At 49.7% G+C, this 143,501-nt stretch overlaps 2 protein-coding genes and 1 pseudogene across 6 annotated transcripts in view; 1 reads left to right on the forward strand and 2 right to left on the reverse strand.

Moving 5' to 3' along the window:
• Positions 1 to 5,485: 5,485 nt before the first annotated feature.
• Positions 5,486 to 11,540, forward strand: LOC119859686 (annotated as a pseudogene).
• Positions 11,541 to 18,713: 7,173 nt separating this feature from the next.
• HCLS1 (hematopoietic cell-specific Lyn substrate 1) lies at positions 18,714 to 71,367 on the reverse strand. 2 transcript variants are annotated; one of them, XM_038386915.2, is made up of 15 exons: positions 71,218 to 71,367; positions 64,126 to 64,209; positions 61,392 to 61,465; positions 41,199 to 41,328; positions 39,429 to 39,539; positions 37,419 to 37,473; positions 36,770 to 36,880; positions 35,533 to 35,643; positions 32,924 to 32,979; positions 26,428 to 26,497; positions 25,977 to 26,122; positions 24,816 to 24,929; positions 23,055 to 23,385; positions 21,429 to 21,500; positions 18,714 to 19,574 (listed from the first exon to the last, which is right to left on the reverse strand). In XM_038386915.2, the coding sequence occupies exons 2-15, from the start codon at positions 64,207 to 64,209 to the stop codon at positions 19,438 to 19,440; spliced, it is 1,602 nt and encodes a 533-aa protein (XP_038242843.1). In that variant the 5' UTR covers positions 71,218 to 71,367; the 3' UTR covers positions 18,714 to 19,437. The 2 variants fall into 2 exon arrangements, with proteins under 2 accessions (XP_038242843.1, XP_043356403.1); XM_043500468.1 differs by lacking the exon at positions 71,218 to 71,367 and adding an exon at positions 69,923 to 69,941.
• Positions 71,368 to 117,765: 46,398 nt separating this feature from the next.
• The window catches only part of GOLGB1 (golgin B1), a 109,060-nt gene continuing 83,324 nt past the window's right edge, over positions 117,766 to 143,501 (reverse strand). For 2 of the 4 annotated variants that reach the window (XM_038401174.2, XM_043500478.1), the window contains 6 exons: positions 134,693 to 134,842; positions 127,184 to 127,342; positions 126,873 to 126,970; positions 126,130 to 126,264; positions 124,452 to 124,557; positions 117,766 to 119,730 (listed from right to left, as the gene is read on the reverse strand). In XM_038401174.2, the coding sequence (XP_038257102.1) occupies positions 119,596 to 119,730; positions 124,452 to 124,557; positions 126,130 to 126,264; positions 126,873 to 126,970; positions 127,184 to 127,342; positions 134,693 to 134,842 (783 nt within the window). In that variant the 3' untranslated portion in view covers positions 117,766 to 119,595. The remainder of the gene's footprint in view (positions 119,731 to 124,451; positions 124,558 to 126,129; positions 126,265 to 126,872; positions 126,971 to 127,183; positions 127,343 to 134,692; positions 134,843 to 143,501) is intronic. The other 2 variants (XM_038401184.2, XM_043500487.1) reach the window with 2 other exon arrangements.

The following is a 143,501-nucleotide window of genomic DNA, read 5'->3' on the forward strand; positions in this document are numbered from 1 at the left end:
ACAGAGGGGAGATTTATATACACACACAGAGAACATGAAACAATGGGTTTTATCATACACACTGTAAGGAGAGTGATCACTTAAGATGAGCCATCACCAGCAGCAGGGGGGGAGGGAGGAAAACCTTTCATGGTGACAAGCAAGGTAGGCTATTTCCAGCAGTTAACAAGAACATCTGAGGAACAATGGGGGGTGCGGTGGGGTAGGGGGGAGAAATAACATGGGGAAATAGTTAACTGGGAATGGATGAGTCATTACACAAAGTAAAACTATTTCCCCATGTTATTTCTCCCCCCCCCCACCCCCCACTGTTCCTCAGATAGAAAAGGAGTACTTGTGGCACCTTAGAGACTAACAAATTTATTAGAGCATAAGCTTTCGTGAGCTACAGCTCACTTCATCGGTGCTGTAGCTCACGAAAGCTTATGCTCTAATAAATTTGTTAGTCTCTAAGGTGCCACAAGTACTCCTTTTCTTTTTGCGAATACAGACTAACACGGCTGCTACTCTGAAACCTGTTCCTCAGATGCTCTTGTTAACTGCTGGAAATAGCCTACCTTGCTTGTCACCATGAAAGGTTTTTCTCCCTCCCCCCCGCTGCTGGTGATGGCTCATCTTAAGTGATCACCCTCCTTACAGTGTGTATGATACAGCCCCCCAATCTGAAGCAAATACTCACCAGCAACCACACACCACACAACAGAACCACTAACCCAGGAACCTATCCTTGCAACAAAGCCTGTTGCCAACTCTGTCCACATATCTATTCAGGGGATACCATCATAGGGCCTAATCACATCAGCCACACTATCAGAGGCTCGTTCACCTGCGCATCTACCAATGTGATATATGCCATCATGTGCCAGCAATGCCCCTCTGCCATGTACATTGGTCAAACTGGACAGTCTCTACGTAAAAGAATAAATGGACACAAATCAGACATCAAGAATTATAACATTCAAAAACCAGTCGGAGAACACTTCCAGCTCAGAAACTCCTTCCTGTGTAGCCCAGCCCAGCCAGCCAGAGAGCAGTGGTTGCTGGCTGAGTGCCCAACATGCTACCCTTACGTCTGTGCTGCCCGGCCAGAAGCTGCCACTGTCAAGAGGCAATGATATGGTTGCCAGGCATCTGGTTTTCAACCAGAATACCCGATCAAAAAGGGACCCTGGCGGCTCCAGTCAGCACCACTGACCAGGCCATTAAAAGTCCAGTCAGTGTCACAGTGGGGCTAAGGCAGGCTCCCTGCCTGCCATGGTCTGTGCAGCTCCCGGAAGCAGCAACATGTCCCTCTCAGGCTTCTAGTCATAGGGACAGCCAGGAGGCTCTGTGCACTGCCCCTGCCCCAATCACTAGCTCCGCAGCTCCATGGGCCGGGAACCGCAGCCTACGTACAGGGCAGCACACAGAGCCGTGCCTCTGCATAGAAGCCAGAGGGGGATACGTTACTGCTTCCGGGAGCCAGCTGAGGTAAGTGCTGCCTGGAGCATGCACCCCTTACCCTCTCCTGCACCCCAACCCCCTGAGCCAGCCCTGATCCTTCTCCTACCCCCAAAGCCCCTCAGCCCCTGCCCACAGCCGCCTCATGCACCTCAAATCCCTCATCCTCGGCCCTCCCCTCAGAGCCCTCACCCCCCTCCTGCATCCCAACCCACTGCCTCAGCCCAGAGGGCCCCCCAACACACACACACACCCTGAATTCCTCATTTCTGGCCCCACCTGGCAGCCCACACCTCCAGCTGGAGCCCTCACCCCCTCCTGCACCCCAACCCCCTTGAGCCAACCCAGTGAAAATGAGTGCACGAGGGAGAGTAAGCAACAGAGGGAGGAGGGTTGGAGTGAGCAGGGGCGGGGCCTCACAGGAGGGGCTGGGCAAGGGTGTTTCGTTTTGTGCGAGTAGAAATTTGGCAACACTAGGCAAGAAGCAGGGGTGTCCTGGGGCACGAGGCCATGGAAGGGGAGTTTGGGGCAATTAGAGGGGGAGGCAGGGCCAGAAGCCCTGGGAGGCAGCTGAGGCTCTTGCAGCTATACAGGTAGCCTGAGGGAAAAGTTTGGGAACCTCTGGCTGTAGATCAGGGGGTTTCAACCTTTTTTCCTTCACAGACCCCTAAAAATGTTCAAATGGAGATACAGATCCCTTTGGAGTCCTAGACGGGTGCTGGAGCAATTTTTGTTGTAGGGATGCTGATGATGGAAGCCATGGATTCAGCGTTCATTATTACTACGTCAAGCTAGGGCTGTAAGCAACCCCACATCCGGCACCACTGATTTCAGACAGTCTGCAAGTCTCCAGGGGTTCAAAGACCACAGGTCAAAAATCACTTCTCTACGTACACATTGGCCCTGCAGGCCCCAACCCTAGTTCAGTCTTGCTCTCTCTCTCCCCCTGAATAGTGCAAAAGTAACAAAGGCTTTGAAAATATAACAGACCCTCACAGTCTTCCTCCCAGTTTCAGCTAGCCTGAGGATCAATCTGTTTGCTTTCTAATATCACCTGCCTGGAGTTTGTCCTTCAGAGGCTGATTTAGCTGATACCTTCCTCCTGCTGATACAGGAACCTTCTTACTACTCCCTACAGCAACTCAAGGCAAAAACTGCAGTCACCTGAGCTGCCCCCTCTTGCTCCTTTTATACAGGAAGCACCTGATTCCTCTCAGGGGTGGCTCATTCTATAATCAGAGTTTGCTTAGCCCCAGGATCTTCAGCCCAGGGGAGCTCTGTGAAAAGTGAAACTTTTAGTGGGGAAGACTCAATTTTCAACAAATTTCTTGACTAAAACATTTTTGGAGAAAAAAACGTTTCTAAATTGTCAAAATGTCCCATTTTGACATTTTTGGAACAAAAAAAAATCTGGTTTTCTGGTTATAAATGACTTTACATTTTTAAATGTAAATGAGAGTAAAAACATTGTTAAAAATTAAAAATGGTCAAATTCAAAACAAAATTATTCCAAATGATCAAAAGAAAACATTTTGATTGACTCAAACCTTGGTTTGGAATTTTGTTTTGCAAAAATTCTCAAGATGGACATTTTGTCTTGATTCAGGTCAGGAGCTTTTTTAAAAAAAAAAAAATCTCAAAAAGACAGGATGGGAAAACGCAGCTCTGCTGCTCAATACGTGTCAGGTGCTAGACTTCAGGCGAAGAAGTCATTTCACAACAGGTTGGGAGGGGCTGAGCCAGTTGTCACAAGGAGCAAGTTCACATCCTGGAATGATGCTGCTCAAATGCCTCTTAGCACAAGTTTCAAGAAGGTGGCTCAGGGCCGGGGAGTTGCACCACTGAGAGCTTTCTACATCAATAGGGCCAGCTTCAGCACACTTCCCAGGTAAAGTCTGATGGGCTCTCAGCAGGGCCCTATGTACAAGGAGGGCAACCATGCCCCGCTGAACCCACTCACCTGCACGGCTTGGTCTTGGCTACCCCCAGGTTGTCTTCTTGCCCTGGGGCTGCAGTTCACCCAGTGTAGACCTGGGTGATTTCTACTCTCTCATTTTTTATGTAACCCTGCTGCCAGCTGTTGTCAGTAGCAAAAAGGGCTGGGTTCAATTTTCATGGAGTTCCTTCTGAAGACTTAACATGGACCCAGCCCCCACCCAGAAACCTGGGCAACTCTATGTCTCACCCTGGGTATACCTGATACATAAGTGCAGGAACTAGGGATGCTGCTGCACTCCCTGGCTTGAAGTGGTTTCCAGCATATCTAGGGTTTACAGTTTAGTTCAATGGCTCTCAGCATCTCAACTGTACAAATTGTTCCAGCCCCCCTGCCTTGATAGGCAACACTTTTGCAGTCACAAGCACAGAGTCCAGGGGGTTTAAACACAGAGAACTTTGTTGGGGGAAAGGGAGGGACAGTAGAAGGAGCTTGCAGAAAGCCAGCAATTAAAAACTGACCCATTCTCTGAGGTAAGCCTCCCACATACCTACTTTAACCAGAGTCTCAGCCTCAGTCCTCCTGGCAGTTGTGAATGGCCAGCACATTCCAGCCTTGTCCCCAGCTCACAGCCTGCTGTCCTGGGCTGGAGTAGTCTAAGGATGCAGGCCGGTCAGTGCTGCCTGGGCTACTCCAGAGGCTCCTCCACTTGATGCAGCTGAGGTAATTTCAGCTTTAAGTGCTGGGCAGTGAGTCCCACACAAGGGTCCCTTGAAGAGGCCACTGCTTTCTCTGCAGGTTTGGCCAAGCTGCCTTAGCTGTGTGCTATCATCTGAAAGCCACTACCACTCTGCACCATTACCCTCTTGTCACCACAGTTATGTCCCAGCACTGGGCTCAGAGCTACCACTGCTCAGCTCTTTGTGGGAGCAAGATCACTAGACCCAAGGGCCCATAAGAGAATCCTCCCCACAAGAGAGGCAAGGGTGCACACACATCACCCCTCCCCACAGAAAATTAGAGCTTTTTTCCCTCCTGTCTCTTAGACCTCTTCAGGCTCCAGTGCCTGACGCCGTCCCACCACGTGATCCCAGACAGATTCTTGCAGGTTCTTTGTCCCTTCATTGCCCACCAGCGTCAATAGCGTTTTATTGACTTCAAACTCAAACCTTAACGGTATTTAACGAAAATCACCAAACGACCACCTACAACTGGCCCATTCAATCACTGCTGCCTACCCTGCAACAGATGGCAACGGCGATCCCCAGACCAATGGACTCCTACCCAACACCAGGCCTCTCCTCTCCCATTTCACCAAGTGGTGTCAATGGTGAGTTCCCTGCACCCAAAGCCTTCAGGACACCAGGCTGACATTTAACAGGACTCTCCCTAAAGCATACCAGCTCTTGTCATGGATGGGAGCCCTGAGGGGAAAGGGAACAAGGTAGAGGGGGGGGATTGTAATGAACACAGGGTCACAAGCTGAGTGTGAGGATGATGCAGGGGGAGGTACAGCAGGATCAAAGGGCAGTAGAATCAGGAGCTGGGTGTGAGGATGATGCAGGGGTAGGTACAGCAGGAACAAAGGGCAGTAGGGTCAGGAGCTGGGTGTGAGGATGATTCAGGGGTAGGTACAGCAGGAACAAAGGGCAGTAGGGTCAGGAGCTGGGTGTGAGGATGATACAGGGGGAGGTACAGCAGGATCAAAGGGCAGTAGGGCTGGGAGCTGGGTGTAAGGGCGAGTGGGTGGGGTAGATAAGGCAGGATCCTGGGTCTAAGTTTCAGGGAGTGCAGAAGAGTGGAGTGAAGTGCAAGGGTTAAGATGTGCAGCAAAGCCCTTTAGCTGGCGTGAAACAGTAGTGGCTTGGGTGATCCTGGGCTGGGAGGGGCCAATAAAGTCCATGTACTGGGTTTCAACCAACCATCTTAGCTCCAGCGCCAACAGCCAAGAAGCCCCATGGGGGTGGAGTGGGAAGGGGAGTGTTTTTACAGGGCTCTATTCCTGTCATTGACAGTGAGCTGCATTTGGGAGTCTGTCCCTGTGGGCTCCCTCACCCGGGGTTAAATACCACGCCCTCCAGGCAGCCCCAGCCTCAGACCCAGGGAGCAGACAGGTTCCTCCTCAGGCAGGTGAGACCCAGGCATTTCCATGATCTTTCCTCTTTACAGAGTATTTGATGCAAGTGTGAGCTGCCATCCCACCAACTCCCAATGGCAGAGGTTCAGCAAGGGCCAAGCTAGAACTATTGCCACCCCCTCCTCTCTGCCATGCCCAGGTGGCTCCAGCCTGAGTGATGGACCCAGCCACAGGACACCCTGCTGGGTAAGTTGCTCTGAAGCCTCTGCTCTGGGCTCTAACACTCACTGAAACCCAGGGATGAAGGAGCTGAAAGCCAGTCCTAGCCCCTTCCCCATGGGCTGTCAGCCAGTGATCCTGCTGCTTCTGCTGCATGGAAAAGAAAGGGTCAGAGAGTCACTGATTGTTTAGCTAAGTTAGATGTGTTCAAGTCCACAGCGCCTGAGGAAATTTGGCCTGTGGTATTTAAGGAAGTAGCTGAAACAATGTCAGGATCATTAGCAATTATCTTTGAAAACTCATGGAGGACAGGTGAGATCCCCGAAGATGGGAAAATATAGCACTTATCTTCAAAAGGGGGAACAAAGAGGACGCAGGGAATTATAGACCAGCCAACCTATCTTCACTATGTGGAAAGATACTGGAACAAAGCACCTAGAAATAAACAGTGGTATAAGGCCTAGCCAGCACTGATGTGTCCAAAACACAGCATGCCAAACCAACCTAATTTTCATCTTCAGTGGAGTTACAGAACTAGTGGAGAGGGGAAACAGTAGACGTGATGTATCTTGGTTTTAGTAAGGTTTTTGACATAGTCCCAAAGGACACTCTCAAAAGCAAACTAGGGAAATGCATTCTAGATTAAATTACTCTAAGCTGGGTATGCAGTGTTGTTGTAGCCAGGCTTAATCTGCAGCAAGGGAGATTTAGGTTAGATATTAGGAAAAGCTTTCTAACTCTAAAGGTGGTTAAGCTCTGGAAAAAAGTCTTTCAAAGGAGGTTGGGGAATTCCTGTCACTGAAGGTTTTAAAACCAGGTTGGACAAACACCTATCAGGAATGGTCTAGGTTTACTTGGTCCTGTCCCAGCGCAGGGGGCTGGACTTGATGACCTCTTGAAGTCCCTTCCAGTCTGACATTTCTGTGATTACTGGGGTGCGTGGGAAAGAGGGGTGGGGTGTGGGAGCTGGAGTCCAGTAGGGCATCTCCCCAAGTCCTGGGCATGCAGCTGTCCTGCACCAAAGAAGAGTCACGTTGACAGATGTGGAAGGGAAATGTCTGTGCCGGTGGAACATTGCAGAGCAAAGTGCTTCTCTGTCCAAGCCACATGGGAGCAAAGCTGCTGCAGGGTCCCTAGCAGTAGGGTCCACAGTTTCTCAGGAAAGGGCAGCTGCTCTCTCTCAGCACAGATGGTGAATTCACCCCATGCAGAAGTTCAGCCCTAGGCCTAGGTAGCATTTCCCCTACCCAGAGCACCCAGCACCTTGGTGAAACTGTGAAGCTTTAGGAAAGTGACCAGACAACTGTGCAAAACCCCTGACCGTGCAGCTAGCGCCACAGCTGGGCGCTACCCACGAGTAGTAAGGAGAGAGACCTTGCTCTTCACTGCCAGAATCTCCTCCAGTGTGGCTGCTTGTCTGTGAGTCCAGCATTTTCTTTAAAAATAGGGAAATCAAAAGTAAAAAGAACCTTAACCTGGGCTCCCGGCCAGACTTGTGAACACAAAATTAAGACAGTGTCATGGTTTCCACAGCAACATTAATTCGGTCACAGAACCAGACTCTGTACAGTTTCTCTCCTGTTTCTGGGCTGCTGTTGTAATAACAACCTTGGTTGCTGACTGGACCCTCACACACACTGCACTGGTTCAGGCTCCAACTGAGGCTACGTCTACACTAGCCCTTTTGTTGGTGTAACTTATGTCGCTCGGGTGTGAAAAAACACCCCCCTCAGCAATGTAAGTTTCACCGACAGAAGTGCTGGTGCTGACAGCGCTATGTCGGCAGGAGATGCCCTCCCACAGACATCGCTACCGCCGCTTGTTCGGGGTGGTTTAATTATGTTCACGGTAGAGCTCGCTCCTGTCGGCCAAGAGTGGCTATGGGAGCAATCGGCTACTTTGAGTACAGCTGTGCCACTGTAAGCTTGCTAGTGTAGACATGGTCCTAGTCTGTTCCTCCCAGTGTCTCTAGGTTATGAGAGGGAAGCTGTTCACTTTCTTTTCAACCCTACAGATCTCAACCATGAAGCTGTTCAGAGGAAAAGGCAAGAAATCCAAAATGAAACAACAACCCCCAGCAGGAAGTTCTTCTGAATCCCATCAGTCAGAGGCTGGCTCTTGCCCTGAGTGGTAGGCTTTACAGCCCTTATAATTGTGTTATTCTATTTCACGTGGCTCTGAATGCTCTCGTTATCTATATACACGTGGGATCCTTCTCTGATTCCTACTGAGATTTCAATCGATTGCATTCAGTTGCCTTGTGTGCACCTGAGCATGGTTCATTGAGGACTGTGCTGGACTGCAAGCTGTAATCTGGAGTGGGTGAGTTTTCTGGTTCTGCTTGCAGGCTAGCGACTCCGTGGTGACATTTCTGGGAGCAGCAGTCAGTCTAGACAGAGGTGGGGCATTGTGTCTCTCTGGCTTAGGGAGCAGCTTATTTCCTTTCTGATTTTTGGTTCTTGGGTGTAATTGTTCTGAATTCTAATTCTATGCTGCAGCCTTTCAGCAAGATTATTTATATTTATATCTAAACCTGTCCGTGTGTATGCTGTGAACATAACAGAGAAATCAGCTCTTGTGAGAGAGGGTAAACTGAAGCAACTGCTCTACTTCTCTCTCCCTTTCATTATTTTGTAGCCCATCATCATATCTCCTCTGATTTGTTTCCTCTCTAAACTAAACAGTCTCAATCTTTTAACTCTCCCTTCAAATGGATATTTTCTGGGTTTCTACCACACATTTAAAAAGTGCCTCTGTTTTTGCTATATCTTGTCTAAGATAGGGTGACCAGAACAGAACGAGTTGGTCCACTGAGTTACATAACAGCACAATCAGAGTTTCAATAGTAGTTTTTATCCTATTCCTTATGCATGCTAACATGTTATTTGCTTTGTAGACTGTAACAGCAGAAGGGATCATTAAATCATCTAGTCTGACCTCCTGTATATCACAGACCACCCACACACATATCCAGCTCCTACACATTAAACCCAGCAACCAAAATTAGACCAAAAGATTATAGCCCATAGTTGCTCCTGTATTGAATGTAACAACTTGTTTGGCTAAAGCACATCTTCCTGAAAGGTCTCCAGCCTGGGTTTGAAGACAAAATATGGCAAATCCACCATTTCTCTTGGCAGTTTGTTCCAATGGTCAATCACTCTCATTGTTAAAAATTGGAGCCTTATTTTTAATTTGAATTTGTCTGGCTTTAATTTCCAGCCATCGGTTTTTGTTACACCTTTCTCCGCCAGCTGCCCTTTATTAGCAGTATTTCCCCCCACAAAAGGTACTCACACATGGCAATCAAGGGAGCTCTTAACCTTCTTTTTGGTAAGCTAAACAAATCAAGCTCCCGAGTCCCTTAGTGCAAGCCAATTTCATTCCAGCCCTCAAATGATTGTTGAGCCTTTTCATTGATCTAGAGCAATCTTGATTGCTTGATAAATGGGAAAGCTTAATATGGCCAAATATAAGGTCATGCACTTAGGAACAAAGAATGTAGCACCCACATGGGGGACAAATATTTGACTATAGATGACTCTTTAATATAGCAGGCCAAGGCCTATCAAGAGCCAGTGGCTGGAATAGCTGAAGCTAGACAAATTAACGGGCTGTCAGCTCAGGCAGGGCACTGGCCTACCATGCACTCCTCCCTGCCTATGTGCCCTGCACAATGTGGTCCCGATCCTGACTAGGAACCTGATCATTCTGTAAGACACAGGGCTCAGGAAGGACAAAACTAAAGGAGGATTGTGGGGGTGAAAGCTCCTGACAGACCCAAGGTATGTCTACATTGCAGTTAGACACACATGGCTGACCCCATGCCAGCTGACTCAGGCTCGCAGGGCTGTTTCATTGCTGTGTAGACCTTCCTGGACAGGCTGCAGCCTGAGCTCTGGGACCCTCCCACCTCACAGGGGAATAGAGCCCTGGGCTCTAGCCTGAGCCTGGACATCTACACTGCAGTGAAACAGCCCCGCAGCCCGAGCCCCGCGAGCACAAGTCAGCTGGCAGCAGCCAGCCCCAGGTGTCTAACCGCAGTGTAGACCTACCCTAAGTGTCCAGCCCTTCTGCATGTGAAATTGCAGGCATGCTGCTGAAGGTGGTATAGCTCTGAATTCCTGACTCACTCTCAGTCTCTTCTCTCTTCCCCACAGACAAACTTTACCGGCCCCATGGAACAGGAAAATCAGACACAGGTGACAGAGTTCATCTTCCTGGGCTTCTCCAGCCTTCCCCATGGCCAGGCCTTCCTCTTCCTGGTGTTTCTAGAGATCTACCTCATTACTCTGGTGGGGAATTCCATGATATTCACCCTCATTCAGCTGGTTTCCCATCTTCACAGCCCCATGTACTTTTTCCTCAGCCACTTATCCTGCTAGAATATTTGCTTCTCATCAGTCACAGTCCCCAAAAGCCTAGTGAACTTCCTGCGTGAGCAGGAGACCATCTCCTACTGTGAGTGCATGGCCCAGATGTTCTTCCTGATGTCAGTGCGGGAGCCGAGTGTGCACTCCTAGCCATCATGGCCTATGACCGGTACGCAGCCATCTGCAACTCCCTGCGCTACACTGACATCATGAGCGGGAGGGTGTGCTTCCTACTCGCCATGGGGTCCTGGGTCTGGGGTCTCCTGGACTCAGCCATACATACCTTCATGGCCTCCAACTTATCCTTCTGTGGCGCCAACCAGCTTCACCACCTCTTCTGTGATGTCCCTCCCCTGCTGAAGATTGCCTGCAGTGACACCTATGTCAATGAAGTGGCACTTCATGCTGTTAGTGTCTTCGTAGGCCTGAGCCCGTTTCTGCTCATCGTCATCTCCTACCTCTACATCCTGGCAGCCATCCTCAGGATCCGCTCCAACACAGGAAGGCGCAAGGCCTTTTCCACCTGCGCTGCACACCTGATCGTGGTCACCATATACTTTGGGATGGCCAACCTCAACTACAATTGCCCCAGTGCAGGCTACTCCATGGGGGTGGACACCTTGGTCTCCACGCTGTACTCCATTGTCACCCCCCAGGCTGAACCCCCTCTTCTACAGCCTCTGCAACCAGGAAGTGAAGGGGGCCCTGAGGAAGGCTCTAGGGAGCCAGAGGAGGGAATATTCTTCCCCAGGCAGGCAGTGAGGTCCCGGCTGAGGTGAGAGCTGGGAGGTGACTCCTGCTCTGCTCTGACTGTAATGGCTCCTCCTCACTTCCAAGGGAAATGGCTTGTTAGACTTGGCAGCTGTGTAAGGAGTCAGGGTATGGGGCAGAGGGACTCCTTTCACAGCTACCATTGCTAGCAAGGCTCTCTGCCATGTCTCTGAAGCTAAATGGCAAAGTAAGGAGGGAATAGGATACAAGCAAATCTAGAATGCTAGGTTTATGTCTTTGCTTCTCAAGCTGAACATGGACAGAGCTCACCAGACTGCTCCACTGGACCGGTCACTCTGAGATGTGCATCACATTGGAACTCACGAGAATCGCTTACACTGCAGATGAAAATATCCTGACACGGGCAAACATTATGCAGCTGCAGATGGCAGGGCAAGTGATATTGGAGACAGACAAATGGCCAGAACTTGTGCTATCAGTTTTAGCAGCTGGCTGCATTTCAAAATGAATAATTACAACCATTTTTAGTACGTCTAGTCTTCAAAGCCTTTGACAGACAGACAGTAACTTACGAACTGCAAGTAGGCAAAGTCACAACTGCATATTTTGCATGTGGAAATCTGCTGCAGCTGTCTGGAAATATAACACTAGGCTTCTCTGCCTAGCTGATAGAGTAGAAGGTGGTTTCAGGCAGTCACACATTGCAGAAGCAATATGTGACTTGCAGATAATCAAGGCCTATCTGTTCTGCATCATGCTCAACCTAAGTCCTGCACAAAGCCCCTAGATTCTGCAAAACTGATGTAGTAGACAGGAGCCACTAGAGTAGCATCAGATCAATAAAAGCCATCATGTGAAATAATTCAATCAGCAAAAATCCCCTCTCCTCCCACACACACACACATTATTGATTATCATAATATTCAAGTTATTTTAGGCTGCTCCATATTTTCAGATTTCAAGGTACTGCAGAGATTTGTATTGAAAATGCAGAATTACATTGTAGGAGCTGGGTGTCTGAGCCACATGGGAGGCAGTTTGGGATAGGGATAAACACATTCACTGGGTTTCCATACAACCATAAAAGCTAGAAACATAATTGTTCAAATGTTGGTATTCTGGGCAGCAGGGGCTGGGCTATTGCAGGGCAGGCAGGATCATTTCACACTTTTTGCAGGGTGAGGCAGCATCACCGATTGCTTCCTTTCCCTCCCCTCCTTTCCCTCTCAGATGGGTGCTGGAAGGATGCTTCCCTCTGCAGGGCATCCAAGGGGTGGAGGGGTTGGGGGAGTAGAGCCTAGGAAGCTTCCTCCATGAGAGACCTCCTGTCATAAATATAAAGGGAAGGGTAAACTCCTTTAAAATTCCTCCTGGCCAGAGGAAAAACCCTTTCACCTGTAAAGGGTTAAGAAGCTAAGATCCCACCTCTACCACCATGTCAAGTTTCCTTCCCCACTCTGAATTCTACGGTACAGATGTGGGGACCTACATGAAAACCTCCTAAGCTTACTTTTACCAGCTTAGGTTAAAACTTTCCCAAGGTACAAACTATTTTACCTTTTGCCCTTGGACTTTCGCTGCCACCACCAAACGTCTAACTGGGTTTTTTATTAGGAAAGAGCCGTTTGGAAATGTCTTTCCCCCCAAAATCCTCACCAAAACCTTGCGCCCCCCTTCCTGGGGAGGGTTTGGTAAAAAACCTCACCAATTTGTGTAGGTAACCACAGACCCAAACCCTTGGATCTTAAGAACAATGAAAAAGCATTCAGTTTCTTAAAAGAAGAATTTTAATAGACAAAAAAGTAGCAAGAATCACCTCTGTAAAATCAGGATGGTAAATACCTTACAGGGTAATTAGATTCAAAATATAGAGAATCCCTCTAGGCAAAACCTTAAGTTACAAAAAGACACAAAAACAGGAATATCCATTCTGTTCAGCACAGCTTATTTTCTCAGCTATTTAAAGAAATCATAGTCTAATGCATATCTAGCTAGATTACTTATTAAGTTCTAATATAGCAAAAAGCCTGGTATGATAAACATGCCAGAGAGCGTTCCTTAATAATTAGGAGACCAGGTCATGGTCTTAAAGGCGCTCCAGGCCCATAAAATGGAAGAGTCGTGGGAAGGGCCATTCACGGTCCAGGAGCACCTGGGAGCTGTTAATTACCTCATAGCATTTCCCACCTCCAACCGAAAGCCTAAGGTATACCATATTAATTCTCTAAAGTCCTTTTATCCCAGAGAATTAAAGGTTTGTCAGTTTACAGCCCAGGGAGGAGATGACGTTGAGTGGCCTGAAGGTGTCTACTATGAAGGGAAAAGTGCTGGTGACGTGGAAGAGGTGAACCTCTCCATGACCCTCGGGCATATGCAGTGACAGCAGATCCAGGAGCTGTGCACTAGCTACGCGCTGACGTTCTCAGCCACCCCAGGACTGACTGAACGGGCATACCACTCCATTGACACAGGTGATGCTCACCCAATTAAAGTCCAACCTTACCAAGTATCTCCTCAAGCTAAAACTGCTATAGAATGGGAGATCCAGGATATGTTACAGATGGGTGTAATCTGCCCCTCTGGCAGTGCATGGGCATCTCCAGTGGTTCTAGTTCCCAAACCAGATGGGGAGATACGTTTTTGCGTGGACTACTGTAAGCTAAATGCTGTAACTCGCCCAGACAACTATCCAATGCCACGAACAGATGAACTATTAGAGAAACTGGGACGGGCCCAGTTCATCTCTACCTTGGACTTAACCAAGGGGTATTGGCAGGTACTGCTAGATGAATCTGCCAAGGAAAGGTCAGCCTTCACACCCATCGGGCTGTATGAATTTAATGAACTCCCTTGCGGGCTGCAGAATGCTCCCGCCACCTTCCAAAGACTTGTAGATGGTCTCCTAGTGGGATTAGGAGTCACCTACCTTGACGATGTGGCAAGATTTTCAGATTCCTGGGCAGAACACCTGGAACATCTACAAAAAGTCTTTGAGCGCATAAGGGAGGCAGGACTAACTGTTAAGTCTAAGAAGTGTCAAATAGGCCTAAACAGAGTGACTTACCTTGAACACCAGGTCAAGGAACTATCAACCCCCTACAGGCTAAAGTGGATGCTATCCAAAAGTGGCCTATCCCAAAGTCAAAGAAACAGGTTCAATCCTTTTTAGGCTTGGCTGGTTATTACAGACGATTTGTACCACAATACAGCCAAATTGCCGCCCCACTGACAGACCTAACCAAAAAGAAACAGCTAAATGCCTTTCAGTGGATCAGAAAGTCTCAGAAGGCCTTTAACCAGCTTAAAGCGACACTCATGTCTAACCCTGTACTAAGGGCCCCAGACTTTGACAAACCGTTCCTAGTAACCACAGACGCATCTGAGCATGGCGTGGGAGCAGTGTTAATGCAGGAAGGACCAGATCAAGAATTCCATCCTGTAGTGTTTCTCAGCAAAAAGCTGTCTGAGAGGGAAAGCAACTGGTCAGTCACTGAAAAAGAATGTTACACCATTGTCTGCGCTTTGGAAAAGCTACGCCCATATGTTTGGGGACGGCGTTTCCACCTGCAAACTGACCATGCTGCGCTACAGTGGCTTCATACCACCATGGGAAATAACAAAAAACTTATTCAGTGGAGTTTAGCTCTCCAAGATTTTGATTTTGACATCTAACACATCTCAGGAGCTTCTAACAAAGTGGCTGATGCACTCTCCCTGAAAGTTTCCCAGAATCAACTGGTTAAAATCATCCTTGAGATGTGGAAAATATTGTTAGTCTTTATATACTTGGTAGTATATTTAGAGGTGCATGTTTCTTATTAACTCTGTTTTTTTCTAGAGCTCCAGGAAGAAATCCCAGCCAGCATTTCACCCTATCTGTGATTTGGGGGGCGTGTCATAAATATAAAGGGAAGGGTAAACACCTTTAAAATCCTCCTGGCCAGAGGAAAAACTCTTTCACCTGTAAAGGGTTAAGAAGCTAGGATCACCTCGCTGGCACCTGACCACAATGACCAATGAGGAGACAAGAGACTTTCAAAGCTGGAGGGGGGGAAAAACAAAGGGTCTGTGTCTGTCTGGGTGCGGCTTTTGCTGGGGACAGAACAGGAATGGAGTCTTAGAACTTAGTAAATAATCGAGCTAGATATGTGTTAGATTCTGATTTCTTTAAATGGCTCAGAAAAATAAGCTGTGCTGAATGGAATGGATATTCCCGTCTTTGTGTCTTTTTGTAACTTAAGGTTTTGCCTAGAGGGATTCTCTATGTTTTGAATCTAATTACCCTGTAAGGTATTTACCATCCTGATTTTACAGAGGTGATTCTTTTTACCTTTTCTTCTATTAAAATTCTTCTTTTAAGAAACTGAATGCTTTTTCATTGTCCTTTAAGATCCAAGGGTTTGGGTCTGTAGTCACCTATGCAAATTGGTGAGGTTTTTTACCAAACCTTCCCCAGAAAGGGGGGTGCAAGGTTTTGGTGAGGATTTTGGGGGGAAAGACATTTCCAAACGGCTCTTTCCTAATAAAAAACCCAGTTAGATGTTTGGTGGTGGCAGCGAAAGTCCAAGGGCAAAAGGTAAAATAGTTTGTACCTTGGGAAAGTTTTAACCTAAGCTGGTAAAAGTAAGCTTAGGAGGTTTTCATGCAGGTCCCCACATCTGTACTCTAGAGTTCAGAGTGGGGAAGGAAGCTTGACACCTCCCAACTCCTAGCGCTGCCCTGACACCACTTCCTTCCTGGCTAGCTGCCAATAGGGTGCACCCCTTAGCCGCTTCTGGAAAGAATGTTTATGTAATCTGGGGGTGGGGTTTGCCCCTTGGCACCAGCTGCATTACAGGCGCCTCCCCCGCAACTACAGCAATTTTCATGGATCCGATTTGATTGAATGTATTTGCACTCCCCTGCCCCAGAAGAACAGAAGTGCTCCCGCATCACTGGGCCCTGTCCACCAGAGCCTCTAGAGAAGCAGTAGTGAAACGTTAATGCGTATTACACTGTTCAGCCACTAGGTGACAACCTAAAAAGAAAAGGAGTACTTGTGGCACCTTAGAGACTAACAAATTTATTAGAGCATAAGCTTTTGTGAGCTACAGCTCACTTCATCGGATGCAAAACCCTGTATCAAATGTTTTCTAAGCTAACCTATCACTGCATTGACTGAGCTCAGGATGAGCAGATCTAGAGTGCCTCTGGTGCAGATGCAAGCTCTGCAGCCCGTCCGTACCTGGTACAGGAACATGACAGATTGAGGCACCATGCAGACAACACAATAAATAAATAGCAAATGTTTCCAAGAACCCAGACGTTCCTGAGGAGAGGGGACAGGACAAATTACTGCAGCGAAACTGCTTCAAAATAAATCACACAATTGCCTTCCTGTAGTGGGCTGTGTCTTTAAAGAGTGCTGGTAGCAACGTGGCTCTGTGCTAGCTGGCTCGGTGCTCAACAACGAACAGGGACCTTATGCTACTTCCAAGGGGCTTGAGTCATCCATATCTGTGAAGCTCCCAGAGACCTTCATCTAAGAGGTTCTGGCACAAGTGGACTAAGCGCTGATAGCCAAGGGCTTTGTTGCTTGTTGCTGAAGCTGTCATTCATGTGCTGTGATTTGTTCTTATAGCTTAGACTGTGCTACGTAGCTGCTCAGCTGTTATTAAACAGACCCGGGGTTGGGTTATTACTACTCTGATGGTATTTAAATGGCTCTAAAGTAGTAGTTAGCAAATCCTAGCCTTGGGATTGTGGTCTGACTCAGCAGCTGCCAGGAGGTGGTTGGTGTGAGGTACCTGAGTCTGTTTGCTCTTTAACAGAGGGGCTTGTATTGGATTTTTCTTGTATACGTTAAAAAGAAATTGGACACACATTACCCCTACCCTACTCGAGTTCAGTCCGTTTCCTGCACCCTGTTGTGCAGTAGGCTTGGGGCAAGCTGTGTGACTTGCCCTGATCTCTCTCATGTAACAGGCCAACCCCAGGGTGGGCACACTGCAGACGTTCTGTAATAAATCCCAATAAAAGCTCCCAGAACTGGGCAATGTGCTGTGGTCATTAGGACTGGTGGGTGGGCTCCAAAGAGTCTGGAAGGATGAGACACAGGAATGGAAGGCCTCCAGAGGCCAGACTTAGGCCCTGATTCAGTTTTACATTGCTTCCAATGGGCGTAAAGAGCTCAGGGCTTGGCGCCAAGGGCCACATTAGCCCTGGCTCTTGCCAATGGGACACAAGGCGGCCTCCCGCCACACGCACACACTGCATACATATAAGGGTCAGGGACACATGCTCATCATAGTGAAGAGCTGGAGAGAGGGTAGGTGGGGCCATCGCCCTAGGGTTACCAGATGTCCCGATAGTATCAGCACCGTCCTGATATTAGATCCACAGATTTAAGACCAATTATCTGGTCTGACCTCCTGCCTAATGCAGACCAGAGAATTTCACTCAGTGATTCCTGTCTCCAGCCCAAAAACTTGTGGTTGAACTAGACCAACTCAGAGAGGACTCCAAGCTTGATTCAAAGACTCCAACTGATGGACAATTTACTACATCCCTGGGCCCAAGTCTAAATGGTTAATTATACTCACTCTAAACAGAAAAAGAGTTTCTGTTCCAAGTAGAAATGTTCCATTACCCCTGTGCATTAGCTCTTGTTCTGCCCGTGTCTGCCCCATTAATCGTCCCTCTGGTATCACCTTCTAGCTCACGCTCAAGTCAGCTCTCAACCTTGGAGTATTGGTTGATCATAGGATGACTATGAGCTGCCAATGTGATATGGCTGTGAAAAAAGCTAATGCGGTTTTGGGATGCATCAGGAGAGGCATTTCCAGTAGGGATAAGGAGGTTTTAGTACCATTATACAAGGCACTGGTGAGACCTCACCTAGAATACTGTGTGCAGTTCTGGTCTCCCATGTTTAAAAAGGATGAATTCAAACTGGAGCAGGTACAGAGAAGGGCTACTAGGATGATCCGAGGAATGGAAAACTTGTCTTATGAAAGGAGACTTAAGGAGCTTGGCTTGTTTAGCCTAACTAAAAGAAGGTTGAGGGGAGATATGATTGCTCTCTATAAATATATCAGAGGGATAAATATAGGAGAGGGAGAGGAATTATTTAAGCTCAGCACCAATGTGGACACAAGAACAAATGGGTATAAACTGGCCACCAGGAAGTTTAGACTTGAAATCAGATGAAGGTTTTTAACCATCAGAGGAGTGAAGTTTTGGAATAGCCTTCCAAGGGAAGCAGTGGGGGCAAAAGATCTATCTGGTTTTAAGATTCTACTCGATAAGTTTATGGAGGAGATGGTATGATGGGATAATGGGATTTTGGTAAGTAATTGATCTTTAAATATTCAGGGTAAATAGGCCAAATCCCCTGAGATGGGATATTAGATGGATGGGATCTGAGTTACTATAGAAAATTCTTTCCTGGGTATCTGGCTGGTGAATCTTGCCCATATGCTCAGGGTTTAGCTGATCGCCATATTTGGGGTCGGGAAGGAATTTTCCTCCAGGGCAGATTGGAGAGGCCCTGGAGATTTTTTTGCCTTCCTCTGTAGCATGGGGCATGGTTGACTTGAGGGAGGCTTCTCTGCTCCTTGAAGTCTTTGAACCATGATTTAAGGACTTCAATAGCTCAGACATAGGTGAGGTTTTTCATAGGAGTGGGTGGGTGAGATTCTGTGGCCTGCACTGTGCAGGAGGTCAGACTAGATGATCAGAATGGTCCCTTCTGACCTTAGTATCTATGAATCTATGAATCTAAACCTTCCTTTAGCGCCTCACTCTACAGCCTGTTTCCTAGACCTCGGCTCGTGCTTCTCTGATCCCTCTCTAATGTTTCCAATAGTCTTTTCAAAGGCTTGATCCCAGAACTGGGACATGGTACCCAGCAATGGTTTCACCGGACAGAGGAACAAAAGGCAGGAAGTCTAAGGCCTTAGCAAGATTCTCCTTTATTGTCTGCCTCTATGGAGCAGCATATTACAGCCAAAGTCACACTTTCAACACAGGAGAACTTGGTAAGATTAGGGCAGGCGAAAGGTTCCCAGTTCCCTGCCCTGGAGGCTGAAGTCCTGTTTACCCCCAGGCAGCAAAAGCTCAAGCCTCCTCCTCCTATTTGCCATTGTGCCTTACCCTGGCCTGAGCTGAACTCCTCAGAGTGTTACAAGGACTTTGTTCCTCATGGCATAGTCTGCTCTTGGCCTTTGGGACGGCTGCCATCCATGGGACAGTTTCTGTTACACAGATACAGGTGCACCCAGAACTGAGCTAAGTCCCCCACACAGGTAAGAGAGGCCAGTACATGCAGAAGACTTTGCTGATTACTAGTCAGGGGTTGATCTTAAATGAGAACCTAGAGGAAAGGCCCCATATCGCATTCCCCACTCCCCTGAGGCAGCCAGTGCCCCCACCCTGGGGCTGGATTGGAACCAGCACCTCCAAGAAGGAAAAGACCCCATGCACAATTCTTTACTCACCCCCCCACCCCATTCCCACATGGGCCAGGCTGCCCCCCAGGATCCCATTTGTCATTTCTTGTTAATTTCTCTCTCAAGCTGGCATGCTGGCAGAGCTGCTCCCTGTAACCTGTCCCTGGCTACATATAAAGCGCTGAAGCAGTAGGAGGCAGCAGCACAGAGGGGTTCGGGCAATGGCAGGTCTCACTGAAGTAGCTTCACATAATTAGCTGGAAAGAGGCCAACTCTGCCATGGCAGTGCCCCCGCCACCAGCCCTCATCCACTATCTCGATGTGAGTGATGGTGTCATTGGGGTCAAAGGAAATTTCATCGTCACCTTCTGCAAAAATGAAAGCAGAAAATGAGGCACAATGCAATTCACTCCTGGGGCAAAGACACCTTGGGGAGGACAGGGGGCAAAAATTACCCCATGGGGAGTACAGCAGAGGCCACCACCACATCCTGGCAGACCTCCCCTCCTCTCCACTTACAACCCACACCAGTGGTTCCCCCCACCTCCCCTTCCTCAGTGTTCCATCCCAGCATAGGACCATAGGAATTGACCGACTGGATCAGACCCACAGCCCATCTAGTCTGGAACCAGGATCTGTCAGTGGCTGGTACCAAATGCCTCAGAGGAATGCACAAGAACAGGGCAGAAGCAGGACAGGGGTATTTTGCCCCCAGATTAGGTCTCATTCTGGTCTCTAACGGTACATCTACACTGCAATCAAAGACCTGCAGCAAAGCAATGGCTGGCCCAAGTCAGCTGACTCGGGCTCACAGGGCTCGGGCTGGTGGGCTAAAAATTGCAGTTTATAGGTTCGGCCTTGAGCAAAGGGGGTGGGTCTCAGAGCCCAGTCTCCAGCCCCAGCCCAAATGTCTACACTGCAATATTTAGGCCCACTGCTTGAGCCCTGCTAAACTGAGTCAACTGACCCCGCGCTCTGAGATTCAGTGCCGCGCGTCTTTGATTGCAGTGTGACTAGGGTCGTCAACCCTCCCGGTTTCGCCGGGAGTCTCCCGGAATCAGGCTCAATCTCCTGGAGGCTACTGAAGCCAAACCAGGAGACTTTAGGCTGCTAAAAGTCCGGCAGCGCAGTGGGGGTAAGGCAGGGTCCCTGCCTACCCTGGCTCTGCGCCACTCCCAGAAGCAGTAAGCACATCCCTGCGGTGGGGCAGGGAGCTCTGCGTGCTTCCCACTCCCCGAATGCCAACTCTACCAGGAACTGCAGCCAATGGGAGCTGCGGGGGTGATGCCTGCAGGCGGGGGCGGTGCAGGGATGTGCTTGCCGCTTCTGGGAGTGGCGCATGGAGGGGGCAGCATGCAGAACACCCTGGTCCTGCTTACTTCAGGCAGCTCCCAGTCAGCAGTGCAGCAGGGCTAAGGCAGGCTCTGCACCCGCACCTCCCATTGGCTGCAGTTCCCGGCCAATAGGAGCTGTGGAGTCGGTGCTCAGGGCAGGGGCAGCCCATGAAGCTCCCTGACCCCCCCACCCCAGGGGCTGCAGGGACGTGCCGGCTGCTTCCGGGAGCGGCGCAGGGCCAGGGCAGGCATGGAGCCTGTCTTAGCCCCACTGCACCGCCAATTGGGAGCCACCCAAGGTAAGCGCAGCCCGGCTGAAGCCTGCATCCCTCATCCCTTCCTGTACCCCAACCCCCTGCCCCAGCCCAGAGCCCACTCCTGCACCCAAACTCCCTCCCAAAACTTGCACCCTGCATCCCCTCCTGCACCCTATGCCCCGCCCCAGGCTCAGCCCGGAGCCTCTTCCCACACTCCAAACCCCTCGGCCCTAGCCCAGAGCCCACACCCCAACCTCCTGCCCCAGCCCCGTGAAGGTGAGTGAGGGTGGTGGAGAGTGAGCGATGGAGGGAGGAGGGATGGAGTGAGTGGGGCAAGGCCTCAGAGAAGGGGCAGGGGCAGGGGCAGGGGCAGGGGCAGGGCCTCAGGGCCGGGCAAGAGTATTTGGGTTTGTGTGATTTGACGGTTGGCGACCTTAAGAGTGACATACCCTCATAGCTAGAGACTGGCTTAGGCCTTGAAGCATGAGGTTAATATTGCATCGTTATTCAGGCAGAACCTTCAGCCCTTCTCCTTCCCCTACCTGTCATCCAGGATGACCCCTCCCACATCTTCCCATGCAGGCAGATCACCTCCTTTCCTCTACTGCCCAGGCCAAACAGAAAGACTCACCTCCTTGGTAATCGTACAGAGCCACAGCAGAAATCCCAGCACCATCTGCCTCGTACACATTCTCAGATATGCCTGCAGGAAAACACCGGGGGCAGCTCAGGAGGAGGCAAACCATGCACAGACCCTGCCAGGTTTACAGGGGTGATCTCCCTTCCCCTTCTGAGCCTCAGGCCCCACCACTGGGAAAAGGCCTCATCCCTTCTCAGAGTGGCTGTTGTATCTGCGGAAAAGGGCCAGACCAGACAGAGCACTCACTGCACCTCTCGGTCCTTAGCCAGGGCACAAGATGGACGCACTGGCTGACACTTACCACAAGGTAGTCAGGCACCCAGCTCTCACTGAGTGGAGAGAGAAGTGCCTTACAATGCAATGCGCAAAAGCCAGCACGTTAGGCGTGAAGTCAGCTAAGCTAGCCACTGGTAGTGGTCTTGCCCTGGGCCATGCGCTGTGTGGTACTCGCTCAGGGGGAGAGTCCTAGCTGCTGCCAAGGAGAGAGGGTCCAGGTGCTTGGCCAAGGGCAGGTTAGGACGCAGCCCGGCAGGGCCAAAGAGCTGTAGCCAGACTCGCTTTCACTTGGGCTCCCTGGCCCAGGCAGAGCAGTCAGGGTGCAGCTCTGAGATGCAGCTTCGTTCACCACCTCCCACAGCAAGTGTCTACGTGCTCCACTCCGGTGCCTCTCCCAGTGCCCAGAACCTGCTCCATGGGCTGGCAGAATGCAGGGCTCTTCTCAGTTGTTTCTTTCTGTGCAGGTGCAGGGCCAGCACCGGGCACTGTCTCCTGCAGGTGCTGGGTACCAACAAGGTGGGCAGGAAGGTGCTAGTTATTTTGGTTTGTTAAAATGATCTTCCACTGTATCAAATTGATCTTTTGCCATCTGCAACTAAACAGAACCACCCCACACCCCATCATCCCTTCTCGGGCCCTGGGACACTGGGTTAAAAGCTGACAAGGGGATTTGGCTGCACACTCCTAGCAGGTATGAAAACCTCAGCCCCAGACTAGACAGAGTGCCCTGTGAGTCACAAGGGAGCGTGTGCCACTCAGCTCCTCTCACTCAGAATGTCCTGCTGGAAGCCGCTCCCTTTAAAACCAGCCGGTATCAACTCTGAAGGCCTCACACCAGCAGGGCGCAGGCTCTAAATCACTTAGACATTTGTAGGTCAACATCAGTTCTTTGAACTGCAGCTGGAAATGAACCAAATCAGCAGAGACTTTGGGGCATGGCTGGAAATCACTCCCTGCAAAACACAGCACCATCCGCTGAATTGCACCAGAGCACACTACATTGTCCCATCCTTGGGCAAGCCCATCCTGGCCCCTCTTGAGCAGGTGAGTTTATTGCTGGCCCAGGACTAATTGAGCTAGTCTCAGAACTTAGAGCAGGGCAGTGCTTTGCTTTCCCCCCACCCCATCACCATTTCTCCCAACTGGAGGAGCAAAGCAGGCTGCCCCTAGCAAGGCTCCCCACGGTGTCTGGGGAGGACAATCACTGCAGAGCAACATGGTGCTGAGTTCCTCTCTGGCATTTTTATGGCACCACAGTGCCTGCCTGGCCTGGCTCTGAAATGCAGACAGACACCTACATCCCTAGAGACATGCCCCAGGAGCTCATTCCCTGTCACTCACCAGAGCAGAGAATGTTCCTGATGCTGCTGGATGCACTCTCTGGGGGGATCTCCTCATAGTCCTCACTCGTATCGACACCCTCATTGCAGATGGCCTCCAGCTCCCTGGAGGGCTCCAGCAGCTCCTCATAGTCTCTGTCCACGTCAGCACCATCGTTATAATCCGAGGGCTCTGGCAGCTCCTCATAATCCCCTTGCAGATCCACGCTGTCGGCATAGATGGCCTCCTCCCCATGTGACTCCTCATGCAGCTTGCTGGAGCCTTCGCCCAGGTCTGAGGGCCGCGGTGGCAGTGCAGGGGGCTGTTCCTGATCCTGTGTGTCTGCCTCTTGCTGTGCAGTGAGGGAAGAATGGGAAACTAACCCATGTCAAGTATAAACTGTGGGGTAGGGACTCAACCTGCGTAAGTCTGTGCATTGCTCAGTATTAAGGGGTCTGATCCCTGACAGGGGTGCTACGTGCTACCTGCATACCGATGGTGCCCATCACCGGAAGGGCTTTTAAGGAAACATCCCAATAAGAGATTTAAGCAGCTGCCCAAGAACTGTGCAGAGCCACAGGACTTGAGGTTTATCTGGCAGGTGCCAATCTCACCATTGGCAAAATTGCTGTTTGTAAGCTAATCCCAAGGGAAGGGAGCCGCTGGAAACCACAAACCAGCTGAAACCCTGTGGTTTAAAAATATCTGAGCCAGTTTAAACCAAATGCTGATAAAAAACAACATACACACTTCCCGGCTACAGCAAGGTAATTTGGGGCAAGTGCTGTCAGGATTGTGTGTCTTTTCCAGCTGCTATATAAGCGATACCATAGCACATTTAAATGGTAACAGGAAACATGACCTGATTACATTCAATATGGGCAGAGATCAAACCCAATCAGCAATAGAGATCTGTCTCACCAAGTGTGTGCGTGTGTCAAGCTCTGAAGAGTGCAGGTGACACACTACATATTACAGCTATAGCATAAAGACTGAGAAATCACCTCTGAGAGAAGATCGGAGGCGTGCGTGTGTGTGTTTTGAAGTATAGAAGTGTAGATATTATGTTGGAACCTTATATTTAAGTGTATATAACAGCAACAAAGTGAGAGGTCTGTATGAGGCACACCAGTTTGGCCTAACTGCTTTTGGTTAAAAGTTATTCATAGCATTCCAAATACTCAATGTGTTCTGTGGCCATAAAGAGCGGTATGGCTCTCTCTCTTTGAAGCTGCTGGAAGCTATTAACACCTACTTGCCAGGATTTTACACACACTTGTCCTGAGGTTGAACTGACTCTGTGCATGCTTCCTGAAGAGTCCTGAAAAGTCAGCTCTGGCTTGTGCTTTAGCAGAGCATTAAGCTGAGGTGCAGAAAGACTTAGCATGCACTTTATATAACACTGCCGCAGCAGCTCCCTGTCCTGTTACAGAGATGTAGGCACAGTCCAGTATTATCAACATCTGGTAGTATCCAGAGCCACTTAGAACTGGAACCATTCCCCCAGTGTTCCAGGTCTCCCGTGCTGCCCTATGAAATCTCTTTTGCCCCTCAGCTGTGCTTCAGGCCTTTGCCCACTCAGCTGCTGCTCACCCCTCCCCTGAGTCCAGTTCCAGATTTGGTCTGCAGAAGGTGGGAAACGTAAAGTGCCCAGTAGCCATGACCCCCTCCCCACACTGCCCTCCCTTCATAGTAACAGCCCTCTCCCTGCCCCCCTGATTCTGACCTACACGCTGTCCTTCCCTGGCAGCTGAGGCCCTCAACCAGTGCTGCCCCCTGTACCTGCTGTCCCTGTGGATTAGGCAGCATTGCTGGTTCTTTGCAAACCCTCCTGGGTACCAGAGTTGGTGTGGGACCTGGCTTGTTACGGCTCATCTCTTCACTCTCCTGGGTTCCCTTTCAGGAGAGAGATCATCATCACCATTCAGTCTTTTTGCACGGGATCCAGAGTGACTCCCTTTCCTACTCCTGATGGGGCAGTTTACACTCAAGCCTCATTCTCCTCCCACTGGAGCCTATCCCATTTCCCATAAACCCTGCTCAGGAGACTAAGGGACCGAATGGCAATGGACCCATTGCTTGTGTGAGACCTGCAGGAATCAGCCTCAGGAAGGGTCCACAGAGCAGGAGCATAGGTGCAGGAACTAGGGGTGCTGCTGCCTCCCCTGGCTTGAAGTGGTTTCCATTATATACAGGATTTACAGCTGGGTTCAATGGCTCTCAGCACCCCTACTATACAAATTGTTCCAGCACCTCTGAGCAGGAATGCTTCTCCTTCAGGAAGGCCCCCCTCATGCATGTGCCAGAAAGGGCCACAGTGTGGGGAAAGGCTGAGACCAGTCCCCCATGCACACCACAGAGGCCCCTGTGGAGGGAAAGGGGTATCTGGTCACGTAGTGGAGATTCTTATCATAGAAATGTAGGACTGGAAGGGACCTCAAGGGTCCTGCGCTGAGTCAGCACCAAGTAAACCCTAGACTATCCCTGACAAGTATTTGTCCAACCTGTTTTTAACAACAGGGATTCCACAACTTCTCTTGGCCCACCTCAGCACCTCCAGCCGGGAAGAGGCTGGCACTGTCCCCAAGCCTCAAGCAGTTGTGGAGAGGCGCTGCAGGGAATCCAGGACAAATGCTGTACGGGAGACATTCAGCCCAGGCCCGGGATTTGAATTGTACATTTCAGGCCTGTCCCGCCCAATTTGGGATGGGTGGTCACCTTGGTGTGTGTCTGCCCTGAGGCAGGCAGATCGGGCACTGGCCTGGAAATCAGGATGCCTGGCTCCAACACTAATTTGCCGAGGGGGCTCAGGCAAGTCCCTGCCCACCCTGGGAGAGGGGGACAATGCTGCTGGGCTCCCTTCAGCGCACAGCTATCCCAGATCCTGGCCCCACCAGGGGGGACAGGGCAGCACTTGCTGTGGCTGGGCACTGGGCCCCTCACCTGCTGCTGCTGTGCTGCCTGGCGCTCCCGCTGCTCCCGGGCCTGGCGCCTCATTCGTTCCTCCTCCACCCGCTTCCTATTCTCTTCGTCAGCTGACTTGGCCATGCTCTCGAATCGTGACTTCAGGCTTCTGGCTCCACTGGAGGCTGCACAGAGAAATGGCTTCTCAGGAACAGGCAGCCTGGGTCAGCTTGCTGGGACACGCCACCCAACCGGCCTCCCCTGTCTCCACAGGGCAAACCCATGGGGTCCCCCTCCCTCCCCCCAGGCCAAACCCACTGACCCCATCATCTCCCCCCTCCAGCCTGTAGGCCAAAGCCGCACAGCCCCCAGCCACATGCCCGGTGCGGAGTCTCTGGCTGCGGAGGCTGTAGAGGACAGCCATGGAATACAGGCTCTTTCCAGCTGCAAGGCCGGAACTAGGCACTCTGTTTTTTTCCGAGTGTCTTACCTGCCTCCACTGGTTTGGTCTTCTCATATGAGGAAGTTGGAGCTTCCATCTCATTAAAGCCAGCGGCACTCTGAAAAGGGAAGAGAATGGCACATCCAGCATGCCAGGGAAGAGATGCAGCAGAGCCAGAGTCCCCAGGGCAACAGCCCAGCTGGACACCGATCTGGGTTTTATTCCCAGTTCTGCCACTGGCCTGCTGTGTGACGCTGGGCGAGACACTCTGTGCCTTGGTTTCCCCACTCTACAGGTAAGGATAACACCTGGGGGGCTTGGGAGCCAGGAGGAGAGTCTTAGCTCTTCCACTGACTATTAATATTGTTAATTTCTGTTGCTAATTCTTTGCACTTCGCAACCTGGCCACAATAATGGAATGCTGACATGGGAAGCAGAAAATAGGGAAATAACGGGTAGAAATACAATTAATGCTATTCAACATGGTTTTGTAGAAAATAGGTCTTGTCAAACCAACCTGGTTGTCACAGGGTAGCATCTGAAGCACCCTCCAGCAGCAGGCTATGGCAGACCAGCATGGGTGCCTCAGTTTCCCTCTTTCAAAATCCTCGGTAATGCCATGCAAGCTTTCTTGCCTCAGTTCTCCTCCTCCTTGGCACCAGTTTATTACAAAAACATAGTGGAAAATAGACCATAACAACCCCCCCCCCAAATTCTATGCACATAGACCTTAACATCTAACTTTCAACACTCCACATACCCATGTGGCATCTTCCACCAAACCTGGGGTCTTCTTCAGTCCTCTCCTTCCTTCTGCCAGGTAAACTGCCCAGCAATTCCAGCTAGAGTGCAAATCCTCTCTTCCCAGAAGGCAAGCCCATGCACTGTTCCCCTGGCTTCAGCTCTCCAGCATGGAGACATCAGCCCTTCTGCAGCTCCCTTGCCTTCAGCCCTCTCCGTCCCTTAGTTTCAGCTTGCTGGCTTAGAAATCAGCAGTCTACACCCTCTGCTGCTCTGTGGTCTTCAGCCCTCTCCAGCCCTCTGGCCCAGGCTCTCTGACTTGGGAAGGTCAGCTGGCAAACCCCTCTTGCTGCTCTCCTGCTTCAGCCTTCCCCCAGGCATCAGCTACAGTTTCCTTGGGGGTCTCCTCCAGTCCCCTGGTCCCTGGCAGCTCTCAACTGCCCTTGCCAGACTGAACTCCAGCAGCTTTCACCTAAGCCTCTGCCTCACAAACTCTCAGGCCGTTCTGTCCATTTATATGGCCCAGACGTCTTCCTTTAAGCTTGGTTGGGGATCAGCTGACAAGTCACAGGTGTACTGCCCTCTTCCTTCTTAAATGTCCTGTGCCATGGTCTGAAATTGATATGCTTTCAAGAGAGTACTTGCCTGCTTGATAAAGGTAAGTGTATTGATGTAATAGACTCCTGTAAGGCATTAGATTTAGCTCTGCACAGTATTCTGCTTAAAAAATAGCATTGTATAAAAATCAATACGACATCTATCAAATGGATTAAAAACTGGTTAACTGATAGCACTCCTAACAATTGTAAATGGGGAATCGTCAATGAATAGGGATATTTCTTATGGGATAAGAGGAAACGTTCTTTCATGGATCGGTAACTGGTTAAAAGATAGGAAACAAAGGGTAGGAATAAATGATCAGTTTTCAGAATGGAGAGAGGTAAATAGTGGTGTCCCCAGGAGTCTGTTCTGGGCCCAGTCCTATTCAACATATTCATGAATGATCTGGAAAAAGGGGTAAACAAAATTTGCAGATGATAAAAAACTACTCAAGATAGTTAAGTCCCAGGCAGACTGCGAAGAGCTACAAAAGGATTTCACAAAACTGGGTGACTGGGCAACAAAATGGCAGATGAAATTCAAAGTTGATAAATGCAAAGTAGTGCACGTGGTAAAACATAATCCCAATTATACATATAAAATGATAGGGTCTAAATTAGCTGTTACCACTCAAGAAAGAGATCTTGGAGTCATTGTGGATAGTTCTCTGAAAACATCCCCTAAATATGCAGCAGCAGTCATAAAGCGAACAGAATGTTGGGAATCATTAAGCAAGGGACTGATAATAAGACAGAAAATATATTGCCTCTATGTAAATCCATGGTATGCCCACATCTTGAATACTGCGTGCAGGTGTGGTCGCCCCATCTCAAAAAGATATATTGGAATTGGAAAAGGTTCAGAAAAGGGCAACAAAAATGATTAGGGGTATGGAAAGGCTTCCGTATGAGGAGAGATGAATAAGACAGGGACTTTTCATCTTTGAAAAGAGATGACTAAGGGGAGATATGACTGAGGTCTATAAAATCATGATGGTGTGGAGAAAGTAAATAAGGAAGTGTTATTTACTCCTTCTCATAACACAAGAAATAGGGGTCACCAAATGAAATTAATAGGCAGCAGATTTAAAACAAACAAAAGGAAGTATTTTTTTCACACAACACACGGTCAGCCTGTGGAACTCCTTGCCAGAGGACGTTGTGAAGGCCAAGACTATAACAGGGTTCAAAAAAGAACTAGATGAGTTCATGGGGGATAGTCCATCAATGGCTATTAGCCAGGATGGGCAGGGATGGTGTTGCTAGAAGCTGGGAATGTGTGACAGGGGATGGATGACTTGATGATTACTTGTTCTGTTCATTCCCTCTGGGGCCCCTGGCATTGGCCACTGTCGGAAGACAGGATACTAGTCTAGATGAACCTTTGGTCTGACCCAGTATGGCCGTTCTTATGTCCTACAACTGTAACCCATGCCTGCCTCAGTCCCCCACCGGTGGCACCTAGGTCATCTAGAGATTTAGTCTGCTTACCACCTTAGCTAAGAGCTACATAGCTTTTAGCTCATGCAATAGAGGCTCATACACTAAACTCCAAAGATCTCAGGTTAAATCCTGCCTGCTGATAGACTGGGGTCTGTCCGCATGACACAATGATCAGTGCTAGTTAGGGGTTTCATCAACTGATCTGGAAGAAAATTTTTAACAAGCCATTGCTGGTAAAGTTTGCAGATGAGACAAGCAGTAGTGGAGTGGTGGCTAATGAGGAGGACAGGTCATTGACACAAAGTGATCTGTACATTCCCACACATTTGGGAAGATTCTCAAACAGCCCCCCACATCAATGATTGCCTGCATTCTCCAAGGTCAGTACATTCACTCTACAAGATGTCCTGGACGCCAAACAGGAGGCATGACCAGAGAATCCTAGTCCTGGCCTGTTAAAGAGAGTAATGGACTGGTGCCACTCCTGACCAATATGGCTAGCACCTCATTCAGGGAAGGAATCATCTCTTCTCCCTTCAAATTCACAATAGGGCAAGTGACACTGAAAAATCCAACCCTGGACACATTGGTTCTAACCTCCCACTCCTGAGTAAACTCATACACAGGGTAGGTGAATACCTAATTCAAGATCATCTAATTGATGTTAATATCCTAGACCTGGCATCATTTGGATTAAGGCCCGGACATGGGGCTGAAACCATTTTAGTGGCATGGATAGCACTCTCCTGATATCAATGAACAGAGGTCAGTCAGTCATCCATTCTCATCCTCCTGGACCTCACTGCAGCATTTAGTACTGTCTACCACGAGAGTCATGGATTCATATTGCCTAGATTCCAAAGCCAGAAGGGACCATTGTGATCATCTAAACTGACCTCCTGCAGAACACAGGCCAGAGACCTGCCCTGAAATAATTCCTACAGCATGGGTTTTAGACAAACATCCAATCTTGATTTAAAAGTTGTCAGTGATGGAGAATCCACCATGACCTTTGTAAATTGTTCCACTGGTTTATTGCCCTCACGGTTAAAAGTGTGCACCTTATTTCCAGTCTGATCCTGCAGTCTCACCTAAGAGAGGTGACTCACTTCCATGGAAATGCGCTAAAATGGTCGCTTCCTGGAGGGACTCATCCAATGAGTGGTGATGGGAAACTGCACCTCTGCCACCAGACTCCTCAACTGTGGAGTCCCGCAAGGATCAGTTCTCGGTCCAGTCCAATTTAATGTCGACATGCATAGCTTAGGAGGCTCTTTGATTCCTCACTGACACTGAGCTCTCACAAAACAAACCATTTCTAGTTGGCTAGGAGACTTCATCCCATCCTGGTGGCCTGGATTATATACATCTTGTCAACTCTTTTCTGGACTACAGTAGTGCAATATACCTGGGTATGAAGCCATCAGCATTTAGGAAACTCCAGCTGGCACAGATTGCTGCCATGTGTCTCCGCAGCAACATAGGCTACCATGAGAGCATCCAACCTGCTCTCCACTCCTGACACTGGCTAGCTGTAGAATATCACATCAAGTTCAAGGTCTCAATTCTTATCTTCAGGGTGCTCAGAGGCCTAGTCCCAGCATATCTAAAAGAGCCTAAGCTCCAGGGATGTAGACCATGGTCAACAAATCCCCTACTCCGCACAGCAGAGCTGGCTACACCACGTGCAAGGCCATTTCTGTAGGAGTCCGTGCTTTCTCAGCGGCCAGTCCCAGACTGTCCAACAAAGGAACTAAGGACCACCCCAAATCTCACCACCATTGCTCTGCTCCAAATGCCAGGCACACTTCTGAAATCTGCCTTCTCTAACATGCACAGAGCAAAATGCACATAAAATACCCCCGAAACAATGAAAACCATACCAAAACAAAACACTCCACTGCACACAAAATTCTCCCCCGCGGGAGAGGGAGAGAGAAAGAACAAACCACACATGACAACTCTTAGTCACATCCATCAATGAATGACGGGAAGGTACTCAAATACTGCAGTTTGAGTGCAATATGAGAACCTGTATAGAATAGAATCTCGATTGCTTATCCTTGTGGGTAAAATCATACCAAAATCAACACTTTTCCCTGCATACGCTGCACCTATAGGACCCTAACATTCCATTTCCTTTTGTGCCAGCAGCACATCTGTCCACTGTGCAGTACTGGAGATGGGTGAAAGTAACAAAGAATTTACCGGTACTCTGGAGTCTTGAGCAGAGGGGTGTTGCCTCGACTGGAAGAGGCGTGGCCTCAACCGGAAGAGGCAGGGTCTTTAAATGCCCAGGCCCTTTAAATCAAGATTTAAAGGCCCGGAGGCTCCCAGCCACAGCTGGAGCCCTGGGGCCTTTAAATCACCCCCAGAGCTACCAGCTGCAGAGGCAGCTGGGAGCCCTGGCGCTCAGGGGCGATTTAAAGGGTGCCAGGCTCCAGCTACTGCTACCGCAGTGAAGCTGTCTGCCTTTTAAATCACCACCGGAGCCCTGCTGCCGCTACCCTGGGGCTCTGGCAGTGGGGCTCAGGTGGTGCTTTAAAGGGCCCGGGGGCTCCGGCCGCTGCAGGGAGCCCTGGGGGTGCTTTAAAGGGCCCGGGGCTCCCTGCAGTGGCCGGAGCCCTGGGCCCTTTAAAGCGCCACCGGAGCCCTGCTGCCGCTACCCCGGCAGCGGGGCTCAGGCAACGCTTTAAAGGGCCTGCAGCTCCTGCCGCTGCAGGGAGCCTGGGGAAGCCGGTCCGATCCGGCACGGCATACTGGCTCTTGCCGGTACGCCGTACCGCACCGGACCCGCTTACTTTCACCTCTGACTGGAGATGAGGCAGGTAGCTATAAAGGTAATTTCCTGCAGAGCCATGGCCTTAGGGCATGCTCACCACTGTTATTGACCTTGAAGCTCATTTCTCAGCATGTGCATGCTCAATACAGCTTCCCTTACCATTGCACCTTCTGACCTCAGAAAATACCCAACCCAACCAACCGTGACTGCACAGCGCAGGATCCCAAAAGGCTTGTAACTCAGCCAGACCCAATCCAATGGGCAGTAGAACACACTAAGACCATTCTCATAACTCAGACCCTGCTATGGCCCAAATGTGGGCTGCACTGCACCAAGACGACCAGCTCAAGGGCCACACAAACACTGATGAAGAAGACGGAAAATGGTGCAGGAATCCTTCTTGTTAATAGAAATGACATTTTGTAACCCCAGGCTTGCGATTCTTTATTTCTGATGTAAATAATTAACAATAAAAAAGTGTGAGAGAGAGACAGAAGGGAAATGACACCAAATCTGCGTGCAAAGCAGTTTTGGGACCACAGTGAGTGAGGTCCTTCAGAATGAAGAACTTACGAGGGGAATGGCCCTTCCCCACCAGATTCCTACTGTAGCCCCATTCACTGCAGAGCGGTTCAGAAAAACCTTTTTGTCATGGGAAGGGCATCTGCTGCTCACTCACAAATCACTGACCTGGACCTGCTCAAACTCGTGCAGTGAAATGGGAGAATTCAGCCCAAAAGGAGAGCAATTCAGAAAGGACTTAAAATGGAAATACCACATGGTTCCCCACTTTCCATCTCTCCCCCCCCCATGCTTCACCACACCAGGCCCTACCCTTCTGCCACCAGAGCTAAATAACTGCATGGGGGAAAGGCTGCATGAGAAGAGGCGCAGCAGGTGCCACTCCCCTTTGTGGAGGAGCAAGGTTTGGGGGTTCTGGGGGCATAACTGCGAACTATGCTGAGCGCAGCAGGCTTACCTTATCCACTCTGTCCTCCTGCACACCGTACCGACCTCCAAAGCCCTTGGCATAGTCTACAACACACAAAGGGTTCAGTTTGCCCTCAGCTATCAGGGGAAGCTCCCATAAACTTCACTGGGAGATGCCCCATAGAGCTGGGGAAGGATTGGGCCCAAACAGATCAGGGAGGATTTTGTCCCATTCCAGCAACCCATGAACAAACAAGAACTGCCAGAGCAGCCCAACAAATCTATTTGTACTTCAGAACTAGCCCACTCAGTAAGGCACCAAAGCTGGATGCTCCTGGAGAAGGCATGAAATCCCTGTTACACAGCAAACCCACATTGTGCACCCAGCACCCAATGGGCAGAGCTCCATACTCCAGCAGGGGGAAACATCCTCCTGACTCCCCATCTGGTGCCCTGAGACACTCTATATGATTTTATAAAAATATGCTAATGAGTGTGAATGTAATGTAACTGGAATATGCTTCATGCAAAATGTCTCTTGTAAGGTATCATTACAAAGCTTATAATCTACTGAGTGTGATCATCCTATTTGTATAAATGTATCACTCTTGTATCTGAAACTAGAAATATGAAATATAACTCTGAGGTCCGATTGTAGTTATGCAAAGTGTGGGCCATTAATGGTGGTTTGGAATCTTAATGGCTCCCATTAACCAGGACAATTGACTGTAGATGGCTCTGTTTTACTGTAAGTCTTCCTATATACCTGTGTGCTGGCAAGTGAGTAATGAAGTCTTACAGTGACACGTGATCATGTCACCTGAACTGGAATCCATCTTTAACCTGGTGCTTTTCCACTGAGGGGTGGGAGACCAGAGGGACAAAGGATTCCCACCTTATGCAAAGGATATATAAGTGGGTGAAACAGAACAAGGGAGGCGGCCATCATGAGAAATCCCTTAGCTATCACTTGAGCTGGAACAAGGGCTGTACCAGGGGAAGGGATTGTGTCCAGACTAGGAAGGCATCCAGTCTGTGAAAGAAACTTATTGCTACATCTCTGAGGGTGAGATTTTATCTGTATTCAGTTTTATTACTGTACTAGACTTAGACTTGTGTGTTTTATTTTATTTTGCTTGGTAATTCACTTTGTTCTGTCTGTTACTACTTGGAACCACTTAAATCCTACTTTCTGTAGTTAATAAAATCACTTTTTACTTATTAATTAACCTAGAGTATGGGTTTAATACCTGGGGCCGGGGGGCAAACAGCTGTGCATATCTCTATGTCAGTGTTATAGAGGGTGAACAATTTATGAGTTTATCCTCTTTAAGCTTTATACAGAGTAAAACGGATTTATTTAGGGTTTGGACCCCACTGGGAGTTAAGCATCTAAGTGTTAAAGGCAGGAACACTTCTTAAGTTGATTTCAGCTAAGTCTGCAGCTTTGGGGCACATGGTTCAGACCCTGGGTCTGTGTTGGAGCAGACTGGCATGTCTGGCTCAGCAAGACAGGGTGCCCGAGTCTCAAGCTGGCAGGGAAAGCAGGGGCAGAAGTAATCTTGGCACATCAGGTGGCTGTCCCAAGGGGATTTCTGTGATGAAACCCGTAACAGCAAGGGCTTCAGAACCCTAGTCATTTCATCTTAGCCAGAGGCCTGGGAGATGCTTTGATTGGAGCTGTGAAAACACTGGAAAAAGCCTCCACAAAGAGTCCCTGGAATCACTGCCTGATTGTGCCCCACCCAGTGTCTGTTCCCTGCGTGCCACAGGAATGTGCCGGACACTGGGAATTTTAGTCAACACCTCAGAATAGCTCTGCACAGCCAATTTCAGATTCATAGCCAAGTATCTGCTCTGGAATCCTGACTGTAACACATTTCTCCAATCAGGAACCAAAACAGACCATGGACCCTTTATGCCCATTCAATGTAGCACAAATTTAAAATGCCAAGTATAAAATTAAAGGGTGTTATTGCAGGGTCTGCATTTGTTTGTGAACAATCGTCACAATGGCAGCACGTGCTCCAATGGCATCTTTGTTGCTAGGGGGACCAATGCTCAGTGCTCACCACGAAGGTTATTTGCTGCCACAGACCTACTGACTGGCCAGCAGCACATCAGCAATAGCAGCCATCCTGGGGAAGGTAGCAGTTGGCCACTGGGGAGATGTCCAAGCCCCAGGGCTTGGGGGTTGTTCTTCAGAATAGATTCCTCAAGAATGAATTCTACATCTATGCAATGTGGCATTAATCCAGGTGCTCTCCATCTAGCCCATCCCCCACTGATCAGGGTACCCTCCCAATAGCCCACCCCTTACTGAGCTAGATGACCTCCCATTGGCCACCCCCCACCTCCACTCCTCATTGCTGTAGGTGAGCACTTCCCATGCTCTGTCCAACACACATTGATCCAGGTACCTCACCTCCCAGCCCTTGTTTGGCTGCTGCCTTGCCCGTGCCCTATTCCCTGACCCCCACTGCTCCAGGAGTCTGAACCCCCACAATGCCCTGCTTTTTGTGTTTCAATATTCAGCGTTCCCACATCTGTATCACAGTGCAGTCCGGTGAGCCCCTGAGATTTAGCTGGGCCAAATGCACCATAGCTTGGCCCAAATGAATATGCCCCCCCCAACTCCCAGCTGGCAGCAGCACACACCTGTCTGGGACTCATGACGCTTCAACTCTTCCTGGTGCTCCCAGCCGAGGGCACATTTGTCCTGACGGTCCTTCTGCACCCCAAACTTCCCACCAAAGCCCACAGCATAGTCTGCAGTCACAGGGGAAGCCAAAGCACAGGGAGAACAGTAATAGAGAGACAAACATAGACGGGCCATTAATTCAGGCTCACATAATTCTAATGAAGGCAGATTCAGTCCCTGGGTCAGTGGCTGGTGGGGGGCTGAGGTAAGGCTAATGGGATGCTGGCAGGGGTGGGGACGGAGAAGCTCACAGGGGGCTTATGGGAGGGTGGAGCAGGGCTCAAGTGGGCCAATCTAACTGATTTTTTCCTCATTGCCTTGTTAAAGTGGACAAAATAAAAGCCGTCTCCAGCTCACCGCGCCCCTCACCTGGGTATATGTAGGGAGTAGGCTGGTGTATTGAAGGCTGGACTGCCCCTTCAGACACTGTTTCCTCATCAACAGCCCAGCTAGGGTGACCAGGTGTCCTGATTTTATAGGAACAGTCCTGATATTTGTGGCTTTGTCTTACATAGGCACCTATTACCATCAACCCCATCCTGATTTTTCACACTTGCTATCTGGTCACCCTAAGCCTAACCCTGCTCCAGAGAGACACCCCCCCACCACCCGGCCTTTTGTGGGATGAGAGAGGCATTCACACCGCACACACATGCTGTTCCCTCATTGACCTGCCTCCCTGTCAGGTCCCTGGGGCAAGAGGGAATTTGGTCTCCATCTTCATTCAGTCCTGAGCTCCCCACACAGGGGCTCTAGTCCAGAATCCCAGAGCCATGGGACACAGAGACAGCCTGCTATCCACCACCGCTCCAGCCCTTCCTCGCTGACAGAGAGGGAACTCGCTCCCTCCACATCACTCAGTGCCACCTCCCATCCCTCCGCTCCGCAATGAGGCCAGCCTCACTTGCCTGCTTACCCACTCCCCCCATTAGCTGCCGGCTGCGCTAACCTGGCCTGTGAGGCAGCCAAACCCCTCCACAGGGCCAATTCTGCCACGGTGCCTGCTGGAAGTGGCGGGTCCTGGCTTGGCTCAGCGTGGGGCTCCCCAGAAATGTGCTGGGCTTCTCAGAGTTACACTGCTGTGGGAAGTGCTCCTCAAGTACTTCTGGCCCCTTCCTGCCCATGTTTCACTTTGTGTGGGAAAGACCAGACACATGCTGGGCACTCAAAAACAATGGCCACCACAGGCCTGACCTTTCTGCGACTCGTGCTTCTCTGTCTGACTCTTGTAGTCGAACCCCACGGCTGCTTTGTCCAGCTTGTCCTTCTCCACCCCATAGCGGCCACCGAACCCCTTGGCATAATCTGGGAAAGAGCACACAAGCAGAGATAATTGCTGCCCTCCAATCCACTGCAGAGGGTAGGTGGACACAGGGAGGGGCAGGAGAAATGCAAGAAGAGAGAGAGGGCAGTGGTGGGGGTGAAGGGATGAGGCTAGGAGGAAGTGGAAGAGGAGGGAGGATGGGGTCCAGGAGCGGCGGGGGGAGGGAGGAGGAGTGAATGGGTTGTGGTGGGGGAGGGAGTGAGGGGGTGGCAGAGTATAGGGGAGTGCTGTGGCAGAAGGTGAGGTGGGAGGGGAGGTGGTGAGGGAGAACTGGGAAAGGAGAAGCAGAGGGGATGTGGTGGGGGAAGGAGTGAGGGGGTGGCGGAGGACAGGGGAGCGCTGTGGCAGAGGGTGGGCTGGGAGGGGAGGTGGTGAGGGAGAATGGGGAAGGGAGAGGCAGCAGGAAGGGGAGGGAAGGAGTGGTAGGGAGGATGGGGTGAGTCAGGACGTGGCAAGGGGAGCAACAGCAGATGGGGTGGTGGGAGAGTCATGGGAGGTGAACACTACCACTGAACTTACCTTTCTGGGATGAATGCTTCTCCACCTCGCCCTTGTACTCAAACCCAAGCGCTGACTGGAGAAGGAAGGAGAAGAGCATCAGCTGGTTCCTTGGAACGGGGTTACCAGTCAGAGCCAGAGACTGGCCCCTTCACCCTCCGCTTTCCCAGCTGGGCAGCTGCCTTTGTGACCAGAGACCCTTCCACCTCGGGGTCACAGGCTTCAAGCCAGCCCACCTCAACAAACGTAGGCTTCTTGCTCTGCCGTCTCCATCAAGCCATGCCCACTCTGTGCCCCCCCATCCATTCTTGTCCCTCCTTGTGCCACCAGCCCCTGCCTTGACCTCTGGTTTGTCTGCGTCACTCACAGCTGTCTCCGCCTGTCTGTTCGTGGCTGCTCCAGGATGGCACCCTCGCCCTGAGGCACTCCACAAGAAGACCCCTTCATCCCCACCCCCCACGCCCACTGCCACACCACTTTGTAAAGCTGTTGGGTCTCCTCATGCACCCAACAGCCATGACACCAGTAGAAGCCCCGGCAGGGGCAGCAGCGCTGACTGAGACATAACCAGGGGACTCTAGCTCTCCCTGGCTGGTCACAATGGGCTGCCCGCTGGTCAGGGTGGCACCAGGGCTCCCTGTGCACAGAGAAGCCTCACACAGCACTGCCTGGGAAGTCACCACCTCTGCCCTGGGGTGGGGGTGGGGGCTTCACATCACAGAGCCCTTCTCCTTGCTCAGCCTCCGCTGAGATGCCAAGATGACAGTTTTCAGATTAGCAGCCATGTTAGTCTGTATTCACAAAAAGAAAAGGAGTACTTGTGGCATCTTAGAGACTAATAAATTTATTTGAGCATAAGCTTTCGTGAGCTACAGCTCATTTCATCGGATGCATTCATCGGATGTGTTCCCCTCTCATCAGCTGCTCCCACACCACAGCCACTGCTCCCCTGCCCCCCGCCAAAGGTCAGTGGCTGAGCTTAGAGACTGGGGCTGCCCCATTCTGTGATGTCAGTTACACACGCTGCACAAATCAGGTATCCAGCCAGACGGGGGCAACATGACACATGCTAGGTACAGAGCTGCCAAGTTTTGTGTAGCTCCATGGCTGACAGTTTATGCAAATGAATTAGCTAGTTTGCATAATTGAAAAAAATTGCAGATAGCCATAAATATCAGTTTGGAAACCACTGTGTGGATTTAGTGAAACGTGTCAGTTTGACACCCGATACGCGAGCAGGGCTCCCCAGTGAGATGAGGCAGGGTGCTCAGCAGAGCCCGGTTCCTTGCACCCTTCAGAAGAGAAGGCAATTGCATTGAGTCAGAGGAGTGAGTTGTCAGTGGCGGTTCCAAGGTACACAAAGCATGCAGCAATCCTGGGCCCAGACCATTGCGTGCCTTGAAAACAAAGTCTGAGACCTTCAATTTATTGCTGCGGCAATTTACTGCTGTGTGTTCTCACTGTGCCCTGTACCAGCACCCTGCGCTGGACTATTCTTTTAATCCCTCTCCCATTCTGCCCCACAATCCCCACTCCCACTCACTCCTGCATTGTTTCTTCCACTTTTATCCCACTCCCACCTGCAAAAACCTTAGATCCTGCAAATCCAGCAAGAGAGAAATATTCCCAAATAAAAAAAGGTTATACACACACACACACAATTCAAACACAATTTTTACCACCAAAAGAATAAAACAAATCTTGCTTAAACCATATAAAATACTTTAACTCCTATTATAATAGACATCAAATCTCTTTCTATCCCTCAGTTAAATTTAATTATTGAAACCTTTATTTTTTTTAAAAAAAGAAAAACTTCCTTTCCATTGCTGAAATTCTATTTATGACAAACTGACGAGAGATTTAGTGTTTTCCAGCAAATTGCCGCAATTTGGTTTTTTTGCCCACCCAATCCTGCCTGCAACAAAGTACATTTTACCCACTCCTGCGATTATGGCAGTGGGTCCTGTGGGACCTGTGGGATTCCTGACCTGCTGCAGGGCTCTAACCTGTACCACTGCAGCCACCTACCTTGTCGGCTCGGTCCCTCTGAACTCCATATTTCCCCCCAAAGCCTTTAGCTGCATCTGTCTGAGAGGAATGCTTCTCAACATCAGCTACGTACTCGTGGCCCAGTGCACTCTAGGAAACCAAAAAGAATAGTGTCAGGCACCACCACTGTTCCTATCCAACAGAGAGGACAGACACACTGACAGAGTCAGTCACAACTTAATTCTGGTCTAGTAGTCAGGACAGACACATGGGCAGAGGCACAAACAGAACATACTGCACTGCCATTTAGTCCCACTGACTAACGCATCCTGCTTGAGCCCAGGCCCTGCTCTGAGAAACACTTGGCTGAGCTCTAGGGCAGTATCCCCAGAGCCATTCCCACATAGTGCCCATGACCTGATTACATGCAATATGGGCAAAAAGAGGACAGTCCCACCCAGCAGTACATACACTTGGTGCTTCAAAAGGGCTAATTTCCCAACGGTGAGGAAACTGATTGGAGGTACAGAAAAAGAGCTACAAAAATTATTCAAGCGCAGGAGAGAACATGGTAGGTACACTCAGAACCTTAAAGAAGGGCGGGGGGGGGGGGGATTTGATAGCTTCTTTCAACTACCTGAAAGGGGGTTCCAAAGAGGATGGATCTAGACTGTTCTCAGTGGTGCCAGATGACAGAACAAGGCGTAATGGTCTCAAATTGGAGTGAGGGAGATTTAGGTTGGATATTAGGACAAACTTTTTCATTAGGAGGGTGGTGAAGCACTGGAATGCATGACCTAGGGAGGTGGTGGAATCTCCTTCCTTTGAGGTTTTTAAGGTCAGGCTTGATAAAGCCCTGGCTGGGATGATTTAGTTGGGGATTGGTCCTGCTTTGAGCAGGGGGTTGGACTAGATGACCTCCTGAGGTCCCTTCCAACCCTGATATTCTATGATTCTATGATTAAAGAGCCCAATCTTTCTGGCTTATCCAAAAGATCAAGACTTGATAACAGTGTATAAGTACCTTCACAGGGAGAAAACCCCAGGTGCTAAAGGGATTTTTAACCTAGCAGAGAAATGAAGAAGAACAAGAACAAGTGACTGGAAGCTGAAGCCAGACAAGTGCAAATGAGAAATAAAGCATAAATTAATAGTGAGCGAGATTAACCACTGGAATAAACTACCAAGGGTTTCTCCATCTCTTGATGTTTTCAAATCAAAACCGAACACTTTCTTGAAGAGATGCTTTAGCCAAACACAAATTATGGGGCTCAATACAGAGGTAATGGTAAAATTTAATGGCCTGTGATATACAGGTCAGACTAGATGGTTATTTCTGTCCTTAAACTCTCTGGATCTATGAATGAATTCTCTCTATGCCGCTGTGTTGTGAGCCCACCTGCATCAGTGTGTTCAATTCTGGGACCCTGAAGGGCATGTAACTAGGAGGAATGGGACAGATTTAAGAAACGGGATGTTTATGATAATTAATCAGGAAATATTCCCTGTCAGGGAGATGGATTTGGCTGGGAATCATCCCATTAGGAGAAAGGTAGGGGCCCCCATCATGTGGGACATTTAAAGTTAGACCGGACAAAGCTCTACTAACAGTTCATTAGGAATAATCCTGCTCTGGTCCATGGGGAGGGAGATGGGTGGGACTGCACAGACCTATTTCATTTCTAACATCTGTAAATCTCTGCTCTTGCTCTTTCCCTGATGGGGAACAGTCACTCAGACAGACCCATCCCTCCACTGCTGGGACAGGAAACTCTCTGCAGAGCACAGACAAGCCACAGCAGCTTTTACCTTATCCATTCGGTCCTGCTCTGTTCCAAATTTGCCCCCGTAGCCATAAGAGGCCTTTGGCCCAGTCTCCAGCTCCTTCTTCTTGATGACTTCATGTTCCTCAGACACCTTGCTCCTCAGCTGGTGGATGCTGGGAAGAAATAGAGGATCAGGGCAAATCACTACAAAACCCTCAGACTCAGTCCAACCCAACAGTTGTTACACAACATTACAGACTGGAAAATGCTGCAGTGCAGACCGTATCATGATCAGTGGAACCTGAGTCAGAGGGCCCATTTTCCCTGGAGGGATTGTTATTAACAGGACACCAGTGGAACAGGGAATGTGAGGAGTTAGGCTGGAAGCAACTCAGCCACACGGTTTAATAAATCCAATTGTTCAACATAATCTACATCCAGCTTCACTCTTTGCAAATGAAACACAGACTAGGCCTATGGCTTTGCCTCTTCAGACCCATCAGCGCACTTCACAGCCAGGGGCCACATCATGTGCCCAAGGCTCGGGTGCTCCCCAGGGAGGCAGATCTGAACTCTGCAGCCTCAGTGCAGCAACTTCATGTAATGAAGCTCTGGAGATTTGGATGTGAAAATGAACAGTCCATTCAGCATGGTGCCCCCTTCCTCTTGTGCACTATTACATTATTTACACTTTCCCTACATATTCCATTTTCTACATGTGGTATATTTTTGCACTGACAATGCAGGGCAGCGCTGAAGAAGTAAGTTGGGAAGCTGGTGCAGTTAGGGTGACTAGATAGCAAGTGTGAAAAATGAGGATGGGGCTGGGGGGTAATAGAAGCCTATATAAGAAAAAGACCCCAAAATCGGGACTGTCCCTATAAAATCGGGACATCTGGTCCCCCTAGGTGCAGCCAGTTATGAGGGAAGTGGGGATTGGAACCAGGGAGGAGCAGGAGAAGTTTTGGGAAGTGAGGTAAGCACATTCACTGATCACTCTATTGCCATGGTCAGCAGCAGGAAAGTAGTTTCAGAGTTAACACCCCATTGGTAGAACTGGGGCGGTTCTTGTAATGGAATGCTAAACTGTATTATACTGTTCAGCCACTAGGTGGCACTATGCATAAAACACTTTATTTAAATGAACCTCAACCATATCCACCATGATTTCAACAATTTCCATCCCACCATCAACCTCAGCCTGGACCAGTCCACACAAGAGATCCACTTCCTGGACACTACGGTGCTAATAAGCGATGGTCACATAAACACCACCCTATATCGGAAACCTACTGACCGCTATTCCTACCTACATGCCTCTAGCTTTCATCCAGATCATACCACTCGATCCATTGTCTACAGCCAAGCTCTACGATATAACCGCATTTGCTCCAACCCCTCAGACAGAGACAAACACCTACAAGATCTCTATCATGCATTCCTACAACTACAATATCCACCTGCTGAAGTGAAGAAACAGATTGACAGAGCCAGAAGAGTACCCAGAAGTCACCTACTACAGGACAGGCCCAACAAAGAAAATAACAGAACACCACTAGCCATCACCTTCAGCCCCCAACTAAAACCTCTCCAATGCATCATCAAGGATCTACAACCTATCCTGAAGGACGACCCATCACTCTCACAGATCTTGGGAGACAGGCCAGTCCTTGCTTACAGACAGCCCCCCAATCTGAAGCAAATACTCACCAGCAACCACACACCACACAACAAAACCACTAACCCAGGAACCTATCCTTGCAACAAAGCCCGTTGCCAACTCTGTCCACATATCTATTCAGGGAATACCATCATAGGACCTAATCACATCAGCAACACTATCAGAGGCTCGTTCACCTGCGCATCTACCAATGTGATATATGCCATCATGTACCAGCAATGCCCCTCTGCCATGTACATTGGCCAAACTGGACAGTCTCTACGTAAAAGAATGAATGGACACAAATCAGACGTCAAGAATTATAACATTCAAAAACCAGTTGGAGAACACTTCAATCTCTCTGGTCACTCGATTACAGACCTAAGAGTGGCTATCCTTCAACAAAAAGCTTCAAAAACAGACTCCAACGAGAGACTGCTGAATTGGAATTAATTTGCAAACTGGATACAATTAACTTAGGCTTGAATAGAGACTGGGAATGGATGAGTCATTACACAAAGTAAAACTATTTCCCCATGGAATTTCTCCCCCCACCCCACCCCCCACTATTCCTCTGATATTCTTGTTAACTGCTGGAATTAGCCTACCTTGCTTGTCACCATGAAAGGTTTTCCTCCTTTCCCCCCACTGCTGCTGGTGATGGCTTATCTTAAGTGATCACTCTCCTTACAGTGTGTATGATAAACCCATTGTTTCATGTTCTCTGTGTGTGTATATAAATCTCTCCTCTGTTTTTTCCACCAAATGCATCCGATGAAGTGAGCTGTAGCTCACAAAAGCTTATGCTCTAATAAATTTGTTAGTCTCTAAGGTGCCACAAGTACTCCTTTTCGAATACAGACTAACACGGCTGCTACTCTGAAACCTCTCAACCATACCTGGCAGAGCATTAAAGGCTCTTATGCTGAACAGAGCTGGGGTGTATAAGTAAGCTCTGTGACCAGTCCATATCTAGCACAGGGACATGACATGGTGTCAGGAGTAAACTACAAACAAAAATAGAAGTACCAAAGCAACAAAGAATCCACATGCCCCTCTTCAATGACCTGGAGAACTTCAGCTTTGCAAACCTTCAGAATGGACAGACTAGAAACATGATTTTGCAAGATTTCGCTTTGCTGCTAAGCTTCACAAGGAAACTGGGGATACACAAGTTATCTTCTTTAATTTATGCTCTGGGGAAACAAACAGAACATATCTTTAAATCCTTTGGCTTTACTGAAGACAGTCACAAGGATGACTGTTAAAGGGTTCTGGCTACGTTTGAAGCATACTTTATACCTCAGAGAAATGTGTTTTATGAAAGAGCAAGTTTTCACCAGAGAATTCAAGAACCAGAGGAAAAAGTAGAATGTTTTACAAGACCTCTGCATACATTGGCTGAAAACTATAATTTTGGGGAATGCAAAATATGAAAATATCAAGAATAGGTTGGTTATGGGGATAACAGATAAAACCTTTCACAGCAGCTACAGCTGAAGAGAGATTTAATCCTAGTCATAGCTATCAAGAGAGCAAAGGTTAAAAGTCATTATCATAAAATCTCTGTGGCAAGGAGAGAGAATTCCTAGGCTAAGAGGGACAAATTCCAGTCTACATGCCTAAGGTGTGGAAAACATTATATCCCAAGAGCTGATCCATATCCAGCCAGAAGCACGTGGCGTAATAAATGCAGGAAATATCCTGCACTAAGGAAGTCAGGGAGTTGACTCATACTACAGACAATCAAGCACCATTCTTTCTTGGATTCGTCACTTCTGAGGACACAGAGTCTGTCTGGAGAGTAAAAATGAATATTCATGGCAAGACTATTGACTTTAAAATTGACTCAGGAGCTGATGTCACAGTCATCTCAGAAGGGACTTACGGTCACCTTCAGCCTCTCCCAGAGCTTAAGTCACCTGACACAGCGCTGACTAGCCCTGGAGATATTCTGAACTTGGGCCAATTCACCATAGAAACAACTTTCAAAGACAATAGCTATGCATTCAGGGTGTATGTGATTAAAGGACCACTGACCATCAGCCTTCCCAGTGCAGCGTGGCAGCCATGATGGGCCTAGTGAGAAATGTGGAAGAAATTGATGGAATATTGGATCATATTGGACTTTGAAAGGAGATCCAATACAAATCACTTTAAGAAACAATGCTGAACCATATAGTGTACATACACCTTGCAGGATTCCTACCCCCTTAAAGTGGAAACTGAGTTAAACAGAATGGAGTGGATTGGCATAATCAAGAAAATCTCTGAGCCAACAGCATGGTGTGCCCCAATGGTACCATTTATAAAGCAAAATGGAAAAATACAGATATGTATGGATCTTAAAAGCCTCAATGAAGGAGCCTTGAGAGAACAATATATCCTCTCAGCACTGGATGACTTCCTTCCCAAAATGAAAGGAGCTACAGTATTCTGCAAGCTGGATGCCTCGAGATTCCAACAGATTCCTTTGTCCAAAGAAATAAACTACATTTATCAGACCCTTTGAGAGATTTTGCTTTCAAAGATTACCAGTGCACCTTTAATTTTCCAAAGACCGATGGCAGAACTGTTAATGAAAACAAATGGAATTGTAGTTTCATGGATGATATTCTGATATATGGATCTTCAATAGAAGAACACAACAAAACACTCACCCTAAGCCTAATTGGTCAGTCTGGACTGAAGCAAAACAAGGAAAAATGTGTTTCACTGCCTACCTCAAATTGAGTTTTTGGGATAGACAATAAACAAAGATGGGATCTGTCCTAGCCCTGAGAATGTAAAAGCCATTCATGAATTGAATGCATCAGCTAATGTACCAGAACTGAGACGCATACTGGGGATGCCATATGACCTTGGTTGATACTTTCAGGACCTTTCTACAGTGACAAAACCATTGAATGTATTATTAAAATCCAATACCTCTTGGCTATGGGGGGCAAATCAAGAAATTGCCTTCAAATGATCTCCACAGCTCCAGTTCTCAAGTACTATGATGTGAACAAACCCACAATGGTCAGTGAGGATATAAGCAACTACGGCCTACATAGTGTATTGTTGCAACAACAGGGCTTGGAGTGGAAGCCAGATGCATTTTGCTCTTGCACACTCACAGAAGCAGAAAAATGTTATGTACAGATTGGCAAGGCGTGCCTACCAAGTGTTTGGGCATGTTACAACTTTAACAAATATCTGTGTGGACTAGATTCATTTACGCTGACAGCAGACCACAAACCACTTGTAACTCTCAGCAATGGAAAAGACCTGGATCAAGCACGGCTGAGATGCCAGAGTCTATTGCTAAGGTTAATGCGATTTAATCCAATTACTAAATATGTTCCTGGGAAGAATCTGGAACTAGCAGACATTCCATCATGAAGCCCAGCATCACACACAGCTACCTGTGAGCTCATAGATGACGTAAAGGCGTATGTGGATGCTGTGGACATGTATAGACCAGTGTCAGGAAAGAGACTACTCCAGCTCCAAAAAGCAACTACAACAGACACACAACTTCAGGAAGTTCTAAGTTACGTTGGGATGGCTGACCCAAGTACCTAAACCACACTAACAAAATGACAAGAGACTACTTTGCAGTGCGTATTAAGTGAGGCAAATGCACTCATTGTTAAAGGCAATTACAAACGAAATGAGAAGAGAAATCCTAAACCTCATCCATGAAGGGAATCATTGATTAACTAAATGCCATGAATGGGCCAACCAATCAGTGTGGTGGCCAGGCATCAGCAAGGACATAAAGTATCTGCATATGAATCTTATAGAACTAATAGACCAATACAACACAAAGAACCTTTAATAACAACACCCCTACCAGATAGGCCTTGGAAGAACTAGCTGCAGATTTATGCATATTCAGAGGACATCATGACCTTGTCATCATGGACTATTTTCCCAGGTGTATAGAAATACCATACTTGACAGACATACCATGTCATAGTTTTATTGAGAAACTGGTGCACTTTTACTCACTTTGGCATTCCAGAACAGCTAGTGACAGACAATGGACCATAATTCACTGAAACAGAATTTAAGTTATTCTAAACGAAATATGATTTTGATCATATTACCAGCAGCCCATGTTACCGCCAAGTAAATGGAGAGACAGAGAGCTGCACAGACAGCCAAGAAATCATACAGTAGGAAGATCCATTCTTTGCCCTTTTGAGTTACAAACCAACACCAATAGCAGCTACTTGATGTAGTCCAGCACAACTCCTAATGGGAGTACAATTCAGACCAAGTTTTGAAAAGAACCTATTTCCAAAATGGCCAGACGTGAAGAGAGTGACCAAATTGGATAAAAGCCTAAAAAAAAAAAAATCTTATGAACACTTTTACAGCAGACGTCACTCAGTTAGAGAGCTGCCAGGCCTAGAAACTGGTGACTGTGTTCAAGTCAAATTGGATGGAAAAAATGGATGGACAATTTCAGATATCGTTGTTTAAAAACAAAAAAAAAAAAGAATTCCACACCCAGATCATATGTGATAAAAACTGACTGTCAACACCTACAGTTTGTTCTTCAGCAACAGCAATCAATAGAGGAAATTCGACAAATAGCAGGTGCAGAAGACAATGACTCAAGGATTCCAAACCAACCAGTCAATCGTTGCTACTAATGGAAGACCAAGCAGTTATGCCTTCAGGTAGGGTAACTAGAAAAACAGTGTGATTCAGACACACTTAACTTATTGTTCTGTACTGAACTTCAAAGATCGTGTAATAATGTAAATGGTAGGAATGTAGAACTTAAAAAGGGAGATGTAATGGAATGCTAAATTGTATTTTACTATTCGGCCACAAGGTGGCACTTTTATAAAATACCTTACATAAATGAACCTCACCCATAGCCTGCAGAGCATTAAAAGATCTTATGACTGCCTAGGAAGAATAACGAGGAGTCCTTGTGGTAGCTTAGAGACTAACAAATTTATTTGGGCATAAGCTTTTGTGGGTTAGAACCCACTTCATCAGATGCATGGGGTGAAAATACAGGAGCAGGTATAAATACATGAAAGGATGGGGGTTGCTTTACCAAGTGTGAAGTCAGTCTAATGAGATAAATCAATTAACAGCAGGATTAATTGATTTATCTCGTTAGACTAACCTCACACTTGGTAAAGCAACCCCCATCCTTTCATGTATTTATACCTGCTCCTGTATTTTCACCCCATGCATCTGATGAAGTGGGTTCTAACCCACGAAAGCTTATGCCCAAATAAACTTGTTAGTCTCTAAGGTGCCACAAGGACTCCTCGTTATTTTTGCTGATACAGACTAACACGGCTACCACTCTGAAACCTGCCTAGGAAGGAGTACTGTGGAAAGGGATCTGGGGGTCATAGTGGACCACAAGCTAAATATGAGTCAACAATGTAACTCTTGCAAAAAAAACAAACATAATTCTGGGATGTATTAGGAGGAGTGTTGTATACAAGACATGAGAAAAAAGAAAAGGAATACTTGTGGCACCTTAAAGACTAACAAATTTATTTGAACATAAGCTTTCGTGAGCTACAGCTCACTTCATCGGATGCATGAGAAGTAATTCTTCCACTCTACTCCGCTCTAATTAGGGTTCAACCGGAGTATTGTGTCCAGTTCTGGGCACCACATTTCAGGAAGGATGTGGACAAATTGGAAAAAGTCCAGAGAAGAGCAACAAAAATGATTAAAGGTCTAGAAAACATGACCTATGAGGGAAGATTGAAAAAATTGGGTTTGTTTAGTCTGGAAAAGAGAAGACTGAGAGGGGATATGATAACAGTTTTCAAGTACATAAAAGGTTGTTACAAGAAGGAGGGAGAAAAATTGTTCTCCTTAACTTCTGAAGATAGGACAAGAAGTAATGGGCTTAAATTGCAGCAAGGGAGGTTTAGGTTGGACATTTGGAAAAACTTCTTAACCGTCAGGGTGATTAAGCACTGGAATAAACCTAGGGAGGTTGTGGAATCTCCATGATTGGAGATTTTTAAGTGCAGGTTAGACAAACACCTGTCAGGGATGGTCTAGATCAGGGTGGCCAACCTGTGGCTCCAGAGCCACATGCAGCTCTTCAGAAGTTAATATGCGGCTCCTTTTATAGGCGGGGATGGAGCTATAGGCGCCAACTTTCCAATGTGCCAGGGATGCTCACTGCTCAAGCTCTCGCTCTGGCCCCACTCCACCTGTTCGCACCCTACCCTGAGCTTGCCATGCCCTCACTTCTCCCCCTCCCCCCAGAGCCTCCTGCATGCCACAAAACAGCTGATCAGGAGGTGCAGAGAGGGAGGGGGAGGCACCGATCGGCAGGGCTGCCGGTGGGTGGGAGCCACTGGGAGCGGGGCAGGGGGAACTGATGGTAGGGCTGCTGACGTATTACTGTGGCTCTTTGACAATGTACATTGTAAATTCTGGCTCATTCTCAGGCTCAGGTTGGCCACCCCCAGTCTCGATAATTACTTCTGCCAGGAGTGCAGGGGACTGGATTAGATGACCTCTCGAGGTCCCTTCCAGTTCTATGATGAACACATCTGGAGTGTACAAGCAAGCTCTGTTGCCAGTCCATATCTCATACAGGAACATGACAGTTCTCACCTTCCAGAGCTACTGTTTCAGGCTGTCTACAGACTTTGCTCTTTGAAGTGTTGTCTCCACCACTAAAACAGCACAGAAAATGTGACACAGCCAATGCATCCCCTGCAGGCCCCTGTGCAGGACAATGGGCCTGTTTTGGGCAGGAAATGGCAGCTGGCACGTAATTGGCTGGCATGCCATTTCCAGGCCTAGCCACAGCCTCACAGGCCACAGGATTAGGGCCTCTGCCAACTGGGGAATCGGAGTCCAGCCCTGGACTGCAGAAGGGTGGTTGCTGAGTAGGTATTCCCTGGGCCATGAGAGAGTGCACTTCAGGAGCTGCTGGATTTGGGACAGAGCTACGGTGCCAGGGCACAAATCCCAGCTCCTTAAGCATGGAGCGAGAGATCACAGCATGAGCCACGCTCAAAGGAAACACCTAGAATCCTCCAGGGCAAGGCCCAAGTGGAGTAGGCGACAGGAATGGGAGCGAAAGCACCTGCCCCCAGTCCCCTCCCGCCAGTTTCACTGCTGGTGATTTGCAGAAGCCCTTATTTGGCTGATTTCAGGTCACTGAATGCAGTCACCACTTCCTCTTCCTGTAAGTAGACATCACCATGGCAACAGCCTACTTACCCCTCACTGTTCCTCAGAAACCAAAAATCCCATCAGACCTGCAGGCACTGGTATCTGTTAGCTCAGTCTGAGGGAAATGGTTCAGCCTTAGTAGTGACCCCTAGGCCAGGATCAGTCCCCTTTTGTACCCCAGAATCTCTCTCTCCCTCTCACACACACAAACCATGCACCCCTCCTCCCCCCCACACACACAATCCCCAGCCAGGAGTTTACCCCTTGTGCACCACTCCCAAGGCCAGAATCATTCCCACCAGTGCTGCGACCCCCAAGACACACCACCTCCTCCACCTCTAAAGGGTTCCCCCCGCTCTAGGTTTCAAGGGCTCTCACCCCTGCCCTTAGGGGCACATTCCATCTGGCTCAGACTCTCATGTGGGTGGAGATGGAAGATGGCTGAGAGTGGATGAAATGCAAGGTCTGTGGGGACCTAACTGGCTCGTTGGCAGCGGATGCTGAGGCATATGTGACCTTCCCCTGGTCTCCCATAGCCCTGTACAAGGAACCCTTGGGAGACTGCGTGTGGGGCAGGGGACTGAGCTCTGGTTTGTGGGATCAGGACATAAATGCAGAAGCCCCTATTCTATTTTTCAGCCATTTAACCTGCCACATCTCTGTTCACTCTAGTTAGATGCCAAAGGCCAACGATGGGAGCCGCTGCAGTTCCAGGGACTGCAGAGTCACACCTGCCTTGTCCCCAGGAACTCTGCAAATCTGAAGTCCTAAAGCTGCTTTTATTCCTAAGGCACAGGTGTCCTGGTGGTTTCCCCTTGCCCCTTCCAGACAGAGCGCTGCAGCTGGGCTACCTCCTAGGAGCAGGAGTGATGGCACAAACTCCATCCACACAGGGAGATGTCACTCACAACTAATGGTGCTGATCTCCTGGGCTCTGTTAGGCTCATAATGGCTGAGGAGGCCCTGCTTGTCATGCCCAGTCCCATAGGCCGGAGGACCCTTCCCAGCTCCCTCACTAGCCTGTCCCAGAGGTAATGAAACAACTAGAGGAGTTCTGGTGCCAGGGAGGATCTATCGCCATTCCCTTACACCGAGCTCTAGTGAAAAACCACCTCTCTGTGTGGCCTTCTCTCCCCTGCACCCCTTGCCTCGCTTAGAGCCCCCCAACAGGCTCTCTTCGAATTGGCACCCAAAGCTGCCAGAACTGATGTCTGTCTGTCCATCCATCACTTCCTTCTACAATGCTGCTTACAAAGTGTGACAGATATTGATTGACATGGGGACCAGAGCATATCTTACACTGAAAGCATGAAAACTTCAAAAAAGACTTTCTATTGAGGTGGGCCAGATGGCTTGAGCCATAGACTATTCATAGCTCTTCGAACCAATATAGGTGATGTATTTTTATGTGTTCCTGGCTCATGGGAGCTGGGTGTTCCTGTGGAATCTGAAATCACTAGGGGGTGATAAATACAGAATCCCAAGGCTGGGCATGCTGATACCCTGCTTTGGAAGCTTGGCCACCTGGGGCAAGGAGGATGTATGGGTTTCACCAGTTTCCATGATGCTGGGAGGAAAAGATTTCTGGGATATAGAGGCTGAGTTTAACCAGACTCAGTGCCTTCTTTCTGGGCTAGAAAATGGACAGGACCTTTTGTCCAAGAGGGTTCCAAACCCTTGCTAATGCGTTGGAAGGACTTTGGCCTGCCAGGGCCCAATAGGGTGGCTGGGAGACTTCTGGTATGTTTAGTGTGTGTGTAGATACCTGTATTGTTTTTTTCTGTATGCTTTTGTCCTTTAATAAATGTGTTTGCTTAGGAAGAGCTGTCTGCTCATTTGCAAAAACACCGTAATTGTCCTTGGACAGAAACCAGAGAGCAGGGGCTGGATGTTTGTCAGACCACAGGACAATGGCAGTAAAGAGCAGGGGGCTGTAGCCTAAAGCCCCGGACAGAAAGGAGAAGGATGCAGGTGTCTGACCAGAGAGGAGACAGCTTGAGGCCTGAGATCTGACGGGCATTCCTAGAGCAGACTACAGCAGGTCTCAAAGGTGTAGTAACCTTGACATTATAACACAAAGAATCTGTTTTTCCTGTCCACGGCTTGTGTACCAGTGACCACAACCCTGGCCACTAGCTAGCATCTCAGTTCAGACTTGCCACAGCCTCATCCCCATAGACCAGCTGCCTGGGCTTGCACAGCACAAAGCTACTCACTTCATCATTGTGACCTGCCAATCAATATATCGTTATGATAGTGACACTGCAGCCACTGCAAACAAGTGCAGCCTATGCCTCCAGTGGAGCCTGCAAAGCAGTGGGCTCAGCAGTGTTGCCTTATACACTCTGGGATTCCAGCTCAGATAACTGGGGTTCCACTTGCCACTGGAGACGGGGGGGGGGGGGAAATTGACCCCTGGGCTGACCTAATCTGGCATAAGGACGACAACCCACTACCCACAAAGCAATGGCCTCTGTGAGTGAGTCAAGTGGGTGCCACTAGCAGGGCCAAGGACCCAGTCAGAGACACAGCGGAGAGACTGACCTTCCTACCTGCCAGAGCTGACCTATGTTTATAACAACATTGCAAACACCTCCACAAAGCATAACCCCTACTTCCTGACATTCAGCAGGCATGGCCAGCTGCTAATAGACATGAACCAGGGTCCAGGGCCCCAGAATGGGTCCATGAGCATGAGGCTGGATCGTAGTCACTAACATGTGCCCAATCTGAGACTGTCCAGAATCAGGGCCTGCAGCAGAGCCAGTCTCTGAGCAACCTAATGAATGCAGCTGCCTGTAGTAGGCTGCCTATTTGGCTACACCTCCTGATGGGTAGGAAGAGTCAGCAGACTAGCTATTCCACCCAGCAGCGGCGTAGTTTAGCAGCTGCTCAATGCATTCAGCCAGGACTGCGTTAGCTCCTGCACCTGCCTGTTTCCAGCCCTGCTCCTGTCTTCCTTTGCTTCAGGTATCCCTGCTCTGACCCTCTGCTCCAGTTCCTGACTTCTGTCTTCAGCTCTGACCCTTGGCTCTGGCATCTGGTTGCTGACTTCTGCTCCAACCACTAGGCATGGCCATTCACATTCCGGTCTCTGACAGGTTGGGCAGTCCTAAAACCACAAACTGTCAGGGAACTAGAGCCCATACGACAAGCATGGACCCTAAAAAGGCCTATATCTCTCTGATGAAGATAGTGGGACCCCACAGACCTTGCAGGCCCAACTTGCCACTCTGCAGAATGCAGCCCTATAAGCTCAGGCTACATCGCCTTCAGCTCTGACCCCCTGCTCCCATGAACCCAAGCTCCCCCTGCCTGACAAGTCCAATGGCAATTGTGACTAATTTCATGTGTCCCTAAATCAGTGTTGGCTCCTCTTTCTGCTACACTCGCAGTCGTATCCCACTAACCACATCTGGGTGGGATTGATTCTGAGCCTGCTTCCTGGGTAGGCCCTGGTTTGGGCCTCTCTGTTCCTGGAAAAATCAAACCCACTCCTGGGCCAATTTGAGAGATTCATTTGAGTTATGGCAATGATCTTTGATTACCCGAGTTGCAAGCATACTGCCAAAGCCGCGTGTCTGGTGTTGCAGCTGGGATGCTGGCCAGTTGCTAAATATGCAGTGAAGTTCCAACACTTTACAGTTGATGCTGAGTGGAACAAGGCCACCCAGTATTGGGATGTATATGTTGTAATACGCTATCAACCATTTGGGCCTGGCATAAATGCTATGTGCTTGACATGAATATGTGAGTTACATGTTGGCAACTGAAGTGAGGATTTAAGGTTATGAGCCGTCAAGAATTGTCTGTGCAAAACAACTTTGTCATGTCCATAAGAGGAAATGGAATGTCTTGGATTATGGTGGCCTCCCTGGAACTGTTTTCCTGGAATTATAGGTGAAAGGCTTAGCAAACAGACAAAGAGCTGATGACACGATGGACCGGTCTATAAATAGTTGCCTGACATATCTGAAATTTAGAGTCAGACATCGATCCAGAGCCCTGATAAAGAAGAGGCATGCAGTGTGGGGCTCCCCACACCCTATGATTGGAGCAGATCTTGACTGGCCATCGGGACTTCATTCTAATCTTCGGACTCTGGTGTAGTATGAAAGGGGTGTGAATGTGGAGTGAGTGGGGTTTATATTGTAATCTATAAAAGCATTTAGAGTATTATATACCAACACTGTGTCCAGTATCTGCCTGCTCCCCCATCCCATAGGGAGGACTCTATCAGAGCCTAACACCAGTAATACCATGTCCGGGGTCAGCCTAAACAATGATATTAGAAATGAACCGATATGGGTGGAATCCCATCTGGCCTGGATGCCTTTATCAACCTATGCATCAAGATCAATGTCTGCCTGACCAAATGACTCCAAGGAGAAAAAACCTGTCCTCCTGGCTCGGTTGATGCCATTCCCAGAAGTCTACACCAATGCTTGTCCACTTGTACCCTGGTGATGGCCAATCACCATACAACACATCTCCAACTCTCTGTCCAGCTCAGCACCCTGCAATGCCTGACACCAACCTAGAAGTACTGATAGAATGCGTGCCTCAGGAAATTTCATGGATTTAGAGTTCACCCACACACACCATGCCCCCCCACCCCCAGCACAAGAAGCCCCCTGATTTAGTGGCGTCCACTGACTGGTCACTCCTTTCATCAGGACTGGTAACCCACCAGACAATTACCTTAGAGGTAACTACCCTACAAGGCCACCAAGAAATTCTTCAGTTTGGGCTAATTCATCAGTTGTTCTTGGCATCCCCAGCTCATTGCCCATGACCAGCACATCCTCTGGTGATCAGGCATGGTACATTTTGACTCCCCATTTTGCTGACAGTCTTGTTTCCCAAAAGCTGACCAGGACCAGCAACCCTTTGCAGCTTACTTGGTCTTCCAAATAATTCAGAGATGTGAAGAGAAGATTCAAAGGTGACCCCAGAAACCCCCACACTCCCCCACCCCAACAGCTCCAAGGATTCCTGTTAAATATCAACACTGTGCCAACAAAAAGAAAGCTAACACTCTTCCGCTCCATCAGAACTATGAATGCCCTTTGGACCTCCAGTTGGGCACAAAGGCTCCCTTCGGGCACATGTACTCCCTCTCCAAACCAGAACTACAGGCATTCTGGAGGTATCTCAAGAAGAACCTGTAGAAAGAGTTCATTGGCCCCTCCACATCCCCCACAGGGGCCCCAATCTTCTTTATGGCAAAGAAAGATGGATCCCTTTTGGCCTTGTATGGACTACCAAGCTCTGAACAAGAGTACAATCCAATATCAGTACCTCTTACTGTTTATTCATAAGCTATTCCAAAGACTCTGATCTGCAAAGGTCTTCACAAAATTGGACCTCCATGGAGCTTATAACCTGGAGGAAATCTAGGAAGGAGATGAATGGAAGACGACCTTCTAGACCAGATACAGCCACTTCAAGTAGTTGGTCATGCCATTCGGTTTGTGCAACACCTTGGTGACCCTCTAGCATTTCATAAATGACATCTTTAGGGACATGCTGGACCAATTTGTCATCATTTACCTGGCCTACACACGCGTTTTCTCCAAAAGTCAGGCCGTCCACAATCATCCCATATGCACTGTCTTAGAAAGAGTCTACCATAACCACTTCCTCACAAAGTTCAAGCAATATGAGTTCAATAAGGACACAGTGGAATTATTGGAATTCATGATCTTACCTAAGGAACTCACCATGGACCCATGAAAGGTAGTGGCAGTATCCAACTGGGCTGCACCCAGGCACGTATACTGAGTGCAGTGATTCCTGCAGTTTGCCAATTTCTACATGCAATTTATTAAAGGATTCTTTAGCCTGGTTGCACCCATAATGGCATTCCCGCAAAAGGGGAACTGGTTGGCCTGGTCCTCACAGGCTCAGTCAACCTTTGATCGCCTGAAGAGGGCATTCACCTCAGCACCCATCCTGATTCATCCAGATCCCATTTTGACTGGATGCACCCATGTAGTCACAGTCTACACAATGTTGTAATAATCTTTGTACAAAATATGCCTTGTGAGGTGGTGACACTCTGTGCCTCGGGAGAACACCCTGCACCCCCATGTTCATCCTTATAATATGATTGTGTGGTATCCAATGCAAATTTTGTCATATTAGATGTCTTCAGAAGACTCACGATGCACTGAGCATTGTTGTTATAGTGATGTTATAGGTTGTAATTTCATGTATATAGTTATGAGGCTGAAAATGTATCCTCATGGCTTAAAACAAACCCAGGCAAAACTCTCCAGGAGCAGAGGGGCAGTTTACACCTCATCAGGGCATATATGGGACAAACCCAGCCCAGCCTCACGGGAGCAAAGGACACTGGCCTAGGTAGCAGCAAAGGATCTGTTGGACTCTCGAGTGAGTCACCCCTCTTCCTTTGGTCAGTTTGAGACTATGATGAGATAATGCTCACCTGATCCTGAAGTGGGAGTGCGGGGGCAAAGCCAAGAGGGAAGAAAGAACATGATAAAAGAGAGAGACATTTGCCATGCTCTTCCTCTCTTTTCCACCACCATCTACAGACATCACCACCAAGCGACTGAAGTGCTGATCAAAGGGGAGAGCCTGGCTGAAGGGCAACCAACCAGCCTGTGGTGAGAAGCATCTAAGTTTATAAGGGCACTGAAAGAGTTAAGATCAGCTTAGAATGCACTTTGCTTTTATTTCATTTGACCAAATCCAACTTCTTGTGCTTTGATTCATAATCACTTAAAATCTATCTTTTGTAGTTAATAAATTTGTTTGTTTATTCTATCTGAAGCAATGTGTTTGGTTTGAAGCATGTCAGAGACTCCCCTTGGGATAACAAGTCTGGTACATATCAATTTCTTTGTTAAATTGATGAAGTCATATAAGCTTGCAGCATCCAGCAGGCATAACTGGACACTGCAAGATGGAGGTTCCTAGGGTTGAGTCTGGGACCAGAGATATTGGCTAGTATCATTCAGTTGCACAATCCAAGCAGCTTACATGCCAGCGACTGTGCGTGAACAGCCCAGGAATGGGGGTTATCACAGCAAAGCAGGCTCCCAGAGTCAAGGATTGGAGTGACCTAGCAGATCACCGGTCCAGAGAAGACCAGGGGAACATCACAGAGGTATCAACTGAAAATGAATAACTTGCTGAGCAATAATATCATGTATGTAGCAAGATTATATGTAAAGTTATGAATAGAAGATGAAATCATGACTGAAGTGTGTTTACCAGACAAGTCTGTGGATTGGGTAAACCTGTTTTTCAAAGACAAAGGACTAGCTGATGCCTCCAGCCAAGTGTCAAAGCTGATGGGACATTATGTGCCAAGTGGCCACTCTTTGGCATGGAAGGGACAAAGAGATGTCCCTCTTAGCAAACAACAGCATAGAACATCTTTCACCACCCTTTGTCGCTGTCCTCACAGGGGGAATAAATTTTATCTAGGTGTAACCCTCAGGAAAATGCATTTTCTAACGGTGACTGAACTATAAAAGTGAGAGGCAAAAACACTCCCAAGTTATTTCTCTCCTTATCCATCTCTCTCTCTCTTTTTCACTGAAGAAAACCACAGAAACAGCCATTGGACTTTGGGAGCAGATCCTCTCCTGAAACTTGGTCAGCCCTGTTGCTGGGAGCATGTGGCCAGAATTTTATCATGAACCAAGTCTAGTGTGTTAAGCCTTAGTACCAGGAAGCATTTTATCTTTATTTTTCTTGTGACCATTTCTGACCTTAATGCCTTATGCTTTTACTCACTTAAAATCTATTTCTTAGTTAAATAAACTTGTTTTATTCTTTAATCAAAACTAATCCAGTGTTGTGTGTGGGTAACTCCATTTTGGGTAGCAGACTGTTGTATATTAATCCCCTTAAAAGGGCAACAGACCTAATCTATCTGCACTGTCCAGGAGAGGGATGTACAGTATAGGACACATGTTTTGGGGGGAGAAAATCTGGGACTGGGAGTGTGTTGGGGTCACCCGACAAGTAGTAAACAAGTCTGCTGGAAGCTAGTGTGTGACTGGTGTTTGCTGACTGGCTGCTCGGGTCAGAGTTGCTGGACCAGGGCTGTGGCTGTACACAGACACTCAGGGTGTGACCTGCGTGCTGGCAGGCTGTTTGTGAGAGGTCTAAGGGGAGCTACAGTAGCAAGTCAATGTGAGGCACCCAAAGTTATAGGGCAGGAGGGACAACACCTCACTGGTCTGTATTGCACCTCGGAATGTAACACTCACTAAACCATTTTGCCAAAGATGCAGTTTTATCTCAACATGCAGGCCCACCACTAACTGCACCCCTGTGCTTTTTATTCTCAGAAGCTAACACTGGTAGAAAAAACATTACTATATTTGGCACAATGAGTTACTGGCTATCAACACAGCTTTCGAGGAGCGGCTTGCCCTCCTAGATGGGGCTGATTCCCAGTCCAAGTCCTGATGGACTACAACTGGAATGTCTATGGACTTCTAGACACTTTAACTAATGCCAGATCCACTGGTCCCTCTTCTTTGCTCACTTCAATTTTGTAGTAACCTATTGCCCAGGGACGAGAAATAGGAAGGCAGATGCCCTATCCCTCAAAGATGAATATCTTGCATTGGCAAAGGGCTTGTTGTCACTGTGTTCAAGGTGTCCAACTTTGCCAATGAGATCATTGACAGCAATCTGATGTTTTCCATCTGCTCCCTGCTTCTCAATGACCTGTTTGCAACCCAGATCCACCAGACTCTGAACGGGGCGACTACCCAACCCAACTCCAAGTTCCATTTACAAAATGACCTCCTCTATTGCAAGAGTTATATTTATGTTCCAGAGGGAAACCTAGGCTTCACGTATTGAAGTTATGCCATGATCCACTGCTTATAGGCCATTTTGGCCAATTCAAGACCTGGAATCTGGTCTCAAGGAGCTTCTGGTGGCCAGGCCTACATAAAAGATTATATAAGGTTCTGCGACTTCTGCACCCATACTAAGAACCCACGATCAAAACCTTTAGGTCTCCTCCAGCCTCTGCCCATGCTCCCACATCCTTCATCTACTACATCAATGGACTGCATTGTAGAGCTGCCATGCTCACATGACACTCAGTAATCTTGGGTGCTGTCAGTCTCCTCACAGAGATGGCACACTTCATCCTGTGCTTACTGTTCTACCACATGGGAGACAGCTTCCTGGAAAATATCTTCCATTACCATGGTTTACCAACAGACATTGTATCAGATTGGGGACCTGAGTTCATCTCCTGTTTCTGGCAGGAATTCTTGCAGACTCCTTAGCATTGACTTCCTTACCTCATCTGCCTGTCACCCACAGTGTAATGGGCAAGCAGAGAGTCAGTCAAATCTTGGCGCAGTCTCTTCGCTATTTTCTGAGTTACCACCAGTATGACTGCCTCGGCCTGCTGTGCTACACCAAATTCTCCGACAATAATGCAAACCATGCCTCGATCCAACATAGCCCATAGTGCTTTGGGAACTATGCCTCTCGCCCCCACTTCTGCCCAGACTTACCTGTAAGTTCCCCGGTACCAGCCACTGTGTGTTTAGCCTCCCACCTAGTGCACCAGGAGCTCAAGGAATCCTTGCAGTCCTCCAAAGCAGCCTACAAACTCCACATGGACCAAGATCATCAGGCTGCCCCAATCTGTCCATGGGGGAACAAGGTGTGGCACTCTTCCCAGAACCTTAAAATTCAGCCACCCATCTGCCAAACTAAACTACCATTCTACAGTGGGAACCTACACCCAAACCCCTCAAACCCGCCGCCACCACCCATAGCAGTCTGCAGCAGGCGGCATGCTTGGTTCATCAAATCCTGACCTTTCAGTGAGTTAGGGAAAAGCTTCAAAACCTGGTGGACTGGGAGGGCTACAGTGCGGACAAGTGGTCTTGGGACCCGGTAGAGAACATCCATGCCCCAACCCTACTGTGAGTTCTATCAGAAGTACTCAGAGAAACCGGGCCCTGAGGCCCTTGCAGGCACCCTTGGGGACAGGGATGGATGCCCTCAGGAATCAGGGCCTGCAGCAGAGTCAGTCTCTAGGCAACCTGACACGTGCAGCTGGCATGTAGCAGGCTGCCTGACTGGCTACAGTGCCTGATTGGCGGGGAGAGTCAGCAGACCTGCTCTTAAGCCCAGCAGTAGTTCAGTGACTGCTCAAAGTGTTTGCCCATGGCTGTGTTAGCTCCTGCACCTGCTTGTTTCCAGCCTTGTTCCAGTCCTATTCCTGCCTTGGCCCCACCTTGCCTTGCTCCAGATTACCCAGCTCTGATTCTCAGCTCCGATTACTGACCTCTGACTTTGGCCCTGCCCTTGGTTCTGGCCTCTGACTCCAGCTCTGGCCCTTGGCACTGATTCCAGGCCCCCAACTCCTGCTCTAACCACTAGGCATGACCGCCTATGACAGAGATAGACAGAAACAGAGTTATGCCAGATGTGCTGGGGCTGGGCCAGGGCCACTGGTGCTGGGATGTGTGTGGGTCAGGTCCTACTCATGCAGTGGTTCAGATGGGACACAGCTTGGGGCCCCAAACCATACAGCATCTGTTGGGATCCCGCATCCCAAATAGCCAGTATACAAGATCTGAGCAGAGTCTGAGGATAGACCAGAGACAGTCCACCAGAACATACCTTGCCCCTTTGAGGCCAAGCCACCAAACTGGTGGGGGAGGGGGGGACGATGAATCCAATCCTAGAGGCCAAGACGCAGGGCCAGAAAGCATCACTGGGCCGCCACTAATGGGGTGGCTCACATGCGGGGAATCCCCTCAGAGGCACCCAACCCTAACCCTGGCCCCAGGGCAGAGGAAGAGCAGAGTGAGGAGGTCAGGGGGCCAAGGAAGGAGGCACCCAAAACTGGCCCCACAGCAAGAGAGGAGCAGAACAGGGAGGAGACACCCAAGTCTGACCCTAAGGCAGGAATGTGGGGGAGGGGAAGAGCAATGAGGCAGGACTAAACCAAACATTCTCAAAGGCCAAATATGCCCTCCCACCCCCAACCAACAGATACAGCAGTGCTGAGGGTGGCCAAGCCATGCCGGCTGCAGGGGGACAGGAGTGTTTATGTGGTGGTGGGTGTGGGACCGGGTAGAGAGCTCCTTCCCCTTGCCCCTTCCTTTTTCCCCCTCCCCCTATTCTGCCTGACTGGTGGAAGGATGAGTGCCACTCCAAAATAAGAACCCAGAATTAGTTATGGACCACCTGGGAGGATTTGAAAGTTGGTGTTTGTGCACAGGCATGTGGCTGTGACCCCCCCTCCCCAGCCCTGGGAATCTCCCATCTGACACACTTGGCTCTGGAGACTGGACCAAATGGCTCTCTGGACTGAGCTGATCTGGCAGCTCCTAGGTGCTAGCAGACAGCCTGGATAACAGCTAAAAGGGGGAGACTTACTTGATGTGCTCGGCCCGTCCGGAGCCCTCAATGGTTTTGGCTCCCCATCTCTGGTCCCTCTCTGAGATGTCGTTCTGCAAAACAAACCCAAGCCCCATGAGAGGAGCCCACAGGGCTGCTGGGGACAACAGTGCTGGGTGCAGGGAACCGCTCCTCTGCTGCCTGCAGACTGGACTAGGCCCAGGTGTTTTACTGGACAGGGCTGAAAACAGCGGAGGGCACAGCACTTCGGTGGCCCATGGAAGCTGGTGCCCTGGGTGACTGCTTTGCTCACCTGCCCCTAGAACTGGCCAAAAACCCCAGCACAGAGATCCCCATTACCTCTCACCCACATCAATGGGCCAAGACCCCTCAGGCACAGGACTCATCATTACCATGCACGCTTCCATCGACAGGCAGAGACTCCCTGGCACGGGGTCACCATTACTGCGCACGCATCCATGGATGGAGCAAGACCCACCCATAGCACGGGGTCACCATTACTGCGCACACATCCATGGATGGAGCAAGACCCACCCATGGCACAGGGTCACCATTACTACGCACGCATCCATGGATGGAGCAAGACCCACCTGTGGCACAGGGTCACCATTACTGTGCACGCACCCATGGATGGACCAAAACCGCCCCATGGCACAGGGGTCACCATTACTGCACATGCACCTATTGACAAGCTGAGAGCCTGGCACAGGGGGTCACCTTACCACACCCATACACATCAATGGACTGAGATCCCCTGCATGGTATTACCCCACAGCTGAGCAGGCTCCATCTAAAGGAAGCAGCTGTGTCTCCAAAAAAAATTTCTTTCAGTTCGGTGGCACCTTGTGCTTTTCAGAATATTTCAGTATGACTGCAGGCCTTTCTGCATTCAGAGACACCCCCCCTTAGAAATTCCACTGAGGAGACATGTGGCTTCCCCAGGCAGATGAGCGCATGGACTACATGTGATCAAAAGTTTCCTGCTGAACTTTTTTCCATGAGAAAATGCTGATTAGTTGAATTGACACATTCTGCTGGAATGTGTCGATTCTGATTAAATTTCATTTTGCATAAAAATCAAAACAAAATGTTTCAATAATATCAAAATGTTCCGTTTGGACCTTATCAGAATGGAATATTTCAATTTTCAAATTTCAAAAAAAATCTTTTTTCCCTAAAATTTAATTTCTCAGGAAATTTCAAAATTTTGGCTTTCCATTCTATTGGCAACCATTTTCTTTTAACATCGATATTCCCATGAACTGAAAATTCTGGTTCCTGACCAGCTCTAGCTCTGACACTGTCCTAGCCCCAGACCTGCAGCACATATGGCCTCCAGCTCCAGGGATCTGTCACCAGAGAGGTTGCTTGGGCAGGAATCTGTACTATGACGTCTGCCCATGAAGTTGGTGGGATCCTTGGCAGAGTTGCCAGGCAGGTTTCATCCACTGAACCAGAACTTTGCAGAGGCACCATCAGAGTCACTGTGCCACAGGGTGAGCAACCAACAGAGTCACAGGATGTTCAGCAATGTTACCTGACTGCACCGTCACTGTTATTTGTGATATCAACCCACATGCAGCCTACTTACATCTGGATGTAGTGTGAGCAACTGCAGCAGAAAGCTGAGCGTGATGCAATATCTCTTCTTGTGCCACAGTGGGAGAGGGGAGAGGACTGGTATCAGCAGTTTTCAAAGTGGAACACTTCCCACACTGCTCTTTATTTGCAACCACGATTGAAAAATCAGCTGCTTGTCATTTTTACTCTTGCAGGATGGTTTGCACCAGTGACATACACATGCTAATGTACAAATACAAAGAAATTAAAGCTATGAGATTCCTGCATGCCAATGTCCTAGGTGAGATGGATCACTCTGATCTTGTTTTTTGTAAAGACTCAAACAACTCACTGATAGAAAACAGTGAGAGAGTGAATGTACCTCTGCATGTCTAGAAACCCACTCTCTGCAGGGGCAGTTGTGATTTTGGGACACCGAATATTATAGAGGAGACACACTGCTCTCTCAAGTTACTTGACTTGAGTTTTTTGTTGTTTCCCTTAATCGAAAATAAAGTCACCCAGATTAAGAATATGGCTGCCCTCTGTGGTTGGAAAACGTATCAACTCACAGCACTGCACCACCCTACTGCCTAGAAGTACCTTAAATGCTCTACAAGCCTGACCATCCACAGCATCTCCTAGTCAAACTCTGGTCTCCCCCACAGCTCTGCTGATGACCCTCAACCCCAACCCACAGCACTCTACTATTCCAGTCCCACCCCCAGAACAGTTCTACTGCAGACCCCTACTATGTCAGTCTTACCCCTCTGCTGAGCAGAGACTGCCAATTGTTACTACATGTATGAGGGTAGCTCCTAGAGGTCCTAGCGGAGATTGGGGCCCTGTTGTGGGGCCCTGATCTGCTTACAGTCCACACCCAAAAGCTTACAGTCTAAAGAGACATGAAACAAAAATGCTGGGAAGGGAATCAGAGGCACTGAGAGGAAGTGACTTGCCCAAGCATGCACAGCAAGTCATGGCAGAAATGGGAAGAGCATCCAAACCCAGCTCTCAGCCAGGTGCCCCAGCCACTAGACCAGGCTCGTAGATCCAGCAACAAACATCCCCAAGGAGCAGAATGAACTCTCCAGCCCCATCTCTCTCCTAGGACCTATTCAGGGCTCAAGTCCCAGCTCTTAGCTCTGAATACTCATGATTGACACAGTCCAGCAACATGAGTGAAACTCACCACAAAATCAGGGTCCGTGTCCCAGTCATCTCCTTGGGACTCCTCCTTCACAGCCACATTGTGCCCTACAGCTGCCTTCCACATCTGCACAGGGTGAGAGCACAGTGTTAGAGGCAGGGTTGGGATGAGCCTATAGTCTCCTCCCATCCACAATGTAAAGTGCACAATGACCAGGCTCATAGGTTCATAAATTCTAAGGCCAGAAGGGACCACTGTGATCATTTAGTCAGACCATTTATTTATACTCATTTAATACGACGCAGGCCATTGAGTTTCCCCAACATAATTCCTACAGCAGATCTTTTAGAAAAACATCCAATTTTGATTTAGAAATTTCCAGTGGTAGAGACTCCACCATGAGCCTGGTAAGTTGTTCTGATGGTTGATCACTCTCACTGTTACAAATTCATGCCTTATTCCCAGTCTGAATTTGTCTAATTTCAGCTGCCAGCCATTGGATCGTGTTACACCTTTGTCCACTGGCTGGAAGAGCCCGCTATTGATCACAGCTGAACTTCGACTTGGGGAGGAACAACTTCCCTAGGCAGCACAGCAGCATGGAAGCCAGCAAACAGAGCTGAAAACAGGGGGGTCTGAGTGGAGATGAGTTGGAGAATAAGGGACTCAAGCGCCTGTTCCTTAGGGCCGGTGAGTGAATTCTTGAAAGAGTGTTTGCTTGCTTCCTAGTTTGCTTTCAGTTTTGGAGTCTGATGGGGGCAGTATGTTGTAAGAGAAGCAGAGCCTTAGATTGGTGGTGGGGGTTCCTTAGGCAGCCAGCCTACAAAGGCAGCCTGCTGGCCAGTCAGCACACAGGAGCCAGCAAACAGCTGAAAACAGGAGAGTTTGCACGGAAGTTTTTAAGGGGAAGTTGGGGGAGGGTGTGTGTGTTTGGGATTTTTTAGGGGGGGAGGGGGCAGGGTCTTGGCCAGGAGTTTAGGAGGGAAGGCTATGGCAGTTACAGGGACCTGAAGAATGGAAGAGGCAACTGAAGAAGACTAAATGTGGAAGCGGCAGGATGTACATTATTCTGCAGAATTCCCTTGTATCTTCTATCCTCTTGGGGGCTCCAAACACTGGCTATCGCCATTGTCACTTCCTATCATCTTCTAGGACTAACTGCTCTTCTCTTCTTCCTTGCTCTTCCATCTTCTGTTACTGCCTGCCTCTCCACTTCATTTTCCAACTCAGTGAACCTGTTCCTCAGGTCTGTTTCTCCTTCACTAGTCAGTCTGTTCCTCTATCTTGTTCTCATAGTCACAGTCTTCCATGGGACACTTTCTTCATCCAGATGTCTACCCTCACAGTACTCTTGTTGAGCGTTTATCTGCAAGTTTTGAGTTTTCCTTCTCCCTCTTCTCAACCTTCCCTCCATCATCTGCTCAAATCTCCTTCTAAACTGAACCATAGTTTCTAGCTGCATCTCCAAACCTCAGACCTTCTCTTCTATCATAGAATCATAGAAGATTAGGGTTAGAAAAGACCTCAGGAGGTCATTTAGTCCAACCCCCTGCTCAAAGCAGGGCCAACACCAACTAAATCATCCCAGCCAGGGCTTTGTCAAGCCGGGCCTTAAAAATCTCTAAGGAAGGAGATTCCACCACCTCCCTAGGTAACCCATTCCAGTGCTTCACCACCCTCTCAGTGAAATAGTGTTTCCTAATATCCAACCTAGACCTCCCCCACTGCAACTTGAGACCATTGCTCCTTGTTCTGTCATCTGCCATCACTGAGAACAGCCGAGCTCGATCCTCTTTGGAACCCCCTTCGAGTAGTTGAAGGCTGCTATCAAATCCCCCCTCACTCTTCTCTTCTGCAGACTGAACAAACCCAGTTCCCTCAGCCTCTCCTCATAAGTCATGCGCCTCAGCCCCCTGATAATTTTCATTGCCCTTCGCTGGACTCTCTCCAATTTGTCCACATCCTTTCTGTTGTGGGGGCCCAAAACTGGAAACAATACTCCAGATGTTGGCTCACCAATGCCGAATAGAGGGGAACGATCACGTCCCTCGATCTGCTGGCAATGCTCCTACTAATGCAGCCCAATATGCCATTAGCCTTCTTGGCAACAAGGGCATACTGCTGACTCATATCCAGCTTCTCATCCACTGTAATCCCTTTTCTGCAGAACTGCTGCTTAGCCAGTCAGTCCCCAGACTGTAGCAGTGCATGCGATTCTTCTATCATAAGTGCAGGACTCTGAACTTGTCCTTGTTGAACCTCATCAGATTTCTTTTGGCCTAATCTTCCAATTTGTCTAGATCTCTCTGGACCTTATCCCTCCATCTTATCTACCTCTCCCCACAGTTTAGTGTCATCTGCGAACTTGCTGAAGGTGCAATCCATCCCAACATCCAGATCATTAATAAAGCTGTTGAACAAAACCAGCCCCAGGACCAGCCCCTGGGGCACTCCACTCGATACCGGCTGCCAACTAGACATTGAGCCCGACAGTCTAGCCAGCTTTCTATCCACCTTATAGTCTATTCATCCAATCTATGCTTTTTTTAACTTGCTGGCAAGAATACTGTGGGACACCGTATCCAAAGCTTTGCTAAAGTAAAGATATATCACGTTCACCACTTTCCCCATCTCCACAGAGCCAGTTATCTCATCCTAGAAGGCAATCAGATCCGGCAGGTTGCACTTCATGCAAGTGAAGCACCTTCCAGGTACGTCTGCAGAATGGATACAAGGGAATTTGTTTAGATCAAAATCACTTTGGGGAAGAAACTGGTATAGTGTTTGGGGTCTGCTACACATCCCCAAGATCTAATTTGATATGGATAGAGATCTCACAAAACTGAGTGACTGGGCAACAAAATGGCAGATGAAATGTAATGTTGATAAATGCAAAGTAATGCACATTGGAAAACATAATCACAAATATACATATAAAATGATGGGGTATAAATTAGCTGTTACTACTCAAGAAAGATCTTGGAGTCATTGTGGATAGTTTTCTGAAAACATCCACTCAGTGTAAGTGGCAGTCAAAAAAGTGAAAGAATGTTGGGAATCATTAAGAAAGGTATAAATAATAAGACATAAAATATCATGTTGCCTCTATATAAATCCATGGTACGCCCACATCTTGAATACTGCGTGCAGATGTAGTTGCCTCATCTCAAAAAAGATACATTGGAATTGGAAAAGGTTCAGACAAGGGCAACAAAAATGATGAGGGGTATGGAACAATTTCTATATGAGGAGAGATGAATAAGACTGGGAGTGTTCAGCTTGGAAAAGAGACGACTAAGGGGGGGATATGGTTGAGGTGTATATTTTCATGACTGGGGTGGAGAAAGTGAATGAGGATGTGTTATTTACTCCTTCGCATAACACAAGAAGTAGAGGTCACCAAATGAAATTAATAGGCAGCAGGTTTTAAACAAACAAAAGGAAGTATTTCTTCATCCAACGCACAGTCAACCTGTGGAACTCCTTGCCAGAGGATGTTGTGAAGGCCAAGACTATAACAGGGTTCAAAAAAGAATTAGATAAATTCATGGGGGATGGGTCCATTAATGGCTATTAGGCAGGATGGGCAGAGATGGTGTCTAATAAACTCTAATAAAATGTGTACTAATAAAATTTGCAGATGACACAAAATTAGGAGGTATTGCCAATATGGATCACCACTGCAATATCATACAAAAAGATCTGAACAACCTTGAAATCTGGAATAATAAAAATGGGGTGAAATTTCATAGTTGAAAGTCATGTACTAAGGGACTAACAAGAATTTTTGCTGTAAGCTCAGGCCTTATCAGTTGGAATTGACAGAGGAGGAGAAAGACCTGGGTGTATTGGTCAACCACAGGATAGCTATGTGCCACCAATGTGATGCAGTCATGAGAAAGGCTAATTCAATCCTAGGATGAATTGGATGAGATATTTCCAGTAAAGCTAGGGAAGTATTATTACCATTTACAAGACAGTGGTGAGATATCATCTGGAATACTGTGTGCAATTCTGGCCACCCATAGAATCATAGAAGATTAGGGTTGAAAGAGACCTCAGGAGGTCATCTAGTCCAACCCCCTGCTCAAAGCAGGGCCAACCATGTTTAAGAAAGATGGACATTAATAAACAAACATGAATAAAATTGGAACAGGTGCACAGAAGGGCTACTAGGATGATTAGAGGAATGTAGAACCTACTTTAGGAAAGGAAACTTGAGTTTGGCTTGTTTAACCTAACAAAACAGAGGGTGAGGGGAAATATGCTTGCTCTCTATAAATACATCAGAGGGATAAACACCAGCAAGGGAGAGGAGTAATTTAAGTTAAGAGCCAATGTTGGCACCAGAACAAATGGATCTAAATTGTCAACAAGTTTAAGTCTGAGATTAGATGAAGGTTTCTAACTATCAGAGGAGTAAGTTTTGGAACAGCCTTCAAAGGGGAGTAGTGGGGGCAAAAAATCTAATTTGTTTCAAGACTGAACTTTGATAAATTTATGGAGGGGATGGTATGATGGGGTTGCCTCCATGGCATATGGCCCAGCCACGACTGCTATTAGCAAATATCTCCAACCAGACAGAGATGGGACACTCTGAGTTACTAAAGAGAATTATTTCCCAGATGTCTGGCTGGTGGGTCTTACCCCCTGTGACACTCCCCTTTGTCATGTGACAGGATCAGGAAACAATGCCCAATCTCTCCCCCAGCTCACCCTCATGGTAGAGCAGGGGTGGCCAACCTGAGCATGAGAAGGAGCCAGAATTTACCAAAGAGCCACAGTAATATGTCAGCAGCCCCCCATCAGCTTCCCCCCTGCTCCCCACTCCCAGTGCTTCCCGCCTACCAGCAGCCCCGCCAATCAGCACCTCCCCCTCCTTCCCTGCATCTCCCGATCAGCTGTTTCCTGGCATGCAGGAGGCTGGGAGAGAGGTGGGGGGAGGAGCGAGGGCACTGCAGGTTCAGGGGAGGGGGCAGGAAGGGGTGGAATGGAGGCAGGGCCTGGGGCAGAGCCAGGGGTTAAGCAGTGAGCACCCCCTGGCACACTGGAAAGTTAGCACCTGTAGCTCCAGCCCCGGAGTCAGTGCCTATACGAGGAGCCACATATTAACTTCTGAAGAGCCGCATGTGACTCCGGAGCCACAGGTTGGCTACCCCTGTGGTAGAGCTTCAGTTCATGTTCAGTTAACTGTATTAGCTAAAAAGGCACATTCTGCACTTTCCCATGGACCCTAACTGAAAAGGTAAGTTAGCCATCATCACAGAATGAGTTTGACACCCCTGCTATACACAGTGCTCCCACACTGAAAGAAGTAGCACATGCCCACTGAGTCATGGACAATTAAAGAGGAGCAGCAGCAAAAGTAGGCAGAATAATTGTCTCATCTGTCAGGGAGTTCAGCTTGTCTAACATGGCTTCTCTATTTGTGCCTTTTGCCAATTGCCTGTATTCATTGGTGGCTGTTGTTTTTATTTCTACCAAAATATGTTTTATTTGTCTTTGAGTTTCAATAAGAAAGATGTAACTAGCGATTGCAATCAGGGATTACACACCCCAGCCCTGAGACAGGCTATATAACCTGTGTATGGGGAGGTCTGCGGCTGTACAATTTGTATGTGCTGAGAAGACAGGAAGCCCAGCTTGGAGGACGTGCTGGGCCCAGGAAGTGGGGAAGAGGAAGTTGAATGCTATTTCAGTGTAAAACTTAAAAAATTCTACCCTTATATTTAAAGGAGACACATTCCTTATTTAGAGACAAAACTGTTCAGACCACTAAACCTCCCACAACATGGTCCCAGATGCCTAAGATCAGCCATTAAAAGAGCTAGCGTCTCACCTCAGAACTCCTTCCCTGCGTTTCTTGCTGCTGCTTGAAAAAAGAATCAGTATTTATATAAAACCAAGCAATAGAGAGCGAAAGGCTGGTTTCCTGTGGCTCCAGTAGGACTGTCACAGGCGGTACCAGCTCACTCACCTTGTCCACGTCTTGTGCCACTCTCTGACATAGACTGATGCCTAGCAGATGCCTCCCCCATCCCCATTTATTATTTCCTGAGCCTGCACAGTCTTTTCTGCCTCTCAGCCAGAGCTGACTGCTCCTCAGGGCTGAGGTACGAGGACCAGGAGCTCATGCTGCTGCTCTGAGCCATCTCTTTGCTAAGGGCATGCCTTCTGGCTCCCCTTCCTCACCTCCAGGTGTGCAACCGGGTGTCTGAAAAGTCAGGCAGAGGCCACTAACCCCCAATCGGCAACCTCTGGCAGGCAAAGAATTTAAATTAAAAATAGGAGTGGGGTGGGGGTGGGAGTGGGAGGGTGAATGTACAAATGAATAAACCAGAGTCCATCCTGGTGTGTTGCTCTGAGCTTGTAGCTGTCCCATGAGGCTCTTGGGACAATCAGAGACAGGAGTCTGAGGAGCGAGATCAGAGACTGACAATGCAGTGACAATGTCTCTGTATGGCCTGCACAAGACTGCTCACATTTGGACACTAAAGTACTAATGACTAGGCTAACACAGGGCTCCTTGGCATGACTGTTTTTGCAGCCTAGCCAAGGCCTCAGCTTAGCACAGTGCCTCTCAACCAGGGGTATGCAAGACAAATCAGATTCCTGAAAGGGGTACAGTCGTCTAGAAAGGTTGAGAGCCACTGGCTTAGCAGGCCATCTTTTTACCCAGTTATAACAGTTTGATCACCTTTATACTGACCTGGCCAGACACACCATTCTAGAGTGGGTCTCTTTACAAACCATGGCCTGTACTACCACACCGGATTAGGATAGCCCCTACACTGAGACTGGGCAACACCACAGTGAGTTTAATTTGTCCCATTTTTAATTAGCTCTAATGTATCTATAGCCCAGACCAGCCACAAGTATAAACACCTGCTTGGATGAAGTTCTGAGACTTGGTTAGCCTGATTTAGATGGGGATGTCTGTCGTTTGGACCCTGAAAAATTACAACAGCTCCCAGAGAGCAAAGCCTGCATTTGAAAAGTAACTGCCAAGAGGTGCAGAGTAGAATTTGGCCTGATCAGGGAAGAATTTCCCACTCCCATCCCTGAATGCCATGGAGCCTCAACATTTTTTGGTAACTTTCCTTCGACAAATGCCACTTCTACGCTGGTACTTACCTTGGAGGAGATGCGTCAGCTTGCTCCTTTCTGCCCAACTACCTGTTTTCTGGCTGCTACTATGAGACTGCAGTGCACTGTGACGGTTCCTGTTTTAACTTCAGCTAACTGCACTTCCTGCAGTCCAGCCCTCTGCGCAGCTTCTGAGTGGAATAAGTCAGTGTTGCGCACACAAAGTGCAGGAAGAAAACATGGTACTAAAAGCATCAGGAAGACACAGAATCAGCCCTATCTATTCTATCAGGAACTGTCAGGCACTGGGATGGTATTCTGCCTAAGCCAATAGGAGTTGATGGAGCACATTTAAGTTAGTCAGTAATAGCCTGTGAACTCCCCAGGACAGGGATCACATCCGATTTTGCTCCAGAAAGTGCCACATACTTCTGTTGCGCTGTCAAATGATAATGACTCAAGCCCCTAGAACTGGCTTTGCTAAGTCAAGTGAGCAGCTGAGATATCAAACCTCTGCTTTCAGGAGCTGTTGGAGAATTGGGAGTTTAGGTGCCTTAAGGGATATTTCCAAAAAGTTCTTGCTAAGTTAGTGCAACAGTAGAATAGGTTGGTCAAGGAGTATAGAAAGGAACCACTTGATGATCTCCAGGAACTTTGATCCTTAATAAATAATAAATAATAATTTGTATTATTGTAGCCCCTAGGTGTGCTAGTCAAGGATCAGGACCCCATTGTTCTGTACAAATACAGAACAAAAAGACAGTCCCTGCCCCAAGCATCTTACACTCTCAAACAAGGGAGAAAAAATGGATAGACAGATATACAGATGGACGGAGTACAAATAAACAATGCGACAATACTGCTCAGCATGATGGGCAGGGTAAGAAAGGTTGGAGAAGGGATCTGAAGGGGGATAACGTGGGAGCTTTCCTGATGTTTACGAGAAGTGCCACCAAGCATGTGGGGCAGCATGAGAGAGAGAGCACAAAGTTGGTTGTTTGAAAATGTAAAAAGTGGGTGATGGAGGCTGACATCATGGGCTGATCAGAGGCAAGCAGTAACTGCCTGCTAAGCAAATGATAGCTGACAGGCAGCATGAAAATTGACTTGGAAGGGCCATGAAAGTGAGATAAGGAACTGATGTTTGATGCAGTAGAGAAGGGGGAACCAAGAGGGATTCAGAGAGAGGGATGACATGGTCAAAGCAAAGGGCTAGGGTTATGCTGTCTTCCCCAGCTCATAACCATTCAGAATGGTGCTGCAAAGATAATTTTCTGAGCCACAGCTCTAGTGGAATGTGAGCTGAATGAAGCAGGCATGGGAACTTTTGCTAGCGCACAACACACAGCAAAATAATGCATGAGCCACCATGAAACATTCTGGGAATCATAGAGTCATAGAATCATAGAATCATAGAATATCAGGGTTGGAAGGGACCCCAGAAGGTCATCTAGTCCAACCCCCTGCTCAAAGCAGGACCAAGTCCCAGTTAAATCATCCTAGCCAGGGCTTTGTCAAGCCTGACCTTAAAAACCTCTAAGGAAGGAGATTCTACCACCTCCCTAGGTAACGCATTCCAGTGTTTCACCACCCTCTTAGTGAAAAAGTTTTTCCTAATGTCCAATCTAAACCTCCCCCATTGCAACTTGAGACCATTACTCCTCGTTCTGTCATCTGCTACCATTGAGAACAGTCTAGAGCCATCCTCTTTGAAACCCCCTTTCAGGTAGTTGAAAGCAGCTATCAAATCCCCCTCATTCTTCTCTTCTGCAGACTAAACAATCCCAGCTCCCTCAGCCTCTCCTCATAAGTCATGTGCTCTAGACCCCTAATCATTTTTGTTGCCCTTCGCTGTACTCTTTCCAATTTATCCACATCCTTCTTGTAGTGTGGGGCCCAAAACTGGACACAGTACTCCAGATGAGGCCTCACCAGTGTCGAATAGAGGGGAACGATCACGTCCCTCGATCTGCTCGCTATGCCCCTACTTATACATCCCAAAATGCCATTGGCCTTCTTGGCAACAAGGGCACACTGCTGACTCATATCCAACTTCTCGTCCACTGTCACCCCTAGGTCCTTTTCCGCAGAACTGCTGCCGAGCCATTCGGTCCCTAGTCTGTAGCGGTGCATTGGATTCTTCCATCCTAAGTGCAGGACCCTGCACTTATCCTTATTGAACCTCATTAGATTTCTTTTGGCCCAATCTTCCAATTTGTCTAGGTCCTTCTGTATCCTATCCCTCCCCTCCAGCGTATCTACCACTCCTCCCAGTTTAGTATCATCCGCAAATTTGCTGAGAGTGCAATCCACACCATCCTCCAGATCATTTATGAAGATATTGAACAAAACGGGCCCCAGGACCGACCCCTGGGGCACTCCACTTGACACCGGCTGCCAACTAGACATGGAGCCATTGATCACTACCCGTTGAGCCCGACAATCTAGCCAGCTTTCTACCCACCTTATAGTGCATTCATCCAGCCCATACTTCCTTAACTTGCTGACAAGAATGCTGTGGGAGACCGTGTCAAAAGCTTTGCTAAAGTCAAGAAACAATACATCCACTGCTTTCCCTTCATCCACAGAACCAGTAATCTCATCATAAAAGGCGATTAGATTAGTCAGGCATGACCTTCCCTTGGTGAATCCATGCTGACTGTTCCTGATCACTTTCCTCTCCTCTAAGTGCTTCAGGATTGATTCTTTGAGGACCTGCTCCATGATTTTTCCAGGGACTGAGGTGAGGCTGACCGGCCTGTAGTTCCCAGGATCCTCCTTCTTCCCTTTTTTAAAGATGGGCACTACATTAGCCTTTTTCCAGTCATCCGGGACTTCCCCCGTTCGCCACGAGTTTTCAAAGATAATGGCCAAGGGCTCTGCAATCACAGCCGCCAATTCCCTCAGCACTCTCGGATGCAATTCGTCCGGCCCCATGGACTTGTGCACGTCCAGCTTTTCTAAATAGTCCCTAACCACCTCTATCTCTACAGAGGGCTGGCCATCTCTTCCCCATTTTGTGATGCCCAGCACAGCAGTCTGGGAGCTGACCTTGTTAGTGAAAACAGAGGCAAAAAAAGCATTGAGTACATTAGCTTTTTCCACATCCTCTGTCACTAGCTTGCCTCCCTCATTCAGTAAGGGGCCCACACTTTCCTTGGCTTTCTTCTTGTTGCCAACATACCTGAAGAAACCCTTCTTGTTACTCTTGACATCTCTTGCTAGCTGCAGCTCCAGGTGCGATTTGGCCCTCCTGATATCTTTCCTACATGCCCGAGCAATATTTTTATACTCTTCCCTGGTCATATGTCCAACCTTCCACTTCTTGTAAGCTTCTTTTTTATGTTTAAGATCCGCTAGGATTTCACCATTAAGCCAAGCTGGTCGCCTGCCATATTTACTATTCTTTCGACTCATCGGGATGGTTTGTCCCTGTAACCTCAACAGGGATTCCTTGAAATACAGCCAGCTCTCCTGGACTCCCTTCCCTTTCATGTTAGTCCCCCAGGGGATCCTGGCCATCTGTTCCCTGAGGGAGTCAAAGTCTGCTTTCCTGAAGTCCAGGGTCCGTATCCTGCTGCTTACCTTTCTTCCCTGCGTCAGGATCCTGAACTCAACCAACTCATGGTCACTGCCTCCCAGATTCCCATCCACTTTTGCTTCCCCCACTAATTCTACCCGGTTTGTGAGCAGCAGGTCAAGAAAAGCGCTCCCCCTAGTTGGCTCCCCTAGCACTTGCACCAGGAAATTGTCCCCTACGCTTTCCAAAAACTTCCTGGATTGTCTATGCACCGCTGTATTGCTCTCCCAGCAGATATCAGGAAAATTAAAGTCACCCATGAGAATCAGGGCATGCGATCTAGTAGCTTCCGTGAGTTGCCGGAAGAAAGCCTCATCCACCTCATCCCCCTGGTCCGGTGGTCTATAGCAGACTCCCACCATGACATCACTCTTGTTGCACACACTTCTAAACTTAATCCAGAAACACTCAGGTTTTTCCACAGTTTCGTACCGGAGCTCTGAGCAGTCATACTGCTCCCTTACATACAGTGCTACTCCCCCACCTTTTCTGCCCTGCCTGTCCTTCCTGAACAGTTTATAACCATCCATGACTGTACTCCAGTCATGTGAGTTATCCCACCAAGTCTCTGTTATTCCAATCACGTCATAATTCCTTGACATCACCAGGACCTCCAGTTCTCCCTGCTTGTTTCCAAGGCTTTGTGCATTTGTATATAAGCACTTGAGAAAACCTGTTGATCGCCCCTCATTCCCAGTATGAGGCAGGAGCCCTCCCCTCACAGACATTCCTGCCTGTGCTTCCTCCTGGTATCCCGCTTTCCCACTTACCTCAGGGCTTTGGTCTCCTTCCCCCGGTGAACCTAGTTTAAAGCCCTCCTCACTAGGTTAGCCAGCCTGCTGGCAAAGATGTTCTTCCCTCTCTTCGTAAGATGGAGCCCGTCTCTGCCCAGCACTCCTCCTTCATGGAACACCATCCCATGGTCAAAGAATCCAAAGCCTTCTCTCCGACACCACCTGCGTAGCCATTCGTTGACCTCCACGATTCGACGGTCCCTACCCAGGCCTTTTCCTTCCACGGGGAGGATGGACGAGAACACCACTTGCGCCTCCAACTCCTTTATCCTTCTTCCCAGAGCCACGTAGTCCGCAGTGATCCGCTCAAGGTCATTCTTGGCAGTATCATTGGTGCCCACGTGGAGAAGCAGGAAGGGGTAGCGATCCGAGGGCTTGATGAGTCTCGGCAGTCTCTCCGTCACGTCACGAATCTTAGCCCCTGGCAAGCAGCAGACTTCTCGGTTTTCCCGGTCAGGGTGGCAGATAGATGACTCAGTCCCCCGGAGGAGAGAGTCCCCGACCACCACCACCCGCCTTCTCCTCTTGGGAGTGGTGGTCATGGAACCCCCAACCTCAGGACATCGCATCTCATGCCTCCCAACCAGCGGAGTCTCCTTCTGCTTTCTCCCCCCAGACCTATCATCTGGTCCACTCTCCGCAATGGTACCTGTGGAGAGAACATGAAAGCGGTTAGTTACCTGTGTCTGTGTTACTGGAACCCGGACATTCCGCTTACCTCTTCTGGAGGTCACATGTTGCCAAGCTTCTTCACTGGCCTCTTGGCTCCTCTGTGCAACCTGCTCTATATCTTTAGAGCTTTGTGCCCCTAGAAGGCTATCCTGAGTTTGGTCCAGAAAATCCTCAGTCTCTTGTATACAACGCAGGGTCTTTACCTGTTGCTGCAGACCTTCAATCTTCTCTTCCAATATGGAGACCAGCTTGCACTTTGTACAGACAAAGTCGCTTCTGTCCTGTGGAAGAAAGACAAACATGGCACATCCAGTGCAGGTCACAACAGCTGAACCCCCCCCTTCCATACCACCTACCTACTATGAGCTTCCTCAGAGACGTTGGCAAGATGTAAGCCTCACTGGGCTCACTCCAGGCGAACTCCCAGGCAAACTCCTGCTGTGAGCTGCTCTGCTGTCCCCGCTGCTCAGCTGGTTCGCTGCCGCTCAGCGGGTTCGCGAGGCGGGTTTGCGAGGAAGAAAAACATATGCCCCATATTATTCGAGGAATACATGATCAGTCCAGGCATTTTACAAAACTCAGTTCTTTCCAAATAATAAGTGAGAGTCCTTCTGGCATCCAGTGGATAGAGTAGAGATTCGTCTTTATTTTAATGCAGTTGGAGGGGAAAGGGGGTGTAAATTAATAGACTGATTAACATGGAAATCAGACACCATCTTAAGTAAGAAGTGAGGATCTGGTCTAAGAACTACCTTGATCTTATGAAATGAAGTCAATGGTGGCTCATAGGAAAGGGCATACTGGGTCAAACCAAAGGTCCATCTAGCTCAGTATCCTGTCTTCTGACAAAAAGAAAAGGAGTACTTGTGGCACCTTAGAGACTAACAAATTTATTAGAGCATAAGCTTTCGTGAGCTACAGCTCACTTCATCCGATGCTCTAATAAATTTGTTAGTCTCTAAGGTGCCACAAGTACTCCTTTTCTTTTTGCGAATACAGACTAACACGGCTGCTACTCTGAAACCTGTCTTCTGACAGTGGCCAATGCCAGGTGACCCAGAGGGAATGAACAGAATAGGTAATCATCGAGTGATCCATCCCCTGTCCCCCATTCCCAGCTTCTGGCAAACAGAGACTAGGGACACCATGCCTGCTCATCCTGGCTAATAGCCATTGATGGACCTATCCTTCATGAACTTTTCTAGTTCTTTTTTGAACCCTGTTATAGTCTTGGCCTTCACAACATTCTCTGGTAAGGAGTTCCACCGGTTGACTGTGCGTTGTGTGAAGAGATACTTCCTTTTGTTTGTTTCAAACCTGATGCCTATTAATTTTATTTGGTGACCCCCATAGTTCTTGTGTTATGAGAAGGAGTAAATAAATTTACTTTCTCCACACCAGTCATGATTTTACAGACCTCTATCATATCCCCCTTAGTTGTCTCTTTTCCAAGATGAAAAGTCCCTGTCTTATTAATCTCTCCTCATACGGAAGCCATTCCATACCCCTAATCTTTTTTGTTGCCCTTTTCTGAACCTTTTCCAATTCCAATATATCTTTTTTGAGATGGAGTGACCACAACTGCATGCAGTACTCAAGATGTGGGTGTACCATGGGCTCACCCATAAGTGCATTCAGTTCACTCTCCTGGCTGACATAACGGCAATAATGAAAGCCATTTTCAAGGATAAACAATATGATGAACACTCATGGATAAGTTCAAACAGAGATTTTACCAACATGGTTAAGACAAAATTGAAGGGACAAGGTCTCTAATAAGAGGATGAACATTTCACAGACCTTCTAGAAACTTTTCAACTGAAGCATGAACAAGCAGCAATCTACCATCAGCTAGAGTCTGATATGCAAAAATGGCTGCCAAATAAACTTTTAACAATGAGTTAGCTAAACTTTGATTCTTTAAATCAGTGGTTCTCAACTTTTCCAGACAACTGTACCCCTTTTCAAAGGCCGATTTGTCTTGTGTGCCCCAAGTTTTGCCTCACTTAAAAACTACTTGCTTACAAAAATCAGACATAAAAACACCAGTGTGTCAACATGCGCTATTACTGAAAAATTGCTTACATTCCCATTTTTACCATATAATTATAAAATAAAATCAATTGGAATATAAATATTGTACTTACATTTCAGTGTGATACTTGAGCCTGTTTTTAACTTATGAGCTTTGCCATTTGGTGGCTGGAGAGTGGTGGCTGTTGGCCATGATGTTCATGTTGTTTGTGGCATGAGAGGATAATTTTTTTTAAACCCGCCCCGTCCCTCCCCGCAATAACCACTCCCACCCACTCCTGCATTGTTTGTTGATTTTTTTTATCCCACTCCCACTATTATGGCATTGGGTCCTCCAAGACCGATGGGATCCCAGTCCCAATGGAGGGCTCTACAGCCTGTTGTAAAACTAGGCAAATCTCTAGATGAGTTGACGTACCCACCTGGAAGACCTCTGGTACCCCTGGTTGAGAACCACTGATCTAGTCTAACACTCTGCCCAGCTGCAGGCTTTGTTTCATCTAAACCATCCCAGAAAGATGGCTCTCCAGCCTCCTTTTGAAAACCTCCAGTGAAGGTGCTTGCGTGACTTAAGGAGGCAATTTGTTCCATCGTCCTACTGTTCTTACAGTTAGGAAGTTTTTTCTGAGATTTAACCTAAATCTGCTATGCTGTAATTTGCCTCTTGCCCTGCCCTCTGTTGCAAGAGAGAACAACTTTTCATGGCAGACTTTCAAGTATTTGAATACCACTATCATGTTCCCCCCCCCCGTTAATTTCTTCTTTTTGAAACAAAACATACCTAGTTCCTTCAGCCTTTTCTCATATGGTGTGCATTCCAACCCTTTGATCATCTTTGTCACTCGCCTCTGAATCCTCGCCAGTTTTTCTACATCCTTTCTATACATTGGTGACCAAAAGTGGACACAGTACTCCAGCTGAGACCTAACCAGTGCAGAGTAGAGCTGTACTATCACCTCCTGTGACTTGAATGCTATGCCTCTGTGAATGCAACCTAAAATTACCTTTTTTAGCAACAGCATTGTTGACACATTGAAGTTATAATCCACCACAACCCCCAGATCCTTCTTAGCAGTGCTGCTACCAAGGCAGTTATCCCGCATTCTGTATTTGTGCATTTGGTTTTTCTTCCCTAAGTGTAGCACCTTTTACATTTGTCTTTGTTGAATTTCACTTTGCTGTCTATAGCTTAATTTATCAAGATCTCCTGGAATTTTAGCTCTATCATCCAAAGTGTTTGCAACCCCCCTAGCTTTGTGTCATCTGAAAATTTCATCAGCATACTCTCTATACCTTCATCCAGGTCATTAATAAAGATGTTAAACACCACCAGACCCAGAACAAATCCCCCTGAAACCCCACTTAAGACCTACTTCCATTCTGACATCATTCCATTAATAGTTACTCTTTATTTGCAGTTGATTAACCAATTATGTATTGTGACGGGGCAAGGCCAGACGGCTATGGAAGAGTAGTCCTTTTGGGAATCTGGGAAGTGGGCGGGCAAAGCCCGCCCACTGCTAAAGGATCCCCCCCAGCCTAAAAGGGGGATCCACAGGACCTAGATACCCAAAACATTTCGGGGGACAACTAATGAAATAACAGGGACAGGAGTCAAATGAAGGATGGGGTCACCGAGTAGAGAACCCCGGACAGCGCCCACTGCTCCTCAAAGGCATCAAGGGAGTGAGAGGACGCCGCCCAGAGGAACTCTGCCCGGATACGTGAATGGACCGAGGATCGGAAATAGGCTCCACAGTCACAGGAGACTCCATCGGCCAACCTCCTCACTCTGGTTTTATAAATAGCCATTTTAGCTAGGGCCAGGAGGAGGTTGACCAGGAGATCCTGTGACTTTGTGGGGCCACGGATAGGGAGTGCATAGATAAGAAGGTGAGGGGAAAAGTGCAACCAAAAGCGTAATAAAATATTGGTGAGGAGCCGGAATAGGGGCTGCAGCCTGGCACACTCTAGGTATATATGTGCCAGGGTTTCCCTCATGCCGCAAAAGGGGCAGGTGTCTGGGATTGAGGTGAACCGCGCCAAGTACACGCCCGTGCTCACGGCTCCATGAAGGAGCCGCCAACTGACATCCCCAGCGGGCCTTGGGACTAAGATGGAATATAGGCTGGCCCACCGGGGCTCCTCACCCTCCAAAGGTGGCAGGAAGTCCCGCCATTTTGTATCGGGCGGGACAGGAGGGTGAGGGCGTGAAGGGTGTGGAGCACGAGCGTGTATAGATGTTTTTTTGGCGCGGTTTGAAAGCAGACCAGCTGCATCTCGTGCAGCCGGCTTCCAGTGAAGGGGTGAGGGGGTCGGTTGGGTCCACGGGCAGGGGTCCAATTAAAAGGTCCGGCGGGCCTGGGGTAGCGGGTAGGCGGGGCGTGCCCTCGTGCAGGACCCAGTTGAGATAAACCCGAGCAGCGGGCGGCAAAGCGGCCTTCACCTCCTAAAGTATGCGCCGGGGAGTACAAGGTCTGGAAAGCCCCATGTGCTGAGCGAGCATCACGGGATCCAGCCAGTCTCCCCGGTCATAGTCGAGGAGGTCTCTGACTCTTGTGAGTTCTGCCAGGACCAACCTCTGGTGCACCGAGCGGGACTCTGCCACCTGTACACGGAGCTGGGGGTTGTGTAGCAGGGAGGAGATCTGCCCCCTCAGGGGCCGCCACAGACCAGGTCATTGAAAAGAGTTTCCAGGTCCGGAGGAGGTCTTGGTAGAAGACCGGCAGCCCGGAGAGGTCTCGTGGAAGACCTCTCGGATGGAGATAAAGGAGCTGCCAGTCATATCGGAGCCCTCTTAAGGGTGCAGGAAGGCATGCGCCAGTATGCTCCACTCCGGACTACTTAGAATCATAGAATCATAGAATATCAGGGTTGGAAGGGACCCCAGAAGGTCATCTAGTCCAACCCCCTGCTCAAAGCAGGACCAAGTCCCAGTTAAATCATCCCAGCCAGGGCTTTGTCAAGCCTGACCTTAAAAACCTCTAAGGAAGGAGATTCTACCACCTCCCTAGGTAACGCATTCCAGTGTTTCACCACCCTCTTAGTGAAAAAGTTTTTCCTAATATCCAATCTAAACCTCCCCCATTGCAACTTGAGACCATTACTCCTCGTTCTGTCATCTGCTAAACTTGCACCATAAAGGAGCCTCTGCAGGGTCTAGAGGCGGAAGACATGGATCTGAGTAAACGGATATTTAAGGCCCTGCCCTCCCTCCTCCAGGGGTAGATGGAGAACCCCTGCAGGGACCCAGTGCAGTCCTGATCAAAAGAACTCCAGAATCGATGTCCGGAGGTTGGCCAGAAAACCCGGGGCCGGGACCAGGGGGTTGAGCTGGTACCAGAGCATGGACAGGACTAGTTGATTAAGCACCAGCGCTCTCCCTTGAAGGGAGAGGCACCGGAGTAGTCCTGTCCATTTCTGGAGCCGCTCTGTCACCCCGCCCTCTAAATTCTGCCAGTTCTTCAGAATTGGCCATTCAGGTAGGAGGGAGCTCGCCTGCCGCCAGTCCCCTACCACCAAGCCAGAGCTCTTGACCCAGTTGACCTGTGCGGAGGAGGCTGCCGAATAGATGGCCTGGCAAGCCTCCACCCGCACCAAGTCGGCCGGGTCCTGGACCACGAGGAGCACGCATTCTGCCAGTTCTCTGGCGGAGGGGGATGCGTGATGATCAGTGTACGCCAACAGGACCAGCCGCAGCTCTGGCTCCCACAGCATCAACCCTGTCAACCTCCTTCAGAGGAGACAGAGGAAGGGCTCGATCGCCAGAGTGTACAGCTGGCCCGAGAGGGGGCACCCCTGCCGTACTCCTTGCCCGAAGCTGACCAGTTTGGTCAGGGTCCAGTTGAGCCTAACATAACACTCTGCAGAGGCATACAGCGCCCGGAGAGAACCCACAAACTGGGGTCCAAAGTCAAACGCTTGCAGAGTGCTCAGGAGATACCCGTAATCCACCCTGTCGAACGCCTTCTCCTGATCTAAGGACAGGAGGGCGAACGACAGACCATCCCTACACCCGAGTTCTAAAAGGTCCCAGACCAGATATAGGTTGTCGAAGATGCTGCGGCCCAGGATGGTGTAGGTCTGGTCTGGGTGGACCACGTCCGCCAACACGGACCCTAGCTGCAGCAAGATTGCTTTTGCCATAACTTTGTAGTCCGTGCTGAGGAGCGAGACGGGACACCAATTTCGTAAATCACCGAGGTCCCCCTTATTTGCGGCAGCGAACCAGCTGAGCAGCGGGGACAGCAGAGCAGCTCACAGCAGGAGTTTGCCTGGGACTGGTAAGTATCCGAGTGTGTGTGTTTGCTTGCTGAGGAAGTATCCGAGCGTGTGTTTGCTGGGAGGGCAGGGAGAGAGCCTGAGTGAGTGTCTGATTGGCTGCTAGCCTGCAGGGGGCGGGCATTAGGGTGTCTGTGTGTTTGCGTCAGGGAAGCCTGGCTGTTTAAAAATAGCCAGAGCCCCGCGAACCAGCTGAGCGGCAGCGAACCAGCTGAGCAGCGGGGACAGCAGAGCAGCTCACAGCAGGAGTTTGCCTGGGAGTTCGCCTGGAGTGAGCCCAGTGAGGCTTACATCTTGCCAACGTCTCTGAGGAAGCTCATAGTAGGTAGGTGATATGGAAGGGGGGGGTTCAGCTGTTGTGACCTGCACTGGATGTGCCATGTTTGTCTTTCTTCCACAGGACAGAAGCGACTTTGTCTGTACAAAGTGCAAGCTGGTCTCCATATTGGAAGAGAAGATTGAAGGTCTGCAGCAACAGGTAACGACCCTGCGTTGTATACGAGAGACTGAGGATTTTCTGGACCAAACTCAGGATAGCCTTCTAGGGGCACAAAGCTCTAAAGATATAGAGCAGGTTGCACAGAGGAGCCAAGAGGCCAGTGAAGAAGCTTGGCAACATGTGACCTCCAGAAGAGGTAAGCGGAATGTCCAGGTTCCAGTAACACAGACACAGGTAACTAACCGCTTTCATGTTCTCTCCACAGGTACCATTGCGGAGAGTGGACCAGATGATAGGTCTGGGGGGAGAAAGCAGAAGGAGACTCCGCTGGTTGGGAGGCATGAGATGCGATGTCCTGAGGTTGGGGGTTCCACGACCACCACTCCCAAGAGGAGAAGGCGGGTGGTGGTGGTCGGGGACTCTCTCCTCCGGGGGACTGAGTCATCTATCTGCCGCCCTGACCGGGAAAACCGAGAAGTCTGCTGCTTGCAAGGGACTAAGATTCGTGATGTGACGGAGAGACTCCCGACACTCATCAAGCCCTCGGATCGCTATCCCTTCCTGCTTCTCCACGTGGGCACCAATGATACTGCCAAGAATGACCTTGAGCGGATCACTGCGGACTACGTGGCTCTGGGAAGAAGGATAAAGGAGTTGGAGGCGCAAGTGGTGTTCTCGTCCATCCTCCCCGTGGAAGGAAAAGGCCTGGGTAGGGACCGTCGAATCGTGGAGGTCAACGAATGGCTACGCAGGTGGTGTCGGAGAGAAGGCTTTGGATTCTTTGACCATGGGATGGTGTTCCATGAAGGAGGAGTGCTGGGCAGAGACGGGCTCCATCTTACGAAGAGAGGGAAGAACATCTTTGCCAGCAGGCTGGCTAACCTAGTGAGGAGGGCTTTAAACTAGGTTCACCGGGGGAAGGAGACCAAAGCCCTGAGGTAAGTGGGAAAGCGGGATACCGGGAGGAAGCACAGGCAGGAATGTCTGTGAGGGGAGGGCTCCTGCCTCATACTGGGAATGAGGGGCGATCAACAGGTTATCTCAAGTGCTTATATACAAATGCACAAAGCCTTGGAAACAAGCAGGGAGAACTGGAGGTCCTGGTGATGTCAAGGAATTATGACGTGATTGGAATAACAGAGACTTGGTGGGATAACTCACATGACTGGAGTACAGTCATGGATGGTTATAAACTGTTCAGGAAGGACAGGCAGGGCAGAAAAGGTGGGGGAGTAGCACTGTATGTAAGGGAGCAGTATGACTGCTCAGAGCTCCGGTACGAAACTGTGGAAAAACCTGAGTGTTTCTGGATTAAGTTTAGAAGTGTGTGCAACAAGAGTGATGTCATGGTGGGAGTCTGCTATAGACCACCGGACCAGGGGGATGAGGTGGATGAGGCTTTCTTCCGGCAACTCACGGAAGCTACTAGATCGCATGCCCTGATTCTCATGGGTGACTTTAATTTTCCTGATATCTGCTGGGAGAGCAATACAGCGGTGCATAGACAATCCAGGAAGTTTTTGGAAAGCGTAGGGGACAATTTCCTGGTGCAAGTGCTAGGGGAGCCAACTAGGGGGAGCGCTTTTCTTGACCTGCTGCTCACAAACCGGGTAGAATTAGTGGGGGAAGCAAAAGTGGATGGGAATCTGGGAGGCAGTGACCATGAGTTGGTTGAGTTCAGGATCCTGACGCAGGGAAGAAAGGTAAGCAGCAGGATACGGACCCTGGACTTCAGGAAAGCAGACTTTGACTCCCTCAGGGAACAGATGGCCAGGATCCCCTGGGGGACTAACATGAAAGGGAAGGGAGTCCAGGAGAGCTGGCTGTATTTCAAGGAATCCCTGTTGAGGTTACAGGGACAAACCATCCCGATGAGTCGAAAGAATAGTAAATATGGCAGGCGACCAGCTTGGCTTAATGGTGAAATCCTAGCGGATCTTAAACATAAAAAAGAAGCTTACAAGAAGTGGAAGGTTGGACATATGACCAGGGAAGAGTATAAAAATATTGCTCGGGCATGTAGGAAAGATATCAGGAGGGCCAAATCGCACCTGGAGCTGCAGCTAGCAAGAGATGTCAAGAGTAACAAGAAGGGTTTCTTCAGGTATGTTGGCAACAAGAAGAAAGCCAAGGAAAGTGTGGGCCCCTTACTGAATGAGGGAGGCAAGCTAGTGACAGAGGATGTGGAAAAAGCTAATGTACTCAATGCTTTTTTTGCCTCTGTTTTCACTAACAAGGTCAGCTCCCAGACTGCTGTGCTGGGCATCACAAAATGGGGAAGAGATGGCCAGCCCTCTGTAGAGATAGAGGTGGTTAGGGACTATTTAGAAAAGCTGGACGTGCACAAGTCCATGGGGCCGGACGAATTGCATCCGAGAGTGCTGAGGGAATTGGCGGCTGTGATTGCAGAGCCCTTGGCCATTATCTTTGAAAACTCGTGGCGAACGGGGGAAGTCCCGGATGACTGGAAAAAGGCTAATGTAGTGCCCATCTTTAAAAAAGGGAAGAAGGAGGATCCTGGGAACTACAGGCCGGTCAGCCTCACCTCAGTCCCTGGAAAAATCATGGAGCAGGTCCTCAAAGAATCAATCCTGAAGCACTTAGAGGAGAGGAAAGTGATCAGGAACAGTCAGCATGGATTCACCAAGGGAAGGTCATGCCTGACTAATCTAATCGCCTTTTATGATGAGATTACTGGTTCTGTGGATGAAGGGAAAGCAGTGGATGTATTGTTTCTTGACTTTAGCAAAGCTTTTGACACGGTCTCCCACAGCATTCTTGTCAGCAAGTTAAGGAAGTATGGGCTGGATGAATGCACTATAAGGTGGGTAGAAAGCTGGCTAGATTGTCGGGCTCAACGGGTAGTGATCAATGGCTCCATGTCTAGTTGGCAGCCGGTGTCAAGTGGAGTGCCCCAGGGGTCGGTCCTGGGGCCCGTTTTGTTCAATATCTTCATAAATGATCTGGAGGATGGTGTGGATTGCACTCTCAGCAAATTTGCGGATGATACTAAACTGGGAGGAGTGGTAGATACGCTGGAGGGGAGGGATAGGATACAGAAGGACCTAGACAAATTGGAAGATTGGGCCAAAAGAAATCTAATGAGGTTCAATAAGGATAAGTGCAGGGTCCTGCACTTAGGATGGAAGAATCCAATGCACCGCTACAGACTAGGGACCGAATGGCTCGGCAGCAGTTCTGCGGAAAAGGACCTAGGGGTGACAGTGGACGAGAAGTTGGATATGAGTCAGCAGTGTGCCCTTGTTGCCAAGAAGGCCAATGGCATTTTGGGATGTATAAGTAGGGGCATAGCGAGCAGATCGAGGGACGTGATCGTTCCCCTCTATTCGACACTGGTGAGGCCTCATCTGGAGTACTGTGTCCAGTTTTGGGCCCCACACTACAAGAAGGATGTGGATAAATTGGAAAGAGTACAGCGAAGGGCAACAAAAATGATTAGGGGTCTAGAGCACATGACTTATGAGGAGAGGCTGAGGGAGCTGGGATTGTTTAGTCTGCAGAAGAGAAGAATGAGGGGGATTTGATAGCTGCTTTCAACTACCTGAAAGGGGGTTTCAAAGAGGATGGCTCTAGACTGTTCTCAATGGTAGCAGATGACAGAACGAGGAGTAATGGTCTCAAGTTGCAATGGGGGAGGTTTAGATTGGATATTAGGAAAAACTTTTTCACTAAGAGGGTGGTGAAACACTGGAATGCGTTACCTAGGGAGGTGGTAGAATCTCCTTCCTTAGAGGTTTTTAAGGTCAGGCTTGACAAAGCCCTGGCTAGGATGATTTAACTGGGACTTGGTCCTGCTTTGAGCAGGGGGTTGGACTAGATGACCTTCTGGGGTCCCTTCCAACCCTGATATTCTATGATTCTATGATTCTATGATTTGGCAATAAGGCGAGCACGGCTTGCCTGCACAAAAGAGGGAGGACCCCACTCTGCAAAGACTCGGCCCAGACGGTGACTAGGTCTGGGCCGAGGACATCCCAGAACACACAGTAAAACTCCATGGTCAGCCCGTCCATGTCTGGAGATTTATTGGTGGGCATGCGACGGAGGGCTTCCGAGAACTCAGCCAGAGTGAGAGACAGCTCTAGCCGGTTTCGGTCGCCCTCGCTGACCATCAGGAGCTCCTCCCAGAGCACTCTGCAAGCGTTAGGATCGGTCAGATCAGGGGAGAAAAGGCTTGCGTAGAAGGCTCTCACCATCCCGCACATCTCCACCGGATCCGTGAGGGGGGGTGCCATCTTCTGCCAGTAGGCAGATGACATGTTTCTTAGCCCCCCTCTTTTTCTCCAGGGCGTAGAAGAAGCGGGAGCCGCGATCCAAGGAGACAGATACAGGATCGAACAAAGGCACCCCAGGCCCGATGGTCCTTGAGGGTCCGGAGTTCCTCCTGCTTCTCCCAGCATGCTCCGCAAAGGGGCAGGTCCTCGGGGCTGGCGGCCAGACACCTCTCCAGCTCTAAGACCTCCCGTTCCAACTGCTCTATCACCGCATCCTTCTGTCGGCTGGTGCCCCGGGTGTAGTCACGGCAGAAGAGCCAGGCGCGCACCTTCCCTAGGTCCCACCACCGCCACGCCGAGGGAAAGGCACGCCACTGCCATTGCCAGGCCAGCCAGAACTCCCAGAAGGATGCCACGAAGCCCGCATCCTCCAGCAAGCTGTTGTTGAAATGCCAATAGGCCGGCCCCGGCCTCTCCACGCAGAGGGAGGCTGTCATGGTGGCTATATGATGGTCAGAAAATGGGGCCGGCCGGATGCTGGAGGAGTGGGCTCATGAAAGATGAAAGCGTGATAAATAAATGCGGTCCAATCGGGAGTGGCGCGACCGATGGGCATCCATCCGGACAAAGGTGAATGTGGAAGTGTCATCCGGGTGGTGGTCGCGCCAGACGTCCACCAGGGAGTGGTGTTCGACTATCTCCTGGAGGACGGCGGCGGCGGCCGGGCTCTGCTCGGTCCCCGAGCAGTCCCGCTCCTCGAGGGTGATGTTAAAGTCCCCTCTCAGGACCAGGCACTCATGAGGATCCATGGTGCCGAGGAAGGCGGACGCCTGCTGATAGAATTACAGCCACTCCGGGCTCGCTGCTGGGGCATAGATGTTGACGAGGTTGACTATGAGCCCCTCCATGTGGACCCGGAGGTGCTGCAGGCGGCCCAGCACAGCCTCGGTGACCCCCAGCACCTCAGACCATAGGTCGGGGGAGAACAGGGTTACCACTCCAGCCGTATGAACTGTGAGATGGCTAAAGTAGACCCTGTTCCCCCAATCCAGCCGCCAGCTGTCCTCGGCGGTTGGATCCACATGGATCTCCTGCAGGAAAACCACATAGTACCTGCCCTCCTGAAGGTAAGAGAGCACCTGGGACCTGTGGAGACCCATCCTACAGCTGCGGGTGTTCAACATTGCGATGGCCATGAGGAGAGCTGGGGGGGATCCTTGCCGGCAGGGACGCTCACGGCTCCCGACGGGCTGCACAGCAGTCCGTGACCCACCCCGTAGGTGAGTAAGGAGTCATGGAAGAGGCGGACCCGATGGTAGGCTGCGGCACCCTGCCTCCCGGTCCTTTTACCTTCCCCCATGAGGGCCCTTGCGGCCCAGAGGATTTGATTAAAGTCTCCCCATCGCTGGAGAGCAAGCTGTACTTTGTTGCGGGAGTCACGGATGTCTTCTAGAAACTCCCGCAACTCCTCTCGCAGCGCATGGGGGACTGGGGTTACAGTCTCCTGGTTACCCCCCGACGGGGCCCTTGGTACAGCCCTGTGGCCCACCGAGATGGGCAGACAGGGTGCAGACCCCCAATGGGGCTCCTGATGGATTGACCCGAACGCTGGGGCAATAGGAGGCGGTGGAGGGAGGATAGCAGCCCCTGGTGGGTCGGGAAGGGTAAACACAAAGGCCGCTCCCTGGGGGTCATCGGTTGGAAAAGGGAAGGAGACAGCCCCAGGGGTGGCAATAATATCTTGGGAGGTAGACGGGATAGGGACAGGGGCAGGGGCAGGGTTAAAGGCGAGATTCTGGGTGGGGAGAGGGCTCTCAGTGATGCCAGGCACAGGCTCTATGGTGGATTTGGCAGCCACAGCATCAGGAGGTGGACTCTCTTCTCTAGGGCCCTCTCCCGGGAAGGAGGTCGAATGCTCCTCACCAATGAGGGGTGCCCCTGGTGGCTCAGGTCCCAGCTGCGTGGCACTGGCTGTCACCTCAACAGGCTTGGCAGCTCTCAGCAGGGTGCCATCTGCAGCCAGGTTGATGGAGGAGTCCAGGGGCTCCTCGGAGGTGGGAGCGGAAACAATAGTTAGGGGGAGGGAGCATGCGGAGAGGGGGGCTGGAGTAAAGTCGCCCAGATCGAGGCCCGCTGGCATAGGGTTGTCCTCCCCCGGGGTCAGACCCAGGGCTTCGATCTCCTCATATATGGACGGAAAATGATTTTCAGCCACCCTAGGATTCTCCCCCCTGGCACCTGATGCGCCGGTTGCCTCAGGGCATGCTGAGGTTTCAGATGGCGCCAGGGCAGGGTGGGCTCCCTCGGGGGTCTTGGAAGGCAGGGACTCCCGTGGAGGGGAGATACTGCCTTCCAGTGCTGCCACGTCTTCCTCAGCCAGCTCCAGTGGATGGAACACACCTGTGGGTAGAGCGGAAGGCTCGGCATCGGTGCCCCCCTTCCTGGTCTTCCAGGGGGCCTCCACATCAGATGGAAGGAGCGGAGCTTGAGGCTTCCACTTTCCTCGCTTCCCCTGGACTAGGGTCCAGCCCTCCATGGCATCATCCGGGGGCTGGCTAGCACGGGTTGTGGCAGGGGGCAGAGGCAATGGCTCAGGGACTCGAGGGGATAACGGTGGGGCAGCACAAGGGAGGGAAGATTCCCCTTGGGGCGGGCCCTCTCCCATGCCCGGCGGTGTCCCTGCCGCACCCTCCTCCACAGGCCCCGCCAGATTGCAAGCAGCGGCGGCGGGGCTCTCCCGCTCGTCTGGGCATAGTTTGGGAGGTGCCCCTTGGGCCCGAGTGGGAGCAATGGTGGATTGGGAAGGAGGAGGGGTGGTTTCGGGCACCGGGCAGCCAGGGGCGCCGGCAACGTGCCCCATCACCTGGCAGAGGTAGCACCTGGTCTCCCCCGTGCAGTAATGCACTCGGTAATGGGCCCCCTGGTAGGGGACTAGGAAGGACCCCTCCAGCGCCTCTCCATCACGCCCCACCGGCAGCAGTTCAAGCTGCACTTGCCGGCGGAACGAGTGGACGTGACGAGGGGCGGGGTCTTTGCAGCCCAACGGGAGAGGGCTGATGACAGAGATGGGTTTCCCCAGGGTAGAGAGGGCGGGTAACAGGTCAGCACTGGGAAGAAAGGGAGGGACGGAGGTCAGGACCAGGTGGACTCCCAGGTCCTCTAGTGGCTCCAAGGGGAAGAACATGCCCCCTACTGCCAGGTCCTTCTCCACCGCCTCCTGGGCGGCGGCCTCCGATGTTAAGAAGAAGACGACCTTGCCATACATTTTGGAGGCCGCCACAATGGCCGTGGGCCCCAACGCCTGCACATAGGTCTCCACGTGGGGCGAGGTGGGCACCAGGAGGCAACGGACACCATGCTTCCTGGTCATGGTGGGAAAGGGGCCCCGGCTGCTATAGATGGTAGCGGAGGCGGTGGGTGGGAGATATGACGTAGCGGCAGGCGGGGGGGCTGCCACCACCTGGGCGTACGCCCTGGGGGCCAGGGGAGGGACACCCACAGAGCTGGTGGAGGGAACAGCGTGGAGGGACGCCCCAGCTGGTGGTGGGGCCGGGACATTGCGGGCAGCCCCTGCCATGGAGGACCTGGTCTTTTTAGCGGAGCCCTTCCCCTTCTTCTTACCCTGGCTCTTCCCACCGGCTGGGGGGGCTCCTCCAGAATCTGAGTGGGGGAAGGACGTGGCAGCAGTGGAGTTCATCCCGGTGCCCGTCGCTGCTGGTGCCCCAGCGGGGGTGGTGGCAGATGGTTCAGCAACGGAGTTAGAGGCTTGGGGGGGTGACGGAGGGGCAGGCAGGGGAGGGGTAGCTGGGGCTGCAGGGGGGCCCCACCTGTCTCATCCCCCATCATCGTGAGCAGGGAGGGAAGGGGAGATAACAGAAGAAGGAGGGGAAAGGGGAAGCAGATCGACCACTCCTCCCCGCTAGGCTGCAGGCAGGGGAGGAGGGCACCAAAAGGGTGCTGGATGGGGGGCAATCAGGAGTTAGGGGTCAGTCGCTGACACAGGGTGGAATTCCGGCTCCTCTTGGTGCACTAGGGGAGGGGGGGATACAACAACATAGGGAGTGCAGTGAAGAGGGTTGAAACTAAAATGGGGAGTGGCACAAGTGCATGGGAGGGGGCATGGGTGCACGAAGCGAGGGCTAAGCGGTCTGTAGGTAGGACAGGGAAACCAAGGGGCTAGCTTCAGAGGCTGGGGCAGGGCACACAAACAAAGGCTGCAGAAGGAAATGGGTGGGACAGGCAAACAAACTGAAGCTAGTAAGGGGGGCTGGGGCAAAAGGGGGGCAAAGCTACAAGTGGCAAATGGGACAGGTAGTAAAGGACAAAGCTGTGGGGTGGGCAGTCCGGGGGGGGGGGGGGCACGTGCACCCACGTGTGCTTGCACAAGTCTTTTTTAGGCTGGCTGCTGCTTCTGGCCCAAAGGGTAGAAATAGGGCATGGCAAGCCAAGCAAGCAGCTGAGTCCAGAGGCAGGAGCTGAGGCAGATGGTATACAGCCAGTGGGGGTGGTGGAGGAGGCAGCAGTGGTGGTAATGGTGGGAGTTGGGGGGGGACACAGATGGATCGGGGGGCAGCTCCATGCCACACCCCCGTGTCTCTACAAACACAGTCAGGACCCCCACCACAAGAGCACAGTTCGAAAGTTACTCAGTCTTAAGGCCCCCTCCATGGTGGTCTGCAAAGTCTCTAGGTGCTCCCCCACTGGTAGATGGTCCTCTTCTTCTCCTCGGGGCTTCAGCAGCTCCAGGCAGCAGACTCCGCAGCAGCAGCAGCTCCAGGAACTCCAGGTGGTGGTCCAGGAAGGCAGAAAGGACCCCTCTCAGGTGCTAGTGGTGGTGGTGTCCACAACAGCAGTGGCTGGGGTCCCTCACTCCTCCTCTCTGGGGAGTGGGCTAACAGCCCCCTCCCGGGGCTGCAGTTGGAGCAGTAGCAGCACCCAAGAGTGGGGGGTCCAGCAACCAGGTAGCAGAGAAGGGGGGTGTCTGGCCCAGCCAGGGGAGCAGCTGGAGCAGCAGGGAGAGCTTAGGGCCTAGCAGCAGAAGTAGCAGCTTCCCACCTCCCTCCAAGCTAGAAGGCTATGGAAGAGTAGTCCTTTTGGGATCCAGGAAGTGGGCAGGCGAAGCCCATCCACTGCTAAAGGATCCCCCCCAGCCTAAAAGGGGGATCCACAGGACCTAGATACCCAAAAAATTCCAGGGGACAACTAATGAAATAACAGGGACAGGAGTGTGGTCAAAGGGTCAAACGAAGGGAACCGGATGGGGTCACTGAGCAGAGAATCCCAGACAGTGCCCACTGCTCCTCAAAGGCATCAAGGGAGTTAGAGGACGCCGCCCAGAGGAACTCTGCCCGGATACGTGAACGGACCGAGGATCGGAAATAGACCCCACAGTCACAGGAGACTCCATTGGCCAACCTTCTCACTCTGGTTTTATAGATGGCCATTTTAGCTAGGGCCAGGAGGAGGTTGACCAGGAGATCCCATGACTTTGTGGGGCCACGGATAGGGAGTGCATAGATAAGAAGGTGAGGGGAAAAGTGCAACCAAAAGCGTAATAAAATATTGGGAGGAGCCGGAATAAGGACTGCAGCCTGGCACAATCCAAGTATATATGTGCCAGGGTATCCCTCACGCGGCAAAAGGGGCAGGTGTCTGGGATTAAGGTGAACCGTGCCAAGTACACGCCCGTGCTCACGGCTCCGTGAAGGAGCCGACAACTGACATCCCCGGCAGGCCTTGGAACTAAGGTGGAATATAGGTTGGAGAAAAGGCTTGCGTAGAAGGCTCTCGCCCTCCCGCACATCTCCACCGAATCCATGAGGGGGTGCCATCTTCTGCCAGTAGGCAGATGATATGTTTCTTAGCCCCGCTCTTTTTCTCCAGGGCGTAGAAGAAGCGGGAGCCGTGATCCATTTCCCGAAGGAGACGGATGCGGGATCGAACAAAGGCACCCCAGGCCAGATGGTCCTCGAGGGTCCGGAGCTCCTCCCGCTTCTCCCGGCATGCTCCGCAGAGGAGTGGATCCTCGGGGCTGGTGGCCAGACGCCTCTCCAGCTCTAAGACCTCCCGTTCCAACTGCTTTATCGCCGCATCCTTCCGTCGGCTGGCACCCCGGGTGTAGTCATGGCAGAAGAGCCGGGCGCGCTTCTTCCCTAGGTCCCACCACCGCCGCGCAGAGGGAAAGGCACGCCGCTGCCCTCGCCAGGCCAGCCAGAACTCCCGGAAGGATGCCACGAAGCCCGCATCCTCTAGTAAGCTGTTGTTGAAATGCCAATAGGCCGGCCCCGGCCTCTCCGCGCAGAGGGAGGCTGTCACGGTGGCTATATGATGGTCAGAAAATGGGGCCGGCCGGATGCTGGAGGAGTGGGCTCATGAAAGATGAAAGTGTGATAAATAAATGCGGTCCAATCGGGAGTGGCGCGACCAATGGGCCTCCACCCAGACAAAGGTGAACATGGAAGTGTCATCCGGGTGATGGTTGCGCCAGACGTCCACCAGGGAGTGGTGTTCAACTATCTCCTGGAGGACAGCGGCGGCAGCTGGGCTCTGCTCGGTCCCCGAGTGGTCCCGCTCCTCAAGGGTGATGTTAAAGTCCCCTCCCAGGACCAGGCACTCATGACGATCCAAGGTGCCGAGGAAGGCGGACGCCTGCAGATAGAATTGCAGCAGCTCCGGGCTCGCTGCCAGGGCATAGATGTTGATGAGGTTGACTACGAGCCCCTCCGTGCGGACCCGGAGGTGCAGCACGCGGCCCGGCACAGCCTCGGCGACCCCCAGCACCTCGGTCCGTAGGTCGAGGGAGAACAGGGTTGCCACTCCAGCCGTATGAACTGTGAGATGGCTAAAGAGACCCTGTCCCCCCAATCCAGCCACCAGCTGTCTTCGGTGGTCGGATCCGTATGGGTCTCCTGCAGGAAAACCACAGAGTACCTCCCCTCCCGAAGGTAAGAGAGCACCTGGGACCAGCGGAGACCCATCCTACAGCCGCGGGTGTTCAATGTTGCGATGGTAAAAGGTGCCAGGAGGAGGGCTGGGGGGGATCCTCGCCGGCAGGGACGCTCACGGCTCCCGACGGGCTGCGCAGCAGTCTGTGACCTACCCTGTAGGTGAGTAAGGAGTCACGGAAGAGGCGGACCCGATGGTAGGCCGTGGCACCCTGCCTCCTGGTCCTTTTACCTTCCCCCATGGGGGCCCTTGCGGCCCAGAGGATTTGATTAAAGTCCCCCCATTGCTGGAGAGCAAGCTGTACTTTGTTGCGGGAGCCACGGACGTCTTCTAAAAGCCACGGACGTCTTCCCGCAACTCCTCTCACAGCGCATGGGGGGCTGGGGTTACGGTCTGGTTACTCCCCGATGGGGCTCTTGGTACAGCCCCATGGTCCACCGAGACGGGCAGACAGTGTGCGGACCCCCGACGGGGCTCCTGATGGGTTGACCTGAATACTGGGGCGATAGGGGGCGGCGGAGGGAGGATAGCAGCCCCTGGTGGGTCGGGACGGGTAAATACAAAGGCTGCTCCCTGGGAGTTATCTGTTGGAAAAGGGAAGGAGACAGCCCCAGGGGCGGCAATAACATCTCGGGAGGTGGATGGGATGGGGCAGGGGCAGGGTTAGAGGTGAGAGTCTGGGCAGGGAGAGGGCTCTCAGTGATGCCGGGCACAAGCTCTCTGGTGGATTTGGCATCCACGGCATCAGGAGGTGGACTCTCTTCTGTAGGGCCCTTTCCCGGGAAGGAGGTTGAATGCTCCTCACCAATGAAGGGTGCCCCTGGTGGCTCAGGTCCCGGCTGTGTGGCACTGGCCATCGCCTCAACAGGCTCGGCAGCTCTCAGCAGGGTGCCCTCTGCAGCCGGGTTGATGGAAGAGTCCAGGGGCTCCTCGGAGGTGGGAGCGGAAGCAACGGTTAGGGGGAGGGAACATGGGGAAAGGGGAGCTGGAGTGAAGTCACCCAGATCGAGGCCCGCTGGCATAGGGTCGTCCACCCCCTGCGTGACTGGGGTCAGACCCAGGGCTCATCTGGGCATAGTTGGGGAGGTGCCCCTTGGGCCCGAGCGGGAGCAATGGTGGACTGGGAAGGAGGAGGGGTGGTTTTGGGCGCCGGGCAGCCAGGGGTGCTGGCGATGATGAGGCCGGTGCCCTGCCGGGGCTCGGGGGTCCCGGATGCCCCTCCTTGCCGGACCAAGGGGCAGTTCCTCCGGACGTGCCCCATCGCCCGGCAGAGGTAGCACCAGGCCTCCCCCATGGAATAATGCACCCGGTAATGGGCCCCGTGGTAGAGGACTAGGAAGGACCCCTCCAGTGCCTCTCCGTCACGCGCCGCCGGCGGCAGTTGAAGCTGCACTTGCCGGCGGAACAAGAGGATGTGACAGAGGGCGGGGTCTTTGCAGCCCAATGGGAGAGGGCTGATGACAGAGATGGGTTTCCCCAAGGTAGAGAGGACAGGTAACAGGGTGGCATTGGAGAGAAAGGGAGGGATGGAGGTCAGGACCAGGCTGACGCCCAGGTCCTTTAGCGGCTCTAAGGGGACAAACACGCCCCCTACTGCCAGGCCCTTCTCCACCATCTCCTGGGAAGCGGCCTCTGATGTTAAGAAGAAGATGACCTTGCCATACATTTTGGAGGCTGCCACAATGGCCGTAGGCCCCACCACCCTTACCAACGCCTGCACATAGGTCTCCACTTGGGGCGAGGTGGGCACCAGGAGGCAACGGACACCATGCTTCCTGGTCATGGTGGGAAAGGGGCCCCGGCCGCTATAGATGGTAGTGGAGGCGGTGGGCAGGAGAGATGACATAGCGGCAGACGGGGGGGCTGCCACCACCTGGGCGTACACCCTGGGGGCCGGGGGAGGGACACCCGCAGAGCTGGTGGAGGGAACAGTGGGGAGGGATGCCCCAGCCGGCGGTGGGGCCGGGGCATTTGGGGCAGCCCCTGCCATGGAGGACCTGATCTTTTTAGCGGGGCCCTTCCCCTTCTTCTTCCCCTGGCCCTTCCCACCGGCTGGGGGGGCTCCCCCCGAATCTGAGGGGGTGAGAGACGTGGCAGCAGTGGAGGTCACCCCGTTGCCCATTGCTGCTGGTGCCCCAGCAGGGGTGATGGCAGATGGTTCGGCAGTGGAGGTAGAAGCTTGGGGGGGTGACGGAGGGGCAGGTGGGGGAGGGGCAGCTCGGGCTGCTGGAGGGGCCCCACCCGTCTCATCCCCCACCATCATGAACAGGGAGGGAAGGGGAGACACCAGAAGGAGGAGGGGAGAGGGGAAGCAGGTCAACCACTCCTCCCAGCTAGGCTGCACGCAGGGGAGGAGGGCGCCAAAAGGGGTGGGCTGGATGGGGGGCAATCAGGGGTTAGGGGTCAGTCACCGACACAAGGTGGAATTCCAGCTCCTCTTGGTGCACTAGGGGAGGGGGGATACAACAACATTCGGGGTGCAGTGAAAAGGGTTGAAACTAAAATGGGGAGTTGCACAAGCGCATAGGAGGGGGCATGGGCACACGGAGCAAGGGGCTAAGCAGTCTGGAGGTAGAACAGGGAAACCAGGGGGCTAGCTTCAGAAGCTGGGGCAGGGCAAACAAACAAAGGCTGCAGAAGGAAATGGGTGGGACAGGCAAACAAACTGAAGTTAGTATGGGGGGCTGGGGCAAAAGGGGGCAAAGCTACAAGTGGCAAATGGGGCAGGTAGTAAAGGGCAAAGCTGGGGGGTAGGCAGTCCGGCGGGGGGCACATGCACCCACGTGCGCTTGCACAAGTCTTTTTTAGGCTGGCTGCTGCTTCTGGCCCAAAGGGTAGAAATAGGGCGTGGCAAGCCAAGCAAGCGGCTGAGTCCAGAGGCAGGAGCTGAGGCAGATGGTATACAGCCAGTGGGGGTGGTGGAGGGGGCAGCAGTGGTGGTAGTAATAGTGGGGGTTGGGGGGACAAAGATTGGTTGGGGGGCAGCCCCACACCACACCCCCTGTGTCCCTGGCAGCACAGTCAAAACCCCCACCACAAGAGCACAGTTCAAAAGTTACTCAGTCTTAGGGCCCCCTCCACGGTGGTCTGCAAAGTCTCTAGGTGCTCTCCACTGGTAGATGGTCCTCTTCTTCTCCTCCTCGGGCTTCAGCAGCTCCAGGCAGCAGACTCCGTAGCAGCAGCAGCAGCTCCAGGAACTCCAGGTGGTGGTCCAGGCAGGCAGAAAGGACCCCTCTCAGGTGGGGTGGTGTCCACAACAGCAGTGGCTGGGGTCCCTCACTCCTCCTCTCTGGGGCGTGGGCTAGCAGCCCCCCCCAGGGCTGCAGTTGGAGCAGTAGCAGCACCCGAGAGTGGGGAGTCCAGCAACCAGGTACCAGAGAAGGGGGGGGGGGTGTCTGGCCCAGCCAGGGGAGCAGCTGGAGCAGCAGGGAGAGCTTAGGGCCTAGCAGCAGAAGTAGCAGCTTCCCACCTCCCTCCAAGCTAGAAGGCTATGGAAGAGTAGTCCTTTTGGGATCCAGGAAGTGGGCAGGCGAAGCCCATCCACTGCTAAAGGATCCCCCCCAGCCTAAAAGGGGGATCCACAGGACCTAGATACCCAAAAAATTCCAGGGGACAACTAATGAAATAACAGGGACAGGAGTGTGGTCAAAGGGTCAAACGAAGGGAACCGGATGGGGTCACCGAGCAGAGAACCCCGGACAGCACCCACTGTTCCTCAAAGGCATCAAGGGAGTTAGAGGACGCCGCCCAGAGGAACTCTGCCCGGATACGTGAATGGACTGAGGATCAGAAATAGGCTCCACAGTCACAGGAGACTCCATCGGCCAACCTCCTCACTCTGGTTTTATAGATGGCCATTTTAGCTAGGGCCAGGAGGAGGTTGACCAAGAGATCCCGTGACTTTGTGGGGCCACGGATAGGGAGTGCATAAATGAGAAGGTGAGGGGAGAAGTTCAAGCAAAAGCGTAATAAAATATTGGTGAGAAGCCGGAATAGGGGCTGCAGCCTGGCACAATCCAAGTATATATGTGCCAGGGTATCCCTCACGCGGCAAAAGGGGCAGGTGTCTGGGATTAAGGTGAACCGTGCCAAGTACACGCCCATGCTCACGGCTCCGTGAAGGAGCCGACAACTGACATCCCCGGCGGGCCTTGGAACTAAGGTGGAATATAGTCTGGCCCAACGGGGCTCCTCACCCTCCAAAGGTGGCAGGAAGTCCTGCCATTTTGTATCGGGGCGGGACAGGAGGGTGGGGGCATGAAGGGTGTGGAGGACGAGCGTGTATAGATGTTTTCTTGGCGCGGTTTGAAAGGAGACCGGCTGCATCTCGTGCAGCCAGCTTCCAGTGAAGGGGTGAGGGGGTCGGTTGGGTCCTCGGGGCAGGGGTCCAATTAAAAGGTCTGGCGGGCCTGGGGTAGCGGGTGGGCGGGGCGTGCCCTCGTGCAGTACCCGGTCAAGATAAACCCGAGCAGTGGGCGGCAAAGCGGCCTTCACCTCCTGACGTATGTGCCGGGGAGTACAAGGTCTGGAAAGCCCCAGGCACTGAGCGAGCATCAGGGGATCCAGCCAGTCTCCCCGGTCATAGTCCAGGAGGTCTCCAACTCTTGTGACCTCTGCCAGGACCAACCTCTGGTGCACCGAGCGGGACTCCGCCACCTGCACACGGAGCTGGGGGTTGTGTAGCAGGGGCTCCGCGAGGAGATCTGCCCCCTCGGTGGCTGCCACGGACTTGGTCGTTGAAAAGAGTTTCCAGGTCCAGAAGAGGTCCTGGTAGAAGACTGGCAGCCTGGAGAGGTCTCATGGAAGACCTATCGGATGGAGATAAAGGAGCTGCCGGTCGTATTGGAGCCCTCGGAAGTGGCGCAGGAAGGCATGCGCCAGTATGCTCCACTCCGGACTACCTGCACCATAAAGGAGCCTCTGCAGGGTCTGGAGGCGGAAGACATGGACCTAAGTGAGCAGACATTTCAGACCCTGCCCTCCCTCTTCCAGAGGTAGATGAAGAACCTCTGCAGGGACCCAGTGCAGTCCTGACCAAAAGAACTCCAGAATCGATGTCCGGAGGTTGGCCAGGAAACCCGGGTCCGGGACCAGGGGGTTGAGCTGGTACCAGAGCATGGACAGGACTAGTTGATTCAGCACCAGCGCTCTCCCTCGAAGGGAGAGGCACCGGAGTAGTCCTGTCCATTTCTGGAGCCGCTCTATCATCCCACCCTCTAAATTCTGCCAGTTCTCCGGCAGAGAGGGATGCGTGGCAGAAAGGTAAACACCGAGATAGAGCAGCGGAACCGTGATCCACCGGATGGCCTGAAGCGCGGGTGGGAGGGAGCTCGCCTGCCGCCAGTCCCCTACCACCAAGCCAGAGCTCTTGACCCAGTTGACCTGGGCGGAGAAGGCTCCGAATAGAGGGCCTGCAAGCCTCCACCTGCGCCAAGTCGGCCGGGTCCTAGACCACGAGGAGCACGTCATCAGCGTACGCCGACAGGACCAGCTGCAGCTCCGGCTCCCACAGCATCAACCCTGTCAACCTCCTTCAGAGGAGACAGAGGAAGGGCTCGATCGCCAGAGCGTACAGCTGGCCCGAGAGGGGGCACCCCTGCCGTACTCCTCGCCCGAAGCTGACCGATTCGGTCAGGGTCCAGTTGAGCCTGACCAAACACTCTGCGGAGGTGTACAGTGCCTGGAGAAAACCCACAAACTGGGGTCCGAAGCCAAATGCTTGCAGGGTGCTCAGGAGATACCCGTGATCCACCCTGTCGAACGCCTTCTCCTGATCTAAGGACAGGAGGGCGAAAGACAGACCATCCCTACACCCAAGTTCCAATAGGTCCCGGACCAGATATAGGTTGTCGAAGATGCTGCGGCCCGGGATGGTGTAGATCTGGTCTGGGTGGACCACGTCCGCCAGCACGGACCCTAGCCTCAGCGAGATGGCTTTTGCCACGACTTTGTAGTCTGTGCTGAGGAGCGACACGTGACCCCAATTTCGTAAATCGCGGAGGTCCCCCTTCTTCGGCAATAAGGCGAGCACAGCTTACCTGCACGAAAGAGGGAGGACCTGCTCTGCAAAGACTTGGCCCAGACGGTGACTAGGTCTGGGCTGAGGACGTCCCAGAACACGCAGTAGAACTCCACGATCAGCCCGTCCATGCCTGGAGATTTATTGGTGGGCATGCAACGGAGGGCTTCCGAGAACTTGGCCAGAGTGAGAGGCAGCTCTAGCCGGTCTCGGTCGCCCGCGTTGACTGTCGGGAGATCCTCCCAGAGCACTCTGCAAGCGTTAGGATCAGTCGGATTTGGGGAGAAAAGGCTTGTGTAGAAGGCTCTCGCCCTCCCGCACATCCCGCAGCAGGAGTAGCAGCTTCCCACCTCCCTCCAAGCTAGAAGGCTATGGAAGAATAGTAGTGGGAGAGAGATTCACTCCAGGCTAAACAAATCCCTGTTACCAGGTTAAGTGAAATGGAAGCTGCTCCAGGCCAATTAAGACATCTGGGGCCAATTAAGAACTTTCCGGAAGGCAGGGAGAATGCTATGTTGATTGGGGACATCTGAAGCCGATCAGGGGCTGGCTGAAATTAGTGAAAAGCCTCCCAGCCAGTCAGGGGGGTGTGCATGTCAGGAGCTGTGGGAAGAAGTTGTGCTGTTGGAGAGGCTGAGTAGTACACACCATATCAGGCACAAGGAAGGAGGCCCTGACGTAAGGGTGAAGTGGAGCTTGAGGAAGTGAGGGCTGCTGTGGGGGAAGTAGCCCAGGGAATTGTACATGTCATGTTTCTAAAAGGTCAGCTACCATAGCTGATACTATTAGGGTCCCTGGGCTGGAGCCCGGAGTAGAGGGTGGGCCCGGGCTCCTCCCCCCCCCACCTTTGCCCCCTGTTTAATCACTGAGACTTGGAGACAACAGAGACTGTGCAAGGAAGGATAACTTCTCCTCCCCTTCCTCGCTGGCTTATGATGAAAATGGCTCAGTAGACTGTGACCCTTGTCTCTAGAGAAAGAAGGGTTATGTGGAGGGTCACAGTGAGCCTCTGAGGCTAGTGAAATCCGCCAGGAAACATGGGACCCACGGAGGCAAGGACAGAGCTTTGTCACAACTTGTGTTAGAAGTGGGATTTCGTTCACAGCGTGATGGAAGAAAGAGGTTTAAAAAAAAAAGTCCAGTGGGGGTTTGGATTTTTTTTTATTTTGGTTTTTGTTTGTTTGCTTTATACCACAATGTAGGAGGTGGTCAGAGCTCTGGTACAAGCCATGGCAGCCCAGCAGGCCCCCGGGTTCAGGCAATGGCACAACAGGAGTCTATGCAGCTACAGCAGGAAACCAATCAATTATTGATGAGCCAGGTGACCCAAGATCGTGCTCTCTTGAGAGAGGTGGTGGGCCAGCTGAAGATCCTCACCACCCAGGCCCGGGGGTCTGACAGGATACGAACCCTGAGGGCCGCTGGTTGTCTGCCAGGAGATGACGTAGAGGCATATCTCCTCTCATTCGAAAGGACTTCTCAGCTTGAGGTGAGGCCCCAGGAGCAGTGGACCAGCATTCTCGCCCCTTTTTGTGTGGAGAGGCCCAGAAGGCCTACTTTGATTTGCCTGCCATGGATGCCACTGACTATACCCATCTGAAGGCAGAGATCCTAGCACGATCAGAGATAACGGCAGGGGTAAGGGTCCAGAGGTTCTATGAGTGGAAATATCAGGAGACCAACCCTCCGAGGTCCCAGCTATTCGACCTCATACACCTTGCACAGAAGTGGTTACAGCCCGAGGTGTGCAGGCCGGAGGAGATTTTGGAGACCCTGGTCACAGACCATTAAATGCGGGGACTGCCGTCAGATCTCCGTAAATGGGTAGGCCAGAACGATCTGTCCACGTACGACGAGATGATCACACTGGTAGAAAGACAGACGACAGCCAGAGAATGACCCGACTACCCAAGGAAGGCCCCTTTCGAAGCAAGCACCTGACCCCAAGCCTGGAGGTATCACCGTCATATCGGGTAAGCTGGTAAAAAATAGTCAGCTGCTACAAGCCAAATGCGTAGCAGTGACATGCGTGCATGGGGCCATGAGCCATTACCCCCCCATCCCAGTGGAGATAGAGGTTCAGGGAAACCCCATTGAGGTGACTGTGGGCATAGTTCCTAAACTCCCATATCCTGTAGTCATTGGGAGGGAGTATCCAGGGTTTGATAATTTACTCCCCCCCGGAGAGGCTGGAGGGAGGTGGGGACCTTGAGGACAGTGACTTGTCACCGGGTGAATATCAACCCCCCGATGTTCGCTGAGATTTCTCAGGATCTGTTCTCAGCCCCCCAAAAGACCCGGAAGACAAAAAAAGAGAGGAAGGCCGCTAAGGCCTTGGGAACCCGGATCCTGACCCAGGGCCAGAAGACCTCCGTAGTAGGCAGATGGGCGTGAGCAGCCAACAGAGAAACTTCCACCACAGAAGGTGAGCCAAAAGCTGCCCCCAGCCATGACAGCGGTGAGCCATTGGAAGAAGTAGAAACCGGCCCCTGAGAGCTTAGGCAGGTTTGTCCCGGGAGAGAGACTTTTCGGGGGGACCAGGCAGAGGACCCCGGATATGATAATGACAGGAAAGAGGTGGCCGAGATCGATGGGATACCCATGGATGGGAAGAGAAAGGGGATAGAGAAAACCCAGGCACAGATCCTGCGGAGGTTCTTCTGGCCAGGAGTACATGAAGATGTCCGGCGACACTGCACCTCTTGTCCGGAGTGTCAGTTACATAGCCCTCACCCGCACTTGCAGGATCCTTTGATACCTCTTCCAATAATAGAGGTTCCTTTCGAACAAATAGCCATGGATCTGGTAGGGCTCCTAGAGAAGACAGCTCGAGGTCACCAACATATGCTTGTTGTATAGGACTATACAACCTGGTACCCAAAAGCTGTTCCCCTGTGCAACACAGCTTCCAAGACAATAGCTAAGGAGCTAGTACAGATCTTTGCCCGGGTTTGGCTACCCAAGGAGATATTGACTGATCAAGGGACACCTTTCATGTCCAAGTTGATGAAAGATCTCTGTTCATTGCTCCATGTACAAGCCCTACGGACCTCTGTTTACCACCCGCAAACAGATGGCCTAGTGGAAAGGTTCAATAGGACCCTCAAGGCCATGATCAGGGAAGTGGTGAGCCGGGATGGGAAAGATTGGGATACCCTATTGCCTTACTTCATGTTCGCCATCCGGGAGGTTCCGCAAGCCTCCACGGGTTTCTCTCCATTCAAACTACTATATGGACGCCACCCTCGGGGCATTTTGGATATAGCCAGAGAAGCCTGGGAAGAGGAGCCAAATCCCAGAAAGAACATAAAAAGAAAAGGAGTACTTGTGGCACCTTAGAGACTAACAAATTTATTAGAGCATAAGCTTTCGTGAGCTACAGCTCACTTCATCGAATGCATCCGATGAAGTGAGCTGTAGCTCACGAAAGCTTATGCTCTAATAAATTTGTTAGTCTCTAAGGTGCCACAAGTACTCCTTTTCTTTTTGCGAATACAGACTAACACGGCTGCTACTCAGAAAGAACATAGTTGAGCATGTACTGCAGATGAGAGATCAGATAGCCTGAGTTACGCCCATTGTACAGGAAAACTTGGAGAGAGCACAGGAGACCCAACAAACCCATTATAACCACCAAGCGAAGCTTCGATGGTTCCAACCAGGGGATCGGGTGATGGTACTGGTGCCCACAGCAGAAAGTAAACTGTTGGCCCAGTGGCAGGGACCCTACGAAATAATCGAAGTCGTGGGAGAGGTGAAATATAAGGTGCGGCAGCCAGGCCGCCGGAAATTGGAGCAAATTTACCACATCAATCTTCTAAAACCTTGGCACGATCGAGAGGCATGCTTAGTAATTCAGGAGACCCTTCCCCAGGAGAATAACTTACACGAGCAAGTGAGGATATCATCCAACTTGACGCCGATCCAAAAGATCGAGGCAGCTGACATGATTAATTGCAACAGAGATGTGATCTCTACAAAACCAGGGCGGACGACTGAGACCTATCACCATATCCGCACGATCTCCAGAGCCAAGATAACATTGAGACCCTACCGAATCCCAGCAGCTAAAAGAGAGGAAATCAAGGCCGAAGTAAAGAAAATGTTAGAATTAGGGGTTATTGAAGAATCTTACAATCAGTGGTCCAGTCCAATTGTTCTAGTGCCTAAACCTGATGGTACCATGAGATTCTGTAATGACTTTTGCCAACTGAATGAAATATCCCAGTTTGATGCATACCCCATACCATGCATCGATGAACTGGTTGACCGACTGGGTAGTGCCCGATTCTTGACTACACTGGATCTGACAAAAGGGTACTGGCAGATTCCTCTGATCAAAGAAGCTAAAGAAAAGAAAGCATTCTCCACCCCGGATGGGCTATTCCAGTACATCGTCCTCCCTTTTGGGATACATGGACCCCAGCCACATTCCAGCGCCTCATGGATAAGCTGCTGAGCCCCCATACTAGTTATGCAGCTGCATACCTAGATGATGTCATAATCCATACGCCAGACTGGGGATCCCACCTGGAGAAAGTTGAGGCAGTACTGCGCACCTTAAGGCGGGCTAGCCTCACTGCTAATCCCGCTAAATGCTCCATAGGGCTAGCAGAGGCTAGGTACCTGGGATATATTGTGGGAAGGGGCATAGCGAAGCCTCAAACGCATAAGCAAGAAGCAATTCAAAACTGGCCCCGGCCAACCCGAAAGAAGCAGGTCCGTGTGTTCCTAGGCATGGTAGGCTATTACCAACGGTTTATTCCCCACTTCACCACTAGGGCAAGTCCCCTAACGGACCTGGTGAAGGCCCGAGGTCCAGACATGGTAAAGTGGACCAATGCAGCAGAGGGGGCATTTACAGATCTTCGGACGGCCCTCTGTAATGACCCCATACTCATAGCCCTGGACTTTAACAGGGAATTTGTTTTACAAACAAAAGCTTCCAAGGTGGGGTTGGGAGCAGTTCTGTCTCAAATGGTGGGAGAAGAGGAACACCCAAGCCTCTAACTAAGAAGAAAGCTTCTCCCAAGAGAACAGAAATACACAGTAGTCAAGAGAGAATGCCTTGCTGTCAGATGGGCTATGGAGACACTGCGTTATTACCTCTTAGGCTGGCGATTTACTCTTGTGACCGACCATGCACCCCTCCAGTGGATGCAACGAAATAAGGAAAAGAATGCAAGGGTCACCAGGTGGTTCTTATCTCTCCAACCATTCCAGTTCTGCATACGGCACAGGGCTGGATGCCACCATGGCAACGCTGATGGTCTGTCACGAGCATACTGCCTGGCGTCCAAGTTGCCCAACTCTATGGTGTTGAGCAGGGGGGGGGATAGGTGACAGGGCAAGGCCAGATGGCTATAGAAAAGTAGTGGGAGATAGATATATTAGCTCCAGGCTAAACAAATCCCTGGTACCAGGTTAAGTGAAATGAAAGCTGCTCCAGGTCAATTAAGACACCTGGGGCCAATTAAGAACTTTCCAGAAGGCAGGGAGAAGGCTATGTTGATTGGGACATCTGAAGCCAATCAGGGGCTGGCTGAAATTAGTTAAAAGCCTCCCAGTTAGTCAGGTGGGTGTGCATGTCAGGAGCTGTGGGAAGAAGTTGTGCTGTTGGAGAGGCTGAGTAGTACACACCATATCAGGCACAAGGAAGGAGGCCCTGACGTAAGGGTGAAGTGGAGCTTGAGGAAATGAGGGCTGCTGTGGGGGAAGTAGCCCAGGGAATTGTACATGTCATGTTTCTAAAAGGTCAGCTACCATAGCTGATACTATTAGGGTCCCTGGGCTGGAGCCCGGAGTAGAGGGTGGGCCCGGGCTCCCCCCCCCCCGACCTTTGCCCCCTGTTTGATCACTGAGACTGGGAGACGACAGAGACTGTGCAAGGAAGGATAACTTCTCCTCCCCTCCCTCGCTGGCTTATGATGAAAATGGCTCAGTAGACTGTGACCCTTGTCTCTAGAGAAAGAAGGGTTACGTGGAGGGTCACAGTGAGCCTCTGAGGCTAGCGAAATCCGCCAGGAAATGTGGGACCCACGGAGGCAAGGACAGAGCTTTGTCACAGAATCCACTTAATGGTAAAAAGAAAAGGAGTACTTGTGGCACCTTAGAGACTAACAAATTTATTAGAGCATAAGCTTTCGTGAGCTACAGCTCACTTCATCGGATGCATTACTTAATTATCACTTAATGGTAGTTCTGCAAAGCCTGCATTTCTCCAGCTTACCTATTAGAATGTCATGTAGGGCTATGTCACAAACTTTGCTAAAGTACAGGTACATTATGTCAATCACATTCCCCCATCTACCAAACCAGTTACTCTATCAAAGAAGGAAATCAAGCTGGTTTAGCATGATTTGTTCTTAGTAACGCAATGCTAGTTGCTAGTGATCACCCCTTCGTCCTCCAGGTATTCACAAATTGAATGTTTTATACATTGGTCTAGTAGCTTCCCACATATCGAGGTCAGGCTGACTGGCCTTTTATTCCATGGTTCCTCCTTTTTAAAGATGGGCATCACCTTAGCCCTTCTCCAGTCTTCCGTGACCTTTCCTGTCAGCTGTGAGTTTGCAAATATTATTGCCAGTGGCTCCAAGATTTCTTCAGCTAATTCCTTCAAAACCCTCAGGTGAATAGTATCAGGCCCTGCTGACTTGAATTCATTCAAATTGGTCAGAAGATCTCTGATGTAGTCTTTACTTATTCTGAGTTACATCCCCTCCACTTTTATATTTATGATAACTTCATTAGTTGTCTGATCATGTTATTTTTTGTGAGAAGGCTGAAGCAAAGTAGGCATTGAGGAGCTCGGCCTTATCTTCCGTTACCAGCTCACCTTTTTCATTGAGCAGCAAATCCACACCATCCTTGATCTTTCTTTTTTGTCTGACATATTTTAAGAACTCCCTCTTGTTGTCTCTAATATTTCTTGCCAGCTGTAACTTATTCTTTGCCTTGGCTCTCCTGATTTTGTCCCCACATGCTCATGCTATTTCCATGTATACTTCTTTGGAGACAAACCTCTCTGTATGTATCCCTTTTGGATTTTAGATAACTAAAAAGCATCTTGTGCAGCCACATTGATCTCCCGTGGCTCTTATTTTTCCTCTGCATTGGAATAACTTGATGTTGAGCCTCTAGCATTACATCTTTTAGGAACTGCCAGCCCCCTTTGACTCCTTTTATTCCCAATTGGCCTCTCCTTGGGACCTTGCCAATTATTTCTTGGATTTGTTGAAATCTGCCTTTCTGAAGTCCAGTGTCTTTGTTTTGCTGGTCTCATGTCCTCTTTTCCTTAGGATATTGAATTCTATCAGACCATAATCACTTCCTCCCAAGCTCATGTCCACCTTCACGTTTGCAACTAATTCATCCCTGTTGGTCAAAACCTAATCCAAAATGGATGACCCCTAGCTGTTTATTCAACTTTCTGAATGAGAGTTTTCCACTACAAATGCTAAGAACTTGCAGGACATATTATGTTTTTCTATATTAGTCTTCCAACAGATATCAGGCAAGTTAAAATCCCCCATTAATACTAGCTCATGTGTGTTAGCTAATCTTGTTACCTGCTTGTAGAATGCCTCATCCACTTCTTCTTCTTGATTTGGTGGTCTATAATAGATCCCAACATCACTACTATTCTTTTTCCTTTTATCCTGAACAAGATACTCTCAGTAGGCCTGTCACTCACTTCCTCTTAGACCTTGGAGGAAGTGTTTACATCCTTGACATAGAGCGCAATGCTGCTTCCTTTCTCCCCGTATCTATCGTTCCAGAAAAAATTATATACTTCATGGTAGCTATGTGGCTTAACAGGTTCTCGCACTCATCTGCCTTCAGTAGCCAATCATCCAAATAAGAGTAAATGAAAATACCCTACTTCCTCAGATATGCCACTACAAAGAGAGCACTTTGTACAACACGCTGGGTGCCATGGAAAGGCCAAATGGAAGCACCTTGTACTGGAAATGGTGCCCAGGTCCCATGAAACGGCAGTAAGTTTGATGTTGTTGAGGAATTGCGATATGGAAATAAGCATCATAGAATTATAGAATATCAGGGTTGGAAGAGACCTCAGGAGGTCATCTAATCCAACCCCCTGCTCAAAGCAGGGCCAATCCCCAACTAAATCATCCCAGCCAGGGCTTTATCAAGCCTGACCTTAAAAACCTCAAAGGAAGGAGATTCCACCACCTCCCTAGGTAACGCATTCCAGTGCTTCACCACCCTCTGTGACAAAGTTCCTGCTTTACCTTGGTGGGTCTTGTGCTTATTAGCAGATTTGCTCACCTTGGAGCTTCATGGCAGCCCTCAGCTTGGCTGTTTTCTGAATTCACAGTCCTGGTCGACTCCTCCTGTGTCTGACCAGGAGTTGGGAGGATTTGGGGGGAAGCCGGGCCCGCCCTCTACTCCGGGTTCCAGCCCAGGGCCCTGTGAAATGCAGCTGTCTAGAGTGCCTCCTGGAACAACTGTGCAACAGCTACAACTCCCTGGGCTACTTCCCCATGGTCTCCTACCAACACCTTCTTTATCCTCACCATAGCACCTTCCTCCTGGTGTCTGATAATGCTTGTACACCTCAGTCCTCCAACAGTCCGCGTTCTCACTCTCAGCTCCTAGTGCCTCTTGCTCCCAGCTCCTCACACACACACCACAAACTGAACTGAGCTCCTTTTTAAAACCCAGGTACCCTGATTAGCCTGCCTTAATTGACTCTAGCAGCTTCTTGATTAGCTGCAGGTGTTCCAATCAGCCTGTCTTAATTGTCTCCAGAAAGTTCCTGATTGTTCTGGAACCTTCCCTGTTACCTTACCCAGGCAAAAGGGACCTACTTAGCCTGGGGCTAATATATCTGCCTTCTATTACTCTCCTATAGCCATCTGGTCCGACCCTGTCACACCTCCTAGTGAAAAAGTTTTTCCTAATATCCAACTTAAACCTCCCCCATTGCAACTTGAGACCATTACTCCTTGTTCTGTCATCTGCTATCACTGAGAACAGTCTAGATCCATCCTCTTTGGAACCCCCTTTCAGATAGTTGAAAGCAGCTACCAAATCCCCCCTCATTCTTCTCTTCCGCAGACTAAACAATCCCAGTTCCCGCAGCCTCTCCTCATAAGTCATGTGTTCCAGTCCCCTAATCATTTTTGTTGCCCTCTGCTGGACTCTCTCCAATTTTTCCACATCCTTCTTATAGTGTGGGGCCCAAAACTTGCCACAGTTCTCCAGATGAGGCCTCACCAATGTGGAATAGAGGGGAACGATCATGTCCCTCGATCTGCTGGCACTGCCCCTATTTATACATCCCAAAATGCCATTGGCCTTCTTGGAAACAAGGGCACACTGTTGACTCGTATCCAGCTTCTCGACCACTGTAACCCCTAGGTCCTTTTCTGCAGAACTGCTGCCTAGCCATTTATTTGGTCCCTAATCTGTAGCGGTGAATGGGATTCTTCTGTCCTAAGTGCAGGACTCTGCACTTGTCCTTGTTGAACTTCACCAGATTTCTTTTGGCCCAATCCTCTAATTTGTCTATGTCCCTCTATATCCTATCCATACCCTCCAGCATAGCTACCACTCCTCCCAGTTTAGTGTCATCTACAAACTTGCTGAGGGTGCAGTCCACGCCATCCTCCAGATCATTAATGAACATATTGAACAAAATCGGCCCCAGGACCAACACTTGGGGCACTCTGCTTGATACTGGCTGCCAACTAGACATGGAGCCGTTGATCACTACCCATTCAGCCCAATGATCTAGCCAGCTTTCTATTCACCTTATAGTCCATTCATCCAGCCCATACTTCTTTAACTTGCTCGCAAGAATACTGTGGGAGACAGTATCAAAACCTTTGCTAAAGTCAAGGAATAACACATCCACTGCTTTCGCCTCATCCACAGAGCCAGTTATCTCATCATAGAAGGCAAATAGATTAGTCAGGCATGACTTGCCCTTGGTAAATCCATGCTGACTCTTCCTGATCACTTTCCTCTCCTCTAAGTGCTTCAGAATGGATTCCTTGAGGACCTGCTACATGATTTTTCCAGGGACTGAGGTGAGGCTGACTGGCCTGTAGTTCTCAGGATCCTCTTTCTTCCCTTTTTTAAAGATGGGCACTACATTAGCCTTTTTCCTGTCGTCCGGGACCGCCCCCACTCGCCATGAGTTTTCAAAGATAATGGCCAATGGCTGTGCAATCACATCCGTCAACTCCTTTAGCACTCTCGGATGCAGCGCATCTGACCCCATGGACTAGTGCTCGTCCAGCTTTTCTAAATAGTCCCGAACCACTTCTTTCTCCTAGAGAGTGGTCACCTCCTCCCCATGCTGTCCTGCCCAGTGCAGCAGTCTGGGAGCTGACCTTGTTCATGAAGACAGAGGCAAAAAAAGCATTGAGTACATTAGCTTTTTCCACATCCTCTGTCACTAGGTTGCCTCCCTCATTCAGTAAGGGGCCCACACTTTCCTTGACTTTCTTCTTGTTGCTAACATACCTGAAGGAAACCCTTCTTGTTACTCTTAACATCTCTTGCTAGTTGGAACTCCAGGTATGATTTGGCCTTCCTGATTTCACTCTTGCTTGCCTGAGCAATATATTTATACTCCGCCCTGGTCACTTGTCCAATCTTCCACTTCTTGTAAGCTTCATTTTTGTGTTTAAGATCAGCAAGGATTTCACGGTTAAGGCAAGCTGATTGCCTGCCATATTTACTATTCTTTCTACACATCGGGATGGTTTGTTCCTGCAATCTCAATAAGGATTCTTTAAAATACAGCCAGCTCTCCTGGACTCCTTTCCTCCTCATGTTATTCTCCCAGGGGATCCTGCCCATCAGTTCCCTGAGGGAGTCAAAGTCTGCTTTTCTGAAATCCAGGGTCCATATTCTGCTGCTCTCCTTTCTTCCTTGTGTCAGGATCCTAAACTCAACCATCTCATGGTCACTGCCTCCCAGGTTCCCATCCACTTTTGCTTCCCCAACTAATTCTTCCCGGTTTGTGATCAGCAGGTCAGGAAGAGCTCTGCCCCTACTTGGTTCCTCCAGCACTTGCACCAGGAAATTGTCCCCTACACTTTCCAAAAACTTTGTCTGTGAACCGCTGTATTGCTCTCCCAGCAGATATCAGGGTGACTGAAGTCTCCCATAAGAACCAGGACCTGCAATCTAGTAACTTTCATTAGTTGCCAGAAGAAAGCCTCGTCCACCTCATCCCCCTGGTCTGGTGGTCTATAGCAGACTCCCACCACGACATCACCCTTGTTGCTCGCGCTTCTAAACTTAATCCAGAGACACTCAGGTTTTTCTGCAGTTTCATACTGGAGCTCTGAGCAGTCATACTGCTCTCTTACATACAATGCAACTCCCCCACCTTTACTGCCCTGTCTGTCCTTCCTGAACAGTTTATATCCATCCATGACGTACTCCAGTCATGTGAGTTATCCCACCAAGTCTCTGTTATTCCAATCGCATCCTAATTCTTTGACTGTGCCAGGACTTCCAGTTCTCCCTGCTGGTTTCCCAGGCTTCTTGCATTTGTGTATAGGCACTTATGATATCTCGCTGATCGACCCGCTTTCTCAGTATGAGGCAGGAGCCCTCCCCTCTTCCGCTCTCCTGCTCGTGTGTCCTCCTATCCCACTTCTCCACTTATCTCAGGACTTTGGTCTCCTTCTCCCGGTGAACCTAGTTTAAAGACCTCCTCACTAAGTTAGCCAGCCTGCTTGTGAAGATGCTCTTCCCTCTCTTCATTAGGTAGAGCCCATCTCTGCCAAGCACTCCTCCTTCTTGGAACGCCATCCCGTGGTCAAAGAATCCAAAGCCTTCTCTCTGACACCACCTGTGTAGCCATTCATTGACTTCCATAATTCAACGGTCTCTACCCGGGCCTTTTCCTTCCACGGGTAGGATGGACGAGAGCACTACTTGCGCCTCAAACTCCTTTATCCTTCTTCCCAGAGCCACGTAGTCTGCAGTGATCCAATCAAGGTTATTCTTGGCAGTATCATTGGTGCCATGTGGAGAAGCAGGAAGGGGTAGCGATCAGAGGGCTTGATGAGTCTCGGCAGTCTCTCAGTCACATCGTGAATCCTAGCTCCTGGCAAGCAGCAGACTTCTTGGTTTTCCCAGTCAGGGCGGCAGATAGATGACTCAGTCCCCCTGAGGAGGGAGTCCCTGACCACCACAACCCGCCTCCTTCTCTTGGGAGTGGTGGTCGTGGAACTCCTTTCCCTAAGACAGTGCATCTCATGCCTTCCAATCGGCAGAGTCTCCTGCTCCCTTCCCTCAGATGAATCATCTAGTCCACTCTCCACATTAGTACCTGTGGAGAGAACATGAAATTGGTTGCTTACCTGTATCTGCATTGGTGGCACATGGACGTTCCCCTTTTTTCTTCTGGAGGTCACATGCTGCCAAATTTATTCACTCTTCTTCTGTCCTCGCTGCGCAGCCTGCTCTGAATCTTCAGAATGTTGTGCCCGTAAAAGCATATCCTGATGTCTGGCCAGGAAATCTTCAGTTTCTTTTATGCAACGTAGGGTTGATTCAAGGTCTGGAGAAACAAGTATCTTCTCTTCCAATATGGAGACCAGCTTGCACTTTGTACGATCCTTTAGATCGAGAGTTGCAAACTAGCCCATAACCCATATTGAAGGGATTATTGATGCCAGGATTAACATACAATATTGGAATTTTCAGATGTACTTATTCAGTTCCCTTAAATGTAATATTGGTCTGCACCCTACCCTCAGCCTTCTTTTGCACCAAAAATTATTGGAAGTAAAATCACTGACCCTTCAGATTAGGAGGAACGTATCTGACTGCTCCTCTCAGAAGCAACTTCTCCACTTCTTGAGAGGAATCACCTCAGAGTAGTCCCTGAAGGAGGACAGGTCGGGGGACTTGGAGGAAGGCAGTATTTTGAATTGAATGGTGTAGCTCCATTCCACTTAGATCCATTGATCTGATGTGATCTGCCTCCAGTTGTCAATGGCCTAGCCTGTCCCCAAAGGATGTTTTTTGGCTGATTCTAGACTCTCGGGTGCCTCATCCAAACTGAGGCTGGGTGTTTCAGGAAAAGGACACTGATGAGGAAGCAGACTATTTGGGTTTGGCACCTTGATAAAAGACCGCTTTTTGTGATGACTGTGAGGTTGCAGGTTGCTGGGGGCTTTGACTTGATGAAAAATAGGGTGTTGAAGGTTGGGGGTAGTATTGCCTTTGGTATCAGAAGGAGTGTCTTGTTCAGGTGAATGGAATCAACATGAGACTGAGCTGTCAATTTTGTGTTCTTCAGCTTTTCCAATACATCATCAGTACTTTCACTGACAAGACGTTCTATAGCCAGAGAAGAGGATCAAAGCCATCCATGCCTCCTGATAGTCACAGCTGAAGCCAGTACCCTGGCAGCAGAGTCTGAGGCATTGAAGGCCCTAAGGAAATGCTTGGCTACATTCTGATCCTCCATTAAGATGGAGTTTGCCAATCTTCTCCTATAGTCAGCTAAATCTTCTACCCACGGCTGTATCCTTTCTTACTTCATCTTCTTCCCTCTCAATGCTAAAATCTGGCGTGGAGATTACCTGGACATCTCCCAACCATCTCCCCCAAATTCCTAGTTTAAAGCTCTCTTTATCAGTTGTGCCAGCCTCCATCCTAGAAGCCTATTTCCTTCCCTACTCAGATGAAGTCCATCCCGAGAGAACTGTCCTCTGTCCATGAATGCCTCCCAGTGGCCAGACATCCCAAAGCCCTCCTTATAGCACCACTGCCTAAGCCATCTGTTGACATTCATAATCTTATCACACCTTTGTTGCCCTTCTCTAGGAACAGGCAGGATCCCACTAAAGATCATCTGAGCCTCAATTTCCTTAAGCGTCTTCCCCAGCCTAGCATAGTCTCCCTTAATACTTTCTAGCGAGAATCTAGCCATATCATTTGTTCCCACATGAAGGATAATTAGGGGATTCTTTCCCACTCCCTTTAGGATCCTTTTCAACCTCAGGTCTACATCCTGTATCTTAGCACCCAGAAGACAGCACACCCTTCTATTCTCTGGATCAGCTCTAGTTACAGGCCTGTCTATTCTTCTCAATAAAGAGTCCCCGATCACATAGACCTGCCTTTTCATGGCGATGGTGCTATTCTCCAGTCTCTCCCCTGTTCCCTGTGGCTGCAAGTTCTTTCCATTCCTATTTTCCCTTATAATCCTCTTCAACCCATCCTGTATTCTCCTAGGGCTCATATTTGGTGTAGTCTCCCTTGACTCTTCCCCTTTTCCTATAGGACTAGCCTCTCTTCTCTTCTTTCTTGCCCTTCCACCTTCAGCAACTACCTGCTGAGCCCCTTCTTCATTTTCCAACTCTGCAAACCTGTTCCTAAGCTCTATTTCTCCTTAAACATCCTGAAAAATAAATAACCCTCAAAAGACATGTGGAGGGATGTTTGTGTATTTACATATCTATGAGTAGGTTGACAATGTAATCAACAGTCCCTGTCTATGCTGTATTCTGATAGTTCATAGGCATCCGATGAAGTGAGCTGTAGCTCACGAAAGCTTATGCTCAAATAAATTTGTTAGTCTCTAAGGTGCCACAAGTACTCCTTTTCTTTTTGCAAATACAGACTAACACGGCTGTTCCTCTGAAATCTGATAGTTCAGATATCAAAAGAACATCCTAGCATTTAAATGAATTGTAAACACAGGATATCTCGGTATTCATCTCTCTTTGAAATGTACTGTGAATGGTGGAGGAATGAGCAAATTGCCTTATGTTAATTCTCTAGCTAAGTACTGGTAATGGACCTCCTTCAAAGTCATCCTAATTACCTTTGGTTCCCAGAGGAACTCCCAACTTGTCAAAGAGGACATGCAATTGTATAAAAGATACTTGGGTCCTGACTCTGCCATCTCAGATGTGCTTAGTCTTCATCAGGGGAAGTTTGAGTCGCAAGACTGAGGTCCTCGTAATGCTGGTATGCCCTGAATATAATATTTGGACATTGGACTCTAACCTATGAACTATTTCTAAAAGAATGCTTTGCAACTACAAAGCTGACCATCTCTGCTATGAATCTGAATCTTAAGAATTGAACTCATGTCTGTATGTATATTGATCTTTCAACCATTCTCTCTCTCTCGTTTTTTAATAAATTTTAGTTTAGTTAATAAGAATTGGCTGTAGCATGTATTTGGGTAAGATCTGGAATATTCACTAATCTGGGAGGTAATGTGTCCAATCCTTTGGGATTGGTAGAACCTTTTCTTTTATATGATGAAATAAGATTTTCAGAAATCATCATATTTGACTTAGGTACCTGGATGGAGGCCTGAGGCTGGATCACTTTAAGGGAACTGTGTGGTGGATTACATGGCAGCCACCTTGACTCTCCTGATGGTACCAGCGGAAGAAACTTCCTACCCAGTATTTGACATAATACTTCTGAGGAACCAGTAAGATAATAAAGAAGATGTTTTATGCTTGCTTGGTAACTCTAAATATCTGAATAGCCACCGGCTTTATGGGGATTGTCTGTACCATTCTTTGCAGGTCACCCTAATTGAGTGACCACAGCTGCCCCCCACTTGGACCCCAGTCACAGAGTCACTCTTCTTAGAGCACTTAGAGGAGAGGAAAGTGATCAGGAACAGTCAGCATGGATTCACCAAGGGCAAGTCATGCCTGACTAATCTAATTGCCTTCTATGATAAGATAACTGGCTGTGTGGATGAGAGGAAAGCAGTGGATGTGTTGTTCCTTGACTTTAACAAAGCTTTTGACACGGTCTCCCACAGTATTCTTGTGAGCAAGTTAAAGAAGTATGGGCTGGATGAATGGACTATAAGGTAGATAGAAAGTTGGTTAGATTGTCGGGCTCAATGGGTAGTGATCAATGGCTCCATGTCTAGCTGGCAGCAGGTATCAAGTGGAGTGCCCCAAGGGTCAGTACTCCAGCCGGTTTTGTTCAATATCTTCATAAATGATCTGGAGGATGGTGTGGATTGCACCCTCAGCAAGTTTGTAGATGACACTAAACTGGGAGGAGAGGTAGATACACTGGAGGTAGGGATAGGATACAGAGGGACCTAGACAAATTAGAGGATTGGGCAAAAAGAAATCTGATGAGGTTCAACAAGGACAAGTGCAGAGTCCTGCACTTAGGACTGAAGAATTCCATGCACCGCTACAGACTAGGGACCAAATGGCTCGGCAGCAGTTCTGCAGAAAAGGACCTAGGGGCTACAGTGAACGAGAAGATGGATATGAGTCAACAATGTGCCCTTGTTGCCAAGAAGGCTAACGGCATTTTGGGATGTTTAAGTAGGGGCATTGCCAGCAGATCAAGGGACGTGATTGTTCCCCTCTATTCGACATTGGTGAGGCCTCATCTGGAGTACTGTGTCCAGTTTTGGGCCCCACACTATAAGAAGGATGTGGAAAAATTGGAGAGAGTCCAGCAGAGGGCAACAAAAATGATTAGGGGACTGGAACTTATGAGGAGAGGCTGCGGGAACTGGGATTGTTTAGTCTGCGGAAGAGAAGAATGAGGGGGGATTTGATAGCTGCTTTCAACTATCTGAAAGGGGGTTCCAAAGAGGATGGATCTAGACTGTTCTCAGTGATAGCAGATGACAGAATGAGGAGTAATGGTCTCAAGTTGCAGTGGGGGAGGTTTAAGTTGGATATTAGGAAAAACTTTTTCACTAGGAGAGTGGTGAAACACTGGAATGCATTACCTGGGGAAGTGGTGGAATCTCCTTCCTTTGAGGTTTTTAAGGTCAGGCTTGACAAAGGCCTGGCTGGGATGATTTAGTTGGGGATTGGTCCTGCTTTGAGCAGGGGGTTGGACTAGATGACCTCCTGAGGTTCCTTCCAACCCTGATATTCTATGATTCTTTCCCTCTTCATCACTTATCATGAAGTGTGATTGGCATGACCTTGCTCTGTTACTGGCAGCAGCCACTATCACTGAGTTGGGCACAGAGTGGGCATGAAAGTATGAGAGCCCTTCAGAGGGTAGCTGGTAGAACATGTCAGCCTTCTTGGAGATGGGTTCACAAGTGGTATTGGACCACACAGATTTGGCCAGCTGCAACAACCCATCCAGGACAGGAAGTGATATTTTACTCTTGGCAGTGGCACTGATTATGTCAAATACTGGGTGGGAAGTCTCTTCCGCTGGTACCGTCAGGAGAGTCAAGGTGGATACCATGTAATCCACCAGGTCTTGAAACTGCCTATGCCCATGGGGCTGCATAATTCTGCCTAAACTCAGATAGCAAGAAACAATAAAGACAGCAGGCAAGTGCTAAACCTCACCAGAACTGTTCTCAAAATTATAACTCCTGTCCCCCACAGCCACTGTAGGATCTGTGCATCTGAGAGAGGTGAGGAGGAGGCTACTGGGACACTCCATGGGTCACTCATCAATATGAGGAAACAGAGGGAATTGCCATTGCATCAGGGATAAAACATAATGAGAGCGGTCACTGTCTTGTGTTGCTCCCACAGTAGATCATGCTCATGGCCTGCAGCTCTGGAACCTCAGAGGTCAGTTCCTATAGCAACACTCACACCAAAACACCATTCGGCTTCACTCTGAAAAATAATCTTTATTGTACATAGGAGCATGTGCCCCAGGAAGCTATAGGTGAGAGGTTCAGTCACTGGATTTCATAGAATCAAGGGGGGAATCTTGCAGGGCACGCTCTCTATAAATACTCAAGGGGGAGCATAGGTATATGGCTTCAGTGTTCTGGACCTAGCCAGAGACCCAGTTGCTTTAGGGACAGCAAAGGAACCCGTCCCTGTCTCTTCACAGGCTCAGTTCAGCAACCCTGGAGACCTGGATTAAGAACAGCGTCAGGAGAATTAACTTTCCTCCATTAAATGGTGTGTCGGGGGAGGGCATTCTAAAACCAGGAAGGGAGAGGCACACCTTACAAAGTAGACGCAACACTAATTGAGGGCTTATCTGATAGTTTCCACCCTCCTTTCTCACCTGGAGCAGTCACCACTGTGTTCAGAATCCTCATCTCCAGGTACATTAGTATCTCATTTTCTGTATGGAGCATGTTCAGGGGCTCCATAGAGAGCTCTGAACTCTGCCATCTACACAATCAGTGGAACAGGCCCAACTGCACTTAGAGTGTATGGTATAGGGTACATGCAGCCACCCCAGCAACACCAGTCACAGGCTTCTCCAGAAAGAAGTCTAATGAAGTGGGGGTTGGGCAGAGGCCTTAGGAATCTTCCCCTTACAACAGGGAGGGGTTTATCTGTGGGGTTCTTGTAATCCATGGAGAGCCCAGACCCCTTGGAGCTATACCCTGTAGCACAATTTGTCCTGGTTTAGTCTTTTCAAAAGGAAACAGGGTGCAGGAGCAGGACTTCTCTTCTCCCATCCCCTATCCGCAGCAAGAGCTGCGCAAGCTTTATAATTAGTGCAATGATTAAATTAGAGATAAAAGGTCAAGTCCCCTATTCTCTTTCAATAATTAAATTACTGCCCTTCTCCTGCAGGGGCATAATAGCAAATACTTACAAAAGCCCTTAGATGTAAGGCTCAGCATGTCTGCATGCTGCAGTGATTGCCCTTCTCCTGCAGGGAATTCTACTGAGCTGAAACCCAAAAATTAGCCCCACTGAAAAAGTTATAAAACAGACCCTGATTGGCTTTATATAATATTCCATAAAAACTCCACAACTTCTCTTTCTTGTTTTTAATCATCACTAGAAGGGCCCAAGTGGGTGGGTTTAAGAGCTGGGGGATCAGGGGGGAGGGAGCTCCCTTCCTTGCTCATGGACTGGTGCAATCTCTGCAATACGATAGTGCTATCCGTGAAAGGGAAGGAACACTGCAGATGGGTAGGGTGAGCCATCACCTGCAAAGCCAGTGTCATATGGATTGAGGGGCAGGTGGCCAATGCCACTTTCTAGGCTGGTACAGCCATTGATACCAGTGTAAGCATGACAAGATGCAAGGGTGCCAGCTAACCTTCTGAAGGCACTGGGGAGCTGCAGCATATGACAGCATTTTTTCTGCAAGCCCCATCACAAATGATTAACAATTGGAGTGGAGCCTTCTGCAGGTGGAAGCTGCAGATTACACTGTCTTCACTCATTCCCAGCCTGAGGAGCCTGGCTCAGAAAAGATGACCTGGTAACACTTCGTGGGTGTGTGTGTGAAAGGTTGTCTTCTGGAAACAGACAGACTCTGACCTTCAGCTGCAGCAGCCACCCAGTTAGGCCAGAGCAAGCAGCTCAGGGGTAAGTGCTGGAGACTGCTGGGCTGTTGCCCCACAGAGCTAGCTAGGTGGGTGGCCAGCTGGTACGGGGCACTGGTGACTGCTGGCCCAAAAACCTGTCTGGCACAGGCATGGGGTAAAGGTCTGATGCTCAGGCAGAGACTGTTGGCCTTGCTCACAGGTGGCCTGTAAAGCACAGGAAGAGTAGGATGTGAAGCATAAGCAAATACACGGTCACCAGCAGTGGTAGGCGGGTCCTGGAACAGAAGAGAAAGCGCAGTTGCCGCCACAAACCAGAGTTGCTCCGAGTCTGAGGGGAAGAGTAAAGGAGAAACCAGTTAGTGCCAGTAAGTGCTGGGCCCAGACACCTGCACTCAAAGCCGCACAGGACATGGGAGACCAGTCCAACAAGGCATAGACACAGAGCTCATCCAGAAGGATGCACTAGTCTAACCTGTATTCACAGGTTTCCAACCATGTGATTCCAGCTTCAGAGCGTGATTGGCTATGGAGCTGTAGGGTCAATTTGCCATTTAACTACAGGGTCGCCCCCTGTACCACCGACATAGAACTCTGAAGGGCTCCTATCCCACCTAATCCACCTCCTCTCCCATCTCATAAGCCCTGCTCTAGCTCCACCATCCCACCAGGTAGGAATCACACTGCAAGGGAGACCTTAAAGGCGAAATTGCAAAGCGAGAGTGAAACAGTGTCCTATATATTCCTGTTCTGCTCACCAGCCCTTCCTCTTCAGGCTGGCATGGGGTTTAGCAAACACCTCCCCCCACACACACTCCCCACAAACCCACAGCCTGCTCAAAGAAGGGCTGAGTGGCAGAATGTACAACACACTCCCTAATATCTGTGCCTATGGGCAAGTCTACACTACAAAATTAAGATGACTTAAATTAAGTCAATGTATAGCAGGGGTGGGCAAACTACGTCCCAAGGGCTGCATCTGGCCCTCCTGACATTTTAATCCAGCCCTTGAGCTCCTGCTGGGGAGCAGGGTCAGGGGCTTGCCCCGCTCTGCGCGGCTCCTGGAAGCAGCGACATGTTCCCCCTCCAACTCCTACATGGCCAGGAACCGGGGCCAATGGGAGCTGCAGGGGCGGTGCCTGCGAATAGGGCAGCAGGCAGAGCTGCCTGGCCACGCCTCCACGTAGCAGCTCGAGGGGGATATGCCGCTTCTTCTGGGAGCTCCTTGAGGTAAGCGCCGCCTGGAGCATGCACCCCTGACTCCTTCCCATACTCCAACCCCCTGCCCTAGCCCTGATCCCCCTCCCGCCCTCTGAACCCCTCAGTCCCTGCCCTGAACACCTTCCTGCATCCCTAACCCCTCATCCATAGCCCCACCCCAGAGCCTACACCACAACCCCCCATTTTGTGAGTATTCATGGCCCGCCACACAATTTCCATACCCAGATGTGGCCCTTGGGCCACAAAGTTTGCCCACCCCGATGTACAGCCTCCGCAGTAATTGAATTGGTTTCATACGTCCACATTACATTCCTTGTGTCAGCAGTGCGCGTCCTCACCAGGACCACTTGCACTGATTTAACTGCCTGTGTGGTGCATTGTGGGACAGTTTCTGAAAGGCAGCAACAGTCAATGTAAGCAAAGCAATGTCTACAATGATACGGCATACACTTAACTACATCGACTTAAGCGTTACTTGTCTCACAGAGGTAGAGTTAAGTTGGTGTAGTGGGAGAGTTACATAGGTGGGAGCTACATTTTAGTGTAGGCACTTACAGAGTTAGGTCAATGTAAGCTGCCTTATGTTGACCTAACTCTATAGCGTAGACCAGGTCTAAGTTTCAACCCCTTCAGGTGCAGTATAAGGAAACACAGAATCACAGAAGATTAGGGTTGGAAGAAACCTCAGGAGGTCATCTAGTCCAACCCCCTGCTCAAAGTAGAACCAACCCCAAGTAAATCATCCCAGCCAGGGCTTTGTCAAGCTGGGCCTTAAAAACCTCAAAGGATGGAGATTCCACCACCTCTATAAGTAACCCATTCCAGTGCTTCACCACCCTCCTAGTGAAATAGTTTTTCCTAATATCCAACCTAGACCTCCCCCACTGCAACTTGAGACCATTGCTCCTTGTTCTGTCATTTGCCACCACTGAGAACAGCTGAGCTCCATTCTCTTTGGAACCTCCCTTCACATAGTTGAAGGCTGCTATCAAATCCCCCCTCACTCTTCTGCAGACTAAATAAGCCCAGTTCCCTCAGCCTCTCCTCATAAGTCATATGCCCCAGCCCCCAAATCATTTTCGTTGCCCTCCGCTGGACTATCTCCAATTTCTCCTTACCTTTTCTGCAGTGAGGGGCCCAAAACTGGATGCAATACTCCAGAGGTGGCCTCACCAGTGCCAAATAGAGGGGAATAATCACTTCCCTCGATCTGCTGACAATGCTCCTACTATGCAGCCCAATATGCCATTAGCTTTCTTGGCAACAAGGGCACACTGTTGACTCATACCTAACTTCTCGTTCACTAAAATCCCCAGGTCCTTTTCTGCAGAACTGCCGCTTAGCCAGTGGGTCCCAAGCCTGTAGCAGTGCATGGGATTCTTCTGTCCTAAGTGCAGGACTCTGTACTTGTCCTTATTGAACCTCAGATTTCTCTCTTTCTTAGTGTCATTTGTAAACTTTCTGAGGGTGCAATCCATCCCATCATCCAGATCATTAATGAAGATGTTGAACAAAACCGGCCCCAGAACAGACCCCTTGGGCAGTCTGCTTGATACCGGCTGCCAACTAGACATCAAGCTGTTGATCACTACCCGTTGAGCCCAACAATCTAGCTAGCTTTCCATCCATTTTATAGTCCATTCATCCAATCCATACTTTTTTAAACTTGCTGGCAAGAATACTGTGGGAGACGGAACCAAAACCTTTGCTGAAGTCAAGATATATCACAGATATATCTTGATCAACAGCATCAACAGATGATAATAAGTGATGATGATAGCACTGCTGAAGACTTGAGGTGCTGGGGACTCCATCCTACCCCTTTGGCCAGGCAGCAGGGAACTGGCCTAAGATCATTAACCTGTCCATAGCTGGAGGGCAGGATGCCAGCTTCTGCTGAACAGGTTGTTACAAGCATTGGCACTCAGACACCAGTGCTCTTACAGCATTGGCCTCACTGGGCACCTCAGGTTTCCTGATTCACATCGGCGAGGCTCGAGACAGAGCATGGAATAGTGAAGTGGTGGCCAACCTGTGGCTCCAGAGCCACATGCGGCTCTTCAGAGGTTAATATGCGGCTCCTTGCATAGGTGCTGACTCCAGGGCTGGAGCTATAGGTGCCAACCTTCCACTGCTCAACCCCAGGCCCTGCCCCCACTCCACCCATTACCCCAAGGCCCCCGCCCCTTTCTGCCCCCTCCCCGAGCCTGCTGCACCCTTGCTCCTCCCCCCTCCATTCCAGAGCCTCCTGTACACTGTGAAACAGCCGATCACAGTGGGCAGGAGGCACGGGGAGGGAGGGGAGGTGCTGATCGCCAGGGCTGCCGGCGGGCAGGAGGTGCTGGAGGTAGCGGGGGGTGGCTGATGGGGGCTGCTGATGTATTACTGTGGTTCTCTGGAAATGTACATTGGTAAATTCTGGCTCCTTCTCAGGCTCAGGCTGGCCACCCCTGGAATAGAGTCTGGCTGATAACGGTCTCCTAGCTATGAGCACAAGGCAGCACGCAGTCACCACAGCACTGCCAGCAGCTCTGATGATTCAGCTGCTGACTCTGGCTGGGCTGTGTTGCTCCAGTGGATTTGACCTTTCCTCCTGGATTCTCCAGAGGGAACCACTGGGCTCCTCTGCCCAAGAACTCTCTCAATGGGGATTCAACACATATTGGAGACAGCCTCGGCTTCTTCAAGGCCAGCACTCAACATGCAGCTGGTATACAGCTCTGCATCTCCAGTGCCATCTTAGCCAGGCACTGGGAAGCAAATACAGATGCTTGGGTAGGAATGAGCTTGCTGAAACTCCATCCAGAAAAGACAGGGGACTGGTAAAATGGCGGGATGGTCTCTAGAGATTTCCATTTGGGGATGCTTTTGTGTTTTTGTATAGCACTGTGGCCCTACGTGCTCGGCAGGGTAACTATGACCATCTCTGGTGCAAGCCCCGGTGACCTGTTTTAGTGATCTCTAGAACAAACACTGCAGGAAGCTGCTCACATGGGTCAGCTAGAAGCCAGAGCCAGTGCAGAACATGGCTGTTGGCCTGCTGGACAGGGCTAGCCATAAGTAGTGCATTATTCCAGCTCACGAACTGGCTTCCTAGCCACTTCTGGATGTGGTTCAGTGTATAAGGCCTATATGGTTGCTGTCCTGGCAACATGCTGCTACCACTGCAGCCATGATCAGGCAACATATAGTACTGAGTCCTGCCATGAGTGCAGGGGACTGGCCTAGATGACCTCTCAAGGTCATTTCCAGTCCTACCATTCTATAATATTGCACTTGCTCACGCTGAACTGCAGGGTCATTCTCACTGAGTGACCCTTGACTCTGATAATCTGAGATTTTTGACCTTCTGGGCGCAGAGTAAGGTCCATCCCTTTGAAGGGGGAGGGGGAGGAGTCTAACTATTGCACTTTGTACATGAGACTATGGACATAGGGATAGGTACATTTTACTGAGACCATAAGCCCTCTCTGCACAATCAGCTGCTGCTTTCTTTTATTTAGAACTTTGGGCAAATATTACAAGATCCTGCAAGAGGGGAGAAGCCCCTGATGCAACCTTGGCCTCCAGGAGCCCAACCAGTTCCCAAGGTCACAGTTGCAAGAGCCATATATGTAGCTGCAGATCTTGAGTGATGCAGGGTGTGGAGATATTTTGAGCCATGCAGTGGGAGTGGCAGGCTCTAGAGGCTATGAACTATATCCAGTACTTAGAATCAACATGGTTCCATTCCCCATGTTTGAGCCACATTCCTGCGCAGCAGCAGTTGTTCACATGTCCTACATTATGAAACTACTTCCCTGGACGCAGCCACTGCAGTAGTATTCTTACCTTGCTAAAGGAACTGTCCATGGGGTCAATCAGCAAGGAGTGTTCATGAGGTGGAGACATATCAATGCTGGAACCCAGAGCAGATGCCCATTCACTTGACTCCAACCTGCAGGAGAGAGAGAAACATTCATTAATTGCTAGAACACACACTGCAGCAAGCTGCTCACATGGGTTACCTAGAAGCCAGAACCAGTGTAGAACATGGCTGTTGGCCTGCTGGGCAGTGCTAGCCATAAACAGAGCATTACTCCAGCTCATGCACTGGCTTCCTAGACACTTCTGGGTGTGATTCAAGAGACTGGTGTTTAAGGCCTATATGATTAGGCCTCAACTGGAGTATTGTGTCCAGTTCTGGGCACCACATTTCAGGAAAGATGTGGACAAAATGGAGAAAGTCAAAAGAAGAACAAAAATGATTAAAGATCTAGAAAACACGACTTATGAGGAAAGATTGAAAAAACTGGATTTGTTTAGTCTGGAGAAGAGAAGACAGAGGGGACATGATAACAGTTTTCAAGTATCAGAGTAGCAGCCGTGTTAGTCTGTATTCGCAAAAAAGAAAAGGAGTACTTGTGGCACTTTAGAGACTAACAAATTTATTTGAGCATAAGCTTTCGTGAGCTACAGCTCACTTCATCGGATGCATCCGATGAAGTGAGCTGTAGCTCATGAAAGCTTATGCTCAAATAAATTTGTTAGTCTCTAAGGTGCCACAAGTTTTCAAGTACATAAAAGGGTGTTTCAAGGAAGAGGAAGAAAAATTGTTCTCCTTAACCTCTGGGGATAGGACAAGAAGCAATGGGCTTAAATTGCAGCAAGGGAAAACTTTGAGTCAGGGTGGTTAAGCACTGGAATAAATTGCCTAGAGAGGTTATGAAATCTTGGACATAGGAGATTTTTAAAAGCAGGTTAGACAAACACCTGTCAGGGATGATCTAGAGAATATTTAGGCCTGCCTTGAGTGCAGGGGACTGGACTAGATGACCCTCTGAGGTCCTGTCTAGTATTCTATGATTAATAGGTTTCAATGCCCTGACCAGTGCTCTGGACACACAATGAGATAATAGGAAACCACAAACAATAGGCCATGATTCCTACAAGGAATCGGTCAGTCAGTAAAGGCTTGATTATGGCATCACTTGAGAAGAACTCATTTGTAAAAATCTGTACCCCCGGGAATCCAAATTACTTACCAGCTCCCTGTGAAAGAACATGACCTTGGTTCCAGCCTTACCCCAACTTCCCATTGTTTGAGTCTTATTTCAAATTAACTTGTGAGCTCATTGGGGCAGGAGCCATGTCTGGTGGAGTGTCTGTGAAGCACTCAGCATAATGGGACTGATCCTGAGCGAGGAATCTGGGCACTGCCATAATACAGATAAAGCTCAAAAAGCTCTGGTGGCCAGGGCAGACAAATGGAGATTCCCTACTCACAGGTGGAAGAATGTCCTAGATTTCAGACAGAAACCTTCTTTGCTCAGAAATGATTGGGAATGACCATGAGGCTTCCTTTAAAACTGGGATTTTAAAGAAAAATCATGTCCAACTTTCAGCCTTTCCGACGTGGAGCCTGGATTTTGCAGTGATGGACATTCTATAAAAAGCAGAGATGGACAGACAGCTAGAAACTTGGTGATGCACTAAGGTAACACAGCTTGCTTGATTAGAAACACTCCACCTCCTGATCCGATCCTGTGCTGCTGAGAAAGCCTCCTCTGCAGCAAGACGCTGGTCTCGTTCCTCATGCAACTGCTCTTCCAAATGTCTCAGGTCCTGCTTTGTGCTGCTGTGCAGATGTTTGGCCTCTGATAACCTGGTAGAAAATAGAACACTGAAATGCCCAAAATGTCTTTCTGGGGACCTCTGCTTATATTGTATTCACTGCTCTAGTACATGGATATTTTCTCCCTTGTCTCCACAAACAGGTGGGTTGTATTTACTTACTGTGGGAATGCTGAGATGAGGAGGTGGATCTTGCACTGAGCCATGAAGGTTTTGTGGTCAATGCAGAAAAGGAGTTCCATAGCCCTGGGCTCCATCACCCACTCCCACCTTTAGTTCCATTATTCCCAAGGAGCACAGTTGTCATAGTAGGTCTCAGTCCCAGAGGCAGCCCTGGTCCAGCTCATTGAGAGCCTTGAAGATTGAGACCAGGACCATAAATGTAACTCAATATTTACTGATGAGCCAATGTAGTGAATGGGGAGCTAAACTGACCCGCACTGGGCAGCAGCAACTGCTACATGTTGCAGTCAGTGTCTGTAGTTTCATCTAAAGGAATAGTGAGTCACAACAACTGAGTGCACCTCAGAGATTCCAGAAGGTTCTAGGGTGCTACAGCAGGACTCAGACTTTTCCCTGCCCCACTGGGCATCAGCCAAGGTCCTGTGTCAGGATTTACACCTTTCCCTCTGTCCTCACCTCAGCTGTAATTCCTGCAATTCTGGAGTGTAACACTCTCTTTGAAGTTCGTTCTTTTCCTGAGGGGCTCCTGGAGCAGCATCTGTCACAAGTGACCTCTGAAACAGAGCATATGTGCGGCAAGGCATCAAGTGTTGGGCAGGGCAATCAGTAAAGCAATGGGAGAGCAGGATTAAACTCTCAAACAGAACAGAGTCCAGACCAGCTGCCATGTCATACAGCAAACAAAGTCTGCAGTGAGAATCTCCCTTCAATTCACCTAGGCTGTCACGAGGAATATACAACCTTCCCTCCATTACTCCACCCCTTACCATGTCCTTGTTTGGGGATTGCAGCTCCTGCAGCTGCCTCTCCAGGGCCATGCAGCGGTTCAGGACCTCACGGCAGTGCTGGTGGCTCTCACGGAGATTCTGGCTGCTGCCCCGCAGCTGGATAGAGAGGGCATTTTTCTCCTCAAAGATCTGAGAGAGCTGGAAAGAAGACCAAGCAAAGATGCTAAAATAGAATTTCTGAGAGAAGCTGCTCCCCTTGGCATCCACAGAAAAAGAGCTTTATTAGGAAGGTAGGGATTGTCAGACTCAATCAGACCCAAGACTCATGTAGTCCTGGATCCATCCCTGATAGTGGCCAGTACCTGATGCTTCAGAGGAAGGTACAAGAACCTCACAATAGCAGATGAGGAATAATCTGCCCCCAGATTAGGTCTCATCCTGATCTTCAGTAGTTAGAGGTTGGTTTTAGCATTGAAGCAGGAGGCTTAATATCCCTTCTAAAATTTGTGTTAGCAATAACTCTTATAATGTTAGATATTCTTATCAATATAAATGTCCAATATAAATATAACTCTTTGAATCCTGTTAACTTCTTCGGCTCAGTGACTTCCATATTAGTTTATATGAGAATGAGATGGCTTCTGTTAGATGGGGTGGGATCTGAGTTACTACAGAAAATTCTTTCCCAGGTATCTGGCTGGTGAATCTTGCCCATATGCTCAGAGTTTAGCTGATTGCCATATTTGGGGTCGGGAAGGAATTTTCCTCCAGGGCAGATTGGAAGAGGCCCTGGAGATTTTTCACCTTCCTCTGTAGCACGGGACATGGGTCACTTGAGGGAGGATTCTCTGCTCCTTGAAGTCTTTAAACCATGATTTGAGGACTTCAATAGCTCAGACATAGGTGATAGGTTTTTCGCAGGAGTGGGTGGGTGAGATTCTGTGGCCTGTGTTGTGCAGGAGGTCAGACTAGATGATCATAATGGTCCCTTCTGACCTTAGTATCTATGAATCTATGAACCCGTAGGGCTGCAAAAGGCAAGTAGGGGGCATTAAAGATCAATGACCTAAGTTGACAGAAACTGACTGACTTGTGGCCTGTTTTCCTTATATAATCTACCTCCCTGCTCTTGGCTCTCAACGAGGCATTTGAGAGTAAGGACCAGCAGCAGAAGGGAACTGGCACAGGGAAGGTCTTTCTGCTGGAGAGAGGATGGGTCAGACTGGGTAGTGAGAGAGGGAAGACTGCAGAGATTTAAAAAAAACAAAACAAACTCAGCAATGAGGCAACTGATAAGGGGGCCACGATCAAGATAAAAGCCATGCAATTTATTTCATTGAAACTAGACTTCATGTAATCAGGATGGCTGTTTTATAAAGATGCCCCCCAGCGAGCAGGCTTAGCCCTTAAAGAATGGCGATGACTGCTGCTTTATTGGGACTACACTGGCGCAGATCTTACTGAATGCTGAGGGGTTTAGATGGTGTTAAGTAGGTAGAATACGAAATGCCCAGCTCCAGGCTTAATACTGAGTTTGCCAAGTAAAGTTTCTGGAAAAATTCAGTGAGCAGAACTTTATACGTGTCTGAGATTTAGAATCATAGAATCATAGAATATCAGGGTTGGAAGGGACCCCAGAAGGTCATCTAGTCCAACCCCCTGCTCAAAGCAGGACCAAGTCCCAGTTAAATCATCCCAGCCAGGGCTTTGTCAAGCCTGACCTTAAAAACCTCTAAGGAAGGAGATTCTACCACCTCCCTAGGTAACGCATTCCAGTGTTTCACCACCCTCTTAGTGAAAAAGTTTTTCCTAATATCCAATCTAAACCTCCCCCATTGCAACTTGAGACCATTACTCCTCGTTCTGTCATCTGCTACCATTGAGAACAGTCTAGAGCCATCCTCTTTGAAACCCCCTTTCAGGTAGTTGAAAGCAGCTATCAAATCCCCCCTCATTCTTCTCTTCTGCAGACTAAACAATCCCAGCTCCCTCAGCCTCTCCTCATAAGTCATGTGCTCTAGACCCCTAATCATTTTTGTTGCCCTTCGTTGTACTCTTTCCAATTTATCCACATCCTTCCTGTAGTGTGGGGCCCAAAACTGGACACAGTACTCCAGATGAGGCCTCACCAGTGTCGAATAGAGGGGAACGATCACGTCCCTCGATCTGCTCGCTATGCCCCTACTTATACAACCCAAAATGCCATTGGCCTTCTTGGCAACAAGGGCACACTGCTGACTCATATCCAGCTTCTCGTCCACTGTCACCCCTAGGTCCTTTTCCGCAGAACTGCTGCCGAGCCATTCGGTCCCTAGTCTGTAGCGGTGCATTGGATTCTTCCATCCTAAGTGCAGGACCCTGCATTTATCCTTATTGAACCTCATTAGATTTCTTTTGGCCCAATCCTCCAATTTGTCTAGGTCCTTCTGTATCCTATCCCTCCATTTGTTTGAATGTGTCCAGGATTCCTGGATCATTCAGTGCCTAGGGTGGATGGTGAATAAGGCACTGTTGTGTTGTAAATGAGGCTGTTGTCTGTTGGATAATTTGTTGCAGAAGCTGAAAGGTATGTAGTGACTAACATAGGGGACTGCACCAAAATGCACAGGAACAAGGGATCACAATTAAAGAATGCACAGGCTACCGTAATTCTACCATTTTCTAACTTTTGAGTGCTTGACTTTGCAGTTCTGATAATTCTCTTTGGTACATCATTGCTTGTTTCTTTACGCAAAGAGAGATAATCCAAAATGTATGGAATGCAAGCAGAGGAGAAGCTGTCCGGGATCTGTTTCTTACCAGTTGGCAGGAACTGTGTCACAATGTGAATGTGAAAAGGACGCTTGGTGCCAGGGCCACAGACTGTCATCAGGACTGAATTAAAGCAATTTGGAGCCCTAGGCACACCAAGATATAGGGCCCTCCAGAGGTCCAGTCTCACAATATAGCCCTGAACCCCACCTGGAGTGGCAGGGGGCCCTCATCCCATCCCACAGAGCTCAGGGGCAGCAGCATGAGGAAATTTTTCCCATCCAGGAATGGCAGCTGGGATCCTTCAACCTCTGGGAGCAGCAAACGCCCCCTTCTCCCTCCAGGGAGGCAGGAATAGCAGCAAGTGCCCATCCCCACTGTCCTTCAATACCTATCCCACTGCCAGACTGTCTCTGCTTGCGTGAGGGTTGTGGTGGTCGGGGACTCCCTCCTCAGGGGGACTGAGTCATCTATCTACCGCCCTGACTGGGAAAACTGAGAAGTCTGCTGCTTGCCAGGAGCTAAGATTCACGATGTGATGGAGAGACTGCCGAGACTCATCAAGCCCTCAGATCGCTACCCTTCCTGCTTCTCCACATGGGCACCAATGATACTGCCAAGAATGACCTTGAGTGGATCACTGCAGACTACGTGGCTCTAGGAAGAAGAATAAAGGAGCCTGAGGCGCAAGTGGTGTTCTCGTCCATCCTCCCCGTGGAAGGAAAAGGCCCGGGTAGAGACCGTCAAATCGTGGTAGTCAACAAATGGCTATGCAGGTGGTGTTGGAGAGAAGGCTTTGGATTCTTTGCCCCATGGGATGGTGTTCCAAGAAGGAGGAGTGCTAGGCAGAGACGGGCTCCACCTAAAGAAGAGAGGGAAGAACATCTTCACAAGCAGGCTGGCTAACCTAGTGAGGAGGGCTTTAAACTAGGTTCACCGGGGGAAGGAGACCAAAGCCCTGAGGTAAGTGGGGAAGTGGAATACCGGGAGGACGCAGAGCAGGAGAGAGGAAGAGGGGAGGGCTCCTGCCTCATACTGAGAAAGTGGGACCATCAGCAAGTGCCTATACACAAATGCAAGAAACCTGAGAAACAAGCAGGGAGAACTGGAAGTCTTGGCACAGTCAAGGAATTATGATGCGATTGGAATAACAGAGACTTGGTGGGATAACTCATATGACTAGAGTACTGTCATGGATAGATATAAACTGTTCAGGAAGGACAGGCAGGGCAGAAAAGGTGGGGAAGTTGCACTGTATGTAAGAGAGCAGTATGAGTGCTCAGAGCTCTGGTATGAAACTGCAGAAAAACCTGAGTGTCTCTGCATTAAGTTTAGAAGCGTGAGCAACAAGGGTGATGTCGTGGTGGGAGTCTGCTATAGACCACCAGACCAGGAGGATGAGGTGGACGAGGCTTTCTTCTGGCAACTAACCGAAGTAACTAGATCGCAGGCCCTGGTTCTTATGAGAGACTTCAATCACCCTGATATCTGCTGGGAGAGCAATACAGCGGTGCACAGACAATCCAAGACGTTTTTGGAAAGTGTAGGGGACAATTTTCTGGTGCAAGTGCTGGAGGAACCAAGTAGGGGCAGAGCTCTTCTTGACCTGCTACTCACAAACCAGGAAGAATTAGTAGGGGAAGCAAAAGTGGAGGGGAACCTGGGAGGCAGTGACCATGAGGTGGTCGAGTTCAGGATCTTGACACAAGGAAGAAAAGAGAGCAGCAGAATACAGACCCTGGATTTCAGAAAAGCAGACTTTGACTCCCTCAGGGAACTGATGGGCAGGATCCCCTGGGAGAATAACATGAGGAGGAAAGGAGTCCAGGAGAGCTGGCTGTATTTTAAAAAATCCTTATTGAGGTTGCAGGAACAAACCACCCCAATGTGTAGAAAGAATAGTAAATATGGCAGGCAACCAGCTTGCCTTAACAGTGAAATCCTTGCTGATCTTAAACACAAAAATGAAGCTTACAAGAAGTGGAAGATTGGACAAATGACCAGGGAGGAGTATAAATACATTGCTCAGGCATGCTGGAGTGAAATCAGGGAGGCCAAAATCACACTTGGAGTTGCAGCTAGCAAGGGATTTTAAGAGTAACAAGAAGGGTTTCTTCAGGTCTGTTAGCAACAAAAAGAAAGTCAAGGAAAGTGTGGGCCCCTTACTGAATGAGGGAGGCAACCTAGTGACAGAGGATGTGGAAAAAGCTAATGTACTCAATGCTTTTTTTGCCTCTGTCTTCATGAACAAGGTCAGCTCCCAGACTGCTGCACTGGGCAGGACAGCATGGGGAGGAGGTGACCACCCTCTGTGGAGAAAGAAGTGGTTTGTGACTATTTAGAAAAGCTGGATGAGCACAAGTCCATGGAGCCGGATGCGCAGGGATGCAGAGCCATTGGCATTATCTTTGAAAACTCATGGCGACTGGTGGAGGTCCCGGACGACTGGAAAAAGGCTAATGTAGTGTCCATCTTTAAAAAAGGGGAGGAGGAGGATCTGGGGAACTACAGGCCAGTCAGCCTCACCTCAGTTCCTGGAAAAATCATGGAGCAGGTCCTCAAGAAATCAATTCTGAAGCACTTAGAGGAGAGGAAAATGATCAGGAACAGTCAGCATGGATTCACCAAGGGCAAGTCATGCCTGACTTATCTATTTGCCTTCTATGATGACATAACTGGCCCTGTGGATGAGTGGAAAGCAGTGGACGGGTTATTCCTTGACATTAGCAAAGCTTTTGCTCCTGTCTCCCACAGTATTCATGCAAGCAAGTTAAAGAAGTATGGGCTGGATGAATGGACTATAAGGTGGATAGAAAGCTGGCTAGATCGTCGGGCTTAACTGGTAGTGATCAATGGCTCCATGTCTAGTTGGCAGCCAGCATCAAGCGGAGTGCCCCAAGGGTTGATCCTGGGGTCGGTTTTGTTCAATATCTTCATTAATGATCTGGAGGATGGCTTGGATTGCATCCTCAGCAAGATTGCAGATGCTAAACTGGGAGGAGAGGTAGATACGCTGGAGAGTAGGGATAGGGTACAGAGGGACCTAGACAAATTAGAGGATTGGGCCAAAAGAAATCTGGTGAGGTTCAACAAGGACAAGTGCAGAGTCCTGCACTTAGGACAGAAGAATCCCATGCAACGCTACAGACTAGGGACCAAATGGCTAGGCAGCAGTTCTGCAGAAAAGGACCTAGGGGTTACAGTGAACGAGAAGATGGATATGAGTCAACAATGTGCCCTTGTTGCCAAGAAGGCTAATGGCATTTTGGGATGTATAAGTAGGGGCATTGTCAGCAGATCAAGGGATGTGATCGTTCCCCTCTATTCTACATTGGTAAACCTCATCTGAAGTACTGTGTCCAGTTTTGGGCCCCACACTACAAGAAGGATGTGGAAAAATTGGAAAGCATCCAGCAGAGGGCAACAAAAATGATTAGGGGACTGGAACACATGACTTATGAGGAGAGGCTGAAGGAACTGGGATTGTTTAGTCCGCAGGAGAGAAGAGTGAGGGGGGGATTTGATAGCTGCTTTCAACTATCTGAAAGCGGGTTCCAAAGAGGATGGATCTAGACTGTTCTCAGTGGTAGCAGATGACAGAACAAGGAGCGATGGTCTCAAGTTGCACTGGGGGAGGTTTAGGTTGGATATTAGAAAAAACTTTTTCACTAGGACGGTGGTGAAGCACTAGAATGCGTTACCTAGGGAGGTGGTGAAATCTTCCTTCCTTTGAGGTTTTTAAGGTCAGGCTTGACAAAGCCCTGGCTGGGATGATTTAGCTGGGGATTGGTTCTGCTTTGAGCAGGGGGTTGGACTAGATGACCTCCTGAGGTCCCCTCCAACCCTGATATTCTATGATCCCATGCGGGCTGGGTCTGCTATACTCTTCTCCTTCAGCCATATAAAACTCTTGTCTGGGATGGGTTGTCTGTGCCTTTAAAGAAGTGGGTCACAGTTAACACTCCATTGAGATGCATGGGGCAGTTCCTCCCTTTTGGAGCTATTATCTCAGGCTGTCTGCAAACTCAGACAGTCAGTATATTGGTTACACTCAGGCCACATTTTCCAGCTTTTCTTCACAACCATAAGGGCAAAGAACTTCTCTTTATTAAAAAAAAAAAAAAAAAAAAAAAAAAGTAACTCCTAATCTGATGTAATCATATGACTCCAGGAGTTATGGACCTGTGTCTAGGGCCCCAACGCTTATGCCTTAATACAGCCTGGCTAATGGAGAAGTAAGAGATGTAAAAGATTGATTTGGCTCCATCCAATCCATCTCCCAGAAGATAGTGCAGGACTGTTCCCTAGCTACAGTTATTAGTATTTTGCCCAGTTTAAAGTGTCCCCAGTGTTGGGGCTCCCCACCACAGATGACAGTTCATGAACTGGATCCATCTCCCTAATGGGGAGTGACAGGGCCCCTGGCCCTTCCTCTGGGACCATTCCCAGGCAGATTCACCCCTGTGCCAGGGAGAAAGGGGGCCCCCAGCTCTTCCCCTGGGGATGATTCTCTGGCTGGCCCCATGGCCCTGTCAAGGTGTGATGGGGCCCCCAGTTCTTCTCTAGGGAAGCTGTTCTGCAGCCCAACAGCTTTTCCTGATATTCACCCTGAGTCTCATTACTTCTCCGGTGTGGGTCTGTAGGCTCTGGGACAGAAGTTTGTTCTCCAGAAGCCCTACGTTCCCAGCACAAGTCCCTTAAGTGGGGAGAGGTCTGCTCCTTCCTCCAAGTCCTAGAGGATGTCTGTGCTCTTCCTTGTCCCAAGTTCCATAAGCAGGCAGAGGCAGCTTGCTGTACCTTACTGTTTAACTGCTGAATTCTCAGCTCCTTTTGGTGCAGCTCTTTCAGGCTGTCACCCAGTTGGACCCGGAGGTGATCTGTCTCGGATTCTAGGGCGGACGGGTCCCCTCCCAAAGTTTCACTGGAGCTGGGGGTCTCTGGAGAAGTCTGCCAAGAAAAGAGTGATGAAAGTACCTATTGCTGAGATCTCTTTGTTGAATCCCATTCCCTTTTTAACCACACACCTGTCTGGTGTACAAGTCACAAAACCTTCCATTGATCCTATATCTGGAACATTGCTTGCCAATGCCAAAGGGGTGAGAGTAAATGGCCACAGCACAAAGGGCAGCTGAAGAGCAGAACAATTAGTGAAAGTTCAGTTGGCTTACACATGGGACTCTTGACCTTCCTTGTTTGCCCAACAGCCTCCTTAGAGGCCTGCAGCAGCAATGGCTCAAAAGACACCAGTATATGAATGGGAATGTGCAAGAGCATCAGCAAAGCCGTCCTTGCCCCTATGGCTCTTCAGCTTAGAGAACAAAGAAACTGGCACTCTGCCTCCCTTTCCTTCACATGATCCATGCAAGAACTCCACACCTGTACACTGTATTGTTCCCACTTGGACCTACAGATTGTAAGGCCTCGGAGACAGTGGCTTTGTCTACCACACTAAATACTCAACTTCAGCTTAAAGTATGAAATCAGCAGCAGAGAACATCCTTATTAGGCAGCTTGTTATCCTAAGAGAGCTTCTTAAAGCACTATCCCCAAACATAGCTCTTCCCATTTTTGTTGTTGATACCTTGAGTGGTTGCTTGAGATCAACATTGCTAAGTATTTACAGTGCTACTGAACAGGGACCCATGAATCAGGAATTCCTGAGCTCTCATCCCAGTCTGGCATGGACATCATCTGTAGCCTTAGTCAAGCCACACCTTCTGCCCCAGTGTCTCCATCTGCTAAATGCGGATAATTCTCCCTAGTCCATGTCACAGGGATATTGAGAGGACTGATAATTGTACAGCACTTTGCACATGAACAACAACAAATAAATAGTAAGGATTATTATATAAGTAACAAACAACCCTCAGAGCCTCTGGTTCTGGAACCTTTTATATGGCTGCTGCTGGGACACTGAGGGTCCTAACCTCTAACACACCAGCATGTTTGTGCCAAAGAGAATTCTCTATAGTCAGAGTCATAGAAATTATCTATCTGAGGTACATCTAGAGCACCCATCATTGGTACAGTGCCAGATTCAAGTAAGGAACTGACGTGGAGATGGGCCTAACCCATAACAGGGATCTAAGGGATGATCTGTCAAGTTTCTGAGAACCAGTAAGAGGGAACCAGAACCCAGTGTCTGGGGATGTTAGCACAGCAATACCTGTTCTGACAGGTTCATGTCTGCATTCTCTCCGCATTATAGGAGGAGAGATTTCTGATGCGGGAACAGACCTGTGCTTTTTCTCTTTGGCCTGGAGGGCAAAGGAAAAAGTGTGCCTTTGTGGTCTGGTGCACACACGCCTGTCTAAAAGCTGGATCCACACTGGATCTGTGTCACAATCCACATTTGGTTTGGGAACCATGGAATCACTTGTGGGGCTGTAATGCTTCCCAGGGTTGTGAGGCACCTCAATACCACTTGTCCTTAGCAGGAGAAAGCCTGGTCCATCCTTGGCAGGGGTCAGCTCCCTAGAGGGAAAGAAGGCTGTATAGTTTGAATGGCTTCCACTTCAGCAGAAGTGGGATCAATCTCCTTGGGGACAGGCTGGTTAGAATAGTCAGAAAAGGGTTGAACTAACAGCAAACAGAGAGGGTTAAAAGGAGGGATGATATGAGCACTCAGCACAAAAATTAGATGTTGAGAACAAAATTAATCAAGGAACCAAAGGATATGAAGAGAAGAAATTCTTGAATTGACAATACACCAACGCTAGGAGCCTGGGTAATAAAAAGGAGGAAATGGAATTACTCATTTATGAGCATAAATTCAATCTAGCTGGCATTACAGAAACCTGGTGAAATGATTTGCATGATTGAAATGTTAAAATCAATGTTTCTAACCTATTTAGGAAGGATCAAGTGAGCAAAGGGGTGGGGGAGTGGCACTCTGTGTCAAAAATAGCATTACCTCTTTCCGAGTCTTGGATAACTCATACAAAAATGATCCTGAATGCTTATGGATCAATGTCCTAACAGATAAAGCTCAAGATAGGGAACCAGTTGGTGTCTGCTACAGATCACAAAACACACTAGGGAACAGGATGACCACCTCTTTACGCACCTTTCTATAATGTGTAGGAAAAAAAGCTGTGTGGGGAACTTCAATTTGAGTGACATATGCTGGAGGTCTTATGCTGCGAGTACTAAAACATCCTTGAGATTTCTAACAATTATACATTACAATTTCCTAACTCAAAAAGTGTTGCATCCAACATGGGGAAATTCTATATTAGACCATGTTCTAACAGATAAAGAGGAACTGATCACAGACCTAAAAGTTGATGGTATATCTGGTACAAGTGACCATGATTGATCACATTTGTAATGTGCAAACAGAATAAAATTCAGACCAATTTTTTAATACATATACATACACATACACACACACACGGTGCTTTAAAAGGGCCAGTTTCACAAAGCTGAAAACAATTATCAGCCATATCAGCTGTGAGGAAGAGGTCAATCATAAAAATGTGAATAATAATTGGGAATAATTCAAGAACACCTTATTAGACACCCAAAAAACCACAATCCCATAATTGAGGAAGGAGGCCATGTTGTCAAAAATCCCCACCTGGTTTAAAAGGGAAGTGGTGGCAGCTGTAAAAATATAAAATAACAATAACAAATGGAAGAACAGGGAAGTTGATATTAATGAATATACAGCAGAAATTAAGAATTGTAGAAAACTGATTAGGGAAGCCCAAGGATACAAGGAGAACTCTATTGTCAGCTGAGTTAAGGATAGTAAGAAGAAGTTTTTAAAATGTATTAGGACCAAAAAGAATCCTGACAATGCTATTGGTCCATTACTAGATGGAAATTGCAGAATTATCAATAATAATGCAAAAAAGGCAGAAGTGTTCAACAAATATTTCTGTTCTGTATTTGGGGAAAAAACAGATGATATAGTCTTATCATATGGTGATAATACTCTTTCCTTTCTACTAGTATACCTGGACGATGTTAAACAAAAGCTGCTAAAGTTAGACACTTAAATCAGCAGGTCCAAATAACTTGCATCCAATAGTTTTAAGAGCTGTCTGAAAAGCTTGCTGTAAAAGACAGTTACCTTTTCCATAACTGGTGTTCTTTGAGATGTGTTGTTCATGTCTATTCCACAATAGGTGTGCATGCTTGCCACGTGCACCGGTGCTGGAAGTTTTTCCCCTAACAGTACCTGTAGAGGGGGGAGTGCCCCATCCCGTGACTCCTGGAGCAGTATAAGGGGGGCTGTGCTCCCCTCACCCTCAGTTCTTTCTTGCCAGACAACTCCGACAGAGGGGAAGGAGGGTGGGATGTGGAATGGACATGAGCAACACATCTCGAAGAACACCAGTTATGGAAAAGGTAACTGTCTTTTCCTCTTCGAGTGATTGCTCATGTGCATTCCACAAATAGGTGATTCCAAGCTATATCTGTTGGAGATGGGTAGGAGTTCACAGACTCTTGGGACGGAGTACAGCCCTGCTGAACCTAGCGTCCTCCCTGGTTTGGGAGACGATCGCATAATGCGAGGTGAACATGTGAACCGAAGACCAGATGGCAGCCCTACATATGTCCTGAATAGGAACATGGGCTAGAAAGGCAGCCGAAGATGCTTGCGCCCTAGTCAAGTGTGCCCTCACAATCAGTGGCGGGGGGACTCCTGCTAGATCGTAACAGTTACGAATACACAAGGTGATCCAGTTGGAGAGCCGCTGAGTGAAGATAGGCAGACCTCTCATGCATTCGGCCGAGGCGATGAACAGCTGTGAGTACTTCCTGAATGGCTTAGTCCGCTCCAGGTAAAAGGCCAGAGCCTGCCTCACATCCAGCATGTGGAGGCGGCACTCCTCACTGGATGCATGGGGCTTGGGACAGAGCACCAGCAGGAAGATATCCTGACTCATGTGATAGGTGGAGACCACTTTGGGGAGGAACGAAGGATGTGGTCGGAGCTGGACCTTATCCTTATGGAACACTGTGTACGGGGGTCAGTGCCCTGAGCTCCAAGACCCATCTGGCTGACATGATCACCACCAGGAAGGCTACCTTCCACGACAGGTGTGACCAGGAGCACATAGGTAGCGGCTCAAACGGGGGACCCGTCAGCCAGGCCAGCACCAAGTTCAGGTCCCACTGCGGGACTAACATACGGTAACAGACGATCCAATCCCTTAAAGAATCAGCCAGTCATGGCATGGGAGAAGACCGTGTGCCCCTGCACTGGCAGGGGAAAGACAGATATGGCTGCCAAGTGCACCTTGACGGATGAGGGCACTAGGCCCTGGGCTCTAAGGTGAAGAAGGTAGTCTAAAATGAGCTGAATTGGGGAAGCCACGGGCGACACGCCCCGATCAGCCGCCCACCATGAAAAGCAAGACCACTTTGCCAGGTAGGCCTACGAATTTATGGTCTTGGTAAATTGGTGGACCGTAAAATGGAAGAAACGTCTGTGCCCCTCGAATATATGAATGTGGAAGTATGCGTCCTGCAGATCGAGGGTGGCATACCAGTCCAGAGGACCCAGGGAGGGGATGATGGAGGCCAGAGAGACCACGAGAAACTTGAGCTTTACCATGTACTTTACCATGTACTGGTTCAGGCCTCATAAGTCCAGGATGGGCTTGAGCCCACCTTTGGCTCTCGGGATAAGGAAATACTGGGAGTAGTACCCCTTGTGTCTGAACTCCGCTGGCACTACTTCCATCGCTCCTAGGCCAAGGAGCCGCCCCACCTCCTGCTCGAGCAGGGCCTTGTGAGAGGGGTCCCCCAGGAGGGACTGGGACTGAGGGTGGTTGGGTGGGTAGAGATAAACTGGAGGGTATAGCCCCAGGAGACGATGCTGAGGATCCAACAGTCTGAAGTCAGCCGCGACCATTCCAGAAGAAAAGCACACAACTGGTTGGAGAAGGGAAGCTTTATTGCGGGTGGATCCCTGGTATGAACTGGGAAGTCGCCCCTGGGGGTCCCGTCAAAACTGACTTTTTCCCACCTGCTTGCCCTTGGAAGGCCTAGGCTGGGGAGCAGACTGGGACTGCATCTGCAGGCACTTTTTATAGTCTTGAGACTTTTTATAAGGGGGCTTATATTTAGAGTAGGTGGCCTGGGTGGGAGATGCTGAGGCCTAAACTTGGTCCTGGCTGGAGCCGGGACACAGAGTCCAAATGTCTTAAGTATTGTGCAGGAATCTTTCAGGCTGTGCAAACAGGGCCTTGCCATCGAACGGAAAGTCCTGCAAGGAGTTCTGCGCCTCACTGGACAGCAGGAGCCACAATGCCCTCCTCACAGACACCACGGAGGCCATAGACCTTGCAGCTGTATCCGCGGCATCCGACGCTGCTTGCAGGGTTGCCCTGGCAGCCGCTGTACCCTCCCTCCTCCAGGATAGCTTTGATCTCCTTCTTGTCACGCTCCTGGAGGGAGTCCTCGAATTTCGGTAGAGAGCTCCACAAATTGAACTCATACCATCCCAGGAGAACCTGATGGTTCGCCACCCTTAACAGGAAACTTGAGGATGAATAAATCTTTCTCCCAAATAAGTCCAGCCTCCTTGAGTCTTTATTTTTCGAAGTAGGGGCTGGTGGCCCTGCCTCTCCCTGTGGTTGACTGACTCAACCACCAGGGAGTTGGGAAAAGGGAGGATGTACAGGTATTCATGCCCCTTGGTGGGCACAAAGTACTTCCGTTCTGCCCTCAGAGATGGGGGGCAAGGAAGCCGGGGTTTGCCACAAGGTGTTTGAAATTTTTTTCCACCCTTTCGTGGAGTGAGAGGGCCACCCTGCCCGGTGCCGAGGCCAAAAGGACATTGAAGAGGAAGTCCAAGGGTTCCTCCACCTCCTTAGCCTTAAGGTTGAGGCTTGATGCCACCCTTTTCAATAGTTCCTGGTAAGCTTTAGAGTCCTCCTGTGGAACAGAGGGAGGAGGTGCCGTAATCACCTCATCGGGGAGGATGAGGTTGCGGGTGTGGTACTCTGTGTACCCACTAGTACCAGAGGTCCCACCACTTGGTCGTCCTCTGGGCATGGCACCAAAGACACCCCTCCGACTCCTTTCTGGGAGGCTGGGAAAGGGAGGCCAATGGTCTTTCCGAGGCTCTGGCCACCAAGCGAGCCCCCACTGGGGGCTGCGTCAGGGGCCGCGGGGCCCATTGGTACCATGGTGCCGGCCAAGGAGCCAGGTGCCACTGCACCTGCTGTGGCACCGGCAGAGCGGGCTGTTCAGCCTGACTAAGCTGTTCCATGGACCGATGACTACAAAGGGAAGCTGGGCTGGCATACAACCTGCCGCTGTCCCTGGACCGGGAGGAGCGGTGGTATCAGGAACGGTGCTGACCACGAGACCATGATCCCAACGTGGAAGAGTGGTACCGCTGGTAGCAGCTGCTCCACGATCGGCTCCAGCAGTCGGATCCATGACGGCAAGGTGCTGGCGATCGATGCCCGGGACTGCGGGAGTGGTGCCGCAGTGGGGTCCTGGAGCAAGACAAAGAATGGCAACTGCGTTGATGCCTGTATCACAACAGGCTACGGTAGCCTCTCGGAGACGAGGACCTCCAGTGCCGTCTGTCTCGGTCTCGATGGGATCCGGTCCCTCAAGGGGGAGCAGTGCCTGGAACCCTTGTCAGTCGGAATCCAGCCAGACAACCTGGTGGGGGTCGATGGGGACCGGCGCGGACTGCACACGGGGCGGTTGCTGAGCCGCGAACGGAGTCGTGAACATTCCCTTGACTGCAAACAGTACAGATCAGGTGGTGACTGCGGAGATCAAAGCAGTGGCTTGCCTCTGGACCGGGGAGCCAACGGTGGCAGTGCCCCTGGTACCGGCAGAGACAATGTTCCGGGCCGCTTTGCAGTGCCTCCAGCATGGAGGGCACCCAGACATCCAGGGAGGCCTGCACCAAGTGGGCCAAGCTACTCTGCTCAACCTGAGTTAGAGGCCTAGTGGCTGACGGGGACTGAGAACTGCCCAACATGGGTCTAGACTCTCCTCCGGTCTTGCTCTGGTGTCTTGGCGGTGAAGACCTCTTCTTAGCCTTCTTGGTGTGTCCCGTGTCTGGGGAGTGGTGCCGGCCGGTGGAAGGCACTGAAGGGTTGCCGCGCACCGACACAGCGGTACCGACTTGGAGCAGCACACTGGAGTCAGGGTCAGCGCCGACTCCATCAGAATGTCTCAGAGCCGAATGTCCCTTTCCTTCTTGGTCTGAGGCTTGAAAGATCTGCAAATCTTGCAGAGATTGCTGAGATGGGTTTCCCCCAGACAGTGTAAACACTCACTGGCATGCGGGTCACTCACTGGCATCGGGCCCCTGTAAGTGTCGCACGACTTAAAGCCTGGGGCATGGGGCATACCCTGACCCAGGCACACTAAACTAAACTAAACTAACACTAATCTAAACTATTTCAACTACAGGAACTACAGGAACTACTAACTATGAATGAACAAGAGTTCAAGAGGAAAGCTGCAGAAAAGCTGGAGCAGAGCAGTTCCAATGCACCTTCACTGGCAGTAAGAAGGAACTCGGAGTGGGAAGAGCGCGCACTCCAGGGGTCGCTGGGACGCCACTCCAGGGGTTGTTGGGGTGATCCCCTACGGGTACTACTAGGGGAAAAACTTCTGGCACCAGTGAATGTGGCGAGCATGCACACCTACGGTGGAATGCACATGAGCAATCACTGGGGTGAAAGTGATCATGAAATGGTAGAGTTCATGATTCTAAGGAATGGTAGGAGGGAGAACAGCAAAATAAAGACAATGGATTTCAAGAAGGCAAACTTTAGCAAACTCATGGAGTTAGCAGGTAAGATCCCATGGGAAGCAAGTCTAAGGGGAAAAACAAATTGAAGACAGTTGGCAGTTTTTCAAAGAGACATTATTAAAGGCACAAAAGCAAAACTATCCCACTGCACAGGAAAGATAGGAGATATGGCAAGTCACCACCCTGGCTTAACCAGGAGATCTTCAATGTCTAAAAATCAAAAAGATACTTACAAAAAGTGGAAACCAGGTCAAATTACAAAGGATGAATATAAACAAACAACACAAGTATGTAGGGACAAAATTAGAAAAGCCAAGGCACAAGTCAAGAGCTAGGGATATAAAAGGAAACAAGAAAACATTCTACAAATACCTTAGAAGCAAGAGGAAGACAAAGGACAGGATAGGACCGTTACTCAATGAGGGGGGAAAAACAATAACAGAACATGTGGAAATGGAAGAGGTGCTTAATGACTTCTTAGTTTCAGTTTTCACCAAGAAGGTTGGTGGTGATTGGACATCTAACATAGTGAATGCCAGTGAAAATGAGGTAGGATCAGAGACTAAAATAGGGAAAGAACAAGTTAAAAATTATGTAGACAAGTTAGATGTCTTCAAATCACCAGGGCCTGATGAAATGCATCCTAGAATACTTAAGGAGCTGACTGAGGAAATATATGAGCCATTAGTGATTATCTTTGAAAAGTCATGGAAGACAAGAGAGATTCCAGAAGACTGGAAAAGGGCAAATATAGTGCCAATCTATAAAAAGGGAAATAAGGACAACCCAGGGAATTACAGACCAGTCAGCTTAACTTCAGTACCTTGAAAGATAATGGAACACATAATTAAGCAATCCATT

This window comes from Dermochelys coriacea, chromosome 1 (assembly GCF_009764565.3).
Source record: "Dermochelys coriacea isolate rDerCor1 chromosome 1, rDerCor1.pri.v4, whole genome shotgun sequence".
In the NCBI taxonomy this organism is placed as follows: domain Eukaryota; kingdom Metazoa; phylum Chordata; order Testudines; family Dermochelyidae; genus Dermochelys; species Dermochelys coriacea.

Excerpts from the sequence above, each read along its gene's own strand:
- HCLS1 (XM_038386915.2), bottom strand. The coding sequence starts at position 64,209 with ATGTGGAAGGCAGCTGTAGGGCACAATGTGGCTGTGAAGGAGGAGTCC. Across the intron at positions 39,540-41,198 it reads AGCAGGACCGAATGGATAAG|AGTGCACTGGGCCACGAGTA; the intron begins GTAAAAGCTGCT and ends TTGGTTTCCTAG. Across the intron at positions 36,881-37,418 it reads GAAGCATTCATCCCAGAAAG|ATTATGCCAAGGGGTTCGGT; the intron begins GTAAGTTCAGTG and ends GCTCTTTCCCAG.